Below are 122198 nucleotides of genomic sequence, written 5' to 3' on the forward strand. Positions count from 1 at the left end.
TTATTTTGTGTATGCTTTGATTGCATTCTGTAATTTATTTTAAAAATTTCTGGCTCATTACATCCTGTATTATTTTTTTTTCTTTTAATTGCAGTGTCTCATGTCTCATCCCTCTTCCTCAATTAAATCTTTTTTCGCATTGCATAGATTTGTACAATTTCATTGCAATATTTTTGCCAATTTTCTTTTATTTTTTTGCTAATCCTATTCTGTAATATCTTCCCCTTGGAGTCTGATGATCATTGCACTGCAATTGTTTGGAACTTTTTGCTCATTTGCGCTCTCATGAAAGTATTTGCCCCCCTGGAATAGAATTTGCATTTATCATTTTCCATTGCATTAAACACTTTAATTCAAATATTTTTTTAATTATTTTTTTCCCCTGCTGTATTATTTTTCAATGCTTTGCATCATTGTTCTGAAGTCATAGATATCTTTATTGCATTGTGCAATCCTCTGCTTGTTTGATTGATGGTTGCACGTTGCATTTTGTCATTGTATGGTTTGTATGTTTTGCTTGATGTTTTTTATTTTGATCCTGTATTTCCCCTTTTTATTGCAATGTGTCCAAAAATTATTTTACTGCATTGCATAGATTTTTCACATGCAATCTGTTTTTTTTATTTATTTATTTGACAGTTTTATTTGCTGTTTTTTTTTCTCTCTCATTCCATTCAGCAATATCCTCCCTCTGGAGTGTGATGATCGCATTGCATTGCATTTGTACTGCAAATCAATTGTATTTGTCTGAAACGTTTTTGTGTCATCTCGATACCTGTGTCCAACCCACATTCATACATAGTGCAAACCACGCACACTCTACACGCACACCTGGGACTGGATCTCAGAAGTGGGCGTTGCCGTGTGTCCGATACAGAGTGTAAACCCCGCCCACTCCACACACACACACACACACACACACACACACACACACACACACACACACACACACACACACATCTGGGAATGGATCTCAGAAGTGTGCGCTGCCGTGTGCCCTTTACAGAGTGTAAACCCCGCCCACTCTACACACACACACACACACACACACACACACACACACACACACACACACACACATCTGGGAATGGATCTCAGAAGTGGGCGTTGCCGTGTGCCCTCTTCAGTGTGTAAACCCCGCCCACTCTACACACACCTGTGACTGGATCTCACAAGTAGGCGTTGCCGTGTGTCCAGTACAGAGTGTAAACCCCGCCCACTCTACACACACACACACACACACACACACACACACACACACACACACACATCTGGGAATGGATCTCAGAAGTGGGCGTTGCCGTGTGTCCGGTACAGAGTGTAAACCCCGCCCACTCTACACACACATCTGGGACTGGATCTCAGAAGTGGGCGTTGCCGTGTGTCCGGTAAAAACGCGTCAGAGCAGGTGTGTGTGTTGCACAGTGCTGCAGGTGAAGGCTCGAGCGAAGCGGCTGTGAGCTCTGGAGCTTTGATCTTTGCGTGTGTGAGGTGTTCCAACGAGGTGTTCTTCCTTTCTTTTATTATCTGGTGAAGGCATCATTCATAAACCTTCAACAAGCTCCGGATTTTACACCCATCCTTCAAAATGTTCCAGAAAAGGAAAACGAAGACCAGCTCGCCCTTTTCGTCCACGTCCAGTAAAAAGTGAGTTTCTTCTCAACAACCTTTTAATTATCGCAAAACGACTTACTATTCAAATGCACTCTTTATATACTTGTTTGTTTGCTCGCGCACATTTGTTTATTTATTTGTTTGTTTGCCCCGCCCTTTTTTAATCCGATCTTCTTTTCAGCATCACTCCGATTGTTCATTTTATTTAGGTAAAAATAGTTCAAGTGCTCTAGAGGTGAAATAATGCACCAACCAAGACTTTCTGAACATCTAATACAGGCTTTGCTTTGCCTTCAGACCTGACATCTGGCTGAGCTCAAGACTATGGTGTAATATTTATGGATATTTCAATAGCAACTATTTTACAGAGAAACTTTCAGGAATGTAGAATAAACTGCTTCCTAAAGAGACTTTTCATAAATTTCTATAGTATTCAGTGACACCATATGACATCATCTTTCCAGTGGGGAACATCTCTGAAGGTTTAAAAACAACCCCAAAAGTACCAAAACAAGATATTTTAGGTTTTATTTTCAGTTGTATTTTTTTGAGTAATGCTTTAAGGGAAACATCACTGGTCCACATTTCCAGGTCCAATTAGGTATCTTGAATGATGTTTAAAGGTCGATAAAGGTGCGTACAAACAGCACAAAACGTGTCGTCTTGATATTTCATTACATTTGAACTAAAGCAAAGTGCATTATATGGTATGTCAGAATACGTCTCAGTATCTGAGAAGTATCTGAGAAGGATCTGAGAAGGATCTGAGAAGGATCTGAGAAGTCTACCGATTTTTCAAGGGATGTCAGTGATGAAGCGTCAATGAGAGTAACTAGTAGTATTTAAATTCCACCGATGAACAAATGTGTAAAGACGCATATCAATATTGAGATTGTGTTCATTTCACCCCACTTATGACACGGTGTACTTTTATTTGAGCGTTTCACCACATATCCAAATTCTGCATGAAAGTGTACATGACAGAAAAATTCAAACTGATTTAATCATTTGCAAGAAAGCACCGGGAGATGTGCTGAGATAAACGGATTGTTTATCCAATTATGTACCATAAAGGTATAAAGTAAAGATATGTTCTCTCGAATGCAATCGCACAGATGACAATAAAAGGTTTGGTACTTTTAATTTCGAGGACGTTCCCTGCTACGCCTGTTGCCACACCCACAGAAATGCTTTTACAATGTAGTACACATTCCAATGTAGACACATGCAGGATTGAGATGTCTCCATAGTCTTTTATAAAGCGTATACAATCGATATGGTGAAAAAACCAAAATCTATCTCTCGTCTATTGATCGCTCTTATAAAGAGATGTTACGAATATGTAAATATTGGCGAAATATTCCAATTTAAGCAGGGTGTATTCATTAATCCAGCTTGAAATGAAGTGACTAATTGAAACAGGTGTGCGAGTACAGTATGGCCGCGCTACATGTCAGTGGCAGCGCCTTGGACTGAATGGCATTTCAAGGTGTGTAGATGTTTGACACGAATGGCATTTCGCTGCAAGAATGTTCACCTGGGTAGGAGGTGAAATGGAATCCAAGCAATGTCCGCTTTCCCTGCCCTGCCCATCGCACCTTTCCCCGAGTTGCTCTTCTTGCTCAAGACCTGAAGGTGTCTCTTTGTATTGACATGGCCTGATTTTCTAGTTCCAGAGCTCTCAGGTCTCAGAAAACTACATTTACAAGCTCAAACAAGCAGACAGGACGGGAGACTTTAATACTGGCCTTGAGCATTAGAGCTGTTTTTTTATTCAAACATTCAATAGCTTTTTCTCTAATTGGCATCATCTGCAATACATAATGAAGTTATGAATTAGAGCCTCGTCTCATTTTTCATCAGCGCTACTTTTCATCTCAAGCAGCGTTGAAGCCCGAACGTCAAGAACTCGTGCACGGTGTTGTTTTTCCGTGCCACATGTGAATCAGATCGGCTGAACATTGGACCTTATTTCCTGTAAGAGACGTTAAAAAGGCCCGGCTCTCGCATGAGTCATCGTCAGCCGCAAAACTACGACCCACAATGCTCTCCGCCTGCCAAACCTCCACAGAGTTCTCTGGTGATTTTTTTAAGGACGTACCCAACAGGGATGTGGCTTGGGTTGTTTTGTTTGTTATTGAAATGATTCTATTGGAAACAGATGTCAGAGAACGTTTCAGATGCATAGCATTCTGTCTAGTCATCGATGCAAGTCACACACCCGATCGTATCGAACCGTGGAAAATATCACAATTTTGGAAAACCAGTTCTTGCTTTTAAAGGAAGGTATTTTTAATCTACAGCACGAAATACCGGCCTACGATCTTTTGGGGCCGGACTGATAATACTTGCGTAACTTGGCGTTCGAGCTCGGGTGGTCCAAGCAAACAAGCATCGTGGGTTCAAACACGTTGCATCGCCTCTCAAGTAGTTGAAAGTTAACAGCCTTGCTCAAGAGCTCACCGCTGAGAACTTGAACTCTTACCCTTTTTGCCGAGAAATCCCAGAACCCGAGCCGAGCCGCCACTCGGGTGTGTTTATTCAAGAAACACGCGATGTGGCAACAAACGACTATGACCTCTCCCACTGATACTGCACCAACTCCCTGCATATCTCTACCGCACCAACAGCAATTGAACCATCAAAGAAAGAAATGATACATGTCTTCAGCAGAACGATTTGATTTCGTAACCCTCACGGATCAAATACAACTCATTACCTCATGAGAACTGTTATGGTGTATAGTATCATGTCAATCTTTACTTAAAAACAAATACAGTTATGAGACTTTGTGCCCGAATCGCAGTTCTTCCTGAAACACAGTGCATGATGGCGATAATTCATGCAGGCAGCGACTTTGCAAGTCAAAACCCTTCAGATTGTCTCAGCCATTAAATTTTTTTCTCCTTTTGTTAGTAGTTATAGACGTTCTCCTCCAGATCTTCTAAAGGACATATAGGTGTAGTTTTCTGATCTCTACGTCATTCTCTCGGGTCAAACCTGTCGAATTAAACCCGTCCGTCCTGTTTGTTTATGAAACGCCCGCATTTTTTAGTGTCGCGCTCTCACATTCACTGGAGCTCATGGAAATAAAGTTTGAAGTAGTCCAGGTGCTACAGAGCTTAAAATCATCCCTCAAAACTCAGGTACAGTTGTGCAGGTTTTCACCCTCCAGGTAAACCTTGTGTGAGCTCCATTTTCCCTCAAGTTAGGTCATGCCCAGCTTTACGGAGTAGCGTATTATTACACGCTTGTTCCTAAAGATTACCCCAGTAATGTAACAATTACCTGATGTTGTGCATGAAAAGGGGGCGTGTCGATTTACTTTCATTCCCAATGGGATTTAATCACATTTCCTCCGAATTCGGAGAACGTGGAGTGTTTGTGTGTGCAGCACGACTCCTTTATAAAAATAAATGCAGGTGTGGACTCGTTTTTTTTTTTAGCTGATCAGCAGGTGAGCAGACAGCGGGTGTCAATGTTAAGATCAGGCCTTTATTTTAAAGTTCAAACTCATATTAGAATATATATATATATATTTATATATGTTTTAAAAAGTGACAAGCTCTGTTTACAAGAAATTACTTTATTTATCTACATTTGCACACAAATACCTTTAAAACAGCGGGGAAACTCGTGTGTGACCGGATACGCACATGATCAGTATAGCAGATGTGGTAACACACAGCTCCTGTTGTACACAGGACGGTGTCATTTGGCACACTACACTTATGAAGGTCGGTGCTCCCTGTGACTGTGCGAGCAGTCTTGTGCTGCCATCTGTTGGCTTGTTACAAAACTAGTTTTAAAACTTTTTGTTACCACCTCTTAGATCGATCGATCGATCGATCGATCGATCTATCTATCTATCTATCTATCTATCTATCTATCTATCTATCTATCTATCTATCTATCTATCTATCTATCTATCTAATATCAAATCCTAAATCCAGTAAAGTTAGTAAACACTATGAGGTACAACATCTAACTACACACCGAAACACAATGCGAGATGAATCTAGTGTGTTACCCCCCCGATCAGAAAGATTCTCTTCCTTCAAGTTCATATGCTGATGACTGCTGGAGCTATGAGTGCTCCATATTCCGATGTTGACAGACAACCGTACTGTGGTTCACCACGCCTTTGGTACAAGAAGATGAAGCTGCACCCACATCCATAGGTTCTACAAGATCTAAAGAGGGAAAATAGGGAACTCCGTAAAGCTCAGATGGCCCTTCAGGAGGAAGTCTGACAGTTACACATCCTTTATAAGGATATGCAGAATTTAGCAGTAAGGCAACAGCTTTACCAGCTCCTCAACTACAGTAGGTCAAAACAGCTCCAGTTCCATCATCTAGAAACATTTATAGACTACCTGTAGCAGCGGTGCACAAGCCAGTGCCCTATAATCCAACCTACTGCCCGCGGACCCCAAGGGCCACTTAGAGAGAGTTCCTTAAAGTCAGATGCAGACACATATGCATACAAGACAAGCCCACAGCCTGATACTGTTTATAATCTGCTATATCCTTCCTCAATGGGGTGGACTGTCTGTCTGTCTGTCTGTCTGTCTATCTATCTATCTATCTATCTATCTATCTATCTATCTATCTATCTATCTATCTATCTATCTATCTATCTATCTATCTATCTACAAGAATTTAGAGTATGACATATACAATCTCTGGTTTTCTTTTTCTTGCTTCCATTAATAAAGTGTTGATTAAAGGTTTTTTCTCTTTCTGTGCTCTCCAGGACGGATCTGTCCACTCTGATCGAAAAGCTGCAAAGGAATGGCGATAAGGTGGAAAAGAACATCTTGGAGGTTGAGCAGAATCTTAACAAGGTGACCGTTCTTACAATATGACCATTTGGTCCTTCAAGCATGATAAAAGCTTTAATGCAGCTACACTATGAAGTATACTGTTCTGAACATATTTGGTGGCCTAAACAAGATGATGGTCCCCTGAAAATGGTCCAATTATGTACCTCAAATACGTTCAAAATCATTCTCTAGGTAACGCTAACGTGGTTGAAACGACCATCTAACCCGTCCATGATGTCCTTGTTTCATCAACAGGATGTGCTCAAGATCAACGAAGGAAAGACACCGCTTTATCAGGAGTCCAATAACAGGTCAATCGAGAACTCCCTGTTGTTGCTGAACAGTCTGAATGAGGACGCGATCGAAGCCAAGCGCCTGCAGCACCCGCAGGCTGAGATGATCGAGCAGGAGTGAGTAGATGCCACGAAAACACATGATTGATGTGACAGGAAAGTCATTAAGCCGGCTTGAGGTTCCTAAATAGGCAGTAGACGCCAACATTTTAACATCTAGTATATTTGAAGTTGATTTTAGAGCCAGTAAGTAGTTACTCAGTAAAAAGGGGTTTACTCGGACCTATGACTTTGGTTCAAATTCATGCACTAATTGACATGAGATTAACATCAGACTGTAACCGGGATCCTGGAGCTTTATAGGCAGCACCATTTCTAGGCGTCTGGGGCGCATTAAGCTGGGGGGCGCCAGTCATCGCCACCTGACCCACCGCTTTTGCCCTTACTCATTTCAATGTTTTACCTGATGAAGTTTAATATACAGTATATGTTTACATACTTTTTGCAATTTTGCAATAATTGTATTAAATGTGTTTAATCTTTTTTTTCAACCTTTAATGAAAGGTTGTGGATGATTTGTATGATGTGGTGTTTGTATGGTGACATTTTATGTGCTTTTTTTTTTCCTGCTGTCAAGTATGAAGCAGCTACGTGAGCGCGTGAAGAAGCTGCGCAACGATCACAACCATATTTACCACCTGACCCGATCCGAAGGGGTTCCCAGTGTGAATTGGGGAAAGCTCATCGATGAGAAAACAGTGAGTCATTTTTCTCTCTATTCTATTCCATCCCCTGTTTGGAAAAAAAATTATTCATTTACATACTAAAGCCAGCTATTAATCTGAAAGGGTGTGTGTGTGTATTGTGTTTCTGCAGACAAATCTCAACAACAAAGGATTTGGACAAGACCTGCCCACCATTGAGAACCAAGTGGAAGAGCACAACATCTTTCACAGCGAAGTGGAGGCTTTGGCTCCCTACATCAGTCAGGGAGACAAGGTGAATTAGCTGCATTGCAAATTTGCGATGTTATTATCAGCGTAGCCTCGAACTCGGAGTGGAGTCGCAAGCTGCGTTTTCTTCTTTTTCTTCTACTTTTAAAGCTGAATCGCTTCACAAACAATAAAATTATAGTAATAACAATATATTAAAATGATCTACTCAGGTAAAAGTACTGTTATTTCAACAAAAATCTACTTAAGTAAATTTACCGTAAAAAAATCTACGCAAGAAAAATTCGATTCTAGTGTAGTTCAAAAAGGACACAGAGATATAAATCTTAACATAGTTGTTTTTAACTGAACAGCTTCACAAATTAAAGTGCAAAAACAAGTCGAGTCTAATGTGAGAACAAAATAAATTCTTCTGTTATAATGTAATTTCTAATAATTATAATAAAAAGAGAAATCACAAATGCAGATTCAGAATACAGGCATTAAGCGAACTTATATTTATTTCTTTATTGAAATGTAGTTGAGTGCGATACTTCACATAAAACTTAAGTAAAAGTAAAACTACGGATTTTGAAAACTCCTTCAAAAAGTCAAATTACACAAAAAACTACTTAATTACAGAAACCTGAGTAAATTTAATACATTACTTTCCATCTCTGCCTAGAATACAGGTTTGTAACAGTAGAGAATGTGTGTGTGTGTGTGTGTGTGTGTGTGTGTGTGTATGTGTGTGTGTGTTTATGTGTGACTCATCCCACACTATTGTTTGTTTTGCAGGACTACGTTGATGGCTTGCAGCTGAAATACAACAAACTGCTGGTAAAAACTGCTGTTTTTTCCTTTAACTTTGTGGATTAACATTGGATTCGTTGAAAGTCTGTAACGAGAATCGCTTCTATCCATAATTCCCAAACACGTTGCTACACTTCCTCTTAGCCAATCAGCCATTATGAAACCGAGAGCTCTGAGGTCTGTGGATTTGAATAGAAAATTCATCGAGAACGCGTTCGCGTTCCACATTTGCCTTAATCCGTGTACAACTTCACCTCCGCATTGAACCATAGAACCAAACAATTATAATTATAAGATTGAAGATATACTCGATTGAATAGATCGTGCTCAAACCCTGTTGTCCACACCCAGGCGAATTCCACTGCTCGTCAGAAGAACCTGCTCAGTCTGAGAGACTACATGCAGCGCTGCACCAACGAGCTGTACTGGCTGGACCAGCAGGCTGAAGAACGTGTCATGTACGACTGGAGCGATGCCAACCTCGACTACCCGGCTCGCAAGAGGCAGTACGAGGTAACGAAGCACAGCCATTGGGTCTCAACGAGCTGTTATTAAACTCAGATTCATACATTACCAATGAGTGCTGAGATGGAGAAAGTGCACAAACCATGTACATGAGTTAAAGTAGAAATACACTAGATAAAATATTACTCCAGTAAAAAGTACAAAAGTATTGGCCTTCAAATGTCCTTAAGTATCCAAAGTACTATAATTTATTATGGCTTTGATGTTCCTATTATCATTTTTCTCACTAGAGTTATTAATAGAATGATATTCATTAGTTAAAAACTGATTCGTTTCTATTACAATGATCATGAACCCAAAACTTTCTTTTTACCTACTTAAAAAAATCACGTAAATGAGGTCACGTGTGTGGTGGCGAGTTTGAGTCTGGAGTTTCTTCATCATTTATTCCTCTCTAAATGTTCTGCTTGCTGTTGAACTGATGCTGAACTGTATGTTGGTGATCAGTAGATACACCAAGCGCTAATCAAAACAAGTTTAAAACAGAGCGTGCGCTCGACTCTGATTGGTGACTCACTGCGTGTTTGACCGGTTACGTTTTTATCCTCGTAAACGAAAAGAAACGTCTGATTTCCCAAATGTAGTTGAGTAAAAAGAAAAATATTTGACTTTGAAATGACTGAAACTACTATTTACTTTGTTTCTGTCCACCACTGGTTCAGATCTAATCTACCATTTCAATATAAGAAATACAGAAGAGAATTAAGGCTGTAGTAATGATTTGTAATAGAAATCTGATCTAAGACCCAATCTAATCAAAGTAGACATCACAGAGGACAGCCCTTTGTTTAAAATCCAGTATAGCAATGACTTCTTTTCAAATTTTACTAAGTTGAAAATCTATACTTTTTCACAATACATGTAATGAATGATAGTAGTCCTTGTACTTTGGTTCACAAATTTGATAGCTGGACCAAACCCTGCTGTAGGGTTTTGGTGTGTCCCCCCCTAACCCCCATAATTTAAGCAATACTTACATTACATACCAGAGGTCCCCATCCACCGAGTTGCAAGCCAGCACCGGGAGGAAGAATGAACTATTCACGTTGCTAACAATCGCTGTTTTCCACCTCCTCCATTTCTATAGAACTTCATCAGTAAGTGTCTGGAATCCAAGGAGGGGACGATCACAAAACTAAGCGACGACGGTGAGAAACTCATCGCCCAGGGACACCCGGGAAAGAACGTCATCGAGGTACAGCGGGAATTTTATTTTACAATGGAAATTGTAAAGAAATGAAGAAATCATAAGATGTACTCATGGTTTTGAGAAGAACATTTTCTGCTTACATAACTCCTAAACTTTTTTAGATTAAATTTAACTGTATTGTCCAGAGTACAAGTACAAGGCCGATGAAATGCAGTTGTAATGACAGTAATGTTATTGTCACAGGTTTGAACAGTGTTTTTAGAGAGTTAGATTACGATGTTATAGAAAACATGGATATGTTATGAACAATATATGTATGGAGATATTTATTGCAATACCTTTGTACTTTAATTTCTGTACCCATCTGTTTAGGTATTGTTGAAACGTCATATGTCTGATTATACACCCCTGAGGTATTTAGAGATCCAGTTGATTAGCTGGTCATGTGTTTCATCTCCAGGCGCACATGGATGCTGTGCATGCAGACTGGAAGCTGTATCTCAACCTGCTGATCTGTGAGGAGAATCACCTCAAGAACATGGATGAGTACCACAAGGTATGGAAAAAGGGCAATTAATGAGGGCTTGATAACATTTTTTCTTCTTCCTTTGGCTGCTCCCGTTAGGGGTCCCAACAGCGGATCATCGATGGTCTCCATATCTCACTGTCCTCCATCAAATTAACCACTATTCTTCTCCCGATATACACTACATCCCTCCTATGCACACGACCAGCAACAGCAATTGTTTGCCAAAAAGTTGCTCGTCCACAACGAAACGTCTGAAAACTTGTTTTTTTCTCCATATGTAGTTCCAAAAGGAGGCCAGAGACACTCAGGACCTGCTGAAGCGCCTGGATACTGAAATGAATCAGAAGTACAACCCTGACTTTAAAGACCAGTACCAGTTGGATGGCTTGCTCGTGGATCTGAATGTAAATAGTCTGGTGTTTATTAATGATATTTGTTCTTGTGTGTGAGCGGAGCGAGCGTGAGGACGCGTTTGCCGTTGCTTGCTAAGAGCAAACAGGTGGAGAGCCTCCAAAAACAAGTTGTGTTTATTTGTTCAGGACCAAGCGAAGGCCATGGATCACTTTGACGAACGAGTGAAAGCACTGCAGGACCGCAGCCTTCAGGTTCTGCCCCTGAAGTACCGCAGGAGCGCGGCGCAGAAGCTTCTCCCCATCGAGGCGCTGTGTGACTTTGACGCAGAAGAGGTAATAAACGCCTTCTCTCCCTCTCTAATGCTCCTCATGAAGTATTATTGGAGTATGTTCAAGAAAAACGAGTGACACACACACACACACATACACACACACAAATGCTTTTTCAAAACTTGTGTTATTGTTGCTTTTGGGACACAGGGTCAGATTCAGCGAGGGGGGCGCTACACGTTGCTCAGGAACAACGGAGACAAATGGGACGTGAAAGACACGTCCGGTCGCACCATGTCTGCCCCGGCATCTGCTTCATCATCCCACCGACCGACTCGGACTCCGTCGCCATCGCCGAAAAGTGAGAATTTCTGCTTTTCAGCTATGTGCTCTATAATACGGTACATCTCAAGTCCCAAGTAGGCGTGCTATTAATCAAATATTGGAGGAATGTTGGCTCATGACAGAAATGTGCACAATGTTCATATGTTTGCTTTATTTTTTGCACTGGGGCAAAAGGAACAACGAAATAACCAAAGTTGTGTCATAATCGTAATAAAATAAAAAATAATGCTACACAGAAGCAGGAAAACTGGGGAAATCGTAGCTCAGTGGCTCGGAAGGTTGTGCGTTCAAGCTCCGGTATTGCCAATTTTAGGGCCCTTGAGAAAGGCCCTTAACCTCTTTGTGCTCCAGAGGCACAGTATCAAAGCTGCCCCCAGGTTCGTAACATCGCTGGGATGTGGAAATAAAGAATTTGCATCTGAAGAACGTGACAAACGCTTAAACCTCAGTAAACACATTTCATGTACAAACAAAGCAGGATACGTTTAATCACGCGTTACCACAGAAAACTCTTAAGGAAACGTGGCTTAACGCGATAAAAAAAGCGTTTTTTAAAAGCCCGAACTTAAACAAACTGCTTGTCTGTACACAGTATGCTTTATTATTAAAGTGTTTTAACGCCAGAGCGTTTTTCACCTTTTAGAATGTCCCCTTATAAAACACTTTTCACCTTTTAACCAAAGGAGAGTAGGTGAGTGCGATCGAGCTAAAATACGGACCGGATCCAGATTTGAATCTGGATTGGTGGATTGGTGGTGGATTCCGATCCAAAGATCTGCCATGGGATTTTCTTTTCTTTGTGTATAAAACATTTTTTATTTAATTGTATTAATTTTATATATAAGAAAAATAAATTTGCACAGAAACACACAGGAATAAATCAACTTTTTATGATCACTTTTCAGCCTTGTGAGCCAGCAGAAGGCCAACAAGCAGAAGGTGGCGAGCAGCAAAGCGGCACTGCAGACCAGACTCACCGATCTGAAGAAGGACAGCACAGGTGGACAAGGTGTGTGTTCCTGGGATTCATTCAACACCATTGCTGAACCATCACACCATTAAAACATTCTTTTATACACATCAATGTAAATATACTGAAATACACTATATGGCCAAAAGTATTGGAACACCTGACTTTTCCACCCATATATATGCTTCTTTCACAAACTTTTACCACATAAGTACATGGGTTGGAGATGAAGATCTCCTCTACTATTGAGCTCCAAATCCTATAGATGAACGAAAGTTTGGGATGAATGTTTCCTACTGACTGCACCCCAGGCCTCCTCACCTCACATGAGCCCAAATCTTCACAAGCACACTCCAGAATCTAGTGGAACATCTCTTCAGAAGAGTGGAGGTGTGGAATGGAATGTTCAAAAAGGGGCAATCTTAATATCTCAGGTGTCCACAAACTTTTGTCCATAGATTGTATTTAGATCTTACACATACTGTATCTCCAGTCCATTTACATGGTCTCACGTGAAGCTTGTTTTCATCCTTTATGATTGATGATTGATAAAAAAGATCACAGAGAAATTGTTAAATAGGGGGTTAATTAAATTAAATTTATTATATTTGTCATCCAGAATCATATCATAGTTCAATTGAAGGATGACGATACAAAACAATGTCTTTTTTTAGAGTTTTTTTGCGTTTCTATTTAAAATACACCAGAGAATACCATTAAAAAGAGGTGTATTCAGAGTGTTCTGTCTATCCATGACCGACCAGAACAGAACCCGATCTTTTAAATCAGGTTATTATTCATGAAAGCTTTATCGTATCTGTATGGGAAAGGCTGATCCGAAAAACTAAACCCCTCTCAAGTTGTAATGATATGCAAATTATTCATCTATTTTGTTTGTCCCGCACCCGAATCACAGATAAACAGGAGCTGCAGTGCCGCCAGCTGATGGCCGGATTGGATAAAGTGGTGAACGACCTAGATAAGCAGGAGAAGGCCATTTATTCTCAAGTGCGCCCCCCTCTGGAGCAGAGCCGCCCTGTACAGGACAGCGCAGACAGGCTGCAGAACATGAGGGTAAGAAATGTGACATGAGACGCTTCAGTATGGTGGATGCTTTTTTTGCAAAACTATTCACATCCAACAGAATCAGAAATCGATTTATTACCAAGTATGTTTACACACGCAAGAGGAATTTGAGTTTATGTCTGAAGTACAGACATAATATAACAAAATATAAGTCAAACAGACAAGTAAATAATGTATTATATGAAGAAGTAGAAATATTGTTTAAATGAGCAGTTTACAGACGTACCATTTGTAACAGATGTACCAAATGTTTTTGACAGTTTTGGTATGATTGCACCTGTATTCATTTATTAAATGTATTTTTTTATTTATTATGTAGTTTTATTGCCCGAGTGCATATTCGGTTATTAGTTGTAAAATAACACACTACCACATACTTTTCTTGAAAATTTGAGGGGGGAAAAAATTAAAAATCAAGTATAATTTATTGGTATTAATAATTAATTAATTAATTTGTTTGTTTGTTTGTTCATTTCCAGGACATTGCCACCATCGTTCGTAAGATCGAGCCGGAGAAGTCCTCTAAAGTTCGTGAGGCTGAGACGTTCCTCAAATCCAACCCCAAGTGTGCGAGCGCTCCTCAGCTCTCCTCCAAGGTCGACACCACACTCAACAAATACAACAAGGTGGAGCAGCTGCTGAAGTGTACGGATGACAAGTACGTGCCCTGTTCGGTCCTGTTTTCTGTTTTTTTTCCCACCAGAAACGAAGATTCAAAGGTAAATAAGATTCTTTTCTTATTTACATCTGTAGACTTCAGAACTCCAACAAGCTGGAGAGCTCGATACAGAACTGCAAAAGCCTGCTGACGCCGTACGAAAACCGTCTGGCCAGAGAAGAGATCGCTCCCTCTGACTCGACCTCGCTGGATAAGGCTCTGCGTGAGCTCACTGTAAGACCCTGTTTATACGCATTACCAATTCTACAGACACTTAGATTGGAATCTGAACCTCCCATTTCCTCTCCATTCACTGTTATAATTCCTGCGACTCTTCTGGGAAGTGCACTGGATTTTGGAGGGTGCTAATGGAGATTTGTGGTCATTCAGACACTAGTCAGGTATTGATGTAAGTGAGGTGAGGAGGCCTGGGGTGCAGTCAGTGTTCCACTTTATCATGTTCAGTAGGGTTGGGAGTCAGAGCTCTAACGCAAGAAGATCTTCTACTCCAAACCATGTGAAGGAGATCTTCATGGAGCTGGCTTTGTGCACAGGATCATTGTCCTTGACAGGTTTGGGTCTCCTATGAGAATTGTATAGTTGTAGTAACAGTTTGGGGAAGAACCACATATAGCTGTGATACTTTTGGCTCTTCTCTGTATTCGACGTATTAAACCCATGCACTTATTTTATATTTGTTCTGATAAACAGGACATGAACACCGAGCTGAGGGCGAAGAAATCCATCTTCCCTGAAATGGAGAATAATCTGAGGAGCTCGAAACTCAGCTGCGATAACATGGTGAACCGGGTGCAGGAGCACTGCCCTGACATCGACCGCCAGGAGGCTGACGTTCAAAAACTTTCCAAACGTTACGATAACCTTCTCAGGCAGATCGACACCAGGTACGTAGCGGCGCATTCGGCGTGCCCTCCTGTGTGTCTCATGCACGTTTGGAGGTTTTAAATCGACCACTAGATGTTAGAGGTCGACGATACAGAAAGCTAGATTAGATCATACCTGCTGAAAACAGATTCAAATACATACTGGATAAAAAAAACAAAAACAAACATAACACACTTTAACATAAAATAATACTAAACTTTATTACAAAAATAGAATTATGTACAAAACATTAGAAGCATTAAAATGTGTTAAATAAAATAAATATGAATATATTAATATAATTCATATGAATATATTAATTATAATAATAAATATTGAGGAAAATAAAAGGCATTCATTGAAACTGAAATAAAATGTGACAATCCACATAAGATACTTCAAAAGAACAGCAAGTGGCATCAGAGATTTGTCTCTAGCAGGAGATCTTCCACTCCACATCATGTAAAGCATTTCTTGATGGAGCTGAATTTGTGCCCAGGGGTTTTGTCACGTCCTAAACAATTGTGTGCCTCCAACGTTGTAGTAACAGTTTGTGGAAAAAGTACATCTGGCTGTATTGGTGTCCAAATACTTTTGCCATATAAACAGAGAAAATAACGGCCCTGCATTTTTATATATATATATATATATATATATATATATATATATATATATATATATATATATATATAAAATATTATTATATATTAAATAAAGTGATTTTACTTCATGCATTTAGAAAATGACGCTTTTGTTTTCCAGATCACAGAGTCTGCAAAAATCCAAAACCTCCTACAGCAATTACCGTAATGATTACGACAACTTGAACAGCTGGCTGTCCCGTGTGCCGAACTACGAGCCGCACGAGACCGACACGATCCAGCAGGTGGAAGGGAAACTGAAAAACCAAAGAGTAAGTGCACTCTGATAACATCAACACACATTTTCTTTTGCTACCAAAGTACAAATGTGACTCCTGAAATTTCGTCCCCTCCCTAGAATCTGCTCTCTGACGTCGCGAGGAAGGAATCGGATCTGAACAACATCTCGCACAATGCACAGCTTTACCAACAAGCCGTCAAGGTGGGGGGCGATAACGCGAGAGTTGTCGTTTGCGGTTTGACGAGATCGCATTAAAATCGTAACACGTTCCTCCTTGTGGCTGTGTTCAGGATTATGAAAACGAAGCTGAGAGGTTCAGGTCCATTCTCGACCTTGAAGACGGCCTGGTCTCCCAAACGTACAAGAGGAGCCGACTGGAATCTCCTGCACTGAAAGTCAAAGCTGAGGTAAAATTATTATACTGATCCCATGGTCTGTCTGAATACTGGATCGTGATTGGTTGTAAGGAAGGTGTGGCTGGTAAGGAAGGTGTGAGCTCACACGGGTAGTTGGATCTTAACAAATGCGCTGCTTATGAACAATTTTAACAATAAGTAATATAGTAACAGCTCCATATAGCGGTGCATTGGCATAAAAGTTTGCATTGCGATGCATCTATTTGAACATTTGCATCTGTTGTATCCGATTTAGTTCTATATAATTATAAATAGATACGCTGTACAGTTCGAAAGTTTCGATTTCTGCTTGCTGAGCTGTTTCTCGAGCGCGTTCTCTCAGCACCGCTGCTGCTACGTGAATATGACGTATCAACACTACAGAGACCGAGGCGTGTCCTGAGAGTCACATAGAATACAGATTAACATGGCAGAGGTAGAGCTGTCTCTTCCTGCAGACTCAACAGAAAAAGATCTTCTGGTTTCGTTTAATTATTTTTTTTTTTTTTTTGCACTAGAAAGGCGTGTGTGAAAGGGGTCATGCGTTAGAAGTCAGAAGGTGCTTAAGTTAATTGATGATTTGCTGACTGTCTGAAGAAAAGAAATAAAAGCGGACTATCTGTAACATGCATCATATTTTTTTCCATTGAATCGCACTGAATGGAAATTGCACCGCATTGTAATAGCGGGTGATCGTATCGTATCGGTAACTACTTCATATGTATCTTTAATGTAGCGTATCGTTGGCTATGCATCGAGATCTGAATCACATCAGCCTTAGCAATGGAGATGTACATCACTATTGTGTGTGTATATATATATGTATATAATATTATTTCTACCTTAATTTAAATTTGAAACCTTTATTTTCTCTTTTTTCTTTCTTCCAAAACCACTTTATTAAACAGGAAGCAGCCATCGAGGCCAAATTCACGGAGGTCAGCGCTGTGAACAAACAACGTCTACAGAACCTTGAGTTTGCGCAAAGTCTGCTCAATCAGGTAACAGTGTCCAGACTTTTTTCCAAATGATTTCCTTATTTATTTTCTTTCGGCTTGTTAAACTGATTGCTAGTGAATTGATTGTTTAACAGCAAGCGGAGGTGCAAGTCATCCAGCAGAACGTCCAGTCCGTGAAATCTTCTCCCTCAGGAGATGAATCCTGGAGAATTAAGAATCAGCTGGAAGAGGAGATTCTGAGAAGGCAGCAGCTTGAAAAGGAAATCAAAACTATTCAGACGGACATCTATGTGATGGAAGGACAAAAACCACAAGACACCATTGTCAAGAAAGAGCTGATCAAGAAGGTCCCTGATCCTCAGCTGGATGAAGAGATGAGCAAAGTCCAGCAAAGGCTGTCGGATGAACGCAGGACCACTCGCATCCTCGAGGGCGAACTGGACACTTTGCGTGTGAAGCTGCGTGGCATCGAGACAGAAATGAAGGAAGGTGCTCAGCAGTACACGGTTAAAGAGGTGCTACGCATCGAAAGGGATCGCGGACAAGAGGAGGAAGTACGGAGACTAAGAGAAGAGCTGGAGGAACTGAAGAGAAAAAAGCTGGTAAAGGACAACGATGTCATTCAGATCCAGAAGCAGATCACCATCCTGGCTGCTGAGAAAAACAAGGAGCAGGAAGTCATCAAGGAGGAAGAGGTCATCAAGGTCCGAAATGATCCTCAGCTCGAGAGTGAGTACACGATGCTTATTGACAGAAAGCAGAAAGAAATCAACAACCGCAAACAGCTGGAAGACGAGCTTCGATTCCTGCAAGAAAAACTCAAGCGTCTGGAGAAGGAAAAGTCCATGGCTGAGGAGAAGATCTCCATCAGAGAGGTTCTCACGGTTGAAAAAGATATCGCTTTGGAGAGAGAGGTTGAGGGCCTGAGACGGCAGCTTGAGGAAGAAAAGTCCAAGCGTTTATCTATTCAGAGGGAAAGGACCGACATTCAGAGAAAGATCACAAGCCTGGAGGAGGAAAAGTCCAAGGTCATCATTCAGGAGAAAGTGCGTGAGATTGTCAGGCCTGATCCCAAGGCGGAGGCCGAGGTCGCCAATCTCAGACTTGAACTCATCGAAGCACAGAGGAGAACCAGAGATACTGAGCTCCACTTGAAGTCTACTCAGGATGAGCTGTTGGTGCTGCGAAATAGAGGCCCACAAGTCGAAATCAAAGAAATCATCAAGGAGGTCATCAAGTACAAGATCGATCCCGAAACCGAAAGAGAGCTGGAAAAACTCCGGAACGAAATCGTCGACAAGACGCACATGATCGAGAAATTCGAATTGGAGATGGTTCAACTAAGGGAGGAGATTCAAAGATGGAGAGACACCAAACCCCAGGTGCAGACCAAAGAGGTGGTGAATGAGGTCATTCAGTACAGAGAGGACCCTAAAACCAAAGAAGAAATCGAGACGCTCAAGAAGAGGCTGGCTGAGGAACAGAGGAAGCGCTTGGATCTCGAGAGAGAGCGAGTTTCCAATGAAGAGAGGATCAGGCTCAAGAAGATCGACTTGTCACAGGTCAGGGAGAAGGTCGTGCAGCAAGAAGTGGTGAAGATGGAAGAAGACCCTGTGCTGAAATCTGAATGCGTGACCTTCACTCAGAACATCAGTAACGAGTTGAAACAAAGAGAAAGCCTGAAAGACGAGTTGGCCAGGCTGCAGCGTAAGAAGGCTGACCTGGAACTCCAGCTGGAGGAGCTCGAACGTGAACGCCGGTCCAGACGCGAAGCCGAGCTTGAAATTCAGCGGTTGAGGGTCCGTCTTAATGAGCTTGAAATTAGGGACAAGGAAAACAGAGAGAAGGTTACAGTCAAACAGAAGGTCGTCTTGCAGCAAGATCCACAGCAGGAGAAAGAGCACTCTATCTTACGCCTTCAGGTCGAGGAAGAGAGACACAAACGTTTGCTTCTGGAGAAAGAGTACAACGCTCTGCTGCAGCAACAACAAACGCTGGAGAGGATGGAGGTCCGGGAGAAAGTCATTTGCACCGAGAAGGTCCAAGTCGAGAGGGATCCAGATGCCGAGCTTGAGATTGAGAAGCTGAAAAAGAGCCTCGAAGAGGAAACTAAACGCCGGCAAGAGCTGGACATCGAGCTCAGCAGCGTCACCAGCAGGCTGAACGAAATGGAATTCACGAACACAAAGTCGTACAAGGAGCTCGACCACATCCGCGACGAGGGCAGCAGGCTCCTCCAGGAGAACCAGCGTCTGCAGAACGAGATCAGAAAGCTCCAATCCGAAATCCACATCACCTCGAAGGAAACCAGGCAAATCACAGAGTCCAGCCCGGTGGACAACAGCAAGAACCTGGAGATCCGGCTAGCGGCGTTGCAGAAAGAGCTCCTAGAACTGAGACGCATCACGACCGAGAAAGATGAGGAAATCGAAAAGCTACAGAAGGGCCTGTCGGCCGTGAGGGTGAAGAGAGAGCAGAGGGAGAGCCACCTCCGGCGGTCGATCGTTGTCATCGACCCGGACACGGGCAAAGAGATGAGACCAGAGGAGGCGTTCAAACTGGGGCTGATCGACTGGAAGATGTTCGTCAACCTCCAGAGTCAAGAATGCGACTGGGAGGAGATCACCGTCAAGGGGCCAAGCGGAGAGTCGTCCGTTCTTCACGACAGAAAATCGGGCAAGAAGTTCTCCATTGAAGATGCCCTGCGCTCCGGGAACATCACCAAACGCCAGCTTCAGCAGTACCAGAACAAAGAAATCAGCATCCAGGAGTTCGGTATCCTGGTTTCCGGGAAGACCCACTAAGAAATCGGTTTGTTTTTATGTTTCGGTGCTTTACTTGATGACGAGCTAATGGTTTTATTATTATTTTTTTCCTCCTTTCAGCCTTTCAGAGTCTTTAGGGCTTTCTTAACGCACTGTGTATTTATTTGCATGTTTCCTGGGATAAAAGGAAGAAATATTACCTTAAAAATGTCTTCCTCTTGATGGGTAGATTTATTCTCATATAGCAGGGTGAAAGTTATCTGACTACAGGCTGCTCGGTTTCACATATACCAGAAATATTTGCGCTATAATTCTCACAGTTAACTCCATAGTGTTTCGAAAATAAAAATAAAAGATTTTTTTTGGGAAACCAGACTTCCGTGTCTGTATTTCTTTTCTTTTGTTATTGTCTGAACTGTCTGAATTCACCCCATTACGATGCAGTGTGATGCGATTTCCATTCAACACAACACAATGAGATTCAATATGGTACAGAGTTCACTTTTATTCCTTTGCTTCAGACAGACAGCAAATCATTAATTTACTTAAATGCATTCTGACTTTTAACACATGGCTCTTTCCAGAGGTGGACAGTAAGGACATAAAGGTAATTCGTTACATTACATAAGCAGCTTTTGCGTGTTTCTGTATTTTACTGACATGTACTGAAGCAGCAAACCACCAATCAGGATCGAGCGCTCGGCCCATTTTAAACTCGTCTTGATTGGCGCTTGGTGCATCTACTAATCACCAACATACAAATCAGCATCAGTTCAACATCAAGCAGAACATTTAGAGAGGAATAAATAATAAAGAGACTCGAACTCGCCACAACACACGTGGACGTATTTACGCGATTTTTTTAAGTAGTTGAAAAAAAGGTTTTGGTCTCGTGATCATTGTAATAGAAATCAATCAGTGTTTGAGTCATTAACATCATTCTATTAATAGATCAGTGTGCTGAGAGTCACATTCGAGTCTTTACACATAAACTGAGTTGATTAAGTAAAGAGTCGTGATAAAAATTCTAATATTAACATTAAAGCCATAATAAATTATAGTACTTTGGAGACTTAAGTACATTTGAAGGCAAAAACATTTGTGAGTTTACTCAGGTAAAACTGTCCACTTTTACTGGAGTCACATATTACCAAGTGTAACTAACTCAACTACATAGTTTGTGCACTTTGTCCACTGGCCCTTTCACAATCAGGCCTTTGTATTGCAAAAAAAGATTAAATAAAACTAGATGCTCTTTTCCTGTTCTGTGTGCAGAAAGACGCAGCTCTACCTCTGCCATGTTAATCTGTGTTTTATGTGACTCTCAGGACACGCCTCGGTCTCCGTAGTGGTGATACGTTTCGATCTACATATCAAATATCGGTCACAAATTATTGGTCACTTTCTAAATAGTAAAAGTGTAACACTAATACTAATAATAAATATATAAGTAAATTGGATGTGACGCAAATATGTTAAAAACCATACAACTTGTATACCCGATGCACACTTTTTTAAAAACCGGAATCACCGAATCCTACCATTTGTACTTCCTATATATACTCAGCGTATATATTTCCTTCACCTGTGTCTCTTTACTGAACACACCTACACACTCATACACATCTGCTCCGACCTTATGATGATCTTACTGGTATTGTTTTCTTAGTGTTGGACCTGAGATATGAGATTAATCCATACATGTGTATACAGTATGTGTATAATCAGAGGACCATTTTTGAGCATAAAAGCATGCCATAAAGAGCTACATCTCTGATTTCAGAATCGGGAAGTGTTTTATTGCCCCATGTGCTTTCAGATACACACACACACACACACACACACACACACACACACACACACAGAAGGGAGGTTGTAACTAAGTAGTTAAATCGTTACAGTGTGGATTAGAAAGTTCACAAGTTTAAATCTCAGCACCACCAAGCTGCTACTGCTGGGCCTTGAGCAAGACCCTCAACCCTCACCTGCTTGGTTATAAGTCGTTCTGGATAAGGGCGTCTGCCAAATGCTGTAAATGTAATTTGTTTTAGTGATAGAAGCTTCCTGGTACAACAATATTTATATAAATAAAAGTATTGGAACACTTGTTTTTTTCCAGCCATATGTACTTCTTCTCCAAACTGTTACCACAAAGATGGAGGCACACAACTGTATAGGACGTCTTTGGAAGCTGTAGCATTACATTTTCCTTTTGAACTAGGAGACCCAAATCTGTTCCAGCATGATGATGCCTCTTTGCATCGTCAAAGTCAGCTCCATAAAGATATGCTTCACACGGGTTGAAGTGGAAGATCTCCTGCTATAGAGCTCTGACCCTCAACCTTATTGAACGCATTTAAGATGAATTAAAACATCAGTACCTGACTTTACTAACGCTCTGGTGTCTGAGTGAGCACAAGTCTCCACAAAATCTAGTAGAACATCTTCTCAGAAGAGTGGAGGTTACTATAACAGCAAATTGGGGCAAAATTTGGAATGGGATGTTCAAGAAAGAATGATGATTTTTTTTTAGATCCACATTTTAGACTGTAGACCATTTACACCTGCTCAGATTTATAATTATAAATTACATTGTTTCTCACCAAAGAAACTTAATAATCGTAACGTCTGAATACTTTATATATTCTATATTTTACTACACATCCCATTTCTAATTATGTCAACATTTATAGACTTTTTCACTGAATTGATATAAATATCAGTTGGAATAAATATCCATTTATTTGTATACAGTAAATCAGGGTGTATATATGTAATTAAAATACAAGCGATAAATTAATCAGTATTAAAAACAGTTTTTTTAATACAGTTTTTTATTAAGTATAATTATAAATAATATTATTAAATATTTAAGGTCTGTGATACCATTATTATGTTAATGTTTTTCAGAATAGCTATTATTAATTACATTATTGATTTTGTCCAATATTATATATAAACCTATTTCTATTTTAAACTAATATTATATACAACACACATAATTGAATATGTTTTTTTTTATGTAGTTTTACTTATTTTAAAATAATTCTATAAATGTTTTCTTTTATTTAAAATAATTTAAAAAGGTCAAATTAATTATTATATTAATTGTTTGGTTTAAAGTAAACACATTAATGTTTAATTATATTTTATGTTATGTTATGTTATGTTATGTCATTATATATTATATTAATGTCTGTCAAAAACAATTTATGCTTTAATAACTCGTTAACGGAAATGTAATTTAACTGCACAAACCATTCTGTGACCATTTTTATTACAAATAAATATAAAAGAGGCGACATTAAACACGCAACACGCACGACATCACAAAGTTATGCACAACATGCTTTCTGTATTTTAAAAAATAAAATAAAAAAATAAAAAAATAAACTTCACCAAAAAAACAACAACAATTTAATAACTAAACATTTGATTTACTGATGCACCAAGTCTCGAATCAAGTGCCAAATCCGCCATGGTGCACACATCCTGCAATTAAATCCGTCCGTGTGGAAACATAGCAAAATAACATTTTCAAGAATATTTTGTCTTCATGCTCTATGTTCTCTATGTTTGGTTTCACTAATAATAAACATTTATTTGCATAAAACGTCTATATTTGTCAGTGGGCGTGTTGATTAAAGAATGAAAAACTAAAAAATTATTTATTTAAGGCACATTTAGATCAGATATTTACAAACAAAAAGAAAGAAACGACGCCACCATGACGTCATCCAGCACGACCGAGCGACGTACTGTGGTCACGTGACGCTCCGGCAGGCGCGGCCACGCACACGAGTCACGTGACCGGCGGGTGGGTGTGTTCTTGTTCCTTTCCCTGCTTTCAGTGCGACGTTTCAGTAGAAAAAAAAAAAAAAAACAAGATGGCGGCTGTGCATCTGCGGATCGGAGACCTGGTGTGGTGAGAGAATGTCTTCTTTTAAACCCTGTTTGCTTTCTTTAGAACATTAGTAGGAACTTTAGACTTTATACAGGCGTGTGTGAGTGTGAGGGAGAGTTTTATAAACTGTGTTTGGAGCGAAAAAGAGACGGACGGTTGAAGTAAATCCCCTCAGAGCAGCCTGGCTAATAAGCGCAGTTAGCAAACATGCTAGCGAGTAAGTGTCTGAGGTGTATGTTTCTCGGAGAGAATCTCCCCGAGTGAAGAGGAGGACAAGTCGGGGGTGGATGGAGTTTTCTCCCGCTCTCTGCTGGAGGATCGACTATGGAGCGCGTCAGCTTTAATAAAGCGTCTGCTAGTAAACTGCGCTGTTTTCAGCACACAGTCCTTGTGTTCAGTCAGGATTTGATGAAGTAACTGTGTCTCTGTGTGTTTTAGGGGGAAACTTGGACGATATCCGCCGTGGCCAGGAAAGGTGCGAGCCGAGGAACATGCCTTCCCACCCCCCCCTTTTGACACGGGCTGAGCGCCACTGAGTGGCTCTGAGACCCCGCTTCTGACCTTCAACACATTCCCTTGTTTCTTTCTCACTCTTTCTGTGTCTCTGTCTCGCTATCTCACTCAGTGTGTCTCTGTCTCGCTCTCTCTCTGTGTGTGTCTCTGTCTCGCTCTCTGTGTGTGCGTGTCTCACTCTGTGTGTGTGTGTGTGTGTGTGTGTGTGTGTCTCTGTCTCACTCTCTGTGTGCGTGTGTGTCTCTGTCTCGCTCTGTGTGTGTGTGTGTGCGTGTGTGTGTCTCTGTCTCACTCTCTGTGTGCGTGTGTGTCTCTGTCTCGCTCTCTGTGCGTGCGCGTCTCTGTCTCGCTCTCTGTGCGTGCGCGTCTCTGTCTCGCTCTCTGTGCGTGCGTGTCTGTGTCTCTCGCTCTGTGCGTGCGTGTCTGTCTCTGTCTCTCGCTCTGTGTGCGTGTCTGTCTCTGTCTCGCGCTCTGTGTGTGTCTCTGTCTCGCTCTCTGTGTGTGTGTGTGTGCGTGTCTGTCTCGCTCTGTGCGTGCGTGTCTGTCTCGCTCTCTCGCTCTGTGTGTGTGTGCGTGTCTGTCTCGCTCTGTGTGTGTGTCTCTGTCTCGCTCTCTCTCTGTGTGTGTCTGTCTCGCTCTGTGTGTGTGTCTCTGTCTCGCTCTCTCGCTCTGTGTGTCTGTCTCGCTCTGTGTGTGTCTGTCTCGCTCTGTGTGTGTCTCTGTCTCGCTCTGTGTGTGTCTCTGTCTCGCTCTGTGTGTGTCTCTGTCTCGCTCTGTGTGTGTCTCTGTCTCGCTCTGTGTGTGTCTCTGTCTCGCTCTGTGTGTCTGTCTCTGTCTCGCTCTGTGTGTCTGTCTCTGTCTCGCTCTGTGTGTGTCTGTCTCTGTCTCGTTCTGTGTGTGTCTGTCTCTGTCTCGCTCTGTGTGTGTCTCTGTCTCTGTGTGTGTGTGTGTGTCTCTGTCTCGCTCTGTGTGTGTGTGTGTCTCTGTCTCGCTCTGTGTGTGTGTGTGTGTCTCTGTCTCGCTCTGTGTGTGTGTGTGTGTGTCTCTGTCTCGCTCTCTCTCTGTGTGTGTGTGTGTCTCTGTCTCGCTCTTTGTGTGTCTGTGTCTCTGTCTCGCTCTGTGTGCGTGTGTGTGTCTGTCTCGCTCTCTGTGTGCGTCTCTGTCTCGCTCTCTGTGCGTGCGTGCGTGTGTTTCTCGCTCTGTGCGTGTGTGTCTCTGTCTTGCTCTGTGTGCGTGCGTGCGTGTCTGTCTCGCTCTCTCGCTCTGTGCGTGCGTGCGTGTCTGTCTCGCTCTGTGTGTCTCTGTCTCTCTCTGTTTGTGTCTCTGTCTCGCTCTCTCACTCTGTGTCTCTCTGTCTCGCTCTCTCACTCACTGTGTGCGTCTCTCTCTCTCTCTCTCACTCACTGTGTGTGTGTCTCACTCACTGTGTGTGTGTCTCACTCACTGTGTGTGTGTCTCTCACTCACTGTGTGTGTCTCTCTCACTCACTGTGTGTGTGTCTCTCTCACTCACTGTGTGTGTGTCTCTCACTCACTGTGTGTGTCTCTCTCACTCACTGTGTGTGTGTGTCTCTCACTCACTGTGTGTGTGTCTCTCTCACTCACTGTGTGTGTGTCTCTCTCACTCACTGTGTGTGTGTCTCTCTCACTCACTGTGTGTGTGTCTCTCTCACTCACTGTGTGTGTGTCTCTCTCACTCACTGTGTGTGTGTCTCTCTCACTCACTGTGTGTGTCTCTCTCTCACTCACTGTGTGTCTCTCTCTCACTCACTGTGTGTGTCTCTCTCTCACTCACTGTGTGTGTCTCACTCTCTGTGTTTCTCTCTCTCTCTCTCTCTCTCTCTCTCTCTCTCTCTCTCTCTCTCTCTCTCTCTCTCTCTCTTTCTTTCTGTGTTTCTCACTCATTGTGTGTGTCTGTGTGTTTGTCAAAATGTAAATGTTGCATTAGTGACATGATGATTATGAAAATTTGAACACAGCTCGACTAATTTCTGTCTCTTGCTCGGTGTCTCGTTCTGTTTCTCCCTCTGTTTTTTGTTTTTCTTCCTCTGCCCCACCTCTTTCTTTCTGACACTCATTCCACATCTTGCTCTCTCTCTCTTCCTGTCTCTGTCTGTCTTCTACCAGGTCTCTGTCTCTTGCTTGTGTCTCTGGATGTCTCTTTGAATTCTGCTGTGTCATTTCGATTTCTCTTTGTCTCTCTCTCACTCTGCATTTATTTATTTATTTTTTAAGATTGTGAGTCCTCCGAAGGACCTGAAGAAACCCAGGGGCAAAAAATGCTTCTTCGTCAAATTTTTTGGCACTGAAGACCAGTGAGTACTGAACATCTCATAATTTATTTGTTTTGTTTGTATTATTATAAAATATGCGAAGAGAAGTATACGGTCACTGTATCAATATATTTATTTTATTAATTTCTCTTTAAGTGCCTGGATAAAGGTGGAACAGCTGAAGCCGTATCACCCTCATAAAGACGAGATGATCAAGATCAACAAGGCAAGCGTTTCCAACAGGCTGTGGATGCCGTCGAGGAGTACCTGAAGAAGGCCAAGGGGAAAGACCAGGTGAGTTCCAGGACACGGAATCCAGAGCTTGTTGGAAACTCGATGTGGAATGGGATGTTCCAAAAATATTGGTCAGGCGTCCACAAACTTTTGCCCATACAGTCTATTTATTTATCCTTCAGTAATTTCCAGTGCTTGACATTTTCCTCACTTTGAGATTCCTGAATGATTCTGTTCAGTTTCGTTCCCAGCTATTAGGACCGGGGCGTCTCCATGGTTACCGGATGGCGTTAACGATGATGTAATCCGTGCAGAATCGTAACCTCGCGCAATAAAACGGTTATGTTTCACAGTGCCTCCAGGAAGAGCGGTGTAACGTGAGCGCAACATGATCTAGAAATATAATCACTTTTTTATTATGAGATCACGAGGGGAATAAAAACATCCTTTTGTGGATTTCTGTACATCCCATAATAGTGAGGAGGTTTTATTTATGTTTTTCTTTATCAGATGACCGAAGTACAAAAAACACTATAAACTCACCATCAATTTAACTAAGTGTATATTATGGGTTTCGCCACGCCGAAGTACGAATAACATTTTCCTACACTTTGTATCCCGTGACGACGCTCATTGGCGTTTTCTACTTCTATTTTTCCAGGCACACGGCTCGGAGGACAAGACCAAATCCGAGAAGGGACGGAAAGCCGCCGCGAAACCCATGAAGATCATCGAAGAAGACGACGAGGACGCGTTTAAGGGCGGCTCCTCCGACAAGGTCAGTCCCCCTCCCCCCGCCGTCCGTTCTGGGTTTAAAAGCCCGCGTCGGGATTATATTGGTACATTTCCTGTTCGTTCGTGCGTCACGGCTCGATCGCTGTCTGGCTGCGCTCGGAGGCTCCCCTGTGCACGAGCTGCTGCTTTGCTTCGGGCGCCACGTGAAGAAGAAAACGAACAAAACAAACAAACAGCAACAACGTTTGAAGTATGTGGTAAATGTTTCTCTTTTTCCCTTAAGGAGCAAACTGACTCTGACCCAGAACCGTCTTCTGTGCAGCGGCTGGTGGCTGGAACAGTTGCAGGATTCAAATGGGAGAGCAGTGTAGGTGATAAACTCACACTCTGCCCTGCTTGAGACTTTTTTTTTTATTTGATTTTTTTTGCCCTTTTTCCTTCCCTTTCTTACACCATGCTGATTAGGGGTGCATCAGAACACATGTTGGTCTTATTGGCTCGTGGGAAAAAATGCGCCGATGCCTGGTGCTGATTTGTAGTAGGGGATAATCCACGTTTAGGTGAGAGTTACACAATTATAATGGTGCAAGACCTCGCATTACGACCCCTTATACCATGGTCACTTCCCAGCACTGACAACTTAAAACTGAAGCGAAACTTAGAACTGATTAAAATAGATACTTTATTTCCTTTCTTATTTAGGTAGATAGATTGGTAGGTAGGTATAGATAGATATAGAGGAAGATGGATAGATAAGTAAGTAGAGAGAGATGGATCGATAGCAATAGGTAGGTAGAGGGAGAGATATGTGGGGAGAGATACATAGACAGGTAGGTAGGTAAGTAGAGAGAGAGAGAGAGAGAGAGAGAGAGAGAGATGGGTAAGTAAGTACAGAGAAACAGGTGTGTGTGTGGGTAGGTAGGTATAGATAGAAAGATGGTTGGAGATAGATAGGTAGATAGGTATAGATAGAGAGAGAGGTGAAGATAGATGCATAGATAGGTAGGTAAGTATACACAGAGAGAGAGAGATGGATAGATATCAATAGGCAGATAGAGAGATAGATATATAGGTAGGTAAGTAGAGAGAGAGATGTATGGATGGATAGATGGGTAAGTAGAGAGGTAGAGATGGATATATAGATAGAGAGAGAGAGATGGGTAGGTAGGTAAGTAAAGAGAGAGATGGATAGATGGGTATGTAGAGATGGAGAGAGAGATATGTAGGTATCTGATAGAGATAGGGGGGGGTGTGTGTATACACACATTTGAGAGAAAGGGATCTTGTCCAGTTCATCGAATTCTTTTTGTGCCTCGAGATGTTTATCAAGTCATAACTCCTGCGTGTAGCTCAGTAACAGGATGTGTACAATCGCTCTCTCGCTACATTTCCTTTAGAACGCTGACTCAGCTGATCGCTGTGAACTCATTTACCTTCATGGCATTTGGCAGATTATCCAGAGCGACTTACAATTACTGCATTCATACAACAGAGCAGCTGAGGTTTAAGAGCCTTGAGCAGGGGCCCTTCAGTGGCAGCTTAGTGGTGGGACCTTCTGATCAGAAGTCCAATCTTTTAAACTTTGAGCTACCATGTACCTTCCTTCCAGCCAATCACAATCCAGTAATCAAAGCAGACTATGGTATAAGTCAAATCACTTCATCAGTCGGTGGACTTTATATAAAGCAACGCATTTCAGCTCCTCTTTAATCCAGTATGACTTGATACAAGACTAATTTGTACGATTGTTTTTTTAATAGTGTAGCGCAGGTCTGGTAAATGCACAAGCGTGCACGTGAAGCTAAATAAGATGCGATCTGTAATCAATCGATCAATTCGTTATCGGTGTCTGGGAAATTGGGGGGCTGTTGATTGGGGACGCTGTACTGATGCATCCCTAATACAGATGCTTGCTCTTGCACTATGGTGGTGACTGTGGTGATCCTCCTGCATTAAAAAAAACAAAAACAAACCTGAAGGACCTTTGGTACCTTAACCTTTATTCCACCTGTGTGTGTGTGTGTGTGTGTGTGTGTGTGTGTGTGTGTGTGTGTGTGTGTGTGTGTGTGTGTGTGTGTGTGTGTGTGTGTGTGTGTGTGAACTTTGATTATATGCTTTTATATAATAACTTCGAAAACAGGTTTTATAATATACCATGTGACCCTCTTCGTATTTACACAATTACTGCGTACGACGTAACACTTCGAACTTCGCGCTTTACACTCTGGTCCAAACCAATCTAGCTTGAATTGCAGTGCCGTCCAATAATATTGGCACCCATGGTAAGTATAAGCAGAATTCGGTGGAAAATATGTCTATTGCTTAAAACTTTTGTTTTAAAAAATTTAGTCTGATTTAATTGCATATTCCCATTGACAAAATATGCCTCCCAGTAAAAGTAAGAGTGTCCCTTTTAAACTTCTCCTTGAGTAAAAGTACAAAAGTGTTTTACCTTCAAATGTACTTGTCTCCAAAGTACTATGATTTATCACGGCTATAATGTTTCTGTTATAATTTTTGCTTATCAATTCAGTTCATGTGAAACGACTCTCAGAACGTTACTCTCAGAACACTGATCTATTAATAGAATGATATTAACGAGAACAACGCTGATAAATTTCTATTACAATTATCATAAACAAAAAACACACACACAAAGCGCCAATCAAATTAAGTATAAACGGAGCTTTCGCTCGACCCTGATTGGTGACTCGCTGCGTGTTTGACCAGTTATGTTTTTATCCTCATAAATAAAAAGGAACGACTGATTTCGCAAAATGTAGTAAAAAAGCATTTTACTGTCACTCTGTACGAATGGGTATGTGACAAATAAAATTAGAATTTGAAAAGTAAATTATTTGACTTTGAAAAGTAAAAATTTTTTTCCTTTAAAATGTACAAATTTTTGAATATGAAAAGTTAAATTTTAGAATTCGAAGTGTAACATTTTTGAAATTGAAAAGTAACATTTTAAAATTCGAAAAGTAAAATTTTAGAATTTGAAAAGTAAAATATTTGACTTTGAAATGTAGTAAAGTTCAAAGTCTTCCCAAATGTAAACACTTAAGTAAAGTACAGATACTAGAAAAAATACAATAACAAATTACATTTACTTTTTCTTCTGTCTACCCCTGATAAATGAGGTAAATTTTCTTTCTCGTTCCTCACATTTTCTCCATTGTTGCCAATATTAGTGAAGGGCACTGTATATATTGTGATTAAATTTCCTTAAAAAAATTTTAAAAGCATTTTGATTGTTAATATCGAGGCCTGCTCTCTGCAGAACGAAAGGTGGCGTTTTTTTGGGGGAACGTTTTTAAACTCTATTTGTTCAAATCCTAGACGAGTTTTCCTCATGTTTTGTCGGATCAAGATCCTCCTATTGTGCTGAGAAAAGCTGGAAAAGTCAGTTGTCCCAATACTTTTTGTCCATATAGTTTTTTAGATTATAGTCCTTAAAATTTTACCGTCAAGAATGATGTCTGGATACTTCACCGCACTTGCGGTGCCTGTGGAGCATCTGTGTACGTCGTTGCTATAGAAACGAAGGCAGGCTTGGTTTGGATTTTACTTAAACTCCTTCAGATGTCTTAGTAGTGTGAGGAACGGCGACTTGCGTTCTGCTGAGACGGCTTTCACATTGCAGAAAAAATTATGTCTTAATCTTTCGATGTCTTTTGGCACATTGACTTATAAAGGTCAGTGCTTCCTGTGACTGTGCGTGCAGCCTTGTGCTGCCACCTGTTGGCACTTTTTTTTTTTTTTTTTTTGGAACCACTTTAACAAATGGCATTGATACGCAGGCCAGGCACCTTGCTATAATCGACAGTACGCCGTTATTATACAGTATGCGAGGTGTGATTAAGTAATTGCCTCCTCTAAGCGCACTCCGATTACAGGGTATAAAGTCAGTCGTAAAAACAATCTTCTGTACGATGACGTAACTTGAAAACATGTTTCAACATGATGGCACCCCTGTACACAAAACCAGCTCCATGAAGATATGCTTTATATGGGTTGGACTGGAAGATCTTCCTCTAAAGAGCTCCAAACCCCCGTTGAACACCTTTGGCATGAATTTAGCATTAAAATTAGCATTTTTTGCATTAAATATTTATTTATTTATTTATTTATTCGTTTTGATCTTTACTTCCTTTTTGGAGCAAGCAGGGCAGAAAATGTTTCAGTTCTCTGAAATGCTCTCGAGTTGTGTGTGTGTGTGAGCTGTTAGTGTTTTTTCCAGATCTACTAGATAATCCTGAGATTTGTTTGATTTTATGGATTTTTTTATTTATTTTTTTGACCAAAAGGAGGAATTGGAGATCAAAACGAAAATCTTTTCCGTTGGGGGGTGTTAATGGGAGTGGTCCGTTTTTATTGCGCGGATTTCCTGCACTGCTAATTGGCGAGTACAGGAAGCGCTCGTCTCCGCTCACTGTGGTCTCAGAGGCAGTTACTTTGTCCACTCCGCTTCTCTTTTATGCACAAAAAATAAATAAGGCACGATGTCCGATCTAATTTATCTGATCATACTCACTCACTCTCACACACACGCGCACACACACACTTGAACAGAGTGTCAACTCTTCACAGAACCGTTTCCAATTTAACTCTCTTCCATTATAGCCGGTAAAGGATGACCCGCATTTCCATCACTTTCTGCTCAGCCAGTCTGAGAAGGTAAGAGGAAGTGCAGAATGCTTTCAGTCAGCATTTCTTCCTGTCCTCCGTTTCCTGCACTTGACCTGATGGTCTTTTTTTTTTTTTTTTTTCCCTCCCACTCCTATAATTACTCCTCCCCTCTTTTTTCTCTTTATCTCTTTCTCCCTGTTGTCACTGCTCCAATGGCTGTATAAGTAAAAATAATAATAATAATAATAATAATAAATCCCGGAGGAATATTTCCAGATGAAATGAAAATTCTGAGTAAATGTGTCGATTTAATTCAGCACCAAATTATTATTATTCATTAATATTATGTCTGCGTTCACACCTGGCTTTATGAGGATGTCACCAGGAGCACCCGTGATCAGGTTTCACAGGGACGTTCTAAAACGATGAACGTGGCTTAATTCGATAGCCGGCTGTTCCAGCGTGATCGTTACGTCAGTCGTGTCGCTCAGTTGGTTGTTCAGCGGTTTCTACAACGGACGTCGTCAAAAATCATAAAATGAAGTTCGTTTATTAGTCCCTACAAGTTTATACCTAATAAATGAGCCAGCTGGGATGGTAGTAATGGGATCTGCCTGATTCATCTTGCTTCTAGACGGAGTTCCACATAAAGATCCAAAAGTTACTGAGCAACTCATGAGGGTGGATTTGGACAGTAATATCAACACACTACTACAATGTCTCAGGACTGCAAATAACTAAACACCTTAACCATGATGGAACTGTAACCAATGGAAATTCGCTAAAGAGGATGGATTTCCCTTAGGGAGTCTGTTTCCTTTCAATTTTTTTCTCATTGCATCTCGGAGTTTTTCCCTCGCCTCAGTCGACACTGGCTCATTAGGGATCAATGTACAAATATAATGAACAAACCACTAATACGTTATTTTATACCCGCTTTATCTCAGTAAAGCTGGTTTGAGACAATGTCCATTGTTAAAAGGGCTCTACAATTAAAAAGTTAATTTAAATTACAAATTTAATTGCATTAAAAAAAATTCTCAAATGCGTCCCAGGATACCCCGAGTGGACCCTGAGCATGCTAGACTCTCTTATTACTGAACTGGAAGAATTTTATTGTTTCTCCCTCAAGTCAGACTTCAAGTCTCCGAATAACTAATACTAAAATCTAGACCTCCGGGTCACGGCACCAATTTTCTGTTGTGGCACCGAGGTGGTGGATTGAACTTCCCCTAGATGTCCGAACAGCTGAATCACTGCCGATCTTCGAATGAAGTCCCGAGCTCTTCCTGGAAATAAAAACAAAAACAAAGCCACGTGTGAAGGCAGACGCCGTAATCGATGCTGCATTAAAAGCGAAATGACGCTGAGTATTCGAGGCGGAATCACGTGATCACGCTAACGAATTCTGGAAAATTCCTCCTCACACTTTGGATATGTTTGTTTGCAAAAGAATCACATCTCTTTACAGCTGAATGGTATATTACGGGGTCTTTTTGGTCGGTGGTGAATACCGGCTCAAACGTGCATGGGTGCTGCCGCCTTTTCTTTCCAGTTTTCCTTCCCCACCTCACAATTCTTCACTTCTTCTCCTCCCTAACTGCTTCCTGTCTTTTCAATCCAGTCAGTAGATTGTGATCGGAATAATAGTGAAAGCGGTGTGTCAGCGGTCCTGTCTGTGGCTTTTGTTTAAATTGAACTGAAACGTGTGTGCGCGCGTGCTAGCGTTGATGCGCTTCATGACCTACTGACCATCAGACGTTAAAATCATACAGACGATTCGAACCCCGTCGCAATTCCCTATTCGCTATTCCATGGAAATCCGCCATCCGAACAAAATGTCTGATTAACGTCTATCCCAGAAGCACAGCGTCCTCGAAAGTATTGGAACACCTGACTTTTCCAGCCACGTGTAGCTACCACAAATTTGGAGGGGCACATTTGTACGTGATATAGAAGTTTTCCCTTCACTTGGAACTAGGAAATCCCTAAGCCAGCTCCATGAAGATCTCCTGCTATCAGAGCCTCAACGCTTTTGAACAATGAATCAAGCACACTCTGAAATCTAGTGCAGCACCACCTCCCAGGAGACTGGAGCTTCTAATTAGAGCAAATAGACATTAATGTTTAACAGGGTGTTCAAGAGCCACAATCCTAGGATCGGGTGTCCACAAACTTTTGACCCTAGTGTGTATATATATATATATATATATATATATATATATATATATATATATATATATATATATATATATATATATATATATTATATAATATATATCGCATTTCCTGGTTCTGCTCAAATCAAGTACGGCTTGTGTATAAATACTAATATTCGCTTAATCACAATGAAGTAATTAGTCAGTAACATCAGTTATCCACTTTCTGGAAAAGGAAAAGGATAACACGAAGCTTGAAGCAGTCTTTAGGAGTTTAAACCTCCCGCTTCAGGATTAAGTCAAACTCTGTATTATTTCATCTTTTCTTCTTTGCGTTTTTGGTCGCCGTTCGCTCTTTTCCAGCCCTGTTGCAGGTTTGAGGGCTGAAAAGCAGCTTAATGATCTGACAATACACAAAAGATCTCCCCTATAACCCACAATCTAAAGTACTCATTACACTGTTGATCATTGGAGCAGACGTGGTGTTTGTACAGCGGAGGAATGCGGGGAGTAAATCAACACAATTGCTGCGGTAATGATTAGTAATATTATTATATAATGTGACGTGGGTTTTTTTTTTTTTTTTTACAGCCAGCTTCGTCGATGGAGCCTATAAGCAAACGGTTGAAGATCATTGAAGAGGTGAGGAACCCTTTTTTTTAAATATATATATAAAAACTCTTTTGACAATGTCATCTAATTGAGTTTGTGGTCTCGTTCAGGACACCGGCTCCACATCCATTCAGGCTGCAGACAGTACGGCTCTCAACGGCAGCATCACACCCACAGACAAGAGGTACGTGAAACGTGTGTGCTTGAAGAACCTCCACGTGCATATAACTAGATTCCTATACAAATGTGTTATCTCCAACAGGATAGGATTCCTCGGACTCGGGTTGATGGGCAGCGGAATCGTGTCGAACCTGCTGAAGATGGGCCACGTGGTGACCGTGTGGAATCGCACTGCGGAAAAGGTACGGTTTCCATCATTGGAACACAGGAACCGCCTTCTTTTAAACTCACCTTTCATCTTTGTATTTAAACAGACCAATCACGGTCTTGCGATTTAGCAGCTATAAACAGCCTGCTCCTCTTATTACCTCTGATCGAAGCACTGACACTGGAGACTCCTTCCTGAAATCTTCTCATGGAAAACTTTGTAGGCTTCTAGTTAAGTTCTTATCGATTTTACAAGAGTTTTGAGCCTATTTTTTTTCCCCTCATTTGCTGTCCTCCACTCCTCCGGGAAGATGTTCTACTAGGATTGAGATTTCCTCATGTGAAAACCATGTTATATATGGACAAACGTATTTAGACACCTGACTTGAACTTGGAGACCAAATCCAATTTGGACAATGCGGACAAAGCAAACTCCATGGAGATATACTTTCAATGGGTTGGAGTTGAAGATCTTCTGCTGGAGAGCTCAGACCTCAACCCCATTGAACACCTTTGGGATAAATGTGAACGTTGACTGCACCCCAAGAACCTCCTCACTTCTGAATGAATCTCACCCAAAATCTAGTGGAACATCTTCCCAGAAGAGTGGAGGTTATTATAAGAGCTATGGGGATTAAATGTGGAATAGGACTGCACCAGCGCCGCTGGCGGATTAGGGATAAACGTCTAAGGGACTGTTTTATGATGATTAAATGTGTGATGTATTTATTTCTGTAAATATTTCCAATTTTAAAAGCACCTTCACCTCCCTCCCCCTCCCCACAGTGTGACTTGTTCATCCAGGAAGGTGCCAGGTTAGGACGGACGCCAGCCGAGGTTGTGTCCATGTGCGACATCACGTTCTCCTGCGTATCAGACCCCAAAGCTGCCAGAGATGTAAGTAAAGACGTGACCTAGAGCTCCATAAAAACTCTTCACTGATTTATATTATAATGACTCTCTTATCGTTCTTTTTCTCACTCATTATTTCACTCTTGGTTTCTCTTTTTCTCTCCTTTTTTTGTCTCTTTCTTTCTTTTCTCTTATTTGATAACTTTGACATGCAACCGCATTGTCTTTTGTTCAAATGATTTATTGATTGTCGTTATTTGTGACTCATCCATGAGCTTTAATAAATAAACTAATAATAATTGTTTATTAACATAGAATTTTTTTTTTGCATAGCTAACGTGTAAAAGTTTATTGACAAACATTATTGTTAATGACAATCATTTTATTTATATATATATATATATGTCATTAGAATTTTTTTTCAAAAGTTAAATATTTATTTGATGCATTTAAAAATGAGATGTATATTAATCAAAGTAAAAATACATAAACAAAAAAGTAAAGAATGTGTTCGATTATGGTATGTCTTGGGTTTCTCATGTGGCCTTTCTCCCACAGTTGGTTTTGGGTCCCAGCGGTGTGTTACAAGGCATCAGACCCGGAAAGTGTTACGTGGAGATGTCCACCGTCGATCCTGAGACCATTACAGAGCTCTCGCAGGTATGTTGTGTGTCATAAAGATCTTGCATGTTTATGCTTAGATCTACACACACACACACACACACACAGAGAGGAAGGAGAACTGAGGAAACACCCTGACTGTGAAGGGGGGGGTGAACATGTTGATATTAAGAGGAAATGGGGGAACTGTGCAGTGAGAGGTTACTGTAGGTCGTTTTATCGTTTGGGTGTTGGAATTTCCATTGACAAAAAAAACAAATCGGGATATGAATTTATTCGTAATAAGCAAACCAGAAATCACTGTGGTGATCGAGGAACCTTGAGAGGAACCAACCTCCAAAGGTATCCTTCCATTATGAACCATTATGAATCTTCTATAACTGAGTATTATTTAGTCAGTTGTGTAGCAAGAAGCATTCATTACAGTTTTAACCTGATCTGAGATTTGAAGACAAAGATGTACGTATTGTTGTTGTTATTATTAATTATTAGATACAGTTTGTGTTGTAAAAAAAGTTTTTTGGATGTTTTTTTAAGGTGATCACGTCCAGAGGAGGCCGCTTCCTGGAAGCGCCGGTTTCAGGCAGTCAGCAGCTTTCTAACGACGGTATGTTGGTGATCGTGGCAGCTGGAGATCGGACCGTTTACGAGGACTGCAGCAGCTGCTTCCAGGCTATGGGCAAAACTTCGTTCTTTTGGGTGATTAACGCCTTACAGTTTTCAGAAAGTTGCATATATATATGAGCATGAATAATGAAAGTACCTGATTTTGGGAATGTCGGGAATTCCCTATTGTAAACTCGATAGCGAAGTCAGATCGCAATTTTTCCGATAACTAATTAATCAACAGAGTTTTTAAAATGGGTACTGGATAAAAAATAAACATTTTGCATCACTCCATGCAAAATAGTACTGAACTTTATTACAAAAATAATATTTACTGCATCATGAAAATGTGCTAAATATATTAATTATAATATATTTCAAATTAAGACGTCTTCAAACAAAACAGTTGCACCTAAAATAAATAAATAAAAAATAAAAAAAAGATGCAACAATTCACCTCCAGAGGCTGCTCTCGTACTGTTTAATGACCGTCTCAGCAACCTGGAAAAATTATCCGTATGGGCTTTTTTTTTTAAATCGGCTATTGGTCGGCGTCTAGACTGGAATGATGTGTAGGATAAATAATACATTTTGAAGTAGTGACTTTATTGAACTGTCCTTTTTTGTTGATTGACTGTAGTTTAGTAAAGGATAGTGTGTGTGTGTGTGTGTGTGTGTGTGTGTGTGTGTGTGTGTGTGTGTGTGTGTGTGTGTGTGTGTGTGTGTGTGTGTGTGTAGGAGAAGCAGGCAACGCGGCGAGGATGATGCTGATCCTCAACATGGTGCAGGGCAGTTTCATGGCCACCATCGCCGAGGGGCTGACGCTTGCTCAGGCCACTGGCCAATCACAGCAGACCTTCCTGGACATTCTGTGTCAGGGGCAGATGGCCAGCACGTTTGTGGACCAGAAATGCCAAAGTGAGCAATCTTGACTTTCATTTATATCTTTTTATGATGTTACATTTCAGGAATGTCTAGTCCCTGACCTACGATGTGTTTTGAAGACTCCATCATAACTTACAAATAGCGCAACTTGAGACATGGCCTCGCCAAGGAAGTCTTAAAGAATACTGATCAAAATGGAGTAGTGCAGCGACATTTTTTAATAATTTACAGAACAGTACATCATTCAGCAAAATGGAGCGATTTACACTACCGCACTGGATAAACTGTACAGTGTATATGTGTGTAGCAGTGAGGGCGTGGACGAGCGCCGGTTTGCGAGTGGGGGGCGGGGCATACGCTGTTACGCTTGCTTGCCACCCAAAATGTACATTATTTTTTGCAATTTTGTCATGTATAGAAGGAAATTCCGAGCGATTTTCCAAATTGCAAATTGTCTTTGCGGTCGCGTTTTGCAGTCGCAATTGCAGATCTCGCATGCTTTCGTGCAGCCGCTGCCAGATTTCAAACGGAAAAGCAAAGACTGTTTTTTTCCAACCACGTTTTCCGTGTTTTATGAGTCATAACCGGGTCATATTTTAATAGCAATATTAATTACCATGTCTGCTTTTTCACTTTCTCTGAGTCACGTACCCAGCCTGACAACTCGAACGGAAACGCAAATCATGTCCTCGTGTTCGCTCGCCAACAGTGCCGAAGCGTGTCCTCCAACGCGTTCTCTACAACACGTGCCCTCCAAAGCGTTGCTTTCTGTGCGGTTTAACCCTGAATCATGTTTCTTCAGACACGTGTTCGGTACTCGGTACAAATTACACAATCACAAGTTATTGTATATTTTACTGTGCAACATTAACATATTAATCATTTGTTATATTTAATCCGAGTGAACGGTTGAAGTGAAACCTTTCAGTTTTTTGCCACTAGGGGGCGATATCTTGTTTTTATGGCTTATAAATGAAAAATCATGTAATATACAAGCAAACATGCTCATTTTCAGATCACTTTGCCTGTTAATCAAATCCTTTAATGATTATTCACAATTACGTTAAAAACCTACTAAGTTAAACTTTCGTCTCATCATTGCAAAGGCTCGCAACGGGTTTAGAAAAAAAAGCAGAGGCCACTTCTACTAAAATGGCGATAACTCATGAGCTCAATCTTTGATCAAATTTGTGGCGCTATAAGGCGCGAAAAAACATAAAAATGGTTATAACTACGCAACCTTTAGTCCAACCAACCTGATAATTGGCATGTGGTGTCTGTGTCTAATGTGACACGTATCTATATAAGGTCATTTTATATATCTAAAAAAATGGCCGTCATCAGCCAAGGAATTTCAAGCACCTGTTACACAAGGTTAAGAATACAACTTTTTGCTTTATTCTTATGAGCTATCAGGCTCGACGCTCTCATCGGTACTCGGTTTGAAGGTTTCATCGTAGGAGAATTGCACGGCAGGAACGAATTTGAAGCTGCCAGAATTCCATCGGAAAAAAAGATTCCAACACCCAATAATCAGCTGTCGGTGAACACGTTAAACCAGCGCCTGCAGATTTTAGCCTGTGATTATAGAAATCTTCTAGGATTATTAAAATTCATCAAAATTGGTCAAAATCGCGCAGTGTCCACGTGGCTTTACGGATATGTATTATACATGTAGACCACTAGGGGGCGGCGTGTGACAAAAAATAAATGACAGTCTGTACACCAGAAAAACACGTTTGCTTTCGCACAAATTCATTCCAAAACTCGTGACTGGAGTCGAAATAAACCCTTTTTATTTTTTGTGTGTATAACAGATTTTCATCCATTTTGAATTCAGTTTCAAAAAAAAAAAAAGCTGATTATTTTTACTGTTTTATTTTCCCCCAGATATTTTGCAGGGTAACTTCAAACCAGATTATTACCTAAAACACATTCAGAAAGATTTAAGACTCGCGATTTCCATGGGGGACTCTGTTAATCACCCCACACCCATGGCAGCCGCCGCGAACGAGGTAAGTGTCTGTCTGGCGCGCTCTCTCTCTCTGTCTGTCTGTCTGTCTGTCTGTCTGTGGTCTAATGTTCAGTTCCTCACTCACAACTGTTACAACTTACTTCCTGTTCAAATAAAGTCGTATTTACATAAGAGAGATGTATTTTTATTTTTGTAAATTTTTTTTTGAAGTTTTCACCATCGCAGCATGAATGAAACTGACGTCCCGTTCCCTTTTTTCTTTCCTTCCCGCAGGTGTATAAGAGAGCGAAGGCGCTGGACCAGTCGGACAACGACATGTCTGCAGTCTACAGAGCTTATATTCACTAATCCCTGGAGATGTGCTCGAAGTTCTGGACCACAATCATCCTCCTTTTCTTCTGTTTTCTTTATTCCTTCTCTCCGTGTGTGTGTGTGTTCTCCATCATCACCTCCTTAACAAAGTGATGCACTGTTCCAGTCGTGCGATTTTATGATTGAGCTTGGAGGTGTGTGTGTGTGTGTGTGTGTGTGTGTGTGTGTGTGTGTGTGTGTGTGTGTGTGTGTGTGTGTGTGTGTGTGTGTGTGTGTGTGTGTGTGTGTGTGTGTGTGTGTGTGTGTGTGTGTGTGTGCGCGCGTGTAGTTGGTTTTATTTCAGGACGCACCAAATTCTTTCCGCAGCAGTACGAACACCAGGGGGCGCAGTTTTCACTTTAAAGAAGCGTGAAAGCTTTTAAAACTCGTTCGAAAAGGCATTCAATAGAAACCTATAGAATTTCCTTTATTTCTTTTTTTTTTTACTTTTGAAGTCGGACGTTTGCTTCCGCCGAATCCGCGTAGATTTAATAACCCAGTGCCATAGTCTCTCTCTCTCTCTCTCTCTCACACACACATCAAAATACTCATGTTTTGACCTGAAGCTGAAACTCGTAACTTCCTGCTTCACACTGACCAACGCGACGGAAGCGAAACGTCCCACTCGCATCAATACGACACGCCGGCACTTCTTTATCCTCGTCTATGTGATTAGTCTACATCAGGGGTGTCCAGGCTTTTCCACAGAGCGCCGGTGTGGGTGCCGGTGTGGAAAAGCCTGGACACCCCTGATGACACACACACACACACACTTCAGTGATACCTAAAGAAGAACCCTGAGGCGTCCTGGGTTTGTTTCCTACAGTGCAAGTTTTAACACGTGACCCTCGATGCTGAAAATTGGGTGGCCATTTTGTTTTGGTGTCACGTCTGCAGGACCAATGAAGATTTCACGTCTCGAGGTCAGAAGTTACGCACCTAAACAGATCTTTCAGCAGATGCCCTCAAATCCAGAGCGACTTCTATTCAAGGGGTTAGGGGCCTCGCTCAAGGGCCCAGCGGTGGCAGCTTTGGTGGTGCCGGGATTTGAACTCCTTTCCGATCTAAAGATTTGATCGTGTGTGTAGTGTGGAATCTGGTCGCTGCGTCCTTCATCCCCCCCCACCATTACCACCCCCCCATATTGGTTATCCCTCTTTCCTTTTTCTCTCCGTGTCCTTATCCAGAACGAGAACGGCGCAGGCTAACAGGAGCATGAAGACGACGCCACTGCATTGCCTTAAAATCCCGACCCTCGCCCGCATAGATGTATTTATTTATTTTAAAAAAAGAAAAGGAAAAGAAAAATCTCTTGAATCTCCAGACCATTAATTTATTATTTTTTTCCCGCCCCAGCAGTGAATTTAGAGGTCGGATCGCTTCTCTTTTTCCGACTCCAGCCTTCGAATCATAAATGTGATTTTTTTTTTTTTTTTGTTGTTTTGTTTTTTATAATAGTGAGGCTTATTAATCTCGTGTGTAAATTCGGAACGCTTAATTTCACGGCTGATCTTTTTAAGTTTTCGCAGATGTTTAAGCTTCACTGTGGAGAGATATGAAGAAAACCTGGTTTGTGTTTTATGTGTTTGGGGAGGAAAGTGAAGTTTTATTTCAGGGGTTTTTATTTGTTTTTTTGTTTTCGGTTCTGAGACACTGGTAATGAGTTGAAATTGAATGGAGTTTTTTTTTGTTGTTGTGGGATGTTTTTGTAATCTTTTATCCTTTCAATTGTTTTTTATGTTTTAAAAGTTCGAGCAGCAGCACCTCAATGATGGAGGTGGAGATATTGTTAAAAAAAATTAATAAAGACCGGCATTCTGATTAAAGGGTGTAAAGGAGAGAGAGTCAGGAGATTCCCTGCTTCAGGTTCCTCTGGTTCTTATACCACTGAACCCTTTAATCCTGCATCCTCACTCCCTTCACTTCGATTTGATTGGTTTCTCTTGTGTTGTTTAGTGCGGGTTTCTTCTCCTGTTTCTAATCGTTCACGATGTAAAGATTTAAAAGAAGTAGATTCGATTTTTTTTTTTTTTTGCTGAATTGGGTAAAAAATATTTAATTTCTTGTAAATGTGAAAAAGTCACGTTTTATTGTGCAGTCCACTGAATCCTTCTCCCAATAAAACCAACCATCCAGTTTAAGTTGGGTCCTGGTGCATGGAACCAAAATGATACATAAAAGTATTTTTAAGTGAGATGGGACTCAATCGCAGCTTCCTATAAAAGAAAGAAATCAACCGAACGTACAAGTACTTATTAATTTATTTACACAATTTAAAATACAGAAATACAGTGGCAATACAAATGAGGAGGAAAAACAAAAAAAAAAATATAAAACCTTCCTGAGCAGGAAGATTCCCATCATTCCATCAGATACAGCACAGTGTGGTGATTGGGTGATGAAATCAGTCAAAAAAAAAAAAGAGAAAAAAATTATCCCAGAATCGCTTGATCCCAAAGTGTGCCCTCGCTCTGGAGCAGCTTCGGTAAATATTAGTGAAGAGAAAAAGAAAAGTCGTCCATCATCCCTCTAAACACTACAGTCTGCCCCACACACTACACATATCATACACACACACACACCGACACAGACAAACACACAAAAAGGTTACGGGGGGGGGGGAATAAAAAGGTACCTTTCGATTAACTAGACGTCCTATTTACATAACAGAATCTCACTAAGCCCCGCCCCCTTTTCCTCAACTGTCTGTAATTCCTACGAGCTCCACCCAACAATTTCAGCCTCAAAAAAAAAAAAAAAAACGTTTTTTAAATTCTGCTTTAAGGGCAGGAGATGATTTCATCTCTCTCAAAGGTCATTGTATTTCAATCTCCAATCCCTGGACCATAAATGTTTAAACCATCCGAAGAAACACCCCACACACACACACAAAATCAACATGCTCTAGTCCTCTAACACAAACGTGGACACCCACGTGAAATCCCAAACCCCACACACGTCCATGTGATAAGAGATGAGAATGAGAAAAAGAGATATTTTGTGATTGCAGCAACATGAAGTTCACAGCTTCTGGGAATGCAAAAGGGTGGGGTGGGGGGCAAGGGGGGGGATTTTAACAAAGGCGGCGAAGAATCCTGGTGCGATCGCGATCCGATCGCCGTGTTCACGCGCCGCCAAAAAAACAAACCGACAAAAACGCTGGTTATTCCAAACGACAGAACAGATCTAAAGTCTAAAAAAAAAAAAAAAAGTAGAAGTTAAGAACAATTCACTGATTAGAGAAAGAAAGAAAAATAAACGGACTATTCCACGTTCTCACTCAGTCATGATTTATCATTAAGAAAATTTCTCCCAAACTTGAACTCCCATGAACACGGGCAGCTGGTGAAAACTGAGTTTAATCGTCGTTAATAAACAATAATAATAAAAGGATTTAAAAATGTAAAATCAATCAACAGTTCAGACAAACACAAGATCAATGGCTATCGTTAAGAACAGCTCCGTCTGAAGCTGGAGTTTTTTTTTTGTGATGGCTCCGCCCACCACGCATGACTGACAGGCAGAGAAACGTCATTAAACCGCCCCTCTGTAGATCAGAGTGAAGAAGCACGTGGAGACGACGTGCCTCGGCTGTTCGATCGGATTTCCAGTGTGGCTGCGTGAGAATGAGAGAGAGAGAGAGACCGTGTGTGCGTGTGTGTGTGTGTGTGTGTGTGTGGCGGAAAAGAAAAGTCGAGTCTGTGTGTGGCTTTGATTTGCTCGGAGTGACTGCGGCTGCGCAGACGCTCATCGAGGAACAGCAGACTGCAAGCCGCTCGGAGTGACGCGGGACAGAGCCTGATGGAACACAAACACACACACGGTCAGCGTTTTCAAACAACAACAACAACACTTTTCTTTCTTAAAGATTTTACGTAATTTTTGTTAATTCATTAATGCAGAAAGCTGGATAAGGGGAGAGAGAGAGAGAGAGAGACAACATTCTAAAACTACAGAGATGGGGGGTAAGAGAGGGCAGAAAGAGATGGACTAGAATAAATAAAGAAAAAGGGAGGAGAAGGAGTGTGAAGGAGGAGAAACCTAAAGAGGACCAGCCTCCACATTTCTACTGAAGGTCCTGTAAAAACCACTAATCATCATAAAACAGAACGTATAAAATATTCCAGTCTTTACACAGTGTAACGTGTAAAAAGCGTAAGACGCCAGCAGCAGCACAGAGAAAACAGCGCACACACACACACACCCCCAAAAGTATTGGGACACCCGACTGCTTCAGCAGTATGTGGTTCTTCATCAAACTGTACACGGCGTTTCTGGATGTTCTAGCATTTAATACTGTCCTTCACTTGAACTAGAAGGTATGAACCTGTTCCAGCATCACGATGCCCCATGTGCACGAAGACACGTGGGCTGGAGCAGAAGATCTCCCGATATAGCGCTATAAACCCCATTGAACATATTTGGGATAATTTTTTTCAAGCTGAACGCACCCCACTTAGATCAGGACCTGAATCTCCACCAGCACACTCCAAAACCTAGTGGAGCATCTTCTCAGAAGAGTGGAGCTTATAACAGGGAGTGGAGACTAAATGTGGAATGGGATGTTCAAAAAGAAGCACACAGCAATCTTAGTCAGGTGTCCACAAACTTTCAGCTAAAGTGTGTATATGTAGATAAACACACACACACACACACACACACACACACACACACACACACACGCATGCCATAGAGAGACCAGGAGCCTCGTTTATGCGACGATAGAAAACATTGATTACTTTCGAAATCATCTGAGGTACAAGTGAAGATTCAGAAATACGAATTCATGCTTCCGTGCACGAGTTGGAAAACCACGAACAGAAGGGTGGCATTCTTTCTCCTTTCCACTTCCCTTTCTTTCAGTCATTGCCTCGATTTTTCTTTCCTTGCATTTTACACGTCTCTCTTTCTAGTCTCTCCTTCACTCTCTCCTCTGTCCCCATTGTCCTATTCATTGTCTTTCCACTTTCTACATTTCTGTGTCTCCCCTCTTTCCCATTTATCCTCACCAGCACCGAGAGTTGATAGCCGAAAGTAAAAATCCATACCAATAGTTTTTCCGGTCGGCTGTTAATACGAGAGCGGCCTCTAGAGGCGAATCACCGATACCACACGCAGTTTGGTTTTACCTGCGAGAGCACTATATTATATAAATTATTAATAATAAAATTATTATATTTATTAGCGAATATACTCATTTCATTTGCCACATTTTCATGATTCAGCACTTTTTTTTTTTTGGGAAGCCTAGTAGTCACTGACCCTTAAACGTTTGGTATAAAAATCTAAACCCATGTTAAATTGTTAATATTCAGAAACGTTAATCGGAAGAATAAAAAGACAATTAAATGTATTACTTTTCAGTACAAAATGTAACAAGTGTATATAATTATTATTCAAATTATAATATGAATTAGAATTGAAACGATTCCTCGAGTAACTTGAATACCAAAAAAAAGGTCCACGGAGCACTGTTTCCCCACGGACCATTATTACTGACGCACCACCCGGAAGAAAAGTGGGAAAACAGTGAGGTGTGAGTAGATGATTCAGGCCAAAGTTGGGTATCGTTTCAAACACCACCACCACTATACAAAGTCATTTGAAATTAATTTTGTATTTTGATGTAATGCCAATTAAATACACTAAATATAGTTTTCACAGATATTCTTAAATTTTAGCAATAAAAATATGAATTTTTCTAAAAAAAAAAAAAAAGGAAAACAAATTACTTGTTCATTTTAAGACCCCCGTCTAATTTTCTCTCTCTGCAGCCCTACTATGAATATAATACAGATTTATACATATTCTTTGTACCTAAATTCACTTTAGTCCTATAAGCTGATTTCCATGTGAGAACCATCATAAGACTTCTGCTGCAGCCCAATCGCTTTATAAACAAGGCTCCGGGTTTGGTTTCGCTCAGGTTGTGAAGGTGGGATGGTTTCTAATGGTTGCACCCGTGTGATCAAGAGCGCTGGAGAAACGCACACAAGCAGGGGATTAAAAGGAAAGTGTCTGCACTTGTGAATATGTAAAGAAAGCTGCAGATGGAGCTCACGCCACAGCAGACTGCAATAAATCTACATTATATGGACAAAAGTTTTTGGACACCTGACCACAAAACTGGTCCTGCTTTTTTGCGCACGCGGTTCCACATCGAGTCTCTGTTTGCGGTTATAATAAACAAGATCTTTCACTCCAAACCCGTGTAAAGCAGATCTTTACAGTTCAGGTTTGGGTCTCCGAGTTCAAGTAGAGGGAAATTTTCATTCTGGCGCATCCAAGAACATCCTACAATTGTGTGCCTCCATCTTTGTAGTTTGGGGGAGGAGCCACATAAAAGTCAGGCATCCCAATAGTTTTGTCCTCATAGTGTCTTAATATGACTAGAAGGACTCCAGTAGAACGGCTGGGAATTTTCATGTTGAGCCTAAATACTACATTGATAAATTTTACGCACGATTGACGTTAATAAAACTATTTTTTTCACAAACTAATATAAAAGAGCCGAAATTAAAACCTGCAACGCAACGCATTTATTCACGACGTCCTCACTTTACTCATATTTTAGAAAAATTATAAATCCATCGAAAAATCATTTTTAATCACTAAACATTTGTTTCACTGATGCGTCAAGTCTCAAAACAAACAAAATCCGCAATGATGCGCACATCCGGCAATTAAAACCGTCCGTGTGGAAACTTATGTTACTTATGTTGAGTAAGTTTCCATAAAGCATCCATATTTGTGCCCATGTTGATTAGAGTAGTAGAAACTTCAAAAGTATTAATCTAAAGGTACATTCAAAACAGAAAAATGCACGATTAAGTTGTGATTAATCGCGGTTAAATATTTTAAGCGATCGACAGCCCTTATTATTTGATCATTAATTAAAAATCCCAACTTAACTGGAACAATAATAATTCATTAATTTCCTTAATAAGGTACAGGCATCATCATCATCATCATCCCCAGTCTGAGCTTCATCTCAGAATTTGAGCTAGAGGGAAGCGGCTCAACTCCACTGCATCCCGATCGCCTGTGGAGCGGACACATGGACGACATTTGCTGTTCGCTGTTAGTTTGCATCGACATCTCCAATAAAAAAAAGCCTCTGTGAGTGAAGAGCACCCCAGGGCGGAGAAGATATCATCTGACGTGTTTTTTTTACTTTACTCTGGTCGTACATTGTGGGAGGAAGTGATATGATGCCGAATCATACACCTTTAAACACGAGACGTAAACTATCCATTTTACGTTGTATACAAGTGGCTCTGATTCCGTTTTAATAAAAATACCCCACAAGATTTTATTCGAAGAAAACAAATAAATAAACGAGGCAATTATGGGTTTTTACTCCATTTTCATTAACAAAATATATCTGGGTGTCTTTAGATTTGATTATTTTATTTATTAATTTTATTATTCACTAAGCCTTGTTTGGTCTCATCCCGTCCTCTTCTCCACCCTCTGGTTGCTTGCAAATAAAAGAAAAAAACAAATGAACAAGGAAGTGCTGGGATTATACAGCGTGAGGAAGCGGGCAAAAAAAAAAAAAAAAAGGGTTTATCGAGCGCAGGAAAACGCAGCCACACAAAATGGCAGCCGAGCGTCACTCACCCGCTGCTGCCTCCCTACTTGCCGTGGAGATCAAAAGGAATGCTATTCTGAAGTGGGCAGGGTTGAAGGAGGAGGAAATAAGGGGGAATTGAGGATGTAAAGAAAACAATGGCAAGCACATTACAACACAGTGCTTTCCAAAAATCTTTTTTTTTTTGGGGCCAAGATTATAATTTAGATTTTTTTTTTTAATATTCAATAAACTAAGAGATTTGCGTAATAGTGGCCTGTCTGGTTTATAAAGTAAAGCGAGTAACATGTCTCTACATGTATCCTGAAAACAAAATGATTATTTAGAACGTCACGAATTAGTTACGTGTCAAATTCAAAAAAAAGTTTTTTTCTTGTTACTGTCTAAAACCTTTTTTTAATCTTGCATGAATTCAGTTAAAACTCTTGTGCTGCGACATCACACACGGCCACGGAAGAGCAGGAAGTAACACTGTGGCCACATTGACAGCCAGCTTACACACCACTGACGACAATAAAAGCTTAAGAAATGAGGCGAGGGGCTGAGCGGGACACCGTACCTGAGACGTGGACATTCGTGAGGTGTCCTGTCGGCCGGTCAGGTCAGAGGAGGAGATGTTGACCGGAGCGCCGCGGTGTAATCGCATGCTGACCTTCCGCTCACGCTCCATTCCTGAAAGTGTAAAAGAGTGAAGCGATGATTATAATTACAATATTTACACCACAAGTCACATTCGAACTACTGCATGAACCTGTGGCCTACTACACATTTTTCATTTCAAAATTCCATACTTCCCCCAGACTCAAATACAGGGAGACTTCCCCCAGACTCAAATACAGGGAGACCTCCCCCAGACTCAAATACAGGGAGACCTCCCCCAGACTCAAATACAGGGAGACTTCCCCCAGACTCAAATACAGGGAGACCTCCCCCAGACTCAAATACAGGGAGACCTCCCCCAGACTCAAATACAGGGAGACTTCCCCCAGACTCAAATACAGGGAGACCTCCCCCAGACTCAAATACAGGGAGACCTCCCCCAGACTCAAATACAGGGAGACCTCCCCCAGACTCAAATACAGGGAGACCTCCCAGAGACTCAAATACAGGGAGACCTCCCCCAGACTCAAATACGGAGACTTCCCTACAGATTTCCATGAGCATATTTTTAAATTCCAACTATAACCTGAGTAACATTACAACCTCTGATGTTTTTTGTGTGTTTAGTCGTACGGTTAGGAAGTGTACAGTCATGGCAGCTGCTGCCTCACAGCACCAATCACAGCTGTGTGGATCCAGTCCATTACCGTTTTTTTGGCAGCGCTGAGAGTCTGCTCCTAACAAAAAAAAAACACCTTTTGGCCACTCTAATATGTTTTTCATTTTGAAAAGGCATATTTTCCTGTCCGTTTCGGCCTTCCAGTGTTTTCAAATCAACAAAACTTTTTTGAAAACGCTGTCCAAAGTAGACAGATTTGAAAATGACGTGGACTGTGAAAACGGCGGCTTTTAAAACGTGAAATGTTTTGACGTGTTTTTTGTTGTCGCCGTGACGTTTCAAAGAGCTGGAAAAATAAACAAACACCTCGGCGGAAATGAAGTGGGTCGAAGTTGCTTTCTCATGGCAGTACAGGGACGTTAGCGTTTTCAGACGTTTCAGTGTGAACTAACAACTTTTGGAAAACGATTGAAAACGAAAGTGTGGGCGTGGAGAGTTTTTACAAATTTTCATAGTATTAGATCTGGTTATATTAAACTAAATTTTTCTAACCAAGTGAGTAGAAGGTTCAGTATAACACTAATAAAAAAATAAACAAATAAGAGTTTGAACTTCAAAAACTGTCTTCAGGAGGACCTCAGGCTCTATTTAGTGGACCAGGGTTCAGGATTTTTTTTACAACAAATTGAATCAGTCCTTTTGAATGTGAGGCCAGTTTTCGAATTGAGATATGAAGCTTATCAGTGCATCAAATCTTCACACTTCAGATCTATCCCACAGGAAATACGCAAAAGCACGTGTGAAAGATAATCGACGTTTCTGCGCGAAATCGCCTATAAACCAGGCTTTTTAATTCAAAATGAGTTCACTAGACAAAGAGATGTTTCTTGAGTTTTAAGATTCTATCATTATATACACTAAAGGGACAAACGTTTGTAGACACCTGACCATAAGATTGTGCTTTCTGGACACCCCATTTGCTGTTATTATAATCTTCACTCTTCTGGGAAGATTTTCCAGTGTGTTTGTTGAGATTTGTGCTCATTCTGCCACATGGGCTTTGGTGAAGTCAGGTACTGATGTAGGGGCTCATCAGTACCCAGAGGCACTGCCATGCTGGAATATAGTTCGAGTGAAAAGAACATTTCTTGCTACATTCTATACACTTGCAATGCCTCCAGCTTTGTGGTAAGAGTTTGAGAAAGAACCACATCTGGCTGGGAAAATCAGGTGTCCCAATACTTTTATATAATGTACATATGCTGCTACCTAAAAGTGTTTAAAATGTTACAACAGTCCATTATTATGCGATTAAAAAACAAAATATCTCAGAGTTTGTAGTGGTACAAAACAATCCCGAAACTAGACTTGTCTCCAGTTTACGACCCGTGACGCAACCGGTTGCTACATATCTACTGACGCAGTCTGATTACGAACATCGAACAATTTATGTGGCGATATTTTTTTTTTTTTTTTTTTAACACAGCGCTCCCCTGGTTACTTCCCCCATCTAAGAAGGAACATCAGCACATCCCTCAATGCACCACTATGTCACATGACTTCCTGTTTGGAGGGAACTACATGCAACTAACTTTACCACTTCCTTTCAGCTGAGAACAAAAAAAAAAAGAAAACAGGGGGTTGAGCGCTTTTCAGCTTGTGGGGGAAAAACAAAACACGAAATGTCACAGACAATTCAGAGGAAAACAAAATGTTCCGTGTCAAAGAGCGATGAAAACAAAACCTCGAACACCAATTCTAAAGAAATATCACACACACACACACACACATCAATAAATGAGCAAACTCTTTCCTACGAGTTGAGACGTCTAGAGAAACGTTTTAGACATATTTATAAAATAAGATGGTTTGGGACGAAGTAGAATTTGAACTGTGTGTGTTTAATACACAGAAATTCAAAACCTGTATACGAGTAGGCGGATTATTATTGGCTCTATAACTCCTTTAGCACAAAATCTATCACCAGGGTTTCTACAGTTTTCACCAAGTCAAATGTAAGACTTTTTGAGGCAACTACAATCATATGGTTCGGGACGAAGTAGAACTTGGACTTCAAAGTTTTGTACGCAAACTCGAAACATGCATACGAGCGGGCGGTTTATTGTTGGAACTCCTTTAGCGCAAAATAAATCATTTTCCTCACTTAGTCCAAATGTTATAGAAACAAAAACAGGTGGGTTTATGTTTCTCCAGGGTTAATAATGAACTAAAACAGCTCATGGTGCATGTTCATTTGGTCAGCTGAGCTTATTTACCTGTGTGGGACGTGGGTGTGAGTGGAGCGGGCGGTGCTACGTCCTGTGTTCCTCGGGGTCTGCTGGAGGCCGAGGGCATTCCTCTGGCTGCCGGATTCCTGCCGTGTCTCAAACGCTCCTCGCGATCCCTCCTCTCCCTCTCGGCGTCCTCCGCTGCTCTGTTCGCTCCCTAACACCACACAAGGAACAGAAATTTAGGGGAAAATCCATTTTTAACAAATGACTTTCAAATGCATTTAAACGATGAGTAAAAAAAAAAAAAAAAAGTATGGTGAAAACTACAGACATATACAGGTTCTACAGTTCGGAGCTTTAATTCCACTTTAACCGTCTCGTCATTCTCTGCTTCTGTTCTAATCATCGACTTTTCCTGGATCTGCATGGGATTTAAATTTTTTTGGAAAAGATATGATCCAGTTTTTTTTTTATATATATACACACAACAACAAAAATGCATGTTTACCAGATTTTATGATCAATAAAATTTTCCACTAAAAAGGCTGAAGTGAGAACTATTACTATGCATCACGATACATCGACATTGGACTAAATCAGACCTGCACTGTAGGTGATTTAGAAGGTCAGAAACGTGACCTTGGTAAACACATCTGGTTGAAAGATTAATTGCTGTGGTGTAATAGAAATAAAACACTCCTGGGTGTGGGTTTAAAAGGAAAATAACTTCTGGCAACTGTAACGATATTTAATCGAATTATTTAATCTGTAATCTCATCTATAAGATAAATGTATAGTGGTGTTATTTATTAACCAAATTCAGAAACACACACTGGGCCAATAAACCTGATTCTGATTTCACCCCTTTGTTATTTGTAGCCTTTTGTCTTTAAAACATAAACCTCATGTGAACGGAAATAATTTTTTTTACTCAAATCAGTACAGAAATTGCGGCCACGCACAAATTTCAGCATGTTCCAGTCGAAGACGTAATCGTAGGAGAATCCCTGTCTGTGGAAGAGGTTCCTGAAGAGTTGTCGCAGGTACGAGTAGTCGGGCTTGTCGTCGAAGCGTAAGGAGCGGCAGAAGTTGAGGTACGTCGCAAACTCGGCTGTGAGGAGACAAAGAGGGGTGGGGGAGGGGGAATGAAGCGAGAAAATAAAAAATAATAAAACAAAATACAAAAAAAGTCAACACTTTCTAAGTGTGTAGATTTGAGACACGGGTCCTAGAAAGCGTGACGAGAATCAATACCGCAACCTACATGGGTAACCTTTGCACAGCACTTCGATGGGCGTGGACATCTTTTTCTCGCTGATCCTCTCGTATTTCTGCCTCTTGGTCGCAGCTTTAAGTCCTTGCCATGGCAGAGAGCCGAGGTTGAAGTACATGAGCACGTAGCCGAGCGACTCCAGATCATCTCTTCTGCTCTGCTCTGTGTCAGAAAGGAAAAAAAAGTGAAAAACCTACAGTAGAATTAGATCTGGTGTAGGTGTGTGTGTGTGTGTGTGTGTGTGTGTGTGTGTGTGTGTGTGTGTGTGTGTGTGTACCTATGCCCAAATGTGTGTTGATGGAGGCGTAGCGTGCCGTGCCGGTCAGGTTCTTGTTCTCTCTGTAAGGTATGTGCTGGTGCGTCCGAGCGTCTCTGTACTTCTTGGCCAGGCCAAAGTCGATGATGTAAACGAGGTTGCCTTTTTTCCCCAGACCCATGAGGAAGTTGTCAGGCTTCACGTCTCTGTGGATGAAGTTCTTCGAGTGGATGTACTCGATACGGCTGATCTGAGACGCACACAAACACACACATTTCATATCATGGGAGACATTACACGTAGTTTGGCTTCCAGTTTTACACAGTAATTATTACTTTTATTTAATTCCATTACATTTTTTATTACAAAAATTTTACGTGTACTTTTAACGAGACAAAAACTGACGTCAAACTCAGTGTCGGTCAAAAAAAAAGGAAAGAAAGAAAAGGAGGACAGCTGCCATTAGTCATTAAGTGTATGTATGGGGCTGTCAAAATTAACGCACATTCATTTTAGCGGCAAATTTTATTCAAATTTCTGTTCGACGAGAATCGAGAATACACTTGCGGTAAGATATACGTCAAAAATCCTTGTTACTACATGGATTTAAAACTTAACACCTAAGAGGTGTCCAAAACGTTTTGAGACTAGTTTTGTACCACGCCAAGCAAATGGCCGTACAAGGCTTCACGCACAGGCACAGGGAACACCGACCTCCATATGTCAGAGTGCCAAAAGACATTGTCCTGTGTGCATCGGGAGCTGCACAACCGGTGCTATTCTGACCACAACGTGCTCCACTCGCACGTTAGTTTCTCGCCGGAAACGTGATCTCGCCTCCGCAGCCACTTTACACGCCAGATTTGGCTCCTGCAGACTTTACCCTGTTCCCGAAGATGACTTTCCAGGGCAAAGGTCGCCGTTTTGACACCATTGCGGAGATCTTCCAGGACACCTTCCAGAAGAACGCTGGGAGCGCAGTATTGCTGTGCCAGGGGGACTATTTTGAACTTTTGAGCTAGTCTCGAAACGTTTTGAGATCACACCAGTATGCTAATAGCACCTATAAAGCGAAACGGAAGAGACTGACAAACCTGCGCATGCAAATTGCAACCCAAACGAAACAATGATTCAATCAGCCACAGAATAAAAAAAATAAAAGATTTTGCCCCTCAGGCATTTCCAGCTCCATCAGTCACCTGATAAGAGACGATCCACAGAGTCAATGCAAATATACAAAGAAAGGAAGAGAAAAAAATCCACTAAAATCTGTGCAATATGAAAACTAGTTCCTCCAGCAGTCACCTCACTAATAAGCAGCGTGTGTGTGTGTGTGTGTGTGTGTGTGTGTGTGGAAGAAAGGATTTACCATCTGGTCAGCCAGCAGTAAAACAGTCTTGAGGCTGAATTTGCGGGAGCAGAAGTTGAACAGATCCTCCAGACTGGGGCCGAGGAGCTCCATCACCATCACGTTGTAATCTCCTTCGGCTCCGCACCATTTAATCGTCGGGATTCCCACTGCAAAAAAAAAAGACAAAATAAAATCAATAAATAAATAAATCTCCACAGCAAATGTAAGACGATTCGGCTTCCGTCATTTCTGCCTGCCGTTTTTTTTTTTTTCAACTCTTTGAAACATCACGGCAACGACTAACGTCATCTTTTTAAAAATCCTGCAAGAACCGTATTATTGTGGACATGACCTTAATCAGAATTGAACTGAAGGTGATCTCTTAACACGGCGGATGAAATGATTTAGAGCAAGGGAGGAGGGGTGGCCGTTCGGTTAGAGGTCAGAATTGAGTGATTGAAAGGAGGAGGTCTGCATCGTATAAACAATAAAAGTGAAGATCGAAGAACACATCGGTATGATGAACCTACAAAAAACCACCACCACATTTCTTGCTTGATCGCCTTTTAGAGAGGGGGGGGGGAACGAAAAAAAAAAAAAAACTAGAAAGAAGGGAAAGAAAAAAACAATCATAACTTTAAACTTGATGTAGATGTTCATCTGATGAGTATTTCATTTCTTTTAGTGGGTCAATGATATGAATCCCAATTTAGATTTATTTTTTTAATAAAAGGTTTAAAAAATTTGCTAATTATTGGGTATTTTATAAACTTTACACATTCAAAAAAAAAAACAAACACACACATTGCTTGACTATGTAAAGATCTGCGGCCATAAATAAGTTATAACTCTGCTCTTTTTTAGAGACGACCGCATGGGTGATATTAAGGGAGGAGAGCAAACAGACGGAAGAGCAATCAGTGCTCAAGAGGGCTGCAGCTGACTGGTGTGTGTGTGTGTGTGTGTGTGAGTGTGAGTGTGAGAGAGAGAGAGAGAGAGAGAGAGAGAGAGAGAGATCCAAATCTGGTCTTCGCCTTGTACAGTGCGAATCTTTTGACGCTCAGCTATTTTTCCTTCGTGCATCTTCCAGGTCAGCCCTTACTGAGCGCGCTCAGAAGGATAAATATAACTCATCCAGGTCTGCTTCAGGCTTCCTGTTCTCCAGGAACCACACGCTGATGAATGAAGTCAGGAAATTGGCATCTCAGGGGAAAGAACCCACGCAGAGCGTCCGTGAACTCGTCTCGGAAGACGGATTTATCACTGAGGCACGAGAATGATATGTGAATATCTGAATTACTCCATGGTTTGGGTGAATTCTCAAATCGGACTGCTTCTATAAATAAAGTGCACTTTAATAAAGCACACTGGGCTCCGGTTTATTCGAGGTTTTTTTATTTCTATAGCAACAGTTTGTACACAGTGACGTGTTCAGCAGACGATCCACATAATCCAAGACCAACAAGAAGTGGAAATTTTTTTTATAGAACGTATAATCATCCAAGTGGTTTGTGAGAATCACTAACAGAAAAACGGCCACTAAGTGTGGAGCGAGATGTTTCGAAAAGGAGCACATACCGATCTTATGTTCAGGTGTCCACAGACATTTGCTCTCTAAAGCAGCTTGTCAGCTTTTCCATCTTTAAAGCTTATTAAAGATCACAGACGTGTGAAGTTTTATGAATTTCTGACATGCTGCTAATAACTCGCCATATATTTATGAGCACGACTTCAACCAACTGAACCAAAACAAGAAACTATAATGTTCATGCCAGCAATTAACAGTTTTCAAATTAAGAAGAAACATTTTAACTATATATAACCGACGCAGTACATGGTGAAATGAGACGTTTCTCCAGAACTCTGGTGCTGCATAAACAACACAGAGCTACACAACACAGTGCTACATAGAGCGACATCCACACAACACAACACAGAACTACATAGAGCTACATCCACACAACACAGAGCTACATGGAGCTACATCCGCACAACACAGAGCTACATGGAGCAACATCCGCACAACACAGAGCTACATCCACACAACACAACATAGAGCTACATTCACACAACACAACACAGCTACATAGAGCTACATTCACACAACACAACAACATAGAGCTACATTCACAACACAGCTACATAGAGCTACATTCACACAACACAGAGCTACATAGATCTACATCCACACAACACAGAACTACATCCACACAACAAAGCACAGTGCTACATAGAGCTACATCCACACAACACAGAGCTACATAGATCTACATCCACACAACACAGCACAGTGCTACATAGAGCTACATCTACACAACACAGCACTGTGCTTCATAGAGCTACAGCCACACAACACAGCACTGAGCTACATAAAGCTACATCCACACAACACAGCACAGAGCGACATAGAGCTACATCCACACAACACAGCACTACATAGAGCTACAACCACACAACACAGTACAGTGCTACATCCACACAACACAGCACTACATAGAGCTACAACCACACAATACAGTACAGTGCTACATCAAGCTACAGCCACACAACAGAGCACTGAGTTACATAGAGCTACATCCACACAACACATTGCTTCATCCACACAACGCTACACTGACGCAACACAATGCTACATCAACGCAGCACTACATCGAGCTACATCCACACAACACAGCGCAGCGATACATCGAGCTACATCCACACAACACAGCGCAGCACTACATCGAGCTACATCCACACAACACAGCGCAGCACTACATCAAGCTACATCCACACAACGCAGCGCTACACCGAGCTACATCCACACAACGCAGAGCTACATCGAGCTACATCCACACAACACAGCTACATACACTGTGTGCACAATTATTAGGCAAGTGATTATTTTGACCATATCATCATTTTATCCATAATTTCCAAGTCCAAGCTGTATAAAATTGAATGCTTATTGGATTTAATGCATATCAGGTGATGTGTATTTGTGTCACGAGGGAGGGTGTGGCCTAAGGAGATCAACACAATATATCAAAATTATTAGGCAGATTCTTCTCCGAGACAGCAGCGTGTGGTGTTAATGTCCATGATCGAGGGCAGAGAGACTCTGATTATCTTCTCGCCCGTCCTCACTATCTTCTGTAGGGTCTTGCAATCCGAGACGGTACAGTTCCCAAACCAGGCAGTGATGCAGCTGCTCAGGATGCTCTTGATGGTCCCTCTGTAGAACATGGTCAGGATGGGGGGATGGAGATGTGCTTTCCTCAGCCTTCTCAGGAAGGTGAGGTGCTGCTGAGCTTTCTTTGTGATGGAGCTGGTGTTGAGTGACCAGGTGAAGTTTTCCACCAGATGTACACGAAGGAATTTGGATCCGTCGATGATCAGTAGAAAATGGCCGCTCTGGCCACGTCTCAGTGCGAACGAAGACGCAGCAGTCTCTAAACCTTCGCTGCGTGGTCCACTGGAGTCAGACGTAGTCTAATTTATTGTCCCAGGAGCAGATGTTTGAAAGTAGAATGAACAGGAGAGCTGGTCGGCTAGGGTTAGCCTTTATCCTAGCACGAACACACGCCCGCTTGCCGCGCTTCCGCTTCTGACGTCGTCTCTCCTGTGCCACCGGCATCAGGGTTAGGGCTAGGGTATACACTAACACAGACGCCTCTGATGTTCACTCTCCCGGGCCACCGGCATCAGGGTAAGGGTTTACACGAACACAGACGTCTCTGACGTCCTCTCTCCTGTACCACCGGCATCAGGGTTCGGGTTTACATGTACTTGTAAAAGTCGGGCTAAAGACGCTAAAAGCACCATTTCAGATCCGGAGGGGCCACTGCGTGCTACTGCCGCGCCGCCATCTTGGATCATCAACTTACAACTACAAGTAAGGTTGTGAATGAGTTGAGGTAGAACCTGTGTGTGTGTGTGTGTGTGTGTGTGTGTGTGTGTGTGTGTGTGTGTGTGTGTGTTTTGGGGGTTGGGGGGGGGACCCACCTTCCTTCCTCTCACACACACACCATCTGGACTCACCATTCATGTGATCCGTGTGGGGGAGGGACGAGAAAAGAGGGGGGCAAATTACGGAGGAAAAAGGAAGAGAACAGGGCAGGCTTAAGAAATCGCGAGGTGAAAAAATGCGATATATATTTCACGAGGGAATGAATCACGCAATCGTCGGGTGTGTAAGATGGAGGGGGAAATGGTGGCCTCTGGTCATGTCATCATGTGCATGACTACATCACTACGGTGAAGCAACTGGTTGGAATGAGAAAAAAAAAAAGAAATATGGCCGTGTAGGAACGTAAGCATGTGTTACTCTCGGCATGTTGTAACGTTTACAGGTCGGTCTGACAGAAAAAGGCTATATCGATTGATGAGAGAGAGAGAGAGAGAGAGAGAGAGAGAGAGAGAGAGATTTGTAAATAAAGGGAAAGAGAGAAAGGGTAAAAGGGAACGGGGAGAGAAAAAGAGCTTGAGGAAGTATAAGGAAACGAAGAGAGAGATGGAGAGAATTGTGGGGAAAAAAGTCAAAGATTAAGTAAAACAGGAGAAGAGAGGACGGAAAAAAATAGAGGAAAGGATGGCTGAAGAGAAGGGGGTGACAAGAGATTGAAACATGAGAAAGGGGGAAAAAGAGAGCAGAAAGTAGAAAAGAAAGACAGGTCTACGTCTACATACAACCAAAATATAGTTTATTTCAATTTTCCAGGAGGCAGATTTACCCCCCTAAACAAGTGGGTGGAGCTTCATGAAGCACTAAAGTCCGGGTTCCTACATATTTTTCACTCAAATATTTAGACTTCCCTAAAGATATTTAAGGCCATATTTAAAATGTGAAATATCGATTTCACGTATATTCACGATTCCACGCGGAAAACGCATATTAATTTGTAGGAGCGTAGGAACCCTATAAAGTGAAGAAGACTGGTTTTGTTGTGCACCGGCGTTTCCCTCTAAAGCATGCTGAGAAATCAGAAACCTACCTCCTCCTTGCATCATCTTGTAGATCTTGCTCTCGATGTGCAGCTGAGGATGTTTCGTCTTCACGCATTCTAGCTTGATGGCGACTTCTTCTCCGACCGAGATGTCCGTCCCTGAAAAGCAGAAAAAAAAAATTTCAAAATCAACACAGATTATGCCGTAGCAGGAAAATAACCGATGACGAACAGGAGTTACCGTGACCACACTGATATTCATCAATAAAGGCAATGAATTTGTAAGTAGCTGGACAACTATACGAGCTCTTCAACCAACCAACATGGAATAATTAACAGCACCGAGGCATGAACAAAAGTGTCACATAGAAATATTTCGAAATGGTGATCTGATCTTAAATCACGAAACCTGAAGACCTTCAACATGAGGCAATGCGTCAAACTGTTCAAGAATCGAGACCATTTCAAACCAAATCAGACGCTTCCACACGTATATAAACCAAAGTTTGTGGACACCTGTCCATAAGATTGGTATGTGCTTCTTTTTGAACATCCCATTCCACATTTAGTCTCGATGTGCTGTTATAATAACCTCCACTCTTCTAGGAAGATGGTCCAGTGGATTAAGATGATAAACATTTCATGCTACAGCATCCAAAGATTTTTTCTACAACTGTGTCTCCAACATTGTGCTAACAGTTTGTGGGGAAAAACCCTCATATGGTTAGAGAGAAGAAAAAAATAAAAAAACTCAGATGTCCCAATACTTTTGGCCTAAATAAGCAAACAAATTTCTAGGTTGAAAAAGACGTCACAGGACCTGCATTCTCAAATATCTTTAATTTTGCGCTGAACTTACTGTGAAACTGAGTAAAGATTGCTGAGTAAAGCAGCGTGTTAAATTTGCACGTAATCTTTATAATAATATAAAAAGCACGCACTCGGTGCGTTTCCCTCAGCTGAAGCAGAATGGCTCATGTTCACACGGCTTTTCAGTGTAACGTATTTACTACAAATAGTTTTTCCTGCTCGTCTGCACTACATTCAGCAGCACTAAACAATGCAACTTCCCTTTAAATCACTGACAAACAAGTAGGAAACACTGAATACTGTTCTCTTTTTAAAAAAACGCCTGAGCTCTATCACAAACACCATGGCTGATGAATAGGAAGGTGTTAGGGAGAGAGGGAGACGGACGGGACGGAACGCAGAGAGGGAGACAGACGGGACGGAACGCAGAGAGGGAGACGGACGGGACGGGACGCAGAGAGGGAGACGGACGGGACGGGACACAGAGAGGGAGACGGACGGGACGCAAAAAGGGAGACAGACAAAAACAAAAAGCACAAATGTCACAAGGCTTCCGAAAGAAAGAACAGTGTTCAGAGGAGTACAGGTTTCTTAAAGAGAGAAAGACAGACAGACACACAAAAAGAGAAGTCAAACGAAACAGAAGGAGACGGACAAGAGGCAGAAGAAACAAACAAGGACAGGAAAAAAATAGAGGGAGACAAAAAACAGTGAAAGACAGCAACTATCCTGTCTCTAATGTCCCCAAAACTATTTAACTGCGTGACGTTTCATTCGTTACCACATGAATGATGATTGTAGCTGTTGGCTATTTGCGGTACAAGCAAAATAACACGCTACACACCGTGCCGTTATTCATCCTTAACCCAAAGTAAAAATGAAGGACGAAACCCACAGCAGCTGCTCGAGTCTCTGATCCTCTGAACAGTGTAATATATATACATATATAGTGGCCATATTTCTAGCTCGTGCTCCAGCTGAGAAAGTGGCAGGTTTGCCGTTACATGGCTGAGCGCCTCCTGTTCATCTCTGAACACGACAGAGCTCTGAAACCGGTCATTCTGACCTTACGCTTAAGTGTAACGTGACACCGCGAGAAAAAGCGAGTCGGAGTCAAGGCACTGCGACGACCTTCTAAACCCCCTGACGAACTCGACCACCCACCCACGGTGAGTCTGAGGGACGTCGGTGGATAGGGGACGGGTGAAGGGTGTGTTCTCCTCCCCCACACACAATCAGTCACAGGCCAGATGCATGCTGCGTCCTGCCCAGGCATCACTCGTAAGCCAATCACAATGTATTGTGATACTCATCACAGACAACGAGGGGGGAAACAAAACGGTACAGTTTGATTTTTTTAGTATACAAAACGCAAGGCATGCGGTTACAGGAGATTCTACAGCAGGCTGTGTTTTATTTCACTTACACCATGGCTATTTGGAGCAGCAGCTGGAGGTGTAAGCGTGTTGGATAAAAAATAAATAAATAAATAAAATAAAATAAACTACATGCCGAATTCCCCTCCCCCTACAGTTCCGTGTTTCTTAGGGTGGTTATTTACTCTGTAGAAGATTTGCTTTTCCAGATCATTCTGTTTCAGGTTTGGTATTTCACCCGCCTGCCAAATCATGTACTTGTTCCTGAACTAGAGACTCGTCATCGCTGGAACAGACATCGATCTGCGTTACACACATTTTCATTGTGCTGTTGACTGACACACCCGTGCAACAAACGGGGGGTTTGTATGTGTTGGGGGGGATGTTGGAAATCAGCGAGGTGGGTATGATTGATGCGCTTCACAACATTGTCCGACACTTTCTCTGATCCTAAATGTCTTCTCAACTGGTCCCTGGTCTTTCAGGATACAAGGAAGAAGTTTAAGACGACTTCTCATATTTCTGCTTGATGTCCAAAAAGCTGGAGGGGAAAAAACCCTATTTGTAACTACAATATATTGCCATTTTTTTTTGGACACCTGGTCATTAGTATGGCATGTGCTTTCTGAGCATTGCATTCAACATTTAGTCCCACTTTGTGCTTATTTCTCCCTTCACTCTTCCTTGAAGATGTTCCACTAGATTTGAGTGTGCTGGTGGTGAGATAAGGATCCCAAAAGGTGATCAGTAGGGTTGAGATCAGAACTCTATAGTATCGTCCTCTTTACACTTTTTGCTTGGTGCACAGGAAACACTCATGCTGGTACCCCGTTTGTGATAAGATTCAAGGTGCTACCAAGAATCCTCAACGCCAAATCAGCATGGCTGCTCAAAGTAAACACTATTGGCCTAGTAGTGTGGCTGTGTTGTGTATCTCTTTTTAGCAACTCGCTGCACTCGTTTTCATTCATAGTGCAATAGAAACTGTTTACTGGATGGATCTTTTCAGAATCCAAAAACACCCTGGAATGAGGAAACGTGGCTGAAAAGAAATATGGAACTGTTATACAACTCCAATACAGTCCTTGGAAGAAAAAGCGACATGACTCAGCGATATTTCAATATGATGTTTGTTGTGTTATGATGCAAACGTGATAAGGGCCGTGACTACGCCCCTGTCTGATTCACCTTATTAAGACCACCATGTGGAGATGGAGATGGTTCCACTTGAACAGCCTGAAGATCCGTGAATTTACTGAGCAGCACAAGAACAGTAAGGATGGATTTGGACGGCTATTAATAACTACAATGTATCAGGACCACAGGTTGCATTTAACCACCTTCTTAACAATAATGAACCATCTTGGACATTGTGTTTCCCTTTTGAGTCTGGTTCCTCTCGAGCTTTTCCTCCACCACAGCCACCACTGGCTCACTCGTAAGTGTTATAAAGAACAAGCTTCTACATTGTCTTAATATGGATTTGTGTGTGTAAAGCTGCTTTGAGAAAGTCCACTCCTAAAAGTGCTCGGAATGAATGAATTGGATTAAGACACTTTGGGAGCTTAGCGAGGTAATGGCGAAGTCACGTGAATCATAACAACCCCCCCCAAACAAACGCTCAAACTACGTGATTTTCCGAGGTTCATCACAGATCTGCAAAACATTTGTTCTTCAAATTGAAGCATTTCACCAACCGGTTTTATCTTCATATAACAGAAATAATGTGGCATCACAACAGCTTCAACGCAACTCTGAGCTTTAAAAAAAAAAAAAAAAAAAAAGGCAACCGTCAGCCTAATAAACGTCCCGGGACGTGACGTTCGAGACACATGATGTTCCTAAATCGATCGTGTGCAGTGTGAAAGCAGGAAACGGCTGATTGAACATCTGTGACAGTTCTGTCAGTCTTTATTCATCACCAGGTTCGTGTTTATTTTAATAAAATGGCCGCTCCTTTACTTCAGGGGCAGGACAGGAGCCAAAGCTCCACCCGAGCATGCACACTCACACACACACTTTCTTTAGTCATGTCCTGTCGTGAGGAAAAAACACACACCAAATAGAGACAGCTAAGCAACAACTGTAAAGCGCAACACTCCTGTACGCAAAACAGTTATGGTGAGGCTGTGAGTAGAGGAAATGGGGGGGGTTCGGGGTGGAAGAATCCCACTTCCTGTGAGTTTAGGAAACTACAAGTAAACAATAAATATGGGGGTTAAAATGAATAGGGGCAAGAAAGTGACCTATAAGACAGATGAGCTTCGTGAACCGGATGCATGAGAACACAACAGAAACTATACTTCTTAAATCCTATAATAGTATAATATATCATTCGATTGTATAATTAAAATCATAATATACAAATAAGTGAATTTCTTTAGAATAATTGTAACAAGTGCATACCAAAAGGAAAAACCCTGAAATATTTCAACTTATAATTTATGCTTTGTGTCGAACGGAAAAGTCACGATTTGATTCGTTTGCGTTTTCACTGAAGGTTCAAACAGAAATGACGAGTCGGTGGAATGTCGATGTGTAGAGGCACATTCGGGAGGTCGGATCTTTCTGACGGGGATGCCGATAAAACTCGGACGTGTTCAGACGTGTCCCTGTTCTTCGAGAGGGCGACCGTGAAACGACGCATCGCTCCAATATCCCGAACGTTTATTTCTAATATTTCTAACCTATTCGACAGACACTACGAGGTACGAGCAGAGACGTCTTTTTTCGTGATGCCTTGTATCTCCTTTCTAAAAGGGGGGGGGGGCACGTTGTGTCGGACGGATATGAATTTATACAGGGCAGAAAAGCTGAAAAAGGCTTAAGAAGAAAAAAACAACAACAACAACCCAACGAGAAAAGTCTTCCAGGAAACAGATCAATACCCTCGTCCATTTTAGACCCTGAGCAGCAGCTGCTCTCGCTCGCTCTTTCTCCTCCCCCAACTGTGGGGCAAAATGGGGGCGAATCAGGATCTAAAAAGGAAAACACGAAAAAGCTTTCGGAAAATCTGTAACGTTACGGATGTAATTTGGTTTGCTAGCTATAAATGTAGCCGTGTGCACAAACTCGACGGGAGATTTTAGCAAACGTGACGATCAGGGCTGCTTTAGAACGGCAAAAACGTGCGTGTGAAACGGCATTGAATAACAATTCTGTATATGCAACGTTTAATTCGGGATAAAAACAAATATCAACAGAAGGTGAAAATATTTTTGGATAATTAGCAATGGTGCTGAGTGATTAATAAAAGATCGATTAATGGTGTACAAGATGCCTGATTGGTGTTTATATATAGAGTCTAAAGTATGTACAGAAATCCCCCGCTTTACCGCATTTCGGATCTGGCGCCCCAGAGACCAAAACACATAGGGGATTGTTTTTAGGGGATTGAAAATAATGAAATCTATTAATAAAAATATAATTATTAATTATAAAATAAGTAAAATGTTAATACAGTACAGTACTGTATAAGTAAAATACGCATTTTTGGGGTGGCGTCTGTTCATCGTGGGCGTTTGTTTTTTTGTTTTTTTTTTTGGAAAGTAACCACTGGATTACTGTAACTATAAAGTTTCCATTTACTGAGTCACAAAAAAAATAAAATCCATTCCATCAGATTCTATTTGTTTAATCTGCAACACGGATTACGGCGTCTCCATTGGCAAGACGTTTTGATGAATATTAAGGGAAAAAATGAGCTTGGATTCAAGATAAAATCAAAATGTAGGTGGTAAGTTCTCATGAAAGTGACCGAAAACTGCTTGGAATTGGGGTGTGGCGTGTTTGATTTTTTCGAAACCTGAAAAAAAGATCCTTGGTAATGTGGAGATCAGATGAATACGGTAGTACTGACGTCCAGGAGGGGGGCGCATACGTGAGAGTAAAGGCCAGTCACGTTACATAAGCTCAACACTAAGCAGATCATAATCGTTTCCAGTACACCTGAAGAATGGGGCCCCCACGTTTGCTTTTTTGCGTTACCTGAGCGTTCCTATCAAGTCTAACATCCTGAAGAATCGCGAAATATCGCAACACAAAATCCAGAAGCGGAAACTCGTGCACATGTACTTTCCAGGCCTCGGCTTTCGGGTGTTGAGCAATCGCAGTAAAGGATTAGCAGTCCAGACCTCGGGACAATTCTTTGGCATTATAGTGCACTTACAACGATCCAGAACAGAGCAGAACAAAACGAGGGGTTTCAACGCGTGATTCGTCGCCGTGAAGCTTCAGCGTGCAAATAAACACAGGAACTGAAGAACAGGGTTGAAGAATGAGTGCGGGAGAGATGCTCCAGCGTGGAACGTTCTAAACCTGAGCCGAGATACACGAGGGTGTAAAATCCATAGCGCAATATATAAATTCACAATACACTTAAATCCTGACTCTTTAATCGCTTCGTATTTTCTGGAAAATCGATTATACTTTTTTTTTAATCGTATTTTAAAATGTATTCCATTTACACTGCATTTTTCTTTTCTTTCTGCATTTTCTGGGATTTTCTTCTTTTATATTTCTATATTATAAAATCTCTACACATTTGTTTAGTTATTTATTTTTTAATTATCCACTACTTCATAAGTATGAAACCACTGATAAGGTTTATAAAAAAAAAAAAAAAAAAAAGATTTACGGATCCGATACCCAGAATCAGAACATGACTAATAAAAAATTCTGGGAAAGAAAAAAAATCTGATCCTAGCAATTTTCTTAATCGACTCTTTCTGTCCATCTTTGTTTTTGTCTCTCCTTCCCTGTCTAATGATCTCTCACTTTGCATGTGTCTATTTCTGTACATGTTCTGAGTCTCACTATCTCTCCATCTATGTCTGTCTCACTATCTTTGTCTATCTTACCATCTCTCTCGCTCTCCCCGTCTGTCTCACCAGCTCTCTCTCTCACTCTTCCTCACTATCTCACTCAGTCTGTCTCATTCTCTCTGCATTTACGTCTCACTATATCTCTAGCACTGTCTCACTCACTCCATTTCTCTTGCTCTCTCTTTCTGCATCTATGACTCACTATCTCTCTTTCACGCTCTCACTCCGTCTCAATCACTCTTACTCTGTTTTACTATCTCTCACACACCGTCCGTCTCTCTCTCTCTCTCTCTCTCTCTCTCACTCACTCCGTCTCAATCACTCTTACTCTGTTTTACTATCTCTCACACACCGTGTCTCTCTCTCTCTCTCTCCCTCCCTCCCTCCCTCCCTCCATCTCACTGTCTCTGTCCAGGTCTCTCTCTTTTGTATCTTTCAATAAAGGCCCTTTAAAGCATTTGAAACAATAGTTAAAAAAATTAAAAAATTAAAAAAAAAACACACACAGACCGGGTACCATATCAGCTGGTACTCAAAGTTTCATAATCTGTTTCAGAAAAGAAAACCTGACATTGTGCCAAGGAATGCGGTGACATTAGGGGGGAAAAGTAAACGTCTGGCACACGTGTAATCACACACACTGGCGAAAATAGAATACGGATGAAATGAAAAACTTAAATAATTACACACAAACGACAAGTTTGCTCTTTGTTCCAAATCTAAAGTACATGGTGTGCTCGGTTATCCGAGGCGTGGTCTGTGGCGAAAGTTTACTCCGTAAGGTTTGCGCCGAGCTAGCGTGTAGAAAGAGCGGACGACCTCCTGGTTAGCATGGCAAAAGCCTCGGTTTTATCTCAGACGCACTTCCTGGCATGGTTTCTGGCTCTGTGCGACACACCGCTATCTCTAAACGTGGATAAGAAGAGACAAAGAGCGCCATCTTTATAGTTTTTTTTTTTATGTGTCCTTAATTTTTTTTTTTTTAATCATGCTAAACCCAGATCTTAATTATTAGCCTTGTAGGTCCAGCCCAAAAAACTAAAATAAAAAGGTACACGCCAGACAGGATCTTGAGGAGGGGGAGGGAAGGAGAGAAGGGGTTGGGTTTCATTTTGCACTTTAATTAATTCCCAAGCGCCGTCTGAGTGAGGTGAAGCGAGTGCGCTCGAGAGGAGCAGCTGGCTGAAGAAGTGTGTGATGATAGCAGCCGAGATTAGATTACGTCATCGTCAGCGCGTGAGAACCGCGTCGAAACCTAATGCAAATATCTGACTAGTCCGTGAAAAACCGCTACACAACAAAAACAACACACTTTCAGACAAGAGCTTCGAAGGTTTCGGCCAGAGAGACATGAGTGACGCATCCTACAGGAGAAGAATTGGTTCTACACAAAACGTTTAAGGGTTCTAGCCGTGTGGAACAACTAAGAATCCTTAAAGAGAACCACATCAGATATGGAACAGTTCGGTTTAGGGCTCTGCACAGAACGTTTAAGGGTTCTACTAGAGGAACGACTAGATACGGGCCTCCTACAAGAGAATTAGGAATCCTGTATCGAGCAGCTATGGGGTTAAAGTGCCTTGCTCAGGGACCCAAGGGTTGCAGCTTGGAGTAGCAGGGATTTGATCTCACAACCTTCTGATCCAAACCACAAAGCTACCACATACACACTAAATTACAATAATCACATTTTTTTTTTATAAACGATTCTGTGTCTAACACAACCGTCCTACATGGCACATAATCCCATGCTGACCGTGATGCACTGGGTCTCCTTCCTCGCCTCACTGCTGGAACAAAGCAATGCAGCGGCGCTTTAGTGTTTCCCTCGTGCCTGCTTTCTTGCCTCTACGTCCGTGCGCTCATCTCATCGACGAAGTAACTGACCAACCCGAATTTCTAAGTAGAAATTTAAATCTAACTGAATTGCGACGTTTTTGTGCAGACACCCTCACTTACCGTCTAGATGTTCCCCGGATATTCATGGTTCCTACCCGGGAACACATTAACATACAGAAATACTAGTTCTACCACAGGGACAGGAACTAAACTTGCAACAAAGAATGCTGTAGGACAGGGAAACGAGGAACAGAGAAGCGGTAGCTGTGGTTGAGATGCTAGACATCTGATCAGAAGGTCATGAGTTTAAATCCCAGCACCACCGAGCGACCGCTCCTGCAGAGAGGCTCTGTTGTACAAAACCAAGATCTGGATAAGGGCAGGGAAACACTCCGGTCTAGGATGCTAGAGGTGTCCAAGAATTACCTACAAATGGCCAGAAATTCGACTCGCTTGTGGGTCGGAAGCAGAGATCATATAAAGGGCCTCAAGGACGTACTCTGAAAAAAAAAAAGCTGCAGCTGCTTTGTTTCATAACGACAGCAAATACTTTATTCAAAACAATTTCCTCTGGTGTGCACCACTGCCTCGATGAATCCATAATTAGCTGTTTGTTGAGTGACACAAAGCGTGCGGTCCCTGCACCCTGGAAGTATGCATGAACAATTTAAAAAAATGTAAAAAGGGGAAATGATGTGTGGCAACGGTGTTTTTCAACCATATTTTCCACGTTTGTACACGGCACAGCAAATAAAAAGTCAACGTGGACCTGCGAGCCCTTTGGGCATCACACCTTTCTCTGTCTTCATCTCTCCATGTTTAAGTTTTTATTAGCAACATTTATGATCAGTTTACATTTTTAAACGTTTTAACTAAAATGCTTGGTTATTTAAACATATACAATATTTTATAATATTAAAATAGCAGAAATCTAATTAATGCAATACAAATTGTTAAATTGTCTACATTTGTAAGACCCCTTTTAAATAATACTGATGTTTGTGTGTGTTTTACATGCATGATCTACTTGGATGTTCTCATTTCAGAAAACTAACAAATCCCTTCATTTTTTCGACCCTTCATTTATTCATTCACTCTCTCGATATGTGGAATATAGACATAAACACTAAAGAATCCACATCGTTAACCGCTAGCCTACTTCCTGGTTAGCGGCTAATGCTAGCGCTATGTTTTCAGTGCTTTCATGCATGTGCAAAACAAATCGTATTTCCAGTACGCAGTAAGTCGCCACAGTGACACTGTGCTAACAAATTTTTTTAAATGCGCTCAAAGTGCGAGGTGGAGACTAAAACTTGTGGTCCGCCACTTAATACGTTCCTGAGGGAACTCAGATTGTAACTATGTTCCACACGTAAAAAGAATTGCATTTGCTACACGTGTGTACATAACCAAAAGCCATGTACCGAAAAATGTTGGTACGGATACGTGTACTGTTACATCTCTAATGTTTATTCAAAACTACTTTAATTTCAGATCTTATGTACAAGGACAATAGTGTTAAGGACTGAAACTTTGTTTCGTATCGTAGAAATATCACGATACGAGTATCGCGATACGATCTTTCAGTCACTTTGCCACACCCTTAGAAGGAAAACATTACTTGTATACAAATGGACTTGCATAACCAACATCAGGGGGGTATAATATAGGAGCTGTATGAAGTAACATCCATTGTTCTGACAATCCTCCTTCTTCGTGAACATTTGATGATGTAGGAAAGGAATAACACTGGTTTTACAGGATTAAAGTGTTAACCAGGAAGACTATCAGCGTTAATCTTTAAACCCAGTTTAGTCACAGGTTCTAGTTTGGTCACCTCTGCACTAGAGACACGATTTGTCGTTACGATTCTTTTCAATCGTTAAAAATAATTCAAATATTAAGACGTCACGTACAAGGATAACAGTGTTAAGTGGTAACCAACCAGCCTACACAGCAAACTTTGATACAGCTCGTAGAAATATCGCGATCCAAATATCGCAATCCAAGTATCGCGATCCGATATTTCGGTTACATCGGCAAACCCTTCGAAATAAACCAGCACATTGAGCGCATAAGACTTGTTTAACACACAACAACATATATTCTAGGAGCTTTATGAAGTGTGTAACACGCACCCCATGTTGACACGACGATGATTAAAGTAGGAAAAGAAATAATACGATTTCCTACACCGGTTTCACAGGTTTAAAGAGCTGAGCAGGAAGACTAGCAGTGTTGATCTCTAAACCTAAGCAGGAAGGTGGAGAAGAAGCTCGGCTGGTTGGAGAGAAGCTCTGCTGGTGAAGGAAATCCGGGACTTAACCGTTACACTTTTTTTTTTTTATTAAATTTTAACGGTTTAACGGAAATCCAGAGCAGCTCGCGCGTTAGCATTTTATTTAGCATTACCGATTTATGACAGGTCGTGTTACATCATCACATTTATAACAAATAAATTCACTCCAAAAGATTTCAACTCACCCAAATAAATGTCTCCAAACGACCCCGAGCCGATTTTCCTCCCGAGCCTGTATCTGTTTCCGACTCTCAATTCCATCGTACAGGAAAACTTACAAAGCTAGCGAAAAAAAACCTAGCTAGCTGTAACCAAGCAAAAAATATATATATAAAAGAATGGACGCAACTCTATCGATAAAACGCTACAAAAATAGAGACATATAATTATAAGAACACGTCTCTTCTCTCCGTCTTCAGTGCCCAAGTCCCTCTCCCCAGCTGTAGCTAAGCTACACTAACACTAACGCTAAAGCTAACGCTAATACTCCCCCCTTCGCAATAATTCTCGCACTTTTTTCACCATTTGTTTTCTAACATTCCGAGCGTCGCATCGTCACAATATCGGGCTCGACCCGAAGGAAGAAGCGTCAGTTTTATGCTCCGGATGTTTTCTTGATAAAAAACGATCGTTAAAAAAAGGATGAAGACGGATTTACTTTACATTTGGGGTTGGGGGGGCAGGAAAAAGAAAAACACACACACAAACACCGGAGCGCTCTGAGCTCCTCACTTCCGGCGCTCCGCCGATTACAACCCCCCTGCGTATGACGTCATTGACGCGCACGCCGCTTGCGTGACGACGTCACTTCCCCCAGCAACATCCAGGGAAGATGGAACGTGATTGGTCGGCTGTGAATTGATTTATTTTTTTTATATCCAGACAGTGTTTTATTTTTTCTTCTAATCCGAAAAAGGGGCGGGGCTTCAGAGGAAGGCCTGATACAAGCACCACAACGATAAAAGCTGTTGAGGCTCCTTTTGTTTCGAAGTTTTCACAGAAATTGTACATTACACACTTTTTGACAGGAAAAAAAGTGTTTCAGGTCATTTCCGCGTTGATACACGTCGAAAACAAATCATTTTCTCGCCTTCCGTCCACACTAAACATTTTAAACTGTTTTCACTAACAAATTTCATAAAGATTTCCAAAACACATTATTGTATGATTAATGTTAAGTGATAAATAAAGCGTTTACGTCAATTACTTCACATTTTCTGTTGAGTTTGCATCAAAAACCCCCGGGGAACCATAGTCTTAGAGCGTAACCACAATGAGTTCATAGGAACCACTCTACGTAAAAGAAAAGAAAAAAAACTGCGACAGAAACAATGCAGGAAAAACTATCCATTAGCCGAAATAGTGATTTATTTATGTATTTATTTTTGCAAACACAAACACGCCGTCAACCGCAAAAGTCAACAAAGTGGAAATAAAATAAACGTACAACTGTATACGTTTTTATTCTTTCTTTATTTGTCCATTCTTTCTGTTCGAACGAGGGTTCGACAGGTCAAAATATAAGTTTGAGTTTTCACTTTAGTTTACATTTGAAAACTTTTAACTGGGGGTGAAACAGAAATTACCAAAAACACAGCCCTATAAATAAGAAATAATCATGCAACAGTATGAAGTTATTGGAAAATAACATAGGAATTGTTTTAATGTCTTTATTTGTCACACGTACACAACAGCACATTGAAATCCTTTTCATGCGCATATTCCAGCGATTTCAGGAAGCTGTGATCAGACATGATACAGCACCGCTGGAGCACAAAGGGTTGAGGAACTTGCTTTAAAAGTTGCAGCTTGGCCATACCGGGGCTTTAACCTTCCTTAACCTTCCTTCCTTCCGATCAGTAACCCAGAGGCTTAACCACTGAGCTACTACATCCACACAGTGTTATCACACTATATCACATTATAGTGGCTACACCAACGTCAAACACGGGTTTGGCGACTCTACGACAAGAAATCAAAAAGACCAAATAGCGGCTTGTGAATATTGTGAAAAAAAAAACACTGAAAATGACCCAAAAACAGCCCTATAAGAAAGAAAAAAATCAAAAATAACCTTACAACTAAATACTTCACCTTATAACCTAACAACCAGTATTCTGATAGGAAAATAATCATCAGGGTGATGTGAAGTGTTTTGTCGGTTTCATAGCACAAAAATCTGCCAAAAGATTCACACTTTTTATGTTATTCATCCACGATACAGCATCTATTCATCCATCCTTTAGTTACGTTTAATGTTGTGCTCACACCAACCTCTCAACACATTAATAAGACACAAAGAGCTGAGAATAGAGAGTTTCGAGTTGAGGTTATTGTAGAAAAGAAACTAGCTAGGAACTAGCGATCATAGCTATCATTACATTATAGCAGATATTTAAACAGTCGTCAACTCATCAGCTCAAGTTTTGTTTCTCTCTGTTGAAATATGTCACGTCCTTTTGTAAAAACATCCATATTTCGGAATCGCGTCGAGGTTGAAATATTAGTGTCTTCTTTCAATCCAAATTTCATAAAGATTTCCAAAACACATTATTGTATGATTAATGTTAAGTGATAAATAAAGCGTTTACGTCAATTACTTCACATTTTCTGTTGAGTTTGCATCAAAAACCCGGAACCATAGTCTTAGAGCGTAACCACAATGAGTTCATAGGAACCACTAATCTACGTAAAAGAAAAGAAAAAAAACTGCGACAGAAACAATGCAGGAAAAACTATCCATTAGCCGAAATAGTGATTTATTTATGTATTTATTTTTGCAAACACAAACACGCCGTCAACCGCAAAAGTCAACAAAGTGGAAATAAAATAAGCATTACAACTGTATACGTTTTATTCTTTCTTTATTTGTCCATTCTTTCTGTTCGAACGAGGGTTCGACAGGTCAAAATATAAGTTTGAGTTTTCACTTTAGTTTACATTTGAAAACTTTTAACTGGGGGTGAAACAGAAATTACCAAAAACACAGCCCTATAAATAAGAAATAATCATGCAACAGTATGAAGTTATTGGAAAATAACATAGGAATTGTTTTAATGTCTTTATTTGTCACACGTACACAACAGCACATTGAAATCCTTTTCATGCGCATATTCCAGCGATTTCAGGAAGCTGTGATCAGACATGATACAGCACCGCTGGAGCACAAAGGGTTGAGGAACTTGCTTTAAAAGTTGCAGCTTGGCCATACCGGGGCTTTAACCTTCCTTAACCTTCCTTCCTTCCGATCAGTAACCCAGAGGCTTAACCACTGAGCTACTACATCCACACAGTGTTATCACACTATATCACATTATAGTGGCTACACCAACGTCAAACACGGGTTTGGCGACTCTACGACAAGAAATCAAAAAGACCAAATAGCGGCTTGTGAATATTGTGAAAAAAAAAACACTGAAAATGACCCAAAAACAGCCCTATAAGAAAGAAAAAAATCAAAAATAACCTTACAACTAAATACTTCACCTTATAACCTAACAACCAGTATTCTGATAGGAAAATAATCATCAGGGTGATGTGAAGTGTTTTGTCGGTTTCATAGCACAAAAATCTGCCAAAAGATTCACACTTTTTATGTTATTCATCCACGATACAGCATCTATTCATCCATCCTTTAGTTACGTTTAATGTTGTGCTCACACCAACCTCTCAACACATTAATAAGACACAAAGAGCTGAGAATAGAGAGTTTCGAGTTGAGGTTATTGTAGAAAAGAAACTAGCTAGGAACTAGCGATCATAGCTATCATTACATTATAGCAGATATTTAAACAGTCGTCAACTCATCAGCTCAAGTTTTGTTTCTCTCTGTTGAAATATGTCACGTCCTTTTGTAAAAACATCCATATTTCGGAATCGCGTCGAGGTTGAAATATTAGTGTCTTCTTTCAATCCAAATTTGAGAAACTTCACTTGAGTATTTCCTTTTTGGGTAGACTTTAACTTCACTACATTTCAGAGTCAAATATTTGACTTTTTACTCAACTCCGTTTTGTAAAATCAGTCCTTCCTTTTTATTTACAAGGATTAAAACGTAACCAGTCAAACACGCAGCGATCCACCAATCATTGTCGAGCGCTCACTTCATTTTAAACTCGTTTTGATTGGCGCTTGGTGCATCTACTGATCACCAACATACAGTTCAGCGTCAGTTCAACAGCAAGCAGAACATTAAGAGAGAAATAAACGATGAAGAAACTCCAGACTCGAACTCGCCACAACACACATGGCCTCATTTGCATGATTTAATGAAGTACATGAGGCTCATGCTAATTTTTAATAGATCAATCAGTCCATTTGAAGGCGAAAGTTTAAAAGGACACTTTTACTGGAATGGTATTTTACTGAATGGATCTTCGTTACTTCTGGTTATAAATATAACAAATGCACGCTTTAATTTAAATCTCTGACTATTGTCATAGAACAGACAATTAATCAACACCTTCTGATCTATCGATCTCTCTATCCACCATACAAAAGAAACAGAGACCTTTGAATCATTTCTGCGGCCGCCCAACTGACTGCTCCATTGTGTAGAAGCTTTTCGTTGCTCATGTTACAGAGGACAACAGCTCACGGTGTGTGTTTGCTAGGGTGTGCCCTATGCAAAACCACCATGCTGAACACAGTTCATACTGGTTTAACCTGTCAGGAAGGCAGCACTTCGTCGTGTCAGCGAAGAAGCAGCCTCTGCAATGACAAATGGGTCAGTAATGCAAACACTTTACACGCGAAACCCAGTACCGACACTGAGCATGGTGCGGAAAATAAAATGGCACCATTCCAATCGAGCAGGAAGTGTTTTAATATTGAAGGCAGCACAATTTCCATGCAGGATTGTGTCAAATTTGAAAACACGTATTTTTAGCTGAATCTAAGAGTTCCAAATCAAGATAAATACAGCCACACCCAGTAAAATCCATATACACACACTCCCTAAACACAGACAGGTAAAAGAGACACCTCCTTGAACTGACAGGAAGGATATCTAGAGATGGGTTTAATGCTTACTGTTTTCAGGGGTTTCTCATGTTCTTCTTGCATTCTTCCGGGTTCTCTGGTGTCCTCCCACCTCCCAAACACATGCCGAGACGTGAAACGTGACTCCAAATTGCCCCCTAGAAGTCAACGTGTGTGTGAGATTCTTTGTAATGGATAGGTTTCAGATCCAATGCCATAATGCACCCATTCAAGATGAATGAATGAACGAATGAATGAATGAATGAATGGATGAATAAATTAAGATTAGTGCCACATAAACCTTCTTACCATCACACCTCATGTACATTATCTCCTGAAATATTGTTTTCTCTCATTTATAATTCATTTCTTTAAAATGGCACTTGTGAAAAATCTGCTCTGAGAGCCTTTTTTTCCCGTATGGATCCTGCTTCTACATTTATCTACATCTTTTTAAACTACATGATACATGTAGACACGGTTCCATCCACAACTCCATATGTTTGAACTTCCATAAAAATATTCTTCTTCTTTCAGCTGCTCCCATTAGGGGTCGTCACAGCGGATCATCCGTCTCCATACCCCCCTGTCCTCTACATCTGCCTCTTTCAACCCAACTACCTGTATGTCTGCTCTCAACACATCAATAAACCTCCTCCTTGGTCTTCCTCTTTTCCTCCTTCCTGGTGGCTCCATCCTCAGCATTCTCCTACTGATATACCCCATGTCCCTCCTCTGCACATGTCCAAACCATCTCAATATCACCTCCCTCGCCTTGTCTCCAAAATGTCCTACGTCATACGTTCCTCTAATGAACTCATTTTTAATCCTGTCCATCCTCGTCACTCCCAACGAAAACCTCAACATATTAACTTCCATAAAAATATTAATGACCTTTTTTAATGACAAAAATGCTACTATCCAATAGATATCTGTTGATCCGTTTATTTGTTCACATTTGTTAATGTTATACGATCTTCGAGCATTGATTTTGGAACAGTCAGCATAATTACTCTGCTTTGTTTTAGAGCTTTATAGTTATTATTGCCCCTAGTGGTCAAAAACAGGTACTGCAAAAAAGTGCCTATAGAGTCACTGGGACAGGAATCACACTGCCCCTAAAATCTCAGAAGCACTAGAGGACAGAGCTGAGTGGGCTTCAGCTGATGGGTTCGACGACTGTGTATTTATCCGCTATAATGTAATGATAGTTAATATAGCTAGGAACTATTCATTCATGCAACTGAGCAGTTGGGGCCCCATAATGGGCAGCTTAGTGGGGGTGGGATTTGAGCACACAACCTTCTGATCAGAAGTCCAACATCTTGAGCTACTGATTCCCCTGGATCTACTTTTATAGCAAATGAGCCAATTTCCAAGTGTAGGTTTCGTACATACAACAAATCGCAAAAAAACCTCACTTGTCTAACCATAACATTTTTTCATTCCTATTCCTATTGTCTTGTCTCTTCATTGCTGATCAACGTCTTGTGGCATGAAAATCTGGCCTTTGCTCGTGACTTCAGGGAGGAATTATGGTGTGTCGGTGATGACATGCTGAAATGACTCACATTGCAAGCTGATTATTCCCACACGCAAAAAAAACTCAGCGAGATAATCGAGTCATCGTCTGGACCTCAAACAGGGGAGGAGCGGTAGTAACAACAATCATCTCGATTTCCCCATGACGTGAACAATGGACGACGCAGCTGCTTTGTCGACAGCCAGATCTGTCAGTGACAAGCAGGCGAACGGATTGTTGATGCGGGTTTAACGTGAAACTGAAAGACTGAGAGATGAAAGATGAGCAAAAACAAGATCAGGGTTTCACTTTGAAGGTGTCTTAACCTAAAGTGAAGCTTCTTCCTCAGAGCTTTGCATTTAAGTACCTATCACTGAACAGTACACCTTAACAAAGATGGAACTGTATGGACATTCAGTATTGACGATGAGTTTCCTTTTTGAAACGGGTTCCTCTCAAGATTTCTTCCTCACTTCATCTCAGATAGTTTTTCCTTTTCATAGTCATCACTGGATCACTCATTAGGAATAAACTTACAAATAAAGGAACAAACATATTCACAAAACATTTTTTCTCTATCAAGCTGCTTTGAGACGAACTACTAAAACTCTCCTCTAACTAGTTCCTCCACAGTTCCTTGCCAGTTCCTTTTGGTGTTATAACCACTATTAGCATGTGAAACGTGAAGGCACTATGTTACTTATTTCTTAGCCTTAAGTGCAGCTTATTCGCAAAAAAACCCGAAAGACACCCCCAAAAAAACACGACTGCTCCTTGTCATATATCCATATCCATTATTTTCTGTGTTTTTATATATATATATATATATATATATATATATATATATATATATATATATATATATATATATATAGTACAGACCAAAAGTTTGGACACACCTTCTCATTCAAAGAGTTTTCTTTATTTTCATGACTATGAAAATTGTAGAGTCACACTGAAGGCATCAAGGGCTATTTGACCAAGAAGGAGAGTGATGGGGTGCTGCGCCAGATGACCTGGCCTCCACAGTCACCGGACCTGAACCCAATCGAGATGGTTTGGGGTGAGCTGGACCGCAGAGTGAAGGCAAAAGGGCCAACAAGTGCCAAGCATCTCTCGGGGAACTCCTTCAAGACTGTTGGAAGACCATTTCAGGTGACTACCTCTTGAAGCTCATCAAGAGAATGCCAAGAGTGTGCAAAGCAGTAATCAAAGCAAAAGGTGGCTACTTTGAAGAACCTAGAATATGACATTTTCAGTTGTTTCACACTTTTTGTTATGTATATAATTCCATATATAATTCCACATGTGTTAATTCATAGTTTTGATGCCTTCAGTGTGAATCTACAATTTTCATAGTCATGAAAATAAAGAAAACTCTTTGAATGAGAAGGTGTGTCCAAACTTTTGGTCTGTACTATATATATATATATATATACAGTACAGACCAAAAGTTTGGACACACCTTCTCATTCAAAGAGTTTTCTTTATTTTCATGACTATGAAAATTGTAGAGTCACACTGAAGGCATCAAGGGCTATTTGACCAAGAAGGAGAGTGATGGGGTGCTGCGCCAGATGACCTGGCCTCCACAGTCACCGGACCTGAACCCAATCGAGATGGTTTGGGGTGAGCTGGACCGCAGAGTGAAGGCAAAAGGGCCAACAAGTGCCAAGCATCTCTCGGGAACTCCTTCAAGACTGTTGGAAGACCATTTCAGGTGACTACCTCTTGAAGCTCATCAAGAGAATGCCAAGAGTGTGCAAAGCAGTAATCAAAGCAAAAGGTGGCTACTTTGAAGAACCTAGAATATGACATTTTTCAGTTGTTTCACACTTTTTTGTTATGTATATAATTCCATATATAATTCCACATGTGTTAATTCATAGTTTTGATGCCTCTGAATCTACAATTTTCATAGTCATGAAAATAAAGAAAACTCTTTGAATGAGAAGGTGTGTCCAAACTTTTGGTCTGTACTGTATATATATATATATATATATATATATATATATATATATATATATATATATATATATCACCTTTGGGGTGAATGTGAACGCTGACTGCACCCCACCTACATCACCTACATCAGTACCTGACTTTACTAACACCACTGTGGCTGAATGAAATTTCACAAATCTCCACAAAATCTAGTGGAACATCTTCCTAGAAGATTGGAACTCATTCTAAAAGGAAATAAGGGAAAAACTGTGGAAAAGGAGCACAAACCTCTCCAATGCTCAGGTGTCTGCAGGCTTTTGTCCATATAAAGGTTCTGTAATTCATATCAATTTATTAATATTAACGATTAAATAAATATCAAGTATAAAATATGAGTTCAAAAATATACAATAGATTAAAAAATATATATAAAATAAGACAGAAAGAAATGGATATGACAGAGATACTGACAATAGTCCTGATTTAAAAAGTCAGTGTATATTGTATTATGTAATTTCACTGCAATGTGTACGAAGCAAAAAAAACAGATTTCAGTGTACGCTGCACCTTCTCGTCTATTTCTCTTTTATAAGCACTCGTGTCTCAACACGTCTTTGTGGTGTCAGAGACATTATCTGTATGTCGGGTGCAAAGGTTTGCATCCCCCACGTTTTCACATGTGAAGTGTGGGTGCATCTTACAGCCAGACAACAATCTGTATCTACACCACAAGACCAGACCAACAAAGAAGAGTTTAAAAAAGGAACATAAAGTTGAAAGAGAACCGCGACTCTTTCTAAACCGAATCGAAAAAAGGCAGCGTATTTGAGAAACGTTTTTTCCCAAAATATACTGTGCTTTACATACATATACACATGCACATATTCTAATTATTCATCTCTCTCTCTCTCTCTCTCTCTCTCTTTATAGACAGACAGACAGACAGACAGACAGACAGACAGACAGACAGACAGACAGATAGATAGATAGATAGATAGATAGATAGATAGATAGATAGATAGATAGAAAGAGAACAAGTCAGAGCTCACAACCCCCATCTGTAGCAAACTGCACAAGCTGAAATATGGATTTAATAGCTGTTGGTTTTTTTGTTTTTTTCCATGACGGCTGACAGAGGAGAAGAAATTGATTTGGTCGCAGATACACTAACAAGGACCTTGAGAAAATGTCGGTTGTTAAGCTTTTTTATAAACCGTTTATACTTTTTTTTTTAACGTTTTGCTCGTTTTAAATCCCCTGGAAAACCGTAACGCACAGAACAAAATGCACATAAAAGTACAGAGGTCCGATGATGAAGTGCATACTGGTGCTTCTGCTACAGATGATGTATGTGGAGGTGCAGTTGTGGCTACAGTGAAAGGAGACGTGTTGAATTGTGTTCGTTGGGTTTCGTGCTTTAGTGACGACATGCGTTCTCGCTGTATGAGATTCCTGTGTGTGATACAGTAGAATACTGATGGTTTCTATAGACGTGGTGTCATTAAAATGGTATTAAGAGGTGGATTGATTCAGGTAGAACATCACTGACGGACATGGGGTGACTTTTATTTTATTAAATGTCTGATTTTCAATGGAACTAAACTTAAAAATACACAATTTCTAAGCTTGTTTGGTGAAATATCTCCATTCAAATAGCATTTTTGAAAAATTGTTGTTGTGACACGACAACACGTCAGTGGGTTAGGACCGCCCACTTTAAATGCCGTCTTGTGATTAGTCGACGAACAACCAATAGTTGAGGACGCTGAGATAAGAGTCACGAGGCAAGTACGGGCTTGTTTTGGAGTCACGTGGATGGCCCGTGCCAGAAACCGGAAGTTAGTGTACAATGCACGTAACACACACACACACACACACACACACACACACACACACACACACACACACACACACACACACACACACACACACACACACACCTGTCATTTCCCATGTTTCCTTTTAAAGGATTTTTAGTGCCACCTAATGGCTGTTCATAGCAATAGCGCCATTTTGCCCAATAAATAAATAACTATTAATAAATGAACAATTTGTTAACTAATTTATTATGAATATTAAATTAAAAAAGAAAATGTTAAAAGATATAACCAAATACAATGTAAATATTTCTATTATTTATATCATTTTTTCTTCTCTTTACTGTCTGATATTGTATATTGTTACATTTTTTGGACATCTGTACATACAATAAATTAAACTTAAAACTTAATAGACGACATTTTACGCTTTTTATGTGCTTCTTAATATATTAAACACATTTAAACGTAATTATTACTATCATCATTTTGTTCGATAAGACAAGTCTGCTGTAAAAATAAGGAACTAATATTTTTTGCAGTTTTTTTCGATTTGATTAATAGTTTCTGTGAGTATGGTTACTTGTAAAACAAACAAACAAACAAACAAACAAACAAATAAAACAAACAAGTCACGCGAACAGGAAATCTCGCGATATTTGGCGATATTTGACATTATTTCTCTCTCTCTCTCTCTCTCTCACACACACACACACACACACACACACACACATTACCATCAGGGATATGAAAAATAAGTTGTATTTTAAAAATATATGATTAGATTTAATTGCAGGAAGAAACAGACAGCGTTTTTAAAAGATGAATCTTAACCAAATCGCTTGTCTGTACACAAAAAAACCCACTGTTTTATCGCCAAGTTTATTGTTTTAAATGCCCCGGAACGCTTTACGATACCCGGTGTTTGTCGCACGGACCCGTTTTCTCGTAACGCACCTTCGCGAGCGCCGTGCTGAGCTGTGAGTCTGGTTTCTTCTTCGTTCCACAAGTTTTCTTCTCGGGTTGTGATCAATAAAACTCTCTGTGATAATCGTGTTGAGATGATGGACATAAGGGGAAACTGTGATTTCTATCCGGTCACGTGTAACCGGAACCAGCACTGTTTGTTTATTTAGTTTTGAGGTTTGAGAATAGTTTGATTTGGTTTGTTGAACAGAGCCGTGTCTCGGCGGTGTCGGTGCGATGGAGAAGCTGCAGGGGTTTGAGTTCTGGAGGAAGACCCTGCGTGCTGCACGCTTCGTCCTCGCCCCGATGGTGGACCAGAGCGAGCTCGCGTGGCGGCTGCTGAGTCGCAGGCACGGGGCCGAGCTGTGCTACACACCCATGCTGCACGCGCAAGTGTTCGTACGTGACGTCAACTACCGGCGAGAAAATCTCTACAACGAAGTGAGCCCCGAGGACCGGCCCCTCATTACACAGGTGAGATCAGACACCCCGGTCTCGCTTCATGACACAGGTGAGATCAGACACCCCGGTCTCGCTTCATGACACAGGTGAGATTAGACACACCGGTCTCACCTCCTTACACAGCTTAGAATGAAAACCCTGGTCTCGCTTCATCACACAGGTGAGATCGGACACCCCGGTCTCACTTCATCACATGGGCGAGATCAGACACCTGGTCTCATCTCATCACACAGGTGAGATTAGACACCCCGGTCTCGCTTCATCTCACGGGTGAGATCAGACACCCTGGTCTCACCTCCTTACACAGCTTAGATCGGACACCCTGGTCTCGCTTCATCACACAGGTGAGATCGGACACCCCGGTCTCACTTCATCACATGGGCGAGATCAGACACCCCGGTCTCACCTCATCACACAGGTGAGATCAGACACCCTGGTCTCGCTTCATCACACGGGTGAGATCAGACAACCTGGTCTCGCTTCATCACACAGGTGAGATCAGACACCCCAGTCACACCTCATCACACAGGTGAGATCAAACACCCTGGTCTCGCTTCATCACATGGACGAGATCAGACACCCCGACTCCGCCTTGTCACACAGGTGAGATCAGACACCTCCGGTCTCCTCTCACCACACGTGTGAGATCAGACACACCGGTCTCGCCTTCATACACAGCTGAGATCAGACAACCCGCCACACAGTCCGTTATAGAGAACAACATAGATTTTATGAGGATATCATACAGTGTGACTTGTAAAAATCTAAAAACACAGCTTAAACTGTCCTCCTGTTTATTCCACACCATCATATAATGGAAGTTGTGTTGTGTCTCTACAGTTCTGTGCAAACGACCCCGAGGTGTTTGTCCAGGCCTCACTTTTAGCCCAGGACTACTGCGACGCCATCGACCTCAATTTAGGATGCCCTCAGATGATCGCCAAACGAGGTATTGCTATAACTGTGCCTCATAATAAGAGGATGATCGAACGCCAGGTTGATGTGACTGCCAAAAATATAAAATCCACAATGTCCTAATTACTCGAGATGCAGTCGATAAGTCATGGCATGGCATTTTGTTGTTTAAGTTTGCTTATGCATTTTTTTTAACTGGAGCTGGAGGACAGCAGATGGAGAGCATCTTTGTGTTGTATTTGACTGTAAAGTAATCTCCCTCTGTAAAGCATCTCTTCCAACCAAGTATGTCCCTCTGTACTGTACAGCGAGCTCATTTCCAGTGTGAGATTCTTTGTGTTCTATAGAATCTTGCACTGTAAAGCATTAATTCCTGTACACATTTCAGTGTGTAAAATATTTACTACCTTGTTCTGTAAAAAAAATCTTGCTCGGTACAGTATCTTGTACGGTGAAATAATTCCTTCCTATCCAGTATAATGCACTTTAAAACCTCACTGTCTAATAACTTGCTCTGTAAAGTATCTCCCTCTGTAAAATCTCACTGTACAGTGTCTCCCTCTGTAAAATCTCACTGTACAGTGTCTCACTCTGTAAAATCTCCCTGTACAGTATCTCACTGTAAAATCTCACTGTACAGTGTCTCCCGCTGTAAATTATATTATACTGTATTTCCTCTGTAAAATCACTGTACAGTGTCTCACTCTGTAAAATCTTACTGTACAGTGTCTTCCTCTGTAAATTATATTATACAGTATCTCCTCTGTAAAATCTCACTGTATAGTCTCCCTCTGTAAATTATATTATACAGTATCTCTGTCTGTAAAATCTCACTGTACAGCGTCTCCCTCTGTGAAATCTCACTGTACAGTGTCTCCCTCTGTAAATTATATTATACAGTATCTCCTCTGTAAAATTTACATTTATGGCATTTAGCAGACGCCCTTATCCAGAGCACCGTACAAAGTACAAAATCTCACGTACAAAATCTCACTCTGTAAAATCTCACTGTACAGTATTTCACTCTGTAAAGTATCACTGTACAGTATCTGTCTATAAAATCTCGCTCTGTAAACTTTTGCACTGTACAACTTACTTGGTAAATGGTCTCACTGTACAATGTTTTTACAGCTTTGTAAAGAATCTTGTTTTGTAAAATGTAACATTATAATAAACAATGTTCTGTTTATTTCATATGAAAGGTCACTATGGTGTGTTTCTGCAGGATGAGTGGGACCTGCTGGAGAGAATGAGTACGTCTTCATCCAAACACAAACACAAATAACTCATTGAATAGAATTGGAATAATGTTTTAAAATTTTTTTTTTTACAGTTAAATTAGCCAATGAGAAGCTCTCCGTGCCAGTCACATGCAAAATCCGGGTTTTCCCAGAGATTGAGAAAACAGTAAAATACGCCAAGATGCTGGAAAAAGCGGGTTGCCAGGTATTACCTGGGTATTACGCTGATTTACCATTATTTTATCTGAGTCGGTGGATTCAGTTGCAGATTTTATTCTGCTTTTCTGTTGCAGCTTCTCACCGTTCATGGACGAACCAAAGACCAGAAAGGAGCACTGACCGGAGTGGCGAGTTGGGAACATATTAAAGCCATACGGTGAGATTTTTCAGTTCAATTTCAGTTTACTAAACAATAATAAAAAATTTAAAAAAGTTTTCAAAATCATTGTGTATGTTTTGTTTTCTTCTATTTTACTTAGAGAAGCTGTGAACATCCCGGTTTTTGCTAACGGAAACATTCAGCACCTGAGTGATGTGCAGCGGTGCATGGAGGAGACGGGAGTGCAGGGCATCATGAGTGCAGGTGGTAGATCTGAGAGAAAACTATAATTATAGACAAACATGGTCAAATGTGTTTTTTTTTTTAATGAATAACCTTTTTTTTTTGTAGAACCAATAATAAACCAGGTTTGTTTTTGTGCGTGGACAGAGGGGAACCTGCACAACCCGGCGTTGTTTGAGGGCCGTAACCCACCGGTGTGGGAGATGGTGGAGGAATATCTTGGTGTGGTGAAGAAACACACGCCAAGCACGCTATCACACGTTCGAGCTCATCTTTTCAAGCTCTGGCATCACACGTACGTCACACAGCAAATAATACGATATCTCGCACTCTAAAGTGTCTTACATGGTAACGCATTTTACGCAGTAAAGTACCTCACTTTGTAAAGTACAGTATCTCTCTAGGTCAAGTATCTCCCACTAAATGATCATACTCTAAAGTCCTTCAGTGCAAATGATCTTACTCAATATAGTGTCTCGCATTGTAAAATATCTAATGGGGTAAAGTATCTCACTGTAAAGTATAGTATCTCTGTGAAGTGGAAGTGTAACTCTTTAAAGTATCTTGCATTGTCGGGTCAAAGTATTTCATACATTGTAAAGTACAGTATCTTGCTGTGTAAAGTAAAGTATCTCGCTGTGTAAAGTATCTCAATGTAAAGTACAGTATCTTGCACTAAAGTATCTCGCTGTGTAAAGTTTCAATGTAAAGTACAGTATCTCGCACTATAGTATTTTGCTGTGTAAAGTGCAGGATCTCACACTAAATAATACTGTTCTTTAAAGTACCTCAGTGTAAATTCTTACTCTTGCATTGTAAAATATCTTACAGGTCAAAGCATCTTGTACAAAATTATCGTCACTGTAAAGTACATCAGTGTAAAGTATCCTACACTTTAAACAATCTTGCATTTTCAAATATGACACAGGGCAAAGTATTACATTCAGTAATATAACCTCAAAATGTAAAGAATAGTTTCACACTATAAACTACTATATCATGTTATTACACTGTTTAAAACACCTTACTGTGTAAAGTACAGTATCTCGTTATTTAAAGTACAGTATCTTGCACCAAGTATCTCACTTTGTAACATATCTAACAATGTGAATTACAGTATCTTCCTCAGTGAAATCTCACAGTCAATTATCTCATTGTAATTTACATAATCTTTCTCTGTGAAGTCTCACAGTGTAAAGTATCTTGTTCAGTAAACTCACTGTAAATGTCTCACCGTAAATCACATTCTGTACACTAGCTCAGACAATACGGTATCTCTAGCTGTAAAATATCTCACGTGTCCAACGTGGGCTTCTATTTTTCACACACTGTAAAAAATCTCACGCATCGCTGTGTACGTTTTTGTTTTTCTTCTCTCTCACATTTCCTCCTTTAGGCTGCAGATTCATCAGGACCTGAGAGAAGATTTAGCCAAAGCAAAGAACCTGGCAGGAATCGAGGAGGTGAACAGACAGCTGAAGCGGCGCTGCCAGGTACAGACGCTGATCAGGAAAACGAGTCCTAAACGTTTTAATGTGATACGTGATGTCCTGAGTCTGTGTATTGATCTGTACAGGAGGAGATGGAGAAGGACGAATCGGAGCGACATCACACAGGGCTGCCGTTTCCTCACTGGATCTGTCAGCCATACGTCAGACCAGCGTGAGTCAGCTTTTAATCCACTTCCTGTTTCCTCGATGTGACGTGTGTGTATAAATAATTAGCTAATAATGATTGATACAGAATTACATTATATGGACAAAAGTCTGTGGACGCCTCAAAGTTTGTGTGAGATTCATTCAGCCACAAGGGTGTTGGTCAAGTCGTCATGTTCAGTAGGGTTGAGTTCAGAGCTCTAAAGCAGGAGATCTTCCACTCCAACCCTTCAACTTTGTGGTAACAGTTTGGGAAAGAACCACATATGGCTGGAAAAGCCAATTTAAATTTTAATAATGAATAATAAAATGAACAAATTGATAGCTGTACTATTTACGGTTATTTAAAAAAATTATAATTGATACAGTATATTATATATTATTATTTAAACCTGATTCATTGTAGACTATTGTTATTTGAGACGGTGGTAAACGAATGAAAAGTGGACGCAGGAATCCCCAGTCATTCGACTTTTCGCTTAACGAGACGCGCCGCTGTTTTGTGCAGACCGAAAGATCCGAGCAGCGAGAACGGCGTGAAGGCGGTGAACAGGAAACGGGTACTGGAGGACAGCGACAGCTCCAACGACTCGCTCTCCAAGAACAAGCAGAAGAAGAAAGTCAGGAACCCGCAGAAGAACTTCTGCCCTGAGCTCAAACGTAAGGCAGGATAAAGGATTTTTCTAGTTGCGTGCAAACAAATTGAAAACACGCCATTCTATTTATCTATTTTCCGTTCCTTTGCAGCAAAGTACATCAAATGTGAGCAATGTGGCAACCCCAAAGTACGTCTTCTTTCATTTGAAATAAATATATGATCCATCCAAAAGTATTGGGACACCTGACTTTTCCAGCCATATGTTCAAAAAGAGGCACATATCAGTCTTATGGTGTCCACAAACTTTTGCCCAAACAATGCCTTCATTATTTATTATATATTGATTACTTTTACATGGTGATGAATCGAATTTTTTTCCCCCTCTTGCAGGGGAATAAGTGCGTCTTCAACCTGTGCCGTGGCTGCTGTAAGAAAAAGGCCTATAAGGAAGTGGCTGATTGTCCAGGTGAGTTTACACTGTGGCTACTCGATCTGTCCCGGAAAAACTATTTGCACTGCACGGAAACGCATCCGTGGCTTGTCGAAATAATTAACATCAGTTTCATGTATTTATTAAAGTGTTTGACTACTGATTTCTCTTTATATAGATACACATTGAATTAATTAAATAAAGAGATGTTTGACTTATTTCATCATACTTTAACAAATATCCGAATGTAAGAAACGCACAATTTATTTATTTATTCTTTTAATTAAATTGTTCGTAAATCGTCAGTAATTTCCCTTTTAAGAGAAATTCTTGAAGCTGTACGTAAAAGGCAAAAGAATCGTTAGTGACGTGATTTTCGCGCAGAACAAAACCCCATGTTTTCGTAACACAAATCGCGTTTCTGGTACGGATCGAGTAACGTATTTAAAAAAAAAAATTAATACAGTTTTCTTTATACATTTCTTGGGCTGTCTATCAAAAGTCAGCCAGCAAAATCTCCTACCATGCACACATTTTTTAAAAAGCTCATCCTCCGTTTCCTCCTCCGCAGGCCACGGCTTGAAGTTCAAGACGAAAGCGCTGAAGCAGAAGCTCGCAGAAGTCCAGACCGAGACCCCGATCTCATCTTAAACCTCTGCATCGCTCAGTTTTTCCCCAAAACCAGGCTTTTGGATGAGAGTTTAGTCTGCTGTAAACGCAACAACAAAGATGTGCATCTTATTCACATAGACATGCATCCGAAAACGAATCCTGCTGCTGACGCGTTACTCCTTCACACTATGAATTTTCTTGGCAAAAAAGACACGCAATTAAAAATCTAAATCTTGCAACAAAATTTGTACGTAGGGTTTTAAAAATTGTAGCTGCAATTAAGCCCCGCCCCTGAAAAATTCTGTGCGGTTTTACTGTATTCACACTTTAACGCTCGGATGTTTTTTAACCGAACAGAATTATTCAAGCGATGCATCTGGTTCTGTTTGAGCTGTGTTTTTTTTCCTATTAATTTATTACGGTTTAGTTTTTAAACAGAACAGGTACAGGACAAGGCCACGCCCGATATTTGCCACATGTTCAATCCACACCAAAGATTCTGCCGATGTTCTGACGTTTGCACTGAAGAACATTGGTGTTCTTGGCGAAATCAGGACGCCGCGTCACAGCTGGATTATTTTAGTAGCGATCCGAAAATGCGTCTCAAGAGATCGGACTCTTGGGTCGTTTTTCTTTTGAGGATCATTTGTGACGTTTTGTGTTTTTAATGTTGAGGTTTTTACAAACAATAAAAAAAAAAAATTTTAAGAAACAATCTGCGCCAATTTGTCCAAATACGGTGCTGTCATTTCTCTCACCGTTGAGCTTCTGAGGTATCAGTGATCCTGTCCTTTTCTTCTTTCTGGACCTACCTGATCCATCCATACTTCTGGATGGAGTTCTCTTCAATTGGAGATCTCTCGGTACACCTGAGGACGGTTCAACTCAGGAACAATGAAGATGGATTAGGGCTACAAGTACCAGATGAACAGAAGATAACCTGAACAATGATGGAACTATATTGAATGGACATTCGGTGTTGATTGTTTCCCTTTTCAGTCCGGTTCCTCTCAAGGTTTCTTCCACATACCATCTCAGGGAGTTTTTCTGGCCACTGGCTCCCTCATTAGGAAAAAACAGAGGGACTCATTTATAATGCTGAAATGTATATTAACAATCTAACTTTGTAATCCTGCTTCAAATCAATGTACATTTAATAGTGCGATACAAATAAAATTGAATTGAGTTACAGTTAGATGTGTATTGACTCAGCACATCCACCTAATCACATCACTTCCTGTGTGAATAAACCGTTTAAAAGACAAAATAGAACAATTTGCCTGCCTATGCCTGATGTAGGCAATAGAACCACTCAGTGTTGTGTAGTTATGATGTAACAATGAAATTCCCAACCTGAAGTTCACTCATTTTATTTAACAGCATGCGCCAGGCTTTTTTATTCCACATACACCACAGAAACTATTAAATCAGTTATAAACTTAGTCCTTACACAGGAGACATGAGTGTTGTAAAAATTTCCTGTCTTCTCGTTCATAGCTGTTACAAAGCACCGACACTGGAGACTCCTTCCATAAATGTTAAAGACCTCTTTACAGAAATGATATTTGTAATCGGTTTATAGTCCTTATGGATGTGCTGTTACTATATAACAGGTGGTTCATACAGTGTAAACCTGTGATATGTTGCTGCATGTCAGAGAGCCTCCTGACCATTCCCAATAAAGTCTGAATGTGTTAACAGGTTATCTATCCATCCATCTGGGCATCCATCCATTCATTTATCTGGCTATCAATTTGGGTATCTATCTATCCAGGTATCCATCCACCCATCTATCTGGCTATCTATCTATCTTGGTATCCATCTATCTATCTGGGTATCCATTCATCTGGCGAGCTATCATCCATCCATCCGGCTATCTATCTATCTGGTTATCCATCCATCCAGGTATCGAGCCATCCATCCATCCATCCATCCAGGTATAGATCTGGGTGGCCATACATCCATCTGGCAATCTATCTACCTGGGTATCCATCCATCCAGGTATCCATCCATCCATGTTAAATGAATTCTCTAATCTGATTGGCCGGAACATTGTGTGCGTTATTTGTGTATCAGCACAACTCTGATACTCGGTTCAACCAAGTCATCTAAGACTACATTTACATTGATTGAAGGATTCTTGAGTATCGGTGCTTGTTTTCCTTCACAAACATTTCAAAACAAAGGTTTATTTACAAACAGAGCTTTCTGTTTCCTATGTACAATGACAAGCTGCATTTATAGGTATAAGTGAAATAACACGACAGAACGACCGATTATGTGAAATAAATTTAGCACCTGTCTAATATCGCATAGCTCACCCTCGTACCAGCTCTGAATCATCGAGGCCTGGACTCCAGAAGACCTCTGAAGGTGTGCTGTGGTATCTGGTACTACATTAGACCCAGTCCAGTCAATGGGATTGGGATCTGGAGAATTTGGAGGCTGAATCTCAAAGCTCTCTTTGTCTCAGCATTCCTGAACAAGTGTTACACATTATGGTATAATGTTACCATTCAGGGAGCATACAGAAGATCAGTCAGATCATCACACTGCATCCACTGGCTTGCCTTCTTCCCTTGTGCATCCTGGTTCCATCTCTTACCCAAGTAAAGCACATACACTGACCTGGCAGTCCATAAGAGCATTTAAAACATCAGAACAAGCCCATTGCTTCCACTGCTTCTATGGTCCAGTTCTGATGCTAATGCATCCACTGTAGGAGCTTTGGTGTACCAGGGTCAGCATGGGCTCTTTTGACTACTTTGAACCAACACGAGCTGTTCTGAGATTTCTACCAAAGCAAGCCTTATGTGCTACAGTAGGTCTGTTGGAATGGAGCAGAAGGTTCTAACCTTCATTCACCATATGCATAAAAAATGGTCCAAGGAAAGACTCCGTGTCACTGGTTCACAGGTCATCCTTTCATGGACCACTTTTGGTAGGTACAAACAACTGCACTTCAAGAACACGCAACAAGACCTGGTTATTTTGCAGATCCTCTGACCCAGTTGTCCAGCCATAAGAATTTGAGAATTGTCAAAGTTTAGAGATCCCATTTTTGTTGCCCATTTTTCCTTCTTCCAACACCTCAACTTCAAAAACTGCTTGTTCGCATTGAAACAAAAAGATGTTATTAACTTCACCTCCCTGTGGTCAAGTTATGACTGACAAAATGCATATATTAGATTTCAGGCGTCCGGAACTGGAGATGTTTACCAAATAGCGCGTGGAGATAAATATCCAAATCAATGGAAAAGAAAGAATGCTGTAAGAACATTGTCTTTTCCAATGTATATTTATTTTAAAAGCATGTCCTGTGATGACCTTTCTCTTTTTTTATCCGATGTGTAATCAACATTTTGTCACAAGATACAGAAGAAAGTGCATCTTTTTTTACAAACAACGACAGGCCGGTACAGCGGAAGTGCCATTTCACTTTCTACCCCCACCCCTTTCTCCCCCACCCCCCCTATTTTTATTATTTTTTTTGTTTGTATAAGCGTCTGAGCAACGGGGAGTCTTCGGCATCTCGAGTACGGACGACGGGATCTCACCTCCTCCACCCCCCACCCTCCCCCAACTTAAATAAAGTCTTTAGATTGTGATATTTTTTTTTTTTGCGTTCTTCAGCAGGGAAACAGAACTGAACTCTAAGATAAGGGTCTACGATGCTTCTGTGGGCCCACGTGCGCTCCTGCGGGAGAGGCGACGAGTCGAGCGTTCACATGTTGGTGCTCATTCGTGTTTGGCTGTTGGCGGGTGTCAGTTCACCTTGGCTGCCTTCTCGCGGAGGAGACTGCAGGAGATAAGAGAAAGGGTCGGGGGGAGGGATGAGGAATTAGTTACGTGTCGGTATTTTGCTATGTGATATACGGCGATGTTCGACACACACCTTGTTGTTAGAGAGACCGTTTGTATCAATCATTGATGCGCCTACTGTGTTATTTCATTTAGAATGAAGGTGTTTTACGTTTGAACAAACAAAAATATATTTTGTCTTATATCATGATATATATATATAAATCATGTATTTAAATCCTGATGATGATGGAATTCAGTACATACTCAAACCTCCTGTCAGTCACAGCGAAACTAGCCAATCACCGAGCACCAAATACGCAGTGTCGAATGAATGTGTGTGTGTGGGGGGAATTACACATCGTAATTCCTGCAAAACTTTAATTTGCCAAAATGAGAAAATAAATCTATTTACATTTTTCTATATGTTTATTTATGGTCTACCGAGTGCAGTCAGTGCTTTCCATTCAACCCAAAGGTGTTCGGTAGGGTTGAAGTTAGAACTCTATAGCAGGACGCTCAAGATCTTCCACTCCATCCAATGTTAGCCAGATCTTCATGGAGCTAGCTTTGTGCACATGGGCAGGGAATAGGTTTGGATCTCCTGGTTCATGTGAAGGGAACATTGAATACCACTGCATTTGAAAGGCGTCCTGTACAAGTGTGTAGCTCCAACATTGTGGTTACAATTTGGGAAAGAACCAAATCTGTCTGGAAAAGTAAAAACAGATGATATGCTGTTACCTTAACATGAATCTGGTTACGTAGTACTGCTGCTCTCAAGATCATAGCTTTGGTTCGTCTCTGAAACTCCTTCCCCATCTGCAGTGATTTCTCGAACGTGGTGCTCCTCTGATCCACATCACGTGCATACAGGATCTACACACACACACACACACACACACACGTATATACTTATAGAGAGCGTATATAATAACCTTCATTTCCAAATCATTAAGAGACACCAGACAGCCTGTGTCATACAGTGGTACGGAAGTTGGAGTCAGAGCATGAGGTCATCCAGGATACAGGACCACTTAAGCAGAGAGGGTAAAGGGACCAACAATGGCACTGAACCCCCAACCTTCTGAATACCTACTATGCCAGCGCATAGCAACTGCTTGACAATGACAGAATAATTAAAGTGATTGAGGTGTGTGTGTGTGCATGCCTTGCTGTGAGAGTCGATACGAGCGTTGATCAGTCCCTCTAGGATCAGCTGAGTGAGTTCATCCTCCAGCGCCGCCACTGTGGTGTTAAACGCCAATGCCATCTTATTCATATCTGCAGACACGTACGGACTGAAGTACTGAACGGGGGAAAAACACACACACACACACACACACACACACACACACACACATCAATAATTCAAATTATAGTGTAAAAAATTAAAAATAAATAAAACTGAAGAAAAATGTCAATGTTCAATTCAATAATATAATTTACCATTTTAAATCGACAAAATATTATTTACTATTTAACCCTTAATTTATCATTAATTTATTCTTTGATACATATAAAAAAAAATTACTCTCTTTTAACTGAATGCCAAAAACAAATTTATATTCCATTATTAATAGTTAATTTATTGACAACTGATTGTTTCTCTTTAATTAATTTATTTTTACCTGTATGAGGGCTCTGTTCCTGATCTGTGTATACAGTGTTCTTACATGTGGAGCCAAATACATGTCTAGAAGAAGATTATCCTAAAACACAAACACCATGGTACATTAACAGTCGTGCACTGGTTCACGGTGAGGAAAAGTTTTCCTGGAACATTATGACGAGGAACGCTTACCTTCATTTCGTCCAGCATTTTCAGACAGGACGCGTACTTCGACTCGTAAAACTTGAAGATAATATCACGCACTTGGGGTTCCAACTCTAAAAATAACTTAAAGGAGCTGTGAAAAGGAGTAGAAAAGTCAATAAACTGGATACCGATTAAAATTCAAACGACAGACAAAAAAGCTCCAAAAAGCCAGGAGGGCATGATGGACGCTGTTAATAAAGCTAACATGTACCTGCTAGAGATGACGTTACGCTGCAGCTCCTGCCTATCGAATGTAGCCAAAGCGCAAAGTCCTCCATAAACTGCTACGTTACTAGGGGAAAGAAGCTGAAAGAACAAAAATATTTTAAAATGAACAACATCCTGGACACTGGATTATCCAGGTCATCCTGACATTGTGATTAAATAGATTGGATAGAAAGAAGGTTGTTTAATGATAAAAAAAATAAATAAATAAATAAAAAGTCAAACCTCTGGAAAGTCGCAGTGGTCAAAAGAAGCCTGCAGGAAGCACTTGGCAGCAGGTTTATATTTTCTCGAGGCGAGTTCTGCCAATCCTGCAGTGGAAAACAAAGTTTTATTACAGCCCATGCACCTCGGTCCTAGTGAAGAAGCATGGCAAGTCCTAGAGATGAAAGAATAGCCTCTGCATGTGTCAGTCCTAGAGATGTGGTCTTTATGCTCATCAGATCTAGCAAAACAGGGGTGGTTTTTCTCAGTACCAGTACCGGTGAGCCCTATAGAAGAGGCTCCTGTGTTCTTCAGTCTTGGGGAAGAAAACATTGTGTTTTTGCCTGTCAGTTTTAGAGAAGGAGATGTGACTTATGTGCCAGTCACAGTGAAAGAGGCAGTAAAAGAGGCCTGTCAGTCTAGACAAAGAGTTATGCTCTCTGTGCCCATCAGTCCTAGAGAAGGAGGCATGGTCTCAGTGCCTGTCAGTCCTAGACAAAACGGCAGGCCCCTGTGCCCATCAGTCCTAGAGAAGGAAGTGTGGTCCCTGTGCCCGTCAGTCTAGGCAAGGAGGTATGGTCTCCGTGCCCATCAGTCCTAGACAAAGAGGTATGGTCTCAGTGCCTGTCAGTCCTAGACAAAAAGGCAGGCCCCTGTGCCCTTCAGTCTAGACAAAGAGGTATGGTCTCTGTGCCCATCAGTCCTAGACAAAAAGGCAGGCCCCTGTGCCCATCAGTTCTAGAGAAGGAAGTGTGTTCCCTGTGCCTGTCAGTCCTAAAGAAAGAAGTGTAGCCTCTATGCCATCAGTCCTAAATAATAAAAGTGTGGTCCCTGTTCCCGTCAGTCCAAGACAAGGAGATAAGATCTATGTGCCCATCTGTCCTAGAGTAAGAGGCTTGATCTCTTTGCCCTTCAGTCCTAAAGAAGAAACATGGCCATTGTGCCAATCAAGCCTAGAGAAGGAATGTCTTCCCTGTGCCTGCCAGCCCCAAAGATGATGAGACCTATGTGCCACACAGTCACAAAAAAAGAGATGTGGCCCTGGTGCCAATCGGCCCTAGAGACAAAAAGTTGTGGCCCCTGTACCAATCAGTACTAAAAGACAAAGTGTGGTCTCACTGCCTGTCAGTCATAAAGAAGGAGATGAGACCTATGTGCCCATCAGTCCTATAAAGTAAGGTGTGGCCTCACTTCTTGTCAGTCCCACTGAAGTAGCCCTAAATCACATTTTATATCAAATCAGACTGAAACAGCTCTAATTAGCTGTGTTTGTTTTAAATCATTCGTTCCTTGGATCAGTGTTCACGTGTATCTTAGAGAGTCAGTTTTCTCAACATTATAAACATGATGCGTACCTGCAGCACATTTTAGTTTGGTGAGAACAGCTTGGTTTTGACTATCTCTCTCCCCTCGTTGCTGTGTAAAAAAAAAGAAATGGAAAGCACGTTTTTCGTTATGAATTTTGAACATTATGAATTATAATATCGGAACTGACCGGCGGCTTTCACCGACCTCTGCTATCTCTGGAGTGGATTCAGCCTTGCTGACATAGCTAAGTACATGAGACCAGTTTTGGAGATAAACGCTAACCTGTAAGAAAAAAAGAGTAATGGGGTGGTGGGAGGGGGTGAAAAAGAAACATTCGCACACATTTAAAATATGATCGATTACATTTCTAATGTGTAGAACACAGTAATGTCAGTAAAAAATAATCTGAACAAAATCCATGTGGAATGGACAAGAGATTTGGGAGTGGACATATCATAGGACAATGAATGAAAACTTGTATAAAAAAACCAAAAGAAAAAAGAAAAAGAAATGTAAAGCACTGTCAATTCACTGAGTATGTAATGCTTCACTCTGTTCTTTTTTTTTTTTTTTTTTTTTTAAATTGTTATACATTTTTTTTTATTAAAAAAAAAAAAGGGACGCCAGGTCATGATCTCGGTACGTCCGCCAGACGGACCAATCGACTTTTTACAATGAACTCATTTATTCATTTATTAATAACATTAACATAACTGAAATAAATAGGGTTAATTGGAACCCCTAAATGGCTCAATAGTGTCAGCTTGGCTACGCAGGGATTCAAACTCACAACCCGCCGATCATCAGAAGTCCACTCCGTCATCGAATGTAAAACAGTAAAGCGCTAAAGGACGTCCGACGTCTCACCTTGATTACATTAAGACACATGTTTATAACGTGCTTGGCGCTTGTGCAGTAGTCTCTGGCTCGAGAGTAACACTTCAGGGCGTTGCTGAGGTCACCGCAGTCCAGGTAATGATCTCCGAGATCATCGTGGCCCCTCCTGAACACACCACAGAGCTTTCTAATTAGATACGTTACATTTGTCATATGTACAGCTGTACAATGAAATGTTTAAGGGAGGCTACAGGCAAACTACAGCAAATTACAAATCGCAACTATATTTCGATTGAAGTTACTTCGAGATAGAGTCGCCGAACATACACTATATTTCCAAAAGTATTGGGACACCTGACCGTTCCTGCTATTTGTGGTTCACAAAGCTGGCAACTCTCAATTGTACAGGACGTCTTTAAATGCACCCGACACGAGACTATTTCATAACTGCTAAACATCTAAGAGAGAACGTCACCATATTATTGATTACGGTCGTGTCCAGACTAATGCGCTTTGGTTTTGGTCTTCTGTACGCACCAAGACGGTGTTCTTAGTCAACGAAAACATACCTTTAAAAACAAACAAAAATAAAGAAATAAATAAAAAACGTCAAAGACAACTTTTAAAACACTTTTCACGTCACAGTGCAGCCCGTGTCTGCAACAATCCGGATGACACGTTTTTAGGCTATGCATACAATAATCTGGACAAATTCGAAACGATGATTTCGTCAAAAAAAAAAAAAAAAAGATTCGCAGCAACACTTGTGAATTTCTGTCATTTCCCCGAAAGTCGCTCGCCCACACCGAAACGTCTGCAACCTCTCATGTCCCTGTGCTGCGTGCGTACAAAACGTAAGACGCTTCGACCCACGTCCTTTCTGTCCGCCGTTTATTCACGCTCGTTGACGATAACTAAAGAATGCGTTGTCGTTTTAAAAAGCTACGTTTTTTTGTCGACTGAACGTTTTAGTGTGGACGTGATCTTAAACATTGCTGCCGACTTTTCAAAAAGTCAGAAAGTAAATAAATTCATTTTGGGAAGAATCTAATTATAATGTGCTTTATGAGAAAGTGCTCTGAATGAGCTGTTATTACTGATAGGATGTCGTATTAGAGCAATAAATAAATAAACAAATAGACAAAAAACAAAAACATTGGTCAATACATAAAGTAAGAAAGAAAAAGAAAAAAAAGAGTACCTGATGCTTTCTTTGATTGAGTTTCCCTTGTAGTTCTTCAGGTCAGTGTCGAGTTTCTCCAGTTTGAGCAGGGCTTTTTTCCGGGTCGATTCGGCCCAGGCTGTGTCGAGGGGAGGAGGCTCCACTGCTCCTTCTGGAACTGCGTCTGGCACTCCTTGCATATCCCTTAGGGGGAAAATAAACAGGTTTATATCTACAAATTCAATATACCTTGTGATCTTTATTATTATATCCCTTTGTGACGCACTGTCAGAAACTGGTCCTACATCATCCGTAATGTACAGTTTATGGACAAAAGTTTGTGGACACTTTACCATAAGATTGATACGTGCTGTCTGAACGTCCTATTTCACATTTAGTTCCCATTTGCTGATATAATAATATCCAATAGGTCCTAATCCTATTCCAATAGGTGAGGAGGCCTGGGGTCCCGTCGGCGTTCACATTCACCCCAAAGGCGCACAATAGGATTGAAGTTAGATCTCAATAGCAGGAGATCTTCCACTCCAACCCACGTAAAGCATATCTTCATGGAGCTGAGCCTTGTGTACAGGGGCATTCTAAAGCTGGAACAGTTTTGGGTCTCCAAGTTCACACGAAGGAAAAGAATTTCATGCTACCGCATCCAGACATTTGTGTGCCTTCAACTTGGACCACATGTGGCTGGAAAAGTGAAGCGTCCCAATACTTTTGTCCATATCATAAAAAAAGTTTTCATGCTTGTGTTTTCCTGAAAATTTTTGAGGTAATTTTAGAAGATGTACTGAAGCTGCTCTTGCCTTGTTGCTTCGGTGAGCTTGCGATGGATCTCTTCGTAAACGTCGACGTTAAATGTTCTTTGGACAAAAGACAAGGCCATCTTCAGAGCTTCCACGCGTAACTGCGGGCAGTGATCGGCGATGAACTGCAGCCGCTCGATCCTCATCAGCCCGCTGTAGCTGGACGCGTACTGCTCAAGATCCTGTAGGAGAGAAATAAAAACCCATTTCCTCTTTTTACTTTGTATTTACATTTAAAATCTGTTTGTATGAGGCAGAAAACTGTCACCTTCTTGTGTTGCTTAAAGGTTTGAGAAAATGTGTCAAGACAATGAAATTACAAAGAATGCAAGTTTGTTGACAGCATCTACTGGATGTGCGCTGAATACGTACCAGGGTGGGATTTTCCACAACGTAATTGGTGTCGGGTGCATTCTGCTGGTCTTCCTGAGGGTCGGCATCGATCTGCATGGGCTCTACCGAACCCTGCGTGAGAAAAAAAAACAAAAAACAGCAGTGCGATCAGAGCGACATCACAGGTAATTCTTTACCCGAAAGAAAAAGAGTCCACTCTTCCTCTCCGAATTCTTGTTTTCTGCTGCCCCTGATTACACTGCAGATCATAACTTCTACCCTCCTCAACCCCAAATTCAGCATGTGGTAGTGACATCAAATCACCAATTTTGCACAAAAAAAACACTTCTTTACATACATGCACTACATCGACACTAGTTTGTAGACATTTGACTATACGATTGGTATGTACTTCCTGAATATCCCACAACTCATTTAGTCCCTATTGCTGTTATCATAACCTTCACTCTATTGGGAAGATGTTCCACTATAAATTGGAGTGTGTTCCGAAGATCTGTGTGAGATTCATTCGGCCACAAGGGTGTTAGTAAAGTCAGGTACTGATGTAAGTGAGGTGAGAAGGTGTGGAGTTTAGTCAGACTTCACAGTCACTCTAAAGGTTTCAGAGGTCAGAGCTCTATAGCAGGCCACTCGAGATCTTCCACTTCAACCAAAGCGACATTCAAAGCAAATAACATCCTCATAACAGTTCAGAGAGCACACATATAGCAGGTGTACAATCTCACGCCTCCTGACTAAACCAGGGGTGCTCACAATTTCCGCTTGCGAGCTACTTTTAAAATGCCCAAGTCAAAATGACCTACCAACATTAAAAGATGTTTTATATATACACACACACCAAACAGGCATACCATGATAACTGGTGAAGTTAATGTGACACTATTAGGCAGGTGGTCATGATAGTATATGTTCCCAAAGCACAATACTGTAGAAATGAAACTTGGATATACGCAGATTTACTGTCCTCTAAAAAAATAACTCAACATACAGACATTGTCAAAACAACTGGCAACAAAAGTGAGTGCACCCTCCGTGACAACAGCTGTACGTGGCATAACCCTGCAAAGCCACACGTCCTATTCGTCATGTTCATGTTTTTATCTGCTTGTCAGGACCAGACACATTTGTGTATCTTGTATTACAGCAGTTAAATTTTGGTGTTTTCTGTAAAAATCTCTCATACTGACCACTATATGTTCAACATGGCACCTCACGATAAAGACTCTCTGGTAAAGACTCAAAAACGGAACCAGAAGGTCCACTCGTCAGTACTCGGACCGTACGCCGCACACTGCGACAAATTGTTTTACATGGCTGTCTGAAGCTGTTCACAAGAAAGCCTGCAAACAGTTTGCTGAAGAACAACCTGTCCAAGAGCATAAATTACTGGAACCATGTCCTGTGATCTGAAGAGACTAAGATAAACTTGTTTGGCTCAGATGGTGTCCAGCATGTGTGGTGGCGCCCTGGTGAGGAGAACTAAGAAAACTGTCTGCACATTGACTACTTTTAAATATATCCAAGTTTCATTCTAACTAATACTAAAATGGTTGGTGAAATGTCAGGGGTGTTCTGCCTTCACATGTAAATGAACTTGAGTAACATCCGATTCTTAATCCATCGGGTTTAATATGATGTTGGTCCACACTAAGCAGCTAGAACAGCTTCAACTCTTCTAGGAAGGCTTTCCACAAGGTTTAGGAGAATTCTGGACCATTCTTCCAGAAGCGCATTTGTGAGGTCAGACACTGATGTTGGACGAGAAGACCAGTCTCTAATTCATCCTAAAGGTTCAGTTCAGGACTATGTGTGGGCCAATCAAGTTCTTCCACACCAAACTCACTCATCCATGTCTTTATGGATCTTGCTTCATGTTGGAACAGGAACAGGCCATCCCCAAACTGTTCCCACAAAGTTATGAGCATGAAACTGTCCAAAATGTCTTGGTACGCTGAAGCATTAAGAGTTCCTTTCACATGAACTAAGGGTCCGAACCTAACTCCTGAACAACCACCCCACATCATAATCCCCTCCACTAAACTTTACACTTGGCACAATGCGGTCAGACGAGTAACGTTCTCCAGGCGACCACCAAACCCAGACTCCTCCATCTGATTGCCAGACAGCAAAATGCCATTCGTCACTCCAGAGAACACGTCTCCACTGCCTTAGAGTCCAGTGATGGCCTGCTTTACACCACTGCATCCGATGCTTCGCTTTGCACTTGGTGATTAAAGGCTTGGATGCAGCTGCTCGGCCACATGAAGTTTGGAGGTCTGTAGCTATTGACTCTGCAGAAAGTTGGACCCCTGTGCACTGTGTCTCAGCATCCGCTGACCCGCTGTGATTTTACGTGGTCGAACACTTCGTGGCCGAGTTGCTGTCAATCCCAATCTCTTCCACTGTGTTATAACACCACTAACAGTCGACTGTGGAATATTTATTACAGAGGAAATTTCACGACTGCACAGATGGCACTGACAATCGTTTACTATCAAGTTAATCAGTCATGTACAGTCCTGGTCCATGACAATATCTTTAAAAGTCTGGATTAAAGAATACATTCCAAGCAGGATTAAGTAAAAGCTTTGAATCGAACTGTGCCACACATCAGTGGAAAAAGTCACATCATGTGTTACTCCAAGACTGGCAAACATGCTGTGAGGCAGGAGCTGAGCATTGAGTCGCCAGTAAAAAAAATTAATAAAAAAAACCCTTTTGGGTTCTCCTGTCCTGAACCAGCTTTAAGCTAAAAATCATATGATCTCGGTGCCTCACGGCAGAAGAACAGAAACATCACAGCAGCATTATTATTAAAAATAAAGCTTAAACTCTTTCAGTCACTCAAATAAGCAGCTTATAGACAGGATTTAACAAAAGTGGGGAAAAAATGTATTCGCTCCCCCACGAGCTCCAGATTATTGACAGAAGTTTATGGACATCTGACCATAAAATTGGTATGTGCCTCTATTTGTACAGTCCACATTTATTCTCCATTTGCTGTAATAAGAACCTCCAACTCTTCTGGGAAGATGTTCTAGTCAATTTTGGAGGGTGCTTGTGGAAATTTCTGGAGATTCATTCAGCTACAAGGATGTTAATGAAGTACTGATCTAAGGGAGGTGAGGAGGCCTGGGGTGCGTTCACATTCATCCCAAAGGTTTTTGATTGGGTTGGAGCTCTATAGCGGGACATCTTCCACTCCAACACACGTCGAGCATATCTTCAAGAATACGTGCACGAGGGTATTGTCATGCTTGAACAGGATTGGATCTCGAAGTTCAAGTGAAAATTTCATTTGACTGCATCCAAAAGGTACAATTGTGTTCCTTCAATGTTTATGGAAACAGTATGGGGAAGAACCGGGTGTCCCAATACTTTTGTGAACGTCACATAGATTATGAACTTAACAACTCATATCTTCCTTGATCAGTGAAATGAAACACAGAGCACGCGCCTCGTTCTCAAGTCTTTGAGAAATCGCTGTCTGCAGCTCGAACCGCGAAAGAGGGCGGGGTTTCCGGTTTATAAGCACCTACACGTCTGTCAATCATTCCAGATCCTTCATTCATGCACTTGTGTATTATGATGCTGAAACTCCGGAGCTCCTGTCGAAAACTTTGGCAGGTTAGATGTTTAAATATTCAATTCACTCTCTAAACGTTAGGAAGGACGGCGAGGAAACCGCTGGTAATTGAACACCCAGAAAGAAAAACCCACCCAGACTGCTTCATAGGTCAAACTCTACTCATCTTCCGTTTTAATCGTGTTTCTGAACAATAAGGAAAGCAATTTCCTTCCTTCATGAAAAGAATCGATTGTCATTTTGACAATCTGATGACACGACATGCACAACCTGATGGCTCTCGTTCGCAGTTTTCAGATTAGACTCCGATCTCGGACCACACTTGCGAAAGCTGCTCAGGTTTGATCCAAAAAAACAACAACAACATTATAATAAAAGACATGTGACATCAAGCACATAAACCTCTAAAAGTAAACACAAACAAGGTGAACCATCAACAAGATACAAGATATCTAGAGCAACTCAAGGTCCTTTAGTAACAGTTTCATTAAAATTATCTTACATCTAAAAAAAAAAGGTTTTCTGGTTGCAAAACCAAAAAAACTAATATCACCAGCTCCAGAATTGTGCTAAAACACACACATTTTGCTTTATAAACCAGTGAGAACATTTTAGAAACGTATGTATGGATTCTCTTCAGACACACATCCATGTTGTCCGAGTTACCTGACATCATAAGAAGATGATATGATTTATAATCCATCCAAGAACCCCAAAGGAACCCCAGATTCACCAGTAGTCATCAGTCAGCTAGCAAAGCGGTTAGCTAACTAGCAAAGGACTTCAATGAGCGAACACTGCTGTTGTGAGCTTCCTAACAAGCCAGACAACATCCATATCCGTGTCATTCATATAGTGAAACTCAATATATGTAATTATAGCACATTATAACGTTCGCGTGGAGACCTACAGAGCTCATGCTAGGCGCTCGCGCCGATCTGCGGCCCGCAATGACCAGGATTAGCGATTAGCATGACGACCAAAGCTAATGCTAGCAACCAAATAAAACCCCTAGAGACGGTTACAATTATACCGTCACCCAAGAACTGATGTGTTTCCACTCCTCCGCGTTGACAAATCGGTCCGTTCTTAATACAACAAACTTCTTTAAAATGTACAATAGTTTCTTTTTTCTTTCTTTTTACCTGAAAGTTAAAGACCTGCACGGGCAGAGGCATCTCCTCCTGCTTCTCTGCTGCACAAACCAGCCGCGAGCGCACACAAACACATCCGGGCCACGAACGTGCGCGTAACCCCGTCGCCCTGCGCGATGACGTCATCAATGCGCCGGCTATGCAAACTTCCTTCCTTCCCCCCAAAGGCGTGTGCTGGAAAAATTATTATTATTATTATTATTATTATTATTATTATTATTATTATTATTATTATTATTTGTGCTCATGTTTTGCGTTCACGATCAAAACACATTTACTGACCAAAAAAAGAGATGAATATGAAAAAGAAAAAAAAAAAAAAAAAATATATATATATATATATATATATATATATATATATATATATATATATATATATATATATATATATATATATTATTCTTGTAATAAAATAATAGAAATGTGAACAGTGTAATTAATAATGCAAAATAAATGAACGTATCTATTAAACAAAGAAATAAAATCAATTTCGGAAATAGAAAATACTTTATAGCACATTTATTATTTCTGAAATGAATTATATCTATTTAAAATAATTAAATTTAACAGTAGTTTTATTTATTTTCATTTTCTATTGAAACTAGCCCCTTTCATACTACAGTGTATGTGCAAACAAAGACTATCTGACTGACTAACTGTCTCGCTGGTCTCACTGACAGATAACTGACTGACTGTCTCACTAACTAACCGTGTCACTGACTAATTAACTGACTCTCACTGACTGATTAGCTTACTGACTGACTGATTAACTGGTTTACTGTCTCACTGACTAATTAACTGTCTCAGTGACTGTCTCACTAACTGACTAACTGTCTCACTAACTAAATAACTGACTAATTAACTGTCTATCTGACTGATCAACTGTCTCACTGACTAAATGAGTCTCTTGATTAACTCTTTCTGATTAATTAACTGTCTCTGACTGATTAACTGACTGACTGTCTCACTGACCAATTAACTGTCTCACGGACTGATTTACTTACTGGCTGTTTTGCTAACTCTGATTGATTGACTGTCTCACTGAGTGAATAACCAATTTAGTCACTTACTCTGATTGACCACCTCACTGACCTACTCTGACTAATTGTCACACTCAGTGACTGGTTAACTGTTTTACAGACTGAGCAACTGACTGCTGATTGGCCAGTCCACTTATTGACTGACCAATCAAATGACTGACAGACTCCTAAATACTATACAGCCAACATAAGTTTCAAATTTCGTACCTGTCTCGAACTTATAAAAACTTATACAATAAAAAAAGGACAAAAATATTTATTAAAACTAAATAGTTTAAGATTGAAAAAAAAAAACCAGTGGCACACTTAAATACATTCAAGGACTCAATTTTATTAATGCATACATTTTAAACTCACATGATTTTAGTAACAGTTCAATAGGATTTCTGATTGTTATTGTGTCTACTGAAGCCAACTGTAAGGTTAAGGTGGATATCCACCATCAGGTCATTAACACAGAAACATACACCGTATAGTTTTTCTTTACATTTTGAACAATCTGTTTCATTCGTACAGTACATCATTCACTCGTGTGCACAGAAACACACACACAAATCGTACTCTCAAACTCAAAAAGGCAAAAACGTAGAAACAAAGTTAGATACATATCTTGTCTAAAGTTGAAAATTTGGCATGCTAGCCACACAAAAAACAATCCACAATGGCACATGTCAGCTTGTGTATACTGCAAAATATGTAGCAGAAATCCAAAGGATGGAAAAAGGTTCCAGTTTACAACGAAAAAGAATGAATTAAATATGCATACAATACTGTAATGTAAAGAAATCTTCAAAAAAACAAACAAACAAACAAATTTGTTTTTTTTAATTCGGCAAAGAATGAAACGTACACAGTTTCTACCTCATGCCAAATCAGCCGAGATGTTTGGTTTGCCATGTGTTTTTTGCCTTATCTTTGCACTGGAGCTACAATGCTAATCAAGCTAACTAGCAAATTTGTTTGGGGGAGAATTTTCTTAATGACAGGGTAAAATTTTTGAGGTAAAAGTTGACGTTGCTGATATGTTTTTCTCATTTTCAGTCAATAGAAATTACATCTACCACACATAAGACTCATGAAACACTTTGCTAGCTAGTCAGGTATAGCATTAGCTAGCTTGTCATCAGTGTCCTTGTTTCCCTGGTGTATAGCAATGCTGTCCTCACAACTTCACTGGAGTAGACAGTGTATTATGTGTAAACAGCAAATAAAAATAAAAAGACATTTGTTTCTAAAAAAAAAAAGAAAAGAAAAAAAGCCATTTCATTTTTCAAAATGGCCGACTGTTTTAGCACTGTGACTTCCTCATAAGCCAGCATGTGGTCTATACAGTTTTCACAACACTAAACTTAAATGGATTACTTGTTAGCAGATCAGCTTTCATATCTCCAGTGTGAAATAAAAGGAAAAAACACACTGCGCTTAGAGGGAAAAAAAACCGCTGTGTAAGTTTTATTTTTTTGGCCAAAGTTTTTTGTTTTCCTGTAAATTTGATACCCGGTTGAGCTTCAGACACCAACTGATTTTAAATATACACATTTTAGTCATGATCACTCCTTTGTTTTTTCCTTGTGCTGTAAAACGCCATCACGTACAGTAGTCACACAAACACCGAAATGAAAAGAGCTGTATTCAGAAGGCGATCGTTTTTTTTCTTTTTCTTTTTTTTTTTCCTTTACAGTCAAGAACGAGAGACGGCATCGATTCGGTCCTCAAGTTATTCACAATATCTATTTACACAAACTTCAGACACGTTCACAGATCAATAAGGAAAAAGGTAGAAGAAAAAAAAGAGGGGGGGGGGGGGGTGAAATTGATGCCCACCTTGGCCCAAAATATAAAAAATGTGTTAGCAGTAAGAAAAATCTCCACAGAGGAATTCAGAGAATGTGTATAGAGGGACTTTTTTTTGTGTCCGCATTCCACAGGGTCACCTTGTTGACGTAGGAAGGGCTTATTTAACCAGTTGATCAAACACTTTATAAACAAAACAAAACAAAAAAAAAATCACCATTTTTAGTTTTTGAGGCTTGTTATCGGCTACGTAAAAACTGCGATTGAGCAACTTCCTCAATCCAGCTGTTACACAGCTGACCAGCTAACCAAATCATGCTTACACTAGTTATTATATTGTGTAATCATAGCCAACAGAATTCAAGAGTAAGCTAGTTTAGGTTAGGTCAACTTTATATATATATATAAGCTCCGCCCATTCATCTCAGAAACACCTGTGTGTGAGACTCAATAGTCTTCCATTACGTTTTTTTTTTTTTTTTTTAATTCAAATTTTTTGACCTTTTTGTATTTATGGACACATGCGACCCTTGAAATAACCGCTGTATCGAAATGATCCACAATGCACAAATTGTGTGTTAAATGATACTGTATATCACAAAACCAAATATTAGCGCATGCAAGGTGTGTATGTTTTCTCAAGGACCTTCTCATGACCACAAATTAAGCACCAATTAAGGCATTCGAGTTCAGAAATAGGGATGAGAGGGAATTTTGGCACGATCTTGTGTTTTTGTGCCTTTTGCTATAAATATTTATTCTTCCCGCAGCGCTAAGTCTAAAACTCCAGCGTGTGATGTTTCACCTGTTGTTGTTTTTTAATTTTTTAACCTCGTCTCTTTCCAAATTGGCCGGTAGGAACTCAGTGTGATGACTGTGTGTTGAAGTGAAATACTCCGCACTCTGTGTGAGTGTGTGTGTGTGTTATTTTTTTAAAACACTGTACATTTCTTCCCTCTCTTCTTGACGGGCGGGGGGCAGAGGACGGCGCGAATGGCCTCGTCGAACACCGTCTTCAGCCCTCTCTGTGTTAGAGCCGAGCACTCCAGGTACTTCACCGCTCCTGTGAATAAAGCGTCCACGATTACAATTTCTTTAAGCCATATACAGTTACAATTAGAATCGGGAGAATCTATGACACAAACTGCTTTCTGTTCTCACTTACAGCATTTAGGATACTATCTTTCTAATGACACGTCAGCAAACACATTTATCCTTCAATAAATAAACATTAAATAAAGTTCTCGTTCAGAAAACCTCACTCTGTCAATGTCTATCATTGTCAAAGCCAAAGTCTCTATGAACAAGCTGTTACTATAGAAATGATCACGTAGTAGAAAGTGTAGAAACTGCTGCTATTGAAAATTAATCAACACATTCCAACCAATCAGATTGGAGAATCCAACAGCGCTATTAAATGGCGTGGGGAATGGCAAGCTATTTTGGTGATACTAATTGCAAGAAAGTTGCGTCTTTTTTCCAATTGGATGGATTTTGTTCGGTTTTTCTTTCTTCCTGTTTTTCTGTCGGAATATCTAAAAACATTCTGCAAACATTGCAAAAAGTTAACAGAAATTAGGTGCAGTGAAGAGCCCAAGCCATTTAAGTGACAAAGTTAAGATATACAGTCTTACAATTATATGTCCTATCAAACAATAAACAACTTTTATAAATCCTTTAAGAAACAGAGCTGTGGTTTCTCTCTATAATTTTAGACCAGTGGGTTGTTGGGAAATTATGCTGAGATTACACAGACAGAAAAAACAAACACAACAGAATTTTCTTTACCAAAACAACGACAAATGACGTTCTCACTGTAACCTCACTGTAACTACAGTCGTTCCAGTCCTAGCTAGCATTAACTAACTGACTAGCCTAGACTGCTCGATGGTTTAGATTTATTTGAATAAAATAAAATCAAGTCAAGTTTATTTCGATAGCACTTTTCACAACGGACATTGACATTGGCTTTACAGAATTTAGCAGCTTGATATTACCCAAATGAGGATGGGTTCCCCTTTTGAGTCTGGTTGCTCTCAAGGTTTCTTCCTCATAACATCTAAGGTAGTTTTTCCTGGTCACAGTCGCCATGGCTGCTCATCAGGGATAAATACACATCATTCACCTTAACTGTTAAATTCTGTAAAGCTGCTTTGAGACAATGTCTGTTGTGAAAAGCGCTATAGAAATAAACTTGACTTCAAGAGTGTGATGATAGTCTTTAAAACAATACAGAACACTGGAGAGTGAGAACTGACATGAGCACTGGAGTGTGAGATTGTGAAACCAGGAGCTACTGAGCAACTCATAAAATAGCTCAACATTTGCGATCATCACAGATCAAACACCAGCTTTTCCATGACACTCAAAGAGGTCTAATGTCAAAACTCTACATAAAGTGAGATCCAAATGGCGCTGGTAGATGGTTTGGGATGTTTGCAGGCTGAATAAACAATGCAGACAAATTATAGTATTAAAAATAGTGTGGTGAAGGTTTGTTTTTTGCTATCCAGGATATAAAATGTTGGGAATTTGAGCTGTGTGGGTGATGAACACACCAAAAAACAGTTCATAGACATTGCTCTGTCAGGATATCAGCAAAAAAATCTGTAAAACTCTCGCTCTCTCATTACCAGGACATTTTTTTAAACAAAACGCTTTTCCATCAATTTTGTTTATAATTCGCTGGCTTCTGAACTTGCGATGCGATCGCTCAAAAATCAACAGTAACAACAACAACAAAAAAGAGTTTGGCATCATTAGCAAGTTCATCAAAAGAAGCGTTTTGCAAACGAGTCTCGCGTCGATGTTGATCATGACTTTCCTACTGAAGTACTAAAGAAATGCGGGGACATGCAGAAACCAAGAAAGTGCTAAAAGATAAACAAAGTTTCAGACAATGTTTTCAGACATCTCCGATGACGCCACCCAGCGAGGACAGGGTTTCACAAGGATTTCCAATGTCTGTGGTGAGATCCCAAACGGAATCCCAAACAACAGACACACGGTCTTAGAAGAAAAAAAAACATATTCAAAACATTCTCCTCACACCCTTGTAGCTGATGAACATAAATATCCAGAAGCACACGCCGAAATCTAGTGGAACATCTTCCCAGAAGAGTGGAGGGAATTATAAGAGCAAATTGGGAGTAAATGTGGAATGTGGTTCGCACACGACCCTGAATTCAAACCTAACAAAATGGACTACGGATTTAAATCCTGGGTCTCAAAGGGAATAATTTTTACTCTATTACAGAAAAGAGACACTTAAGAGACTTTGAAGAAGGATTACACCTTAAAATCTGACTTTTATAGATACCTTGAAATACCTTCGAAACTTTATTTCTCGCAATTCCGACTTTATTTTCTCGTAAAACATCCAAAATTTCTGGTGCATGTTGTCAGCCTAAAGTTTGAAGCTGTTGGTGATTGTTAGACCCGAGTTCTCTCAGGGGATCAGAGGCTCAGTTTGATATCCTGTGATTCTATTGATTGGAGCAGATTTAATTTTTAATGTGTAAAACTTTCTGGCGGGGTGACGCTGCCTGACTGGCAAATGGAAATTGCGAGAAATAAGAAATTAGGCAAACTTTGTGTCGGAAACAGGCTTTCATAGTGTTAAACTGTCCAAAATTTAGCGGGTGGTGCACCAGCAATAACGGTCCGTGTGGAAACACAATGCTCCGTATGTAGTTAAATGGACTAAACGAAGCATCGAGGCAAATAATTTGAATCTTGCATTTTGTTCTTGTATCACACGAGTTACTTGAAGAATCGTTTCAGCCCTACTCTACATGTCATGATTATTGGATAGAGAAAGAAAGTTCTTTGTGCCATTCCTTCTGTCACTCACTACATAATTAGCTATTTAAATTGTGGACAGATTTAGGGAGCGAGAGTTCCCCCCATCTTGAAGAAGGGTATTTACATGCAACAGTGAAATACTGAGTAAGAAAAAGGTTATATTATATGTATATTAGCTCTTACCGATCTCTCTGGCCATGGCGAGACCCTGAGGATACGTAATAGGGGACAGTTTTTTGTCTCTCAGGCGCTCGATTGTGTCCTTATCGTCCCGCAGATCCAGTTTGGTTCCCACCAGGATGATGGGTGTGTTGGGACAGTGGTGACGCACCTCAGGATACCACTGCGTGCGTGCGCACACACACACACACACACACACACACACACACACACACACACACACACACACACAGTCAACACTCCTAAGTTTATAATCAGGACATTTTCCACATAATCCTAAACCCAATACCTCATAATGACAATAAAGTTTTTGCCGTTATTTTATAAAAAAAAAAATAAAGAAATCAAGAGATGGTGCATCCCCAATTCTCTGGATGATCTTGTTTGTGTTCAATTCATCCTAATCGGGTGTAATGGTCAGGTGACTGGAAATATTCGACCACACAGTGTATATACACACACAATATGAATAAATAAAAAAATCAAATACTTACCTTTGCTCTGACATTTTCGAACGAAGCCGGGCTCACCAGCGAGAAGCAGATCAAAAACACATCCTTCAAAAACAGAAGACAAAAGAAAAATCAATAAATGAATATATACTATGGCAAGAGGTCTGGACCTACATAGTCTTTTATTGTTTTCCAGACACATGCAAGTCAATTTTGTTTCTATACAACAAACTAGTTAAAGAATAAAAAAAAAAACCCACAAGAATTGGACAGTGAAAGACTGGAAAAAAATTCAGTGGAGTCCAAATGGAACATTTTTGTCTCTAACAGAAGAACTTGTGTAAGATGGAGAACAGGAGAGAAGATGTGATCAGACTCCCTCACCCCCCACAGTCACACATGGAGGTTGACGTTTAATGGTTTGGGGTTGTTTTGAAGCAGGGAATGTTGGAGACTTATTCAAGAAAGGAAAGGGAACCAACTGAACCAACATGGCAACCATTCCATACTTCAACACCATGCAATTCCAACAAGACAGTGGCACCGCAACTAAATCCTATTGAACTGGTGTAGAACATCCTTAGCAAGTTTTATAAGAGGCATGAAAAAGTATTTCAGATGAATGTTTGGAGAACCAAACATCTGGGCAGTTATATCTTTACTTAGTCAAAGTCAATCTTTATACCATTACATGACTGGAGTTTGTCACATAGAAACAAAAGGAACATGTCTCTCAAAAACCAATCAATTCAGTAGATTTGATCCAAATCGGTGCTCAGCTGGTAAACAGAACCAAAATTGGTCCTCCCTTGTTCTCCATTTATATTTGACCTCTTTGTAAGGTCATATCCTCACACGGGTTACCACTGCTTCATAGAACCTTTACAGGAACCTTTACAGGTGACACAAATAATTTTCTCCTTCCTCCTACAGACATTCTTGTCAGGCAGATATCTCATTGTGAATGGCAGCTCATCGACTGAAGCTTAATCCCAGATAACTGAACTGCTGGTCATCCCAGGTGATTTATCTCCATAAGATTTTGTGATCTCTATGGACAACTCCCAGATCTCACATCTGTCCACTGTCCTTTTCTTCCTAACCACTGTCCTTTACTTCTTACGTAATCTAATGAGGAAGTGCTAGCTCAGTGATTAAGGCTGTGGGTTACTGTAAGGGGTTCAACCCATGGTATTACTAAGCTGCAACTCTGGGGGGCCCTTGAGCAAGGCCCTTAGCACTCTGTTCTCCCGGGGCGCTGACCACGGCTGACCCTGTGCTCTCTCCCCAGCTTTCTAACATTGCTGGAAAACGCGATGAAATAATTTAATTGTAATGTACATTTGACAAGTATAAAGCACCTGCTACCTTTAGCACACTGTCAAGCAGGAGAATTTGTCCGTTTCTGGCCTCTCAGATGCTTATTCAGTCCCTCACATTTTTCCTTTGTAACTGATCCAGAATTCAACTATACTACATGACTGCTTGACTGCTCACAACATTTCTCAGGTGCCAGATGTTCTCCCAACACGGTCAAAAAGAAGATGCCGAACCCACGAGGATCCGACCCATCTAGAGACTTTCCAGCGTCAGTTGGATCCCACTTCATGAAGATTTCAGACATTGAACTTTGAGGATAATCAACCTCTTAATCATTAACCAAAAAACCTCCTACATATGCAGTTTCTCCATCACTGAACTTTGTTGGTGTTGAATCTATAATGATCTTAAATGTTGAGCCAATTTATGAGCTGTTCAGGAGCTCCTGGTTCCACAACTCCATCTGACCGTATAACTTAAGAAAAGGGATAAATATACATAATTCACTGATATCTCATTTATTTTCTATAATTCTTACATTCTGTAACAATGTCCATTGTGAAAATTGCTCTAAAAATAAACTTGTATTGAATTAAATTGAATATTAATATGCACCATGAACAGAAGCATTACTCACTTTCATTTTCACCCCTTTACCCATAATGCCGTCTGACTTTCCGCTGTAAGCGGCGCAGCGGTTCTTCATCTCGACACTACGATGGCAATGCGGCGGCGCTTTATTGCATCAGTCTGTTCAGCTCTCTTGTTTTTCATCTATCATGTCAATGCATCGCCTGCACCTCGTCCATCTCTAACTGGCCGCATTGCATTCTGGGACAACGAGTCGAGCGTTTGCTTGAACGTTTCTTTACCACTTCTTTACTGGACTCGTTGACAGTTCGAGATCAAGCACGTATTTCTTTAAACCCCCCTGCGACACATCTTGCAAACGATTATCAGACATATGCATCGTATATTACAATGATTTCTTTCAGGTCTAAAAATCCCAACAAAGGGACAACATTGGACTTTGGTTTACGAAGGTCATGAGTTCAAATCCCTTTACCCCACACCAAGATGCCACTCCCGGGCCCCTGAGCAAGGCCCTTAACACCATAGCTGCTCAGTTGTATGAATGAAATAACTAAGTCGTTCTGGATAAGAGCATCTGCCAAATGCATGGAGGTTTAGGAATTGTAATGCAGAGAAGAAGTAAAAAGATGGTTGAAGAGGGACGAGGCTTTACCGTCTGAGGGTAGGAGAGCGGTCGGAGACGGTCGTAGTCCTCCTGCCCCGCAGTATCCCATAATCCCAGGTTTACAGGTTTCCCGTCCACCATAACATTGGCAGAGTAGTTATCAAACCTGTCAAAATGAGAGCAATGACCAGGAGGAACATATAGACAATACCATACACACACACACACACACACACACACACACAGGAGAGGAATGAGGGGTATGTAACTCACACTGTTGGGATGTATTCTCCCGGGAAAGCGTTGGTGGTGTAGCTGATGAGCAGGCATGTCTTACCCACGGCTCTGCAAACACACACACATTTTCGAATTTTTCTTCCGAACAAGCACATAAACGTATTAACCACAAGCCATATTATTCTACAGTAGGGATAATAAGATTCACACATTCGCATCACTGCATTGGATACAAGTTTTGTACATAATTGCGTCACTAAAACTCTAAATATTTCTATATAATTATTAGCGTTAGCGCTATACTTTTATTAATTCGAACGTGACCAATAATCTGTGACCGATATTTGATATGCAGATCGTTTTTTTCTCCTCGCTCAACCGTTTCTCGAGCGCGTTCTCTCAGCACCCAGCTGCTACGTGAATATGACGTATCAACACTACGGAGACCGAGGCGTGTCCTGAGAGTCACATAGAACACAGATTAACATGGCAGAGGTAGAGCTGTAACTTCCTGCAGACACATTGTGTTAGAAGTAAATTGTAAATTGTTGTTAAGTAAATTGGTCTTTATTTTATTTTATTTATGAAACGTATCGTTGGCTTTTGCATCGGGATGAGAATCGCATCTGCATCAGTTATAGAGATAAATATCGCTAATATATAGCATTATTTACAGGTAGCATTGGTAAAATGATTATTCTGTGATGCTTTTTAAGGAAGGAGTCTCCAGGGAAAATGATGAACAAACAGCAGTAGTAACTGTGATTCAGCATCATCAGGACGTCGTTGATTAATTTCACATAACAGCATGCCGGGACATGCTTTCGTTCCTTAGGTATCAGGCACAAAGAGCCAAAGACGTCTATTGCGCTGGCAGCTCGACACCAGAGAAACCATGGCAACCGGCAGGAAAGCCTGAGAGGAGGGAGAGCATCTCGTAGCGATGAATGACTTGGATACGGTGCTGATGCGAGGTGAAAATAACGATACTCTCGGGGCAGCTTTTTGCTTCCTGATGATTTCTTTTGTAAGCCGTACTGAAAAGAATCCTCTGAACATTACGACGTTTTATTAAGGAAGATTTTTTTTTTCTAAATGACAGTGTTCAGTCTCAGAGAGGATAATTATCCCTTATTAAATCTGTCTTTCTTTCTGCTCGGTTTTACACACACACACACACACACACACACACACACACACACACACACACACACACACACACACACACACACACCATTTCCATTCAGTCCTTTCGCTTCAATCCTGAATGGAAAATCCAGACAGTGAGTTCTGTGTGTGTGAAGAAAATAACTCTCTCTCTCTCTCTCTCTCTCTCTCTCTCTCTCTCTCTCTCTCTCTCTCACACACACACACACACACACACACACACACAGTCACAGTTTTACACTTTTGATCTGTGTGAAAGAAAGCCGTTTTCTCGACAATGCGACGTCATCACACTCTCAGTTCATCGGGATCTGCCTCTATTAACGGAAAGAAAAAAGACGAATGCTGGACTACAGCTGAATCTTTCTCTCCAACACTCCTTATACTGCAAACATTGTTTCTCCAAATTAACTACCTTATTAGCTACATCATTCTTTACCTTGTCACGTGACGGATCCCAGTACAGATGCAAGTCTGGAAGGCTGAGCAGTGTTGCGTTATAATTTTTATCTTTATTTTTCTAGATAAATCGTAATCACGTCAATTCTATTTTAAGAACTAGAGGATAAAAACGATAAAAGAATATACAAGGAACTATAAACTGATAATTGCATAAAGACGATGGGAAGTGGGAGCTCTGTGGTTATGGCTCTGGGTTGCTGATGGGAAGGTCAGGAGTTCAAACCCTGGTATCGCCAAGCTGCCACTCTTGGGTCCTTGAGCAAGGCCCTCAACACCCGTATCACGGCCAACCATGCGCTCGGACCTCAGCTTCTAAACAAGCTGGGATAGTAGAAGAATGAATTTCTCTGTGCTGAAATGTATACGTGACAAATAAAGACTCTTGTTCTATTCTATAAGTTTAACGAATAAGATTTAGCGACTTGGCAACGATGAACGTGTCTGGCGAGGGTCAGTTTTCTCTTTCACTTTGATTTTAATGCAAATTTAATCGTAGTCAAAATATATAGACTCCTGAGAAAAATAGTATGCGAGTATAATATGACAAAGAGGTTGTTATAGACTTTTCGGGCGACAGAATCTTCACGGCTGATTAAACCGGCTGGTTCTTCACACCCCCTGCTACATTTTTACAAATTTTAAAACGGCTTTCTGCTCGATCGTGTGAAAATCGTTACAGTAATTACTGTAAAAGTGAAAAGAAAATTTGGGAAAAGCCGACATGGAGACAAAACAAGGCAAAAAACACAGAAGAAATGTGACGTTTTATGTGCATTCCTTCATCTTCATGAAGCTTTGGTTTTACACGCTGCTTTATCGCCATATCCTTCTCAATAGACCAACTTTTCACCTCAGGCAAAACCCCAAAATGTTATCGATTTCACATTTCATTCAGTTTCCTAAAATCTCACAAAAAAAAAAGAAAAAAAGAACTGGCTCGTAACATATTTATGCGCCGTTTTTAAAAAATTACATACAAGAAGTACAGCGTTTTTCTTCTCGAGTAAAGTATTTATCCACTGTGTAAATAAGATATATATTAATATTACATATGTACACACATACATATATAAAAACATATACACATATATAAAAAGTGTCGATCGGATACAAGCTGACGTCGCTGCATCCTTAAAAAAAAAAAACGATTTATTTCTATATAATTATTAGCATTAGTGCTATATTTTGATTACTTAAAAAGTGACTAGTAATTTGTGACCAATATTTTATATATAGATCGTTTTCTCCGCTCTAAACCGTTTCTCGAGCGCACCGTGAATATGACGTATCGCAACACTACGGAGACCGAGGCATATCCCGAGAGTCACATAGAATACAGATTAACATGGCAGAGGTAGAGCTGTAACTTCCTCCAGACACAACAGAAAATCATTTGTCTGGGGCTTTTATACAAACAACCTTACAAATTAGTCAAAGAGTTTTTTTAACCAGCTAGTCAATTCATCTTGACATTCTTGTGAGGAATAAACAGTCGAATCTGTGTGAACATCCTGTTTCTGTGAGAGGAAGTGATCTAGAATACGACTGTTGACTCTCTAGAGCAGGGGTCTCCAACCTTTTTTGTACACATATATACTGTGTAAAAGGTTTTGGGTCATCATTAGATTTGTTGGTTCAGCAATGGTTGTGACCAGACAATTATTTCTCAGTATCTTTAGTAGAACACAAACTAAAAAAACAGGATGTTTCTATTCAGTATTAAAAATAGCTTCTATAAGCTAAAGTGACAAGTATTTTAGTGGTGGCCTCTCTTTATACTTGAGGAATAGCAGGAACCTGGCTCTGGTAAACCTAAATGAAATGGGACCCCAGTTAATGTCATGGCTAACATTTGAATGTGAGGGGAGGTGGTAGCTCAGTGTTTAAGACATTGAACATTGATCCAGAAGGTCACAAATTCAAATCCCACTACTTCCAAGCGGTCACTGCTGTGCCCTTAAACCCAAACCGCTCAGTTGGAGGTAGCTCTGGATAAGGGCATCTACCAAATGCCATAAAGGTAAACGTCTGAAAAATGCCATAAATGAATGATAGCAGTGAAAGGTCTATTACACCAAGTTTGGCAACTTCACTCTCACAAGGCAACTTCACTCTCAAAGAAAATCAGCAAACCAACTGAATAATCAATATATGGTAGATCCTTTATTGATGCAAAATGATCGCTGCCTTAAGTCTTCCCCAGCACATACGGAAGATTCTCAATAGTTAAGGTCTGAACTCTGTGGTGCCTGACAAACCTGGTCATTCAGTATAGTTTCAAGTAGTCAGTCAGCTGACCTCATTTTTTGGCCACATAACATTGCAGAACCTAGACCTGAACAACTGAAGCAGCCCCAGATCATAACCCTGCTCCTACAGGCTTGAACTGTAGGCACAAGGCATGATTACTTCATTCACCTCTCTTCTTACCCTGATGCGCCAATCGCGTTGGAACATGGTAAATCTGGACTCAACAGACCATTTGACCTCTTTTTTCTTTTATATTGTTCCAGAGTCTAATTTTTATGCTCCTTATCAAATTGAAGCCTGATTTTTCTCAAATGAGGCTCATTGATAAATGGTTTTCTTGAGGCTACACATAGCTTTTTAGTTCAAATCCCTTAAAATGAAAAGGTTTATATGTTTAAGTATCAGAATTCTTTTTCTGTTGAAGTCCACCATTATTGTTGCCGAAGCAATTTTGAAGGATTTTCCCCAGAATGTTCTTGAAGCCCATTAATAACTCTTCCCCAGCATGATACTGTGGTTGGGGACCTCTTATCTAGGGAATGCTACGTGTCTGGAGTGTGAGATTATGTACATTGACTATGTTCATTAAAAATAATCCAATGCAACATTGTAGAGCTAATGAAGGAGACAAGAAGCGCAAATGTGTTTGTTTTTTCCGCTAAGATAAAGAAGGACGAAGGACAGGGACACAGTCGGTAGAGCCAAGGAGGAAGAGTGAGGACGAGTGATATGAGACAGAACGAGTGGAATGCTACAGTGGAAACAATATAAAGCGACATGGCTCATGCGGGTTGCCAGAACTTCTCAGACGATCTCCTGCACTCTTTATTCAGGAGTGAACTGTTTATTCCTCGGGTACCGAAGCCATGGTTTTCCAAAATCAATCTCAAAACAGACAAAAAAAACAATCTGAGGACCCCGAAATGACCTGTTTCACCTGTTTCTACCATGTTAGCAACAAAATCTACAGAATATAGAATAAATATAGAATACATTTTCATAGTTTGTGAGATCAATCATTGTTATACCTCTAAATAACTATGTGTAAGCCGACATTAAATTACCCATACATAACTTTTTTTCTTGTTGGTTTTTTAAACTTATTTTATGCATTTGAGTTGTGACATAAAATAATTAAAATATTAAGAAAAAATTTAAATACTACATCATAAATGTAAGTAAGCTCCAATAATTGCCTTAATAATAATAATAATAATAATAATAATAATAATAATAATAATATATTTTTTAAAACCTGGTCATTCAGTATATTCAGGTTGTCAGCTGACCTCATTTTTTGGCCACATAACATTAGTAAACCAAAACCTGACCAACTGAAGTGGCCCCAGATCATAACCCTGCCCCCACACAACATTAAATTAAACTACTGAGTAAGTAAAATTATATATTTAAAGAATTGTAATTATTACTGACAGAATTACTGACTAAATATTGTTTTCTTATTGTGTTGTTTATGGGGAGGGGAAAAGGATTTTGTTATATTTAAATATGTACTATTAATAATAATATTAATAATAATAATAATAATAATAATAATAATAATACAAGTAAAAGATGCACAATGCTGAAGATAAATATTGTATTCATTTATGATAAATATTATTTTTTATAATAACTACTACTTCCGCTGCTACACTACTATCTATCTATATTTACTATGTACATATTGAACATACATTTATATTATATTTATACATTTATCTATCTATCTATCTATCTATCTATCTATCTATCTATCTATCTATCTATCTATCTATCTATCTATCATTTTATTTTCACTTTTCACAATAGACAATCAAAAAGCAGCTTTTCAGATACAAATCGGTTTAAAAAAATCCTATTTCTGCAGATAAAGTCCTCAGTGTTTACACGTTTCACTACTAATATTGATGACGTAATGTTTATTTATTTATTTTTAATCGATAAAGCAGAATAAACCGCTGTAAAAAAAAAAAAAAAAAAAAAAAAGGAGTAAGGTGTGTAAAAGCATGACATCATTGACTAAGAGGGGCTTCAAACCCCACCGCCACATTGCGCGTGCGCGAAAGCAGTCGCGCACGCGCGGTGATGACTAGGTAGGGGAGGGGGGTGGGGGGTCGCAGAACCGCTAGCGTCAGGATTCAATCTGAATACAAACAGAATTTATTTAAAAATTTTAATAAATACAAAAAAAAGGAAAGGAAACATACTCACGCACGATTTGAATTATCATTAATAAAATAATTAATGATGAAAAACGGATATAATAAAAGGACATAATAAGCGCCCTCTCTAGACCGCCCACTCCCCCACCCTCACCCCCCCGAGCATGGACATTATTATAATAAGAATAAAATGATAATAATATAATGATGATGATGCGCGTGAGATGTTTCATGTCTAAACCAAAAGAAAACAATTCGGTTTTTCCTTGCACAAGCACGAGGACAGGAATGAGTCCCATCTCCATGCACACCGAATGGTTTCTCCAAGCCCCAGCCCATCTCCTGCAACAGCTGCATCCCTGAACACTGCAACATGAACCACAATGAAAGCTCTGAAATTTCTCACCCATCGCCCACCACGACGCATTTGATGGCTTGCATCTGGAAAAAAGAGAAGACGGCTGAAATGCACACGGGTGCTGGAGCTCAGCAGAGGTTCTGAGATGGTGGAGAGATGTCGAGAAGAAGCCTGTGTAGTGCAGCATGAAGGCCGGTTGCCAGATTTGCACCGAACCCCTCTTGCTGTAGCTGATTGATCCGTTTTTTTTTTCAGAGCTCACACACATCTGACGTTTCCAGCCTCATGTTCTTCATCACACAAGTGTCACCACGAACTTATAAGCACACAACTCTACATGAAGACATGTGTACATTCACTTGAACTACAAGACCCAAAGTTGGAGTGGATCTCCTGCTCCAGAGCTCTGACCCTCAACCCTATCGAAGGAACCATCATTCCATTTCACATTGAGTCTACGTTTAGAGTGTGAAGATTTGTGGAGAATCATTCAACCACAAGAGTGTTAGTAAAGCAGGTTCTGATGTAGGTGAGATGAGGAGGCCTGGGTGCACTCAGCTCTAGAGCAGGAGATATTCCACTCCAATGCATGTAAAGCATACAGTATCTCACAAAATTAAGTGCACCCCTCACATTTCAGCACCCATTTCAGAATCTTCTCAAGGAATGATACTGTAGAAATGAAACTTGGATATATTTAAGAGTAGTCAATCTAAAGCCACACGTCCTATTCATCATGTTCATGTTTTTGTCTGCTTGAGGGAACCATAGAAATTTGTGTATCTTGTATTAGAGCCAGTTAAAATTTGGTGCTTTGAGTCCAATTCTCTCATACTGACCACTGGATGTTCAACATGGACCTCATGGTAAAGAGTCTGCTGAAGAAAACTTGTCCAAGAGCATGAATTACTGGAACCATGTCCTGTGGTCTGATGAGAATAAGATAAACTTGTTTGGCTCAGATGGTGTGTGTGGTGAAGCCCTGGTGAGGAAAACCAGGAAAATTGTGTCTTGCCTACAGTGAAGCATGGTGGTGGCAGCATCATGTTCTGCGGCTGCATGAGTTCTGCTGGTACTGGGGAACTGCAGTTCATTGAGGAAAACATTGATTCTAACATGTACTGTAACATTCTGAAGCAGAACATGATGCTCTTTCTTCAGAAAATGGGCTAAATGGCAGTTTTCCAACATAATAATGACCCCAAACACACCACCAGGATGACCACTGCTTGCTGAGGAAGCTGAAGGTGAATGTGATGGAGTGAAGTATGTCTCAGACCTGAACCCTATTGAGCACCTGTGGGCCTCAAGCTTAAGGTGGAGAAGCTTCATGTGTCTAACATCTAACAGCTGGTTATAATGGTTATAATGGTTTTAATGGGGATGGTGTTGGTGCTAGTGGAAAATGGAATGGTGTATCCATGTATGTGGGGCAGATTCCACCTTCTATAAGGGAACATTGAGTCTATAAATATATTTGAGTGTATAAAGTGTAATTTTTTATTTTGCATTCCTGATTGTAAAAGTTCCAGAGGAGACTTTTTCTCAACCATGGTCTAATCTCTTGTTATTGTCTTTAATATTCTTTTTTTTTTTTTTTTTTAATAATTCAAGCTTGCAGGAATGAAGCTTAAATAAAGATTGTTAGTATGTTCCAAAAAAACAATTCCTCATGTGGCGTTTTTCGTTCATCTGGAGGTGGACCGTGCAATCTGGCAACCCAGAGTGTGGGTTGAACTGCAGTCCAGGGCAGTTTTTAAAGCGCCCACCATCTCATCCCAAACCCATAACCACCACACCAGGGACAGAAGTTCCTCTTAAATCAGGCAGTTCTTCTGAGTCCTTTGCCAACAATCCAGACAGAAGACTAGATTA

The 122198-nt window shown here is 40.6% G+C and overlaps 6 protein-coding genes across 10 annotated transcripts; 3 read left to right on the forward strand and 3 right to left on the reverse strand.

Moving 5' to 3' along the window:
* Positions 1–1406: 1406 nt before the first annotated feature.
* Positions 1407–20625, forward strand: ppl (periplakin). Its single transcript, XM_046866316.1, is given in 23 exon segments — positions 1407–1647; positions 6371–6461; positions 6696–6850; positions 7371–7491; positions 7610–7732; positions 8464–8505; positions 8830–8991; positions 10091–10198; positions 10614–10709; positions 10964–11086; positions 11222–11368; positions 11516–11612; positions 11615–11666; positions 12556–12659; positions 13537–13694; positions 14186–14364; positions 14460–14598; positions 15076–15269; positions 16012–16162; positions 16249–16332; positions 16422–16538; positions 17435–17527; positions 17620–20625. Coding segments are annotated over 23 exon segments (5265 nt in total). The 5' UTR covers positions 1407–1588; the 3' UTR covers positions 20290–20625.
* A 3431-nt stretch (positions 20626–24056) lies between these two features.
* Positions 24057–43069, forward strand: glyr1 (glyoxylate reductase 1 homolog (Arabidopsis)). The gene is given in 17 exon segments (XM_046866820.1): positions 24057–24175; positions 24593–24629; positions 26902–26981; positions 27096–27160; positions 27163–27233; positions 27835–27951; positions 28192–28275; positions 32535–32588; positions 35291–35341; positions 35422–35495; positions 35574–35673; positions 36425–36535; positions 37049–37150; positions 37649–37808; positions 38453–38635; positions 40493–40617; positions 40851–43069. Coding segments are annotated over 17 exon segments (1527 nt in total). The 5' UTR covers positions 24057–24137; the 3' UTR covers positions 40926–43069.
* Positions 43070–44271: 1202 nt separating this feature from the next.
* csnk1da (casein kinase 1, delta a) lies at positions 44272–71661 on the reverse strand. Of its 2 annotated transcripts, XM_046866821.1 has the most exons (10): positions 71110–71661; positions 59826–59936; positions 54871–55019; positions 53523–53751; positions 53237–53407; positions 52935–53083; positions 52304–52393; positions 52018–52186; positions 49082–49194; positions 44272–44726 (listed from the first exon to the last, which is right to left on the reverse strand). In XM_046866821.1, the coding sequence occupies exons 1-10, from the start codon at positions 71183–71185 to the stop codon at positions 44676–44678; spliced, it is 1308 nt and encodes a 435-aa protein (XP_046722777.1). In that variant the 5' UTR covers positions 71186–71661; the 3' UTR covers positions 44272–44675. The 2 variants fall into 2 exon arrangements, with proteins under 2 accessions (XP_046722777.1, XP_046722778.1); XM_046866822.1 differs by lacking the exon at positions 52304–52393 and having other exon boundaries at positions 71110–71657.
* Positions 71662–81894: 10233 nt separating this feature from the next.
* Positions 81895–89343, forward strand: dus1l (dihydrouridine synthase 1-like (S. cerevisiae)). 3 transcript variants are annotated; one of them, XM_046865960.1, is made up of 14 exons: positions 81895–82167; positions 82365–82627; positions 83456–83564; positions 84733–84783; positions 84864–84976; positions 85065–85147; positions 85251–85354; positions 85442–85628; positions 86730–86826; positions 86910–86995; positions 87497–87648; positions 87736–87773; positions 87977–88052; positions 88588–89343. In XM_046865960.1, the coding sequence occupies exons 2-14, from the start codon at positions 82391–82393 to the stop codon at positions 88665–88667; spliced, it is 1413 nt and encodes a 470-aa protein (XP_046721916.1). In that variant the 5' UTR covers positions 81895–82167; positions 82365–82390; the 3' UTR covers positions 88668–89343. The 3 variants fall into 3 exon arrangements, with proteins under 3 accessions (XP_046721916.1, XP_046721917.1, XP_046721918.1); XM_046865961.1 differs by having other exon boundaries at positions 85481–85628; XM_046865962.1 differs by lacking the exons at positions 87497–87648; positions 87736–87773.
* A 2564-nt stretch (positions 89344–91907) lies between these two features.
* On the reverse strand, positions 91908–104041 carry gps1 (G protein pathway suppressor 1). 2 transcript variants are annotated; one of them, XM_046865958.1, is made up of 14 exons: positions 103888–104040; positions 99175–99267; positions 98803–98984; positions 98024–98188; positions 96853–96988; positions 96190–96267; positions 96033–96093; positions 94699–94784; positions 94460–94554; positions 94234–94339; positions 94061–94141; positions 93601–93738; positions 93174–93308; positions 91908–92427 (listed from the first exon to the last, which is right to left on the reverse strand). In XM_046865958.1, exons 1-14 carry the CDS (start codon positions 104020–104022, stop codon positions 92353–92355), a joined length of 1566 nt encoding a protein of 521 aa, XP_046721914.1. In that variant the 5' UTR covers positions 104023–104040; the 3' UTR covers positions 91908–92352. The 2 variants fall into 2 exon arrangements, with proteins under 2 accessions (XP_046721914.1, XP_046721915.1); XM_046865959.1 differs by lacking the exon at positions 91908–92427 and adding an exon at positions 92840–93033 and having other exon boundaries at positions 103888–104041.
* A 1206-nt stretch (positions 104042–105247) lies between these two features.
* On the reverse strand, positions 105248–120528 carry rac3a (Rac family small GTPase 3a). Its single transcript, XM_046865989.1, has 6 exons — positions 120372–120528; positions 113958–114029; positions 113733–113850; positions 111209–111271; positions 110718–110877; positions 105248–107793 (listed from the first exon to the last, which is right to left on the reverse strand). Exons 1-6 carry the CDS (start codon positions 120404–120406, stop codon positions 107663–107665), a joined length of 579 nt encoding a protein of 192 aa, XP_046721945.1. The 5' UTR covers positions 120407–120528; the 3' UTR covers positions 105248–107662.
* Positions 120529–122198: the final 1670 nt, after the last annotated feature.

This window comes from Silurus meridionalis, chromosome 14 (assembly GCF_014805685.1).
Source record: "Silurus meridionalis isolate SWU-2019-XX chromosome 14, ASM1480568v1, whole genome shotgun sequence".
NCBI lineage: Eukaryota > Metazoa > Chordata > Actinopteri > Siluriformes > Siluridae > Silurus > Silurus meridionalis.

Coding starts and splice junctions, on each gene's coding strand:
- csnk1da (XM_046866821.1), bottom strand. CDS start 71,185: ATGGAATTGAGAGTCGGAAACAGATACAGGCTCGGGAGGAAAATCGGC. Junction 53,752..54,870: donor TACTGCTGGCTGACCAGATG/GTAAATCCTTTC, acceptor TGTGCGTCTCAG/ATCAGCCGTATCGAGTACAT. Junction 52,187..52,303: donor GAACTGTAGAACCTGTATAT/GTCTGTAGTTTT, acceptor GTGTGGTGTTAG/GGAGCGAACAGAGCAGCGGA.
- rac3a (XM_046865989.1), bottom strand. CDS start 120,406: ATGCAAGCCATCAAATGCGTCGTGGTGGGCGATGG. Junction 113,851..113,957: donor GGAGAATACATCCCAACAGT/GTGAGTTACATA, acceptor TCATTTTGACAG/GTTTGATAACTACTCTGCCA. Junction 107,794..110,717: donor CGCCATGGCCAGAGAGATCG/GTAAGAGCTAAT, acceptor CTTTATTCACAG/GAGCGGTGAAGTACCTGGAG.
- gps1 (XM_046865958.1), bottom strand. CDS start 104,022: ATGACGTCATCGCGCAGGGCGACGGGGTTACGCGCACGTTCGTGGCCC. Junction 96,989..98,023: donor TCAATCAAAGAAAGCATCAG/GTACTCTTTTTT, acceptor TGGTGTGTTCAG/GAGGGGCCACGATGATCTCG. Junction 94,142..94,233: donor AAATGCTGGACGAAATGAAG/GTAAGCGTTCCT, acceptor TTTGTGTTTTAG/GATAATCTTCTTCTAGACAT.
- dus1l (XM_046865960.1), top strand. CDS start 82,391: ATGGAGAAGCTGCAGGGGTTTGAGTTCTGGAGGAAGACCCTGCGTGCT. Junction 82,628..83,455: donor ACCGGCCCCTCATTACACAG/GTGAGATCAGAC, acceptor GTGTCTCTACAG/TTCTGTGCAAACGACCCCGA. Junction 86,827..86,909: donor AGCTGAAGCGGCGCTGCCAG/GTACAGACGCTG, acceptor TGATCTGTACAG/GAGGAGATGGAGAAGGACGA.